Here is a 144179-nt window from a genome sequence, read left to right as displayed (position 1 = left end):
TTTCCCGAGGCAAGGCGTGGTCATGTGTGACGAAGAAAGAATATGTGAGGAAGAGAGAAAGAGAGATGGGATTTTGTCTGGGGGAGAGACCTGCCATCTTAACAGAGATTTTTAGCGGGAGCAGACAGGCCCACCACATTACGGAAATTGAGTCGTAATTCCCGTAATTGAAGGCTTTTCAGGTAAATAAAAAGATGGAAATGGTGCTAGAATTTTACGAAGCTGTAGATACCTCTAGGTTTATTAACATATGATTAGATCAATAAATATGTACCAAGCAGAACCACCGTGGGAAGCTCTGTAGTGGCCACATTCCAGACTCAAGTTGTTTCTCGGGGCTTTCCCTGGCGTGCTGTCTCATATAAAAGCTGAGTGATATGGGGGGAGATCATCCAGTTGACTATCATATTGCTGCCGGCCCGCGTCGCACGTCTGCTTAGATTGCGCCAGAAACCCTTTGGTCAGAACAAAGACAGTGTGTAATTATTACAGTGCGATAACTTTGATCCAGTGGATAGGAGAATTACGGAGTTACAGGTGGTGGATTTGTAAGTGGCGCTATATTCAGATACCTATCAATGAGATCGCGTGTGCTTAATGCTATCAGTAACAATAGAAAGCCGTACTTGCAGACTCGAATAAATAGCGGTAGGGGCGAAGCTCCCGAGGTGCCGAGGAAGTGTGGACAATAGGCTAAGGAGGTCTATGTTTATCCTCTGATAGACTGTTGAATCCAAGTTAAGCGGGCATAAAAACAAAGTAACCGAGTGGATAGTCTCTAGAGCAGAAAATAGTTTGTGGCACAGTACACAAGTTAGCGAGTATGCAGTGATACGAGAAGGGAGGACGAGGAGTGTGTGTTACAAAGTGTTAGCGATGTGTGCTAGCTCAACCTAAGTGAATGTCCAGAATGTGGCGTAGTGTTTAAAGTGAATATTTCATTGTAGTAAGAAGTCGAGATATTCCGAGGGGAGTGAGCGGCAAGAACTTCAGAACGTGGCTTCGTAGACGCCACCTTGAACGAGGCATCCCTCAAGAAGAAGACAGCACCATGAACCAGCGGGGCAGGAAGACCGGACTCCAAGAATCGAACCTGGCTGAGACCTCTATCGTGATGGGCTAAATCATGCTAGCCTACCCGGAGGGAGACAGGAGGAGATCGATCAAAATGAGATAAGTGGACCAAGAATTACTAGACATATGGTAGGGTTAAGGTGTCACGCAGAGATAGTAGAATTAAACGTGTAAATATTAATATAGGATTTGATTGTGGCCCATCAGGCTGCATAGTAAGATTGTTTTGTTATATCTAAGGGTAAGAGTAGTTAGATTTGTTTTTTCATCTTTATGTAAAGCAGACAATGAGGTAATATTTGTTATCGCGGCAAGAGGTAGTGTGCCTAGTGATACGTATTTGTTTGAGTACGATAGACCGGATATTTTCATTTGGGTCGGTCGTTAAATACATTTTACATGTAGGATTAGGATCACTATGTGTAATTCCCATTATATTACAAGGGCAGGGCAGACATATCTGCGTGATGTTAGTGGTGCATGCTAATCGTATTTCGATTATAGGCATGGCTCTATTTATGCTACTTAGATGAACGTGATCTGTAACGCTGGTGGAGACATTAGTATTATTGGACTCTGTGCGACTCTGCCAGACAGGCCTTGAACCACAGACCTTAGGTGACTGTGACCTCGTCGTAAATTTGACGATATTTGATTTATCGGGGTGTAGTACGATCGTAGACTTTGTTGTTATAATTGGGGCCCGTGCTTGTTTGTCAGTGAAATCGGATACATAGTGTAAGATGTATTTCCTCACTTATTTTGTGGCTATTTTACTTTGTCAAGCGTAGATAAATAAAAGCCTCTTTGTGAAGTTAGCTCTGGGAGCTCGAGAACCATTGATACTGGATCACAGCCGGTCGGTGTGTTTACAATTTTTTTTGCTTAGGGCGAGTCCCTCATGGCTAGACGAAGCAGGTCAATGCTCGGCCCACACTCTGGGGGTAGCACAGCCATCTTAGTGTAGCCCGCGGGGAGGTCATCTTTCCTTTGAAACAGAGGTGTTTTCTGGGGACACTGTTACCTCATTCATTCGAACGTTTATCTCCTTTCCTTTATTTTGTTGTTGTTTCTGCATTTCTTATGGTTGCATATTTACCCTTAAGTTATCCTGCACGATATAATTATTGTAAGTGTCCATCTGTTGACACAAAGGTATGCTTGGTGGACGTGGGTTCACGTCCCTGTAAATATGTAATTGAGGGCGCTAGAGTAGGTTATCTGAGTTTATTTTTATTTACTTATTGTGCTGCTAATTTTTGTGTAAATAAATATCCCGGTGTGGACGGAAACTTTCATAATAGCGGTAATCTCTGCGGGTATCCTTAATTCTACCATTATATCATTTTATGTCGCAGACAGGGATGCAGTTTCCATGTGGGAGAACACATCCGGTTTTCTTTTTTTTGGTTCACAGATCGACAAACCTCAGCATAACGTCATCATCCAGATTGTATTTTCTTTGTTTTCCTTTTAGTTTGTAGATGTGAGCCTTTGGCGCACTTATTTTGGCACTACAGGTGCAATCCTTGTATTTAACTTGTGTTGTGAATACAAACTTATGCTCAAAATTCTGATCACAGCGAAAGTGTTCCTCATTTCGTACTTTAATGTAGTATATGAGTTCCCCATGATCCTCTCGTCATAAGAACCCAAATTATCGACCATTTCTGCCGACTGCAGCTGAGCTGGTGCCCGTATGCAAGAGCAGAAGAGCAGGTAGGTATCATCCTGCAGTATTAATGTGCCCTGTAGGGTATATAAGAGTGGCGCCCAACGTGGGGCGAGAGTTTCCATGGGGAGGAGAATAATATCCACCATAATGTAGTAATTTGCCTTTAATTGGGTATGACGAGAGTATAGATGCAGACGCTATGAATATCCAAGATAGGATACAAAAACGTGTCTGAATGACGGTGGATTATTAGTTAGGAGTTTTTCTTTGATAAATGAGGAACTGAAACAGAGAAGCCAGTAGTTTGGCATTGAATCTGTTCAAATTTTAGTGCGTTATTTTTAACAGTGAATATTGTACATGTCTTGGTGTCGATATTCTGTCTTATATTTCGTAATCATGTGAGGATGATTTTTTTCAGGACTGTGATCTGGTAATTAACCATTGCTATGCAACACACTGTTATTTAGATTTTAAACTATAGTGTGTTATGTCATTCTGTTCAAAATTTCTGACGTTTGTGGTTCATATATGATCAGACAGAGCATAAGTGGATAGGTAGAAATTTAACGAAATCTAGGGTGATGACGGTGTGCGGGTAAGACCTCTAAGTCTCTCTTGACGGGTTGGCGTATTCACAGGATAATAAAATGTCGTTGACATTAGAGGAGATAAGCGAGCTATTGAAGGCAGGATTAGAGACACAGATGTCCGAAATCAGGGCGCAGATAGCTGCTGTAAAATCACAGGTTAATGATGTAAATGAAAAACAGATGAGTAAAATTGAGGAGCAGAAATTCGAGTTAGAGACTCAGGTAGCTGCGATAAAATCACAGGTTATTGACGTAAGTGAAAAACAGATAAATAAAACTGAGGAGCAGTTAATAGGACTAGAAGCCCGTACGAAAGTACAATTAACGGCTTTAGAAGAGCACACGAATGCTAAATTAGACCGGTTAATGGCGGACAATCAGCAGGCGCAGACACGGCTCGGAAAATTGAATGAGAAATTAGAGAATGTACACATTTGCTGTCGGAAAAATACAGAGGAGTTGAAGAGGCAAGTGTCAAACTTGAAAGAGGAAACAGGAGAACAAATTACCACGTTGAAAGAAGTAGTAGGGACGCTAGAGGAAAGGACGCTTAATAATGAAGTTCTGGTAGAGAAGAGGTTGAAAGCATACGCTGTGGACATAGATGAAATAAAGAGGGAGATAGATGAAACTAGTTCTGGTCTGGTATTGTTGGAAAGGAAGATGGATTCTAAGATAGGAGCAATAAATGAGAAGGCAGCTGACAGGATGGAACGAATTGAAGAAAAGACGAAGGCAAAAATGATTAGTCTTGAAACTCAAGTAGAACAAACCGAGACGCAAATAACTACCAGGATGTCAGAACTTCAAGCAGGTCAGAAAATTGAGAACGCGCGTCCAAGCAGTGAGGCCAGTGTGAGGAATGTTGAGAACACAGTTGAGATGGAAAGGCAAAGCGTAGCGACCCTAGCTTCTCAGATAACCAACGAGGGAGAGAACAGCGCCAGTATGTCTGAGGCGACTAATGCTGCAACGATGACAGATGAAGGTAACAGCCTCCACGGAGCAGAATTGGAAGGGAAGTTGAAGGCCGACGGAGGTGATTTAAGGCGTGAAGGAAGTCCAGCTGAACAGCGTACCCAACAAATGACGGCAGACTTTAAAGCGAATCCAAAACAACCCACCCTAAACAAAAATGCTACCCGACGGAAGAAAAGGAAGAAGGGTCTGCAACTTACGATGAAAGGGTGCTATTCCGAATCGTACCGATGGTCAAGTAGGAAGATGAGACGGCAAAGAAGAGAAAGGCGGCTGTATAGAAGAAGAAGGATGAGATGGATACTGGTACCGCGCGCGAGACATAGGACCAAATTACGGAGCAAGAAAGACCGGTATTATTATGGGAATTCCGGTAGAAAGCGGAAGAAGAAAGAGGGAACTGTGAACTCTAAGGTCAAGAAAAGGAAGCCACGGATGTTAAATTATAGCCCCTGTCATGAATTGCCACAAGTTGAATCGGAGACGGATTAGACCAAGAGTACTGGGATCGAGGCTAAGGTGTATCATATGTAAATGCAATTTTACCGTAGATATAATTGCCTGTATATACTCTATAATTGAATGCAAGAAAATTAGAAATTACTCCAACACGAGACTGCTACCAGAGAGGGAGAAGAGGACGATGAAGTAGAAGAAGAAGAAGACGTAGTAGGCGCAGAAGAATTCGCAGAGGCACAAGACGGAGAAAATTCAAACCTTGGAAATGACCCGAATGAAACGTCTCTAAGTATGGTAGAAGCAGAAGAAATGGACACCTCGACCACAATCCGAATGAAGTATCCCTAAATGTAGGAAAGCAAGAAGAAGTTTCGCCGCAGAGCAGCGCAATAATAGGAAGGGCTGCTGTGGAGTGCAATGAATGTTTGGGGAATCATAGAAAATTCTTGGCTTTGTTGGATGCCTACTACGGAATGAGGAAGGAGCGTGAGGAACTACTGCAGCAAGTTCCGGAAGAACCACAGGTTGGCTCGGAGTGAAAGAAAGGCCACGCGAGCGTTAAATATCAGCGCAAAGAAAAATACAAAAAACAAAAATAAGATTTTTTCATATTTTTCTTTGGTGTGTAGGGAGGCAAATGTACCATTATATCTGACTGCGAGTATGGATATTTAACGCGGTAAACATTTTGCAGTAGGACGCCGCTTGTGAGGGCGTGATGCTATACAGAGCGCGGGAATCGAGAAGGTGATTTCCCGAGGCAAGGCGTGGTCATGTGTGACGAAGAAAGAATATGTGAGGAAGAGAGAAAGAGAGATGGGATTTTGTCTGGGGGAGAGACCTGCCATCTTAACAGAGATTTTTAGCGGGAGCAGACAGGCCCACCACATTACGGAAATTGAGTCGTAATTCCCGTAATTGAAGGCTTTTCAGGTAAATAAAAAGATGGAAATGGTGCTAGAATTTTACGAAGCTGTAGATACCTCTAGGTTTATTAACATATGATTAGATCAATAAATATGTACCAAGCAGAACCACCGTGGGAAGCTCTGTAGTGGCCACATTCCAGACTCAAGTTGTTTCTCGGGGCTTTCCCTGGCGTGCTGTCTCATATAAAAGCTGAGTGATATGGGGGGAGATCATCCAGTTGACTATCATATTGCTGCCGGCCCGCGTCGCACGTCTGCTTAGATTGCGCCAGAAACCCTTTGGTCAGAACAAAGACAGTGTGTAATTATTACAGTGCGATAACTTTGATCCAGTGGATAGGAGAATTACGGAGTTACAGGTGGTGGATTTGTAAGTGGCGCTATATTCAGATACCTATCAATGAGATCGCGTGTGCTTAATGCTATCAGTAACAATAGAAAGCCGTACTTGCAGACTCGAATAAATAGCGGTAGGGGCGAAGCTCCCGAGGTGCCGAGGAAGTGTGGACAATAGGCTAAGGAGGTCTATGTTTATCCTCTGATAGACTGTTGAATCCAAGTTAAGCGGGCATAAAAACAAAGTAACCGAGTGGATAGTCTCTAGAGCAGAAAATAGTTTGTGGCACAGTACACAAGTTAGCGAGTATGCAGTGATACGAGAAGGGAGGACGAGGAGTGTGTGTTACAAAGTGTTAGCGATGTGTGCTAGCTCAACCTAAGTGAATGTCCAGAATGTGGCGTAGTGTTTAAAGTGAATATTTCATTGTAGTAAGAAGTCGAGATATTCCGAGGGGAGTGAGCGGCAAGAACTTCAGAACGTGGCTTCGTAGACGCCACCTTGAACGAGGCATCCCTCAAGAAGAAGACAGCACCATGAACCAGCGGGGCAGGAAGACCGGACTCCAAGAATCGAACCTGGCTGAGACCTCTATCGTGATGGGCTAAATCATGCTAGCCTACCCGGAGGGAGACAGGAGGAGATCGATCAAAATGAGATAAGTGGACCAAGAATTACTAGACATATGGTAGGGTTAAGGTGTCACGCAGAGATAGTAGAATTAAACGTGTAAATATTAATATAGGATTTGATTGTGGCCCATCAGGCTGCATAGTAAGATTGTTTTGTTATATCTAAGGGTAAGAGTAGTTAGATTTGTTTTTTCATCTTTATGTAAAGCAGACAATGAGGTAATATTTGTTATCGCGGCAAGAGGTAGTGTGCCTAGTGATACGTATTTGTTTGAGTACGATAGACCGGATATTTTCATTTGGGTCGGTCGTTAAATACATTTTACATGTAGGATTAGGATCACTATGTGTAATTCCCATTATATTACAAGGGAAGGGCAGACATATCTGCGTGATGTTAGGGGTGCATGCTAATCGTATTTCGATTATAGGCATGGCTCTATTTATGCTACTTAGATGAACGTGATCTGTAACGCTGGTGGAGACATTAGTATTATTGGACTCTGTGCGACTCTGCCAGACAGGGCTTGAACCACAGACCTTAGGTGACTGTGACCTCGTCGTAAATTTGACGATATTTGATTTATCGGGGTGTAGTTGTAGTTGTTATAATTGTTATAATTGTTATAATTGTTGTTATAATTGGGGCCCGTGCTTGTTTGTCAGTGAAATCGGATACATAGTGTAAGATGTATTTCCTCACTTATTTTGTGGCTATTTTGCTTTGTCAAGCGTAGATAAATAAAAGCCTCTTTGTGAAGTTAGCTCTGGGAGCTCGAGAACCATTGATACTGGATCACAGCCGGTCGGTGTGTTTACAATTTTTTTTTTGCTTAGGGCGAGTCCCTCATGGCTAGACGAAGCAGGTCAATGCTCGGCCCACACTCTGGGGGTAGCACAGCCATCTTAGTGTAGCCCGCGGGAAGGTCATCTTTCCTTTGAAACAGAGGTGTTTTCTGGGGACACTGTTACCTCATTCATTCGAACGTTTATCTCCTTTCCTTTATTTTGTTGTTGTTTCTGCATTTCTTATGGTTGCATATTTACCCTTAAGTTATCCTGCACGATATAATTATTGTAAGTGTCCATCTGTTGACACAAAGGTATGCTTGGTGGACGTGGGTTCACGTCCCTGTAAATATGTAATTGAGGGCGCTAGAGTAGGTTATCTGAGTTTATTTTTATTTACTTATTGTGCTGCTAATTTTTGTGTATATAAATATCCCGGTATGGAAGGAAACTTTCATAATAGCGGTAATCTCTGCGGGTATCCTTAATTCTACCATTATATCATTTTATGTCGCAGACAGGGATGCAGTTTCCATGTGGGAGAACACATCCGGTTTTCTTTTTTTTTTTTGTTCACAGATCGACAAACCTCAGCATAACGTCATCATCCAGATTGTATTTTCTTTGTTTTCCTTTTAGTTTGTAGATGTGAGCCTTTGGCGCACTTATTTTGGCACTACAGGTGCAATCCTTGTAATTAACTTGTGTTGTTAATACAAACTTATGCTCAAAATTCTGATCACAGCGAAAGTGTTCCTCATTTCGTACTTTAATGTAGTATATGAGTTCCCCATGATCCTCTCGTCATAAGAACCCAAATTATCGACCATTTCTGCCGACTGCAGCTGAGCTGGTGCCCGTATGCAAGAGCAGAAGAGCAGGTAGGTATCATCCTGCAGTATTAATGTGCCCTGTAGCTTATATAAGTACCATTATGGGATACGGTACGTATTAAAGAAAGACTTATGACAGGCGCATGGATTAATGACTTCCAAGGGCTCTCAATGCTAATGCCATGGTGATCAGAAGAGGACAGCACTTGACCAAGAGAGGAAGCTGATAGAATTAGGTGGACGCAATGAGGGCAGGAATTCCCCAGAAATTCAACTTTCCCATAATGGAGTTTTTGGCATAAGTCTTGTGGCTGGGGATCTTTCGAAAATTTGAGTAACGCAACGCGATGAAATATGTGACGGAAGTGTAACCATAGCAACCGTGCAGACTGTGATGTAAGGTATGGACGGATGGCCGGACAATGTTACCTAGCAACCGTGCAGGCTGTGATGTACGGTATGGACGGATGATCAGACAATGTTATCTAGCAACCGTGCAGGCTGTGATGTAAGGTATGGACGGATGATCAGACAATGTTACCTAGCAACCGTGCAGGCTGTGATGTAAGGTATGGACGGATGATCAGACAATGTTACCTAGCAACCGTGCAGGCTGTGATGTAAGGTATGGATGGATGATCAGACAATGTTACCTAGCAACCGTGCAGGCTATGATGTAAGGTATGAACGGATGGTCACACAATGTTACCTAGCAACCGTACAGGTTGTGATGTGAAGTATAGATGGATGGCCAGACAATGTTACCTAGCAACCGTGCAAGTTGTGATGTAAGGTATGGATGGATGTTCAGATAATGTTACCTAGCAACCGTGCAGACTGTGATGTAAGGTATGAATGGATGACCAGACAATTTTACCTAGCAACCGTGCAGGTTGTGATGTGAAGTATAGATGGATGGCCAGACAATGTTACCTAGCAACCGTGCAAGTTGTGATGTAAGGTATGGATGGATGATCAGACAATGTTATCTAGCAACCGTGCAGGCTGTGATGTGAGGTATGGATGGATGGTCAGACAATGTTACCTAGTAACCGTGCAGGCTGTGATGTTAGGTATGGATGGATGGTCAGACAATGTTACCTAGCAACCGTGCAGGATGTGATGTGAGGTATGGATGGATTGTCAGACAATGTTACCTAGCAACCGTGCAGGTTGTGATGTTAGGTATGGATGGATGGTCAGACGAAGTTACCTAGTAACCGTGCAGGCTGTGATGTGAGGTATGGATGGATTGTCAGACAATGTTACCTAGTAACCGTGCAGGCTGTGAAGTAATATATAGATGGATGGTCAGACAATGTTACCTAGCAACCGTGCAGGCTGTGATGTGAGGTATGGATGGATGGTCAGACAAAGTTACCTAGTAACCGTGCAGGCTGTGAAGTAATATATAGATGGATGGTCAGACAATGTTACCTAGCAACCGTGCAGTTTGTGATAAAATGGCAGATGGTCATCTGAAATTAACACCCGTTGACCAAGAGACATATTTATGATCAGTTGAATTTCGCAAAGGGAAAGGAGGTTACTTTCCTTCTCCTTTCAATGGTTTTTCTGTAAACACTGCCATAGTTGGTGATCATATCTCTAGTTCATAGAAATGGGAAGTGAATTTATGGACGTGCATAAATTGTAAATTTTTTGAGAATCAGTCGATTAGTGGACCGTGAGGGAAACGGATTACTTTATTTAAAAATATACTTTTTAACAGAGACTTACGTTCTACGTCAACGGGTACATGGAAATAATTTTAAGACGCTTTTAGTGTGTGGGTAGAACGCGTAAATCGCCGAGAGTAGTTAACTTACAAAAACGATTGAACCCCTTTATCAGTCCTTACCCTCCTCCCCTCACTTAAGTGGATTTTTCGAAAACAACAAATTACTAAACGCTGGTAACTTCACGATTGAAAAAGCCTAAGGCGCTTACATATTTTTAACACTTGCATTTGATTAAATTAAATTATGGTTTCCTTCTGAGAGCTTAAGTTTTGATATAAAGGCCAAAGGCAGGCATTTATACAAGTGGAGTCACATGCTTCCCCTAGTGCACCACCACTGCATTGCTTGCAGTGGTGTCTAGCCGCCAGCGCCTTGGAATGGTGTAACAACCCAACTGATGAGCCCACTGCTACACAGGGGCGAAACGCTGGTAATTTCACGATTGACAAAACCTAAAGAACTTAATCGTGTTTAACAAAATACGTGTTTCATTATTTTTAAAGGAGATTCCAAATACCAATTTTTACATCTGTAACATGTTAAGATTTTGTCATATACTCATTTTAAAAATTCACCCCTTTTCAAATCCACCCCCCTCCTTCTTCAGTGGATTTTCAGGAAACAAGAAGATACGTTTATCTTTATTTTTAAAGGAGTTTCCATGTACCAATTTTTACGTCTATAAGATTTTCAATTCTTGAGATACAAGTATCCTACTAAACAGAATTCAAACCATTTCCACTTATTTTTAGACACTTTAAGTTTATTTTCCGGTTACAAAAAATCCGTATTTCTTTATTTTTAAAGGAGATTCCAAACACCAATTTTCACGTCTTTAAACTTTTAACGTTTTGAGATATACATATATTCATTTTGCAGCTTCACCACCCCTCTTCGTCCTCTTAGCGACGGAATATCCAAAAACCCTTCCTTAGTGAGTACATACAATGTAATACAAATGTATCTCCAAAATTTCGTTACCTTCTGTCCGGTAGTTTTAGCTCAGCGATGATGAATAAGTCAATCAGTCACTCAGACAGGACATGTTACTTTATACATAGATGCCCTCATTTTTTTGTTTGTTGTATTTGGCCTTTTTTATTTACCATTTATTTATGTCTAGGGAAAAGACATTTAGGCACGAATACGTTGGAATGGAAACGTGTTTGAACCAGGCGCAAATGTCTGCTACCCGCACAACACGTATGCAATGAGATTTGTATAAACATTAGCGATCGCAACTACAGTATTAGAACCCCTAAAATTTATGCAACTCACACTACATTACTGTAGAGCGGCTAGTCAGGGGTTTCCAAATGGTGGCCCCGAAGCTATACTTTGCGGCCCGCGAGGGCTTTAAAAACCTTTTTATATAAATGTGAAGAAAATTAATGTATTAATTTTTATACCCTTTACAGACCCAAGTCAAAACTAATTCACTCTTTAATATTATTTCCAGTTTTTAAGTATTCGTTTGGCTGAAGAGATTATTTTTTATTTCAGAAACAATCCAAACTTTGGTGGAAAATGTGCCCTCACAAATGCCAGTGCTAGGTCTTAATCATTATAAAAATGACTGTGGGATCCACACCAATTCTTGAAATTCATGCCAACCTCACTGTGGACATTTTATGCAACATAGCATGCAATGAATACCAAGAAATAATTTAATTTTCATTGGTGTAAGACATTGGTGTGACACACAGTGCTGCACACTCGCACAAGTGCTCCTGGAAGTACATTGCTGGGATTTTAGACTCTTACAACTGCATATCATTGTTTCATCACACTACAGTATTAGAACCCCTAAAATTTATGCAACTCACATTACATTACTGTAGACCGGCTAGTCAGGGGTTTCCAAATGGTGGCCCCGAAGCTATACGTTGCGGCCCGCTTTTATTTTGACGATATTATTAATTTCAGTTTGTCTTTCGATATATTTATTTTTTTACTTTCTCTCATTTGCCAAATATTAATTGAAATGAACTGACATTGTTGGGTGCTCCTCTTCGAAATTCAATTGTCCTGGTATAATAGTATTTAGTTTTAATTTCACTCTTTTATGCAATTGTAAAATAGCGTTTTAAGCAATTAAAATTATTAAACCATCATTTCAATTAAACTATGCATATTATTCCACACGGGTACCTCTCTTCTATTTTTCGGAATTTTACGAAAATTAGCCTATTATTAAAATACGGCCCGTAATTATGCCTAAAGTTTCCAATGTGGCACTCAAGCCCTTACTAATCGGAAACCCCATGTTTTTTCCTTGTTTTTTGTATTTTCCTAAGGCGCAAGAGTCTGCTACCCACACAACAGTTCTGTTGTGAGATGTGCATAAATATTAGCGACCGGAACTATTACAACCCCTAAAATTTATGCAACTCACCGGTCATAACTAAATAGCGGTTAGATAATACTTCCGCCTTGTTCAGATAGGTCTTCATTCTACCCTATCCGAGCCTGAAAATCACTTTCCTATTTCTGTCATTCTCAGCCGTGTAGTCCGAGCTTCTGCCCCCTGCTTACTCTGGATCCTTCTGATCCAAATGTTGTGTTGTTGCTTCCCTGTTTCTGGTTTCTTTGTCTCAGTTTTCCTATCCTAGACGTGGCCTCGCGAACTGAATATTCATCAATAGGAAATTGCCACAGAGAATGTAAGGGAAGCGGATGAGGCCAGGAGATGTTGAACGGAGAGGATGAGGTAGAACCACATGGTGACCGCATCATCCTCTCTGCGAGCAAGACGAGTGTTGAGAGTAAACAGATTACAAGGTGCCTCACATCCAAACAAGAGTTCCTAACCTGCGAGTCGCGTACAAACATACAGTGATGCTAAAATTATAAGAAAAATTCAATAGTAACCACTGTGCGTCTATGTATAGTACCCACAACATAAGGTAATACAGTGCAACCTAGATATCTCGAATCACCTCGCGACCTAAATTTTATTTCGAGTTATCGAAATTTAGAGATATCGAGAATATCCTTTCGGAGAATGTATAGCACATAATTGAATCATATATCTACGAGCTTACAGTGAATACATTATTTTTAACAGTATCTAAAATATACAAACAAACTCTATTTTACGGTATCACTTTAATTATAACCCTTATTATAGTAACCATTTTACACGACAGGATACAGTTTATACACTAGTGAAACAAGAAGCGTACCTTGGTTAACACTTTTGGAAGAAAAAACTCTCTCTCTTCTGTTTATTACTGTTAACCTTTCCCCTTTTCAAGTTGTAACTAGCTCCCTCTGTGGATCAGCGGTGGAGTGTCGGCGTCCGGATCCCAAGATAGCGGGTTCAAACCCGGCAGAGGTAGTCGGATTTTTGAAGGGCGGAAAAAAATCCATTCGACACTCCATGTCGTACGATGTCGGCATGTAAAAGATATCTGGTGACACATCTGGTGTATACCCAACAAAATTATTTAAATCTCAGCCATAGACGCCCAAGAGAGTTTCGGTTTACTCGGTCTGCCGTCTAGTGGGGGCCTAGAGTAAAACGGAACGTCGAAATTGACGAGCAGACAGCCAGATGGTGTCAAATTGAAATGTCTGCACACGGTAGGTGAGGCCATACGATCATTATTTATTTACGTTGTAACTTCTCGTTAATACTACGCAGCCGAGATTCGCAAATGGAGCTTGTCATGTGCGACTTCGGGGGTTGCTTTCGTACGTGACTGGTAATTAATTCAGACCCGAGAAACAGCGAGGCTTCGCCGATTTCCCTACCCTTAGAAGTTTTAGTTTTTCGGTTGCTGTAACTCCAGCTCCTAGCATCACTGTAAACTTTACTGTACTTTTTAACTGTTCCACACAAACCACACAGTTAATATTGCACAAAATTCGAGTTACAGAGTATTTTTTTGCTTCAAGGGAAAAACATTTTTCCTTCGAGAAACCTAGAAATTCCTGTATCCAAATTTCCAGTAATAGAGAAATTATTATTTTTTATTATACAATCTTCCTGCAACAGATGCAGGTTGCCCAAAGACAAAGAGAGACTAAAAATTCGGGTAATGGAGGTTCGAGATATCGACTGTAACACTAAAGAGGAAATATCGCCGATACATTCTCTCTTTTTTATGGCACATCACTGCTGCCAACTTGACTTGTAATATATTGAAATCACGAGACGTAAAGTTAAAAACAAACACCTCAATATAAGTATCAATAATGTGGGTTCCCTTCCCCAAGTTATTGATTAATCAATATATGCATCGGCTCTCAGTGAAGAATTAAGGAAATACGCACACTCTCTCAATTTAATATTGTACACTAACTATAGATAGATACGCCTCCATGGCTCAGGCAGCAGCATGCCGGCCTCTCACCTCTGGGTTCCGCGCTTCAGATCCTGGTCACTCCATGGGAGATTTGTGCTGGACAAAACAGAGGCGTGACAGACAATCCGGTGTTTCCTGTCATATATCATCCGGCAAAACTCTCCAATATCATTTCATCTGTCATTCATTTCTCATTACTTCAGATGAATGCGACCGGCTTCATCAGCCGGCACAATTCCTACCCTCGCCGCTAGATGGCGCTTCATTCATTCCATTCCTGACCTGATCAATGGCTGGAAACAGGCTGTGGATTTTAATTTTCAGATAGATAGATAGATATATTTATTTAACATCAACTGTTTATTTGCACAATTACAGGTGATTCAATGAAACATGATATACAACAAATACACCTTAAATAACATTATTTTCCTAAAATAATATCCAAGTTCATACTAAACCTAGAAACTTTTATATAAATGCATATTTACAAAAGCTTAAATAAATAAATAAAAAAAGAATCTCCTTCAATAATTGACATGATTAAACTATATCTAGAGACCTCTGTATACACATATTTTCCAGAGAGTACCGGTACGTTACATTCGTGAGGTCTTTAGGGCACGTCTAATTTTAGACGGGCGAGTGAAAAAGGTCACCACCACCACCTCATTGAGTGACGTGCGCCCAGCAGCCATGGGTTTGGCCGAGCCACACTTCTCGCCTTTGCCTAGTATTGTGATGGAATCAACTCCAATAATGTTGAGCAATGCACTCTACTCGTAAAGAAAGTGGACACTGGCGCATCTGAGTGGCGAGTGCGACGTCCTCATATTCAAAGTTTCACAAAAAGGCTCGTAATCGGACGAAGAAAGAGAAATACCCAAACCTTAGCTGATCCACTTCATGAACCTTATTTGGACTCTATTCAAGTTTTGTATTAAATACTGCTGAGAGGTAACCAGATCTCGCAACAGTGTTCTAATGATGGCCTAATTAGAATGCAAAACAAAGTTATTAGAACTCTAGGGGAAACAAATCTGGCGCAGTTTATTTTCTTTCGGAAAGCCAAGTAATTGCTATAAATCTTTAGCCTATTTGCTTTAGGGACGTAGTGTTTACAGTACACTATGTCTCCTGGTATAGGCTAGAGAAATGTTGTTACTTTCATTGATCTGTTTCTGTCTTAACCTTGGCTGTGACAATATGAAAGTGACTGAGGTATGAGCGATGATACTAATGACATTCCTTATGCAGCCAGTCCCTGCTATGAATGGTGTGAAAATATTGCTCATAGCTTCGGTTGATGCATGTATTTCAGTGGGCTTGGCAGACTGATATGTAATAGCAACTTCTGACTCGGTGAGGAAAGCAACGGGAAACTACCTCACTCCTCGTATCCCTAGTACGCCTCTTCAACGATATCTAGACCATCTCTCACAGCTAATCGCAGAGCAGTTAAGGATCCAAGCAGCCTTCGGGCTGAGGAATGAGCAAACATTATTATTATTATTATTATTATTATTATTATTATTATTATTATTATTATTATTATTATTATTATTATTATTATTACATTAGTGTTACATTTTATCTTCTAGATACACTAATTAGGTCGTATTCATTACATATTGAAGAGATGATAAGTACAGAACAAAAGTGTCCAACCGGACATCAATGGGATCCGAACCCACAACCTCCCGATTTCACGTCGGTTGCCCTATCCAATGCATTCGTGAAAAATAAATATTCAACACGCACTCTTTTATCTTTCGATTTGTCGCAACTTTTTATCTTCCCTGTAGGTGGATCCAAAGGCATCCATTTTTCTATTCAGCGCTGCATGTCGTAAAAGGCTACTAAGAAGGCAACAACGTAACAATCTGTACTCGCTCTCTCGTCTTCTAAGTCCAAAAATATGTCCATGATTCTATGCTCTGCCGTATAGAGGAGAAAATGTACGCGTGCGAATTTTTCTACAAAATATTAACAATGTAAATAAATAAATAAATAAATAAATAAATAAATAAATAAATAAATAAATAAATAAATAAAAAATAAATAAATATATTTCTAGAATATAGATCTCAGAATTAGAGTAGGTGAAGTATTATTTGATCTTGTAATTATTAAGTAAGAGGGTTCCACAAGGTTGTATTATTGGACCTCTCTTTTTCCTTGTATATAACATATATATGAGTAAAGATATAGAATCACAGATAAGGTTATTTGCGGATGATGTTATACTGTATAGAGTAGTAAATGTGTTCCATGAGTTGTGAGCGACTATGGCGAACCTAGACAATGGTGTGAGATGGACGGCGGAAAATGGTATAATGGTAAACGGGACGAAATGTCCGGTTGTAAGTTGCACCAATATTATTGTGTTGATGAGGCAATTAACATTGTGTGGCTATTTCTAGCCGGGTGCAGCCCTTGTAAGGCAGACCCTCCGATGGGGGTGGGCGGCATCTGCCATGAGTAGGTAGCTGCGTTTTATTTGTTGGAGGATACTGTCATATGTGGTGTGTGAGTTGTAAGGATGTTGGACACATCACAAACACCCAACTCCCGAGCCATTGGAATTAACCAATGAAGCTTAAAATCCCCGACCTGGCCGGGAATCGAACTTGGGACCCTCTGAACCGAAAGCCAGTACGCTGATCATTCAGCCGACGAGTCGGACTTTTGATGAGGTGATACCTGACTGAGATCACTGGTGTTAATATAAGGAATGGTCTTCATTGGGGTAATCATTGTAACGAGGTTGTTACACAACTCCTCCCTTGGCTATAAGGGTATTTAGGGGTTGTAGTAAGGATGTAAAGAAGAGGGCGTATAGGTCTCTGTTAAGACCCCAATTAGAGTATGTTCCCAGTGTATGGGACCCACACCAGGATTACTTGATACGAGAACCTGGAAGGAATGAAAGATTTCTTTTCGGTGATTGCCGACAAAGGAGTAGTATTACAAAAATGTTACAAACATAGGGCTGGGAAGACTTGAGATTAAAAAGACGAGATGCTCGACTTACTGGAATGTTTCGACCTGTTATGGCGTGGAATTACATTAGTAGAGGAATAAGCCTGAGTGGGGTTTTAAAAGTAGGAAATGTCACAATATGAACGTGTTTGAAATGCAGGAGAACATTAATTTCATTACAAATATTGAGGAAAATTTTTAATTAAAAATTGACTGTCTGGAACTAACTTGTTTCATCCCTGTAAGCAAAATCACGACAGTAAACATTCCTTCACATCCCAAGATCTAAAAACGTTCATCATTCTAATTCACCATTAGTTCAGACGCGCAGGTCGCCTACGGGAGTCTACTCAAAAGACCTGCACCTGGCGAACCGAACTTGTCTTGAGCACTCCGGGCACTTAAAGCCAAACGCCGTTTCATTTCATTTACCGTTAGTTAAAATATTATCAAGTTTATAATACAATGTCTGCTAAAGTTGTTCGCTGGTACTAGCTTATTCATTAAGCAAATAAAGGCAAATTTTACTAAGTATGTTATGCTGGTACTCTTAAGGATTTTTCTAATTTGTTTTGTAACTATCTATGGCTAATCTGGTACCTATATTATTACGTTTTTCGTTTGTTTAATCTTCAATTGTATTATTATTATTATTATTATTATTATTATTATTATTATCGTTGTACCAAGAGTTACACCTCAACCTCGTACATTTAAATGAAGCTCCTTGAAGAACGCTATCTATCATAGAAAAATTGAAACATCTAGTAAGTTACAAGAAGTTGGAACGTTGATCAAAAGATGTCACTACAAAAGGATGGAGTAATATGTTATTTTAAAGTTTCCTAAACAGACTGGATTTCTTTTTTTTTTTTTTTTTTTTTTTTTTTTTTTTTGGGTGTATCACACGAAGTTGGCACTTTTCTCCTTAGATGCCTCTAACAAAGAACTGATGTCATGCCCTCTGGTGCAAAGTGGAATAACTAGAGATTTAAAGAAGTTTTTGTGTTTATAGGGTTTCTGAACTGAATTGACTTTTCTTATTTTTGGTACTTCCAGGTTCATAACACTTCTTATTCATCCCGCCAACATGGGATTCTAACCAATTATAAATTTTCTGTATTTATTTTTCAGCCAATGATAGGCTTCTTGTAACATTTTGTTTATCCAATGAAAATGAGTGTGTCCGGATTTAGTCCAGAGCCTTCTCGAAGCTTACTCTCGGGTATGAAAGCTGACGCCTTTCGAGTGAACTTGTCTTATTGATCACCGAATTACTGAGTGTGTGTGTTAAGAGAACAGACGGGGGTCCTCATTCTTCGGCAGGAAGACATCAGCACAGGTAAGGGCCACCACTTTTCTATCTCTGTAGTTATCTATGCAAGCTGAAATTGAGGGGAAGGTTCTAATCTTTAACTATGTAACCGCCAATTCCTAAAATGTAAACTTTCTTCTTTGTCATGTAAAATTTCATGTAAGTCCTAAAGACATAAACTGTACATCGGGGATGGAGAGTGCGTTACCCTCTCGAATTCTCCTTCAATTAATCGTGAGGTGACTACGATTTTGTAACAGTTTTTCTCCTGCAAATCTTAAATTAACTCGTCCTTCTAATCACCTCAGTAGTGTGGGATTAGTCTCTGCAAGCCCAAGTAGAGTTTTTACCTTGGTGTTCTAGGAGCGCACGTGTACGCCTTCAGGCCCAGTAGAATAGCTACTAGATACCCCGGTGTAAACTAAAATTCGTATGGTATTGTAAATTGCAGATTGTACCTAGAGAGGCGCTCTTTTCTGTCTTGTAATAGTTAATGGTTGCCTTGACTAGGCCGTAAAAGTTCGAGAGCGCTGTCTCCTTGGTAGAATTTGTAGAGCATGTAAGCTCTTTTGTGGTTAGGTAATAGATATTTGTGTACTATTGAGTGGTGCCTTCGGAAGGTCGTAAATTGTAACCGTTGGAGCAAACTGATCTTGGAAATTGTGTTTTGAGAGATTTCTCTCCTTGTCTACCTAACTAACCTCAACATTAGAGATCTTGGAACCTTGTAAATTAGGAGCTTGTAGCTCAAAATTGTAAATTACAAATTCTTGGTTTTCCTATTTTTTGTACCAACGACCTCTGTACCTGAAATGTTGTTATTTGTTGAAATTTAAGAAATATAACCTTTACTTTAAAGTTTTAAATTGATCTTTGACTATCGTAGATAAATCCATTCCAGCCCGCACCTTCTTTCATCTCTACGTTCCACAGATCCCGGAACAATTATTATTGTCATGATATCTTTTTGCTATTGGCTTTAAGTCGCACCGACACAGATAGGTCTTATGGCGACGATGGGACAAGGAAGGGCTAGGAGTGGGAAGGAAGCGGCCGTGGTCTTAATTAAGGTACAGCCCCAGCATTTGCCTGGTGTGAAAATGGGAAACCACGGAAAACCATTTTCAGGGCAGCCGATAGTGGGGTTCGAACCTACTATCTCCCGAATACTGGATGCTGGCCGCACTTAAGCGACTGCAGCTATCGAGCTCGGTATTATTATTATTATTATTATTATTATTATTATTATTATTATTATTATTATTATTATTATTATTATTATTATTATTGTCCGTTTCACCCTCGTTGGGGTACGATAGATCTATCAATGGTTAGTGAGTCGTGTTTTCCTGTCCTCCCAGTACTTTTTCATCCTTTCAGATCTTGCCTTCCTCTCTTCTTCAGAAATTCTGTATAGTCGCTTGGGCTTCACCATGTCCTGAAACCACTTTATTTTATCTTTGGTTATTTTCTTTGCAGATCCATCTACAAGCATCTCTTCTGTAATTTGGAATTCTCGTAGATCCTTCTCAGTTTCCTTAAACCAGTTCGGCTTGGTTTTCTTATTACGGAAATAGTCGAAGATTCTTTTCGTTATCCTTTTCGGATCCATTCTGAGGATGTGGCCATAGAAGTCAATTCTCCTTTTCCTTATTGTGTCGGAAATCCTTTCTAATTTCCTATACAGGGTTTCATTGCTGATGTGTGAAAGTTCGTTATTATGGAATTTGGGGCCTAGAATTTTTCGTAGTATTTTCCTTTCCTTTATCTCCAACTTTTCCATTGGACCATGCATAGTTATAGATAGAGTTTCTGCAGCATAAAGGGCTTCAGGCTTGACTACTGTATTATAATGTCTGATCTTGGAATTCCAGGAGAAGGATTTTTTGTTATAGGTGTCTTTCGTAAGCTGGAAGCCTGTTTCTATTTTGGTTCGTCGAGATTCCATTGCTTTCTTCTCAAGACCATTCCAACTGATCCGTTCACCAAGGTATTTGAAATCTGTGACGATCTCTACTTTTGTTCCCCCACTTTCAAATATTTTGGAGGATTCTAAATGTTGGTTATTATTTTGGTCTTTCGGCTTGCTTCAGCAGTTCGAAGGACTGCTCCTTGGCTTCCTCCCACATCTCAGCTAGTAAGGCCATTATTATAATTATTATAATTATTATAATTATTATTATTATTATTATTACTATTATTATTATTTCGGTGTATTTAGAGCTTAAATCTGAAATGACAAGAAGAACGTAATTGGGCTTAGGCCTGTGTACCTTGATACTGACAACTAACTAACTAAATAAATAAATAAATATTTTATCAAGTAATTAATTAATCGATACATTTCTTACTTCTTTTAATATTGTAAGAAAAAGGCTAGGTATACAACTTTCAGAGAATTTGTCCCCTGGGCGGCTTCCCTAAACGCATGTCTGTGGTGACTGTTGATGAATAAAAAGTATTTTCATGAAATATCAAAAGTGCCCTGGACCAGGGGACATTTGGAAGAGCGTAAATAATGCCAGGACTTAGCATTTTTAACCACTTTGTGAAGCTCATGATCAAGAAGATCTGTGAGGGAAATAACGCGGTCGCCGTGAGAGGGTACGTCACCGTTCATTCCGCTGTAAACCTCCTGGAGCGGGATGCCTTCACCCGAGCCGCAACCACTTCCCGACCGCAGCAGTCCGTCTTAGCTGAGGAAAACCTCGGAGATAAATAGAGGAAGCGAACTACAGATCTGAAGCGTGTTAATGAGTTTGGTGAAAGGGATGTGGTGTGTGACCTACAGAGCCTTTTACTGTTTAAAGTTCCCTACTAAATTGATCTTTAATGCGCAGCTGCAATTGTGGTTATGAACGGGAAAGAGGAACTACAAGAGCCAGTAAAAATATCTTCTTCTTCCACAAATTAACTTCTTCTACACTAACTCTTGAATACAAAAATAATAATGAGATACACTATCTTAAGTTCATGATCCTGGTTCCTAATGGTAACAATTTTTTTAAATGACAGTAGGCTGCAGTGTTGCCAGATCTAACACACCAGAAAACCAGAAAAAATCTCCCGAAATTTCTTCTTGCCCGCCTCTGTGGTGTAGTGGTTAGCGTAATTAGATGCCACACCTGTACACCCGGGTTCAATTCCCGGCTCTGCCACGAAATTCGAAATGTAGTACGAGGGCTAGAATGCGGTCCACTCACCCTCGGGAGGTCAACTGCGTAGAGGAGTTTCGATTCCCTCCTCAGCCTTGCTCGAAGTGGTTTTCCGTGGTTTCCCACTTCTCCTCCACGCAAATGCTGGGATGATACCAACCTAACATAAGTCCACGGCCGCTTCCTTTCCTCTTCTTTGTCTGTTCCTTCCAATATTCTCGTCCTCCACAAGGCCTCTGCTCAGCATAGCAGGTGATGCATTGGTCTTCTTCCCCAGTTGTATCCCCCCGACCCAAAGTCTGGCGGTCTAGGACACTGCCCTTAAGGCGGTAGAGGTGAGATCTCTTGCTGAGTCCTAGGGAAGAAACCGAACCTAGAAGTTAAACAGATTAAGAAGGAAAGAAAGAAAGAAATTCTTCTAATCCACATTTAAGGAAAATAAACAATAACGATTAATGGTACATAATATATTTGTAGCGGAGAACTCTTTCTTCGTCTCACCGTGTGACGTTTTATCGATAACATCACTCGTTAGGTACTTCCCCGCATTCATGTTAGGCTGGAAATACGAGGGCAGATCAAAAAATAAGTTGCACTTCCCAGTTATGGCCATTTATTGCACTACCTATACAACAGAAACACGACTATAACGACATACACTGTAACGTCACTTTTCCACATAGTTTCCAAGAGACTCTAAAGATTTCTGCGAACGCACATCCAACTTGTCGATGCCGGATGCATAGAAATTACCTCCAGCGTTCTGCAACCACTCGGAGACAGCGGCCTTCACCTCCTCGTGGGTCTGGCAACGTCGACCACCGAGCTCCGTTTTGAGCTTACCGAACAGATGAAAGTCACATGGCGCTAGGTCGGGACTATAGGGTGGATGTTGCCAGACCTCCCACTTGAAACGCTGCAGCAGTTCTCTCGTTTGGCGGGCCTTGTGAGGTGTTGCGTTACTGTGCAACGTTTGACAATACGACGTCGGGTTGATCGTGTTCCTTTCCGCATGAATTCCACGTGCAGCAAATCCTCCATGCCAAAGAACACTGTCCCCATAGCCTTACCGGCTGAAGGTTGAACCTTGGCCTTTCGTTGTGGTGATGAGGGGTGCATCCATTCCATTGATGTTCTCTTCGTTTCGGGGGTGAAGTGGTGGACCCACGTTTCGTCGCCTGTGACGATTCGCCGTAGAAACGCGTTGCCGTCTGCGGCAAAGAGTTGCAAAAATGCCAGAGAGGATTGGAAACGTTGTCCCTTGTGCTCATCGGTGAGAAGACGTGGGACCCATCTTCGACACAACATACGATATCCAAGGTCCTCGTGAACAAGGGCGAACACACTGCCATACGACATGTTCAGCTGCGTCGCGATTTCTCTCAGTTTAATGCGCTGGTTCTGTCTAATGATCGCATTCACACTGTTGACCTTTGCACGGGTCCTGGACGTTGCGGGCCTGCCTTCGCGATGGTTGTCCATGACATCCGTGCGTCCGGCTTCGAATTGCTGACACCACTTTACGATACCTTACCGGAAAATGGCCCGCTCCCCATACACAGCACTAATTTCACGATGAATGTCCGTGCAATTCTTCTTTTTGGCCCATAGGAATCGGATTGTCGCACGCACCTCATATTTGGAGTGAATGTCCAGTTGACGCGCCATTGCATTTGGCCGCTATTCACACAATATTAGACGAGACACCACAGTGACCTGCCTAACAGACGTGTGGGCAGTGTCTGTCCCTTTCAACGCTGTGCCCACGTTTGCGACACACAGCGCGCTGCTGCGGCGCGTTAGTGCAACTAACCTTTTGATCCACCTACATATTTAATCCCTCCCTTCTTATTGAACTCAAAACTCTCGCTTGACTGCATCATTCGAAGGGAAATCCCGGACCCCCATTTAGATCTGTATCCTTCTACGACTTCAACATTGGCACACTATTTCTACGCTTGATGAATAACTACATCTACAGGAAGATTGGGTTCATATCGCTTATGTCCTGAGACGTCATGCACTGAATTCGCAACAGAACGTTAGCGGAGAAGTGTATTAATATTACCATTCAACATTCCCAAGGAAAATTCATGGGGAACCCAGAAATGATCATAATCTCTTCTAGCGAAAGGAGTACAGATATAAGTGCGTGACTGAGAAACGCATGGTATGAGCTGTTAAGATGAGCTGTGAAGTTGGCAAGCAACACAGTAGTGTGCATTGCGTGACTCTACACATGTAGGGGAGTGGACAAGCGGATCATCGGAAAAGCTAAATTTAAAGCATCATTTTCTGAAATGTTTCGCGTTTTTGCCCTGCGCCGCGTGAAACACACTACAAAAATGAAATTATTAATATTCACAGCATGTACGATACATAAACAATTAACACAATTATCACTAAACATGTCTCCTCAATGGTCTAAGGACTCTAGAGTCGAGCGGGAAAGTCCCGGCCTATTTCGTCAGGAAATCTAAATGTTTCCGGAGTTTCCAACGGGCCTCTATAACATCTCCAAGAAGTCTCGTGTGTTTTCTTTTTGATTTTTAAAATTCGATTTATTAACATAATGTTTTCTTAAATTATTTCAGACCGTTGTTTCCCTGTTGAAATCCTAAATCATTTAAGTGTTAAATTATTTTCCGGACAATTCTTTATTTGCATTTCTTCGTGTTTTATAATTATGCTATAGGACAGGGCCTCTTAGGGTGCATGCACTGTGCACGGTGCAAAAGACGACGAGACCGATGCACAGTGCACGGAGCTCTTGCGCCTCGATTTTCACGCGTGATATTTTGGGCGTTTGAGAGGCCCTGCTATAGGATATCAACTTTTTGTATACTTCATGCGTCAAAAATTAGAAAATATTACTGAACTGTGGTTTCTGAGTTCATGAGAGACGGGTATTACCTTATCTAAACAGAAATCTGTTTAGAGAGAGTGTTTCTAATGTGGAAATTAATCGGAGAGGGTGGCGGGTCGAGTGCACCCCAAAGCAAAATAAAATGTCCCTGTGAACGGAAACGTGATCCTCCAAAGTGAGGCTTACTGCACTAGCCATTCTCAGTCCCTGCAAACCATGCCTGAAATCTCAAATGAATATGGATATTGATATTAGCAATGAAATACACAATTTGTGAATTGTTAGTGTAACATGTAAATTAAATTAAATTCATTTGTAAAGTGTACTACGTATAGCTTTTTAAATAGTTCTACTCGTAAATGTCGACAAAGTCTTAAGTTCACTAGTGCTGGTGGTGATTATTGTTTTAAGATGAAGTAAAACGGCCTAACACTAATCAGAGCGAAAACAGTTATTTATTTTCAGAATGTTAAATCTTATAATGCGGGTTTATTAACAGCCCTATCTAATCGAATTGGGGATGTAGCACTATTAATAGCTATTGCGTAGATAATGGCGTATGGGGGTTGGAATTACGTATATTATTTGGATTTTGGTAAGGATTATTTTATTATAATATCAATTAGTACTATAGTGGTATTGGCTGCTATAACTAAGAGTGTTCAAATTCCCTTTTCTTCATGATTACCGGCGGTTATGGCTGCTCCAACACCCGTATCAGCTTTAGTACATTCATCAACATTGGTTACGGCGGGAGTTTACTTGTTGATTCGCTTTAATAGAGCGTTTGTTGATACTTGATTGTCTAAATTTTTACTACTTATAGCTGGTCTTACTATGTTTATAGCAGTCCTAGGAGCTAACTTTGAGTTTGATTTAAAAAAGATTAATGCTTTACCAACTTTAAGACAATTGGGTTTGATAATGAGAATTTTAGCTATAGGATTTCCTAAATTGGCTTTTTTCCATCGTTTAACACATGCATTATTTAAGGCCGTTTTATTTATATGTGCTGGTTCATTGATTCATAATATAAGGGATTCTCAAGATGATTTCGGTCAAAGAATGAAAAGGGCCACGAAGGGGCTAAAAGTGGAAGACTCCAACGTAAAGAAGATATTTGGCATTAATAGTGGAATACATTTCTGATTAACATCTATCAAAACACAGTAATAAAGTACGGATTTTCTTTGGACTTGGTTTTATTAGCCTATATCCTATGATATTCTGTTCTAAACAGCATTTAATACCTCAGGACGTGCTTGTAATGTTTACTTTTAGTAAATAACTTATGATACATGGGTATGTCATTTCAGTAATTATTTTGCTGTGTGGCGAACGTTGACATGCACTGGTGTTTACCGACATGCTTTATAAAAGCAATGCACTGGGCTCACTCGAAACCGGCAGGAGTTGTACAACTAGTATTCCAGCTTTGTTCACCAATCGGTTCAGGATAACCATGGCTAAATGGTTAGCGTGCTGGCCTATGGTCACAGGGGTTCGATTACTGGCAGGGTCGAGAATTTTAACCATAATTGGTTATTTCCCCTAGCACTGGGGCTGGGTGTATATGCCGTCTTCATCATTATTTCATCGTCATCACGACGCACAGCCTGCCAACGGGCGTCACATCAAAACCTACACCAGGCCTCTGCGCTTGATGATGATAATAAGAAGAAGAATAAAGACACTATATTAACTGGGCATGATTATCGGACGTTGGTCAATGATACGCCGCGACCACCAGCAAGGTTCCATGTGAGCGAGCGACAAGTCAGTATACCACGGTAGCGCACCGCCCAGCGTTGTCAAGCAAGATATCTTGGCCGGCTACACGCTGCACAGACCGACACACAAGTTGCTCACTATTGAACTTACATTTCTTTGTCGATTTTCCCGTGAGCGTTCACTGGAAGGAAATAAAAAACACCACAGATCAATTTTTGTTTCAGAACACTATGTCCTCTCATAATTACCGTAACTTATTTTCAGACACCCTGTATAAATATCACTGTGTGTATGTGGGAATGTATTACACCTCCTCCTAAATTACTGGAGCGATTTCAACCAAACTTGGTACACTTATTACTTAGCATCAGAGGACAATCGCCCTTTGAGGCAGGGGGCGAAGGGGGAGTGGGATTTAAAAATAGTGCTGAATCCATAGTTTTCGGTGTCGCTGAGATGAATAGTGACATTCCGGATATTTTACAAAGCCCAAGTTCAGCCCCCTTTGGCATAGGGGATGCGGGGGGAATGAGATATAAAAATAATCGAAAATAGTACACTATGGCTTCCTGTTCTCAGAAATATTGCACCTTCAGCCCTAAGACGATCAGAAGCTCTCCTAAAGGTTTGGAAGAACATTCAGCAGAACCCCCAACTACCCATCCATCATGATATTACGCACACTGAACATCAACGACTGAAATCAAGGAAACCACCCTGGCGTACAGCAATGGATCTTGAAAGAACCTCTTTTCATGTTAACAGTTCATGGAAAACCCAGTGGGATCAGTCTTCAGTAGTGAACAAACATCTGGTTAAGAATCCTTCTAAACGAATACAAGGATTTGATCTTCCAAGACGACAGTGGAGAATCATCAATCGGATAAGAACTGGACAAGGCAGATGTGGTTATCTGTTGTGCAAACGGGGTTGGACTAGCTCTGCAGATTGTGATTGTGGTGTCTCTTCTCAGTCAATACACCACATTGTTGCTGACTGCCCAATTCGAGCTTTCAAAGGAACGCTAATGGACATTCACCGCACATCGGATAAAGCAGTTGATTGGGTCAAAATGCTAGACCTAGAGTTATAGTATTGTACGGACTTGTGACTACGCACATTTACCCTGAACTATATACATATGTGTACATAGATTCATCATACGATAAATAAATAAAGAAATAAAATCGAAAATAGTGTCGAATTCATATTTTTCGAGGTCGCTTAGATAAATAGTGACAATCCGGACTTTTTATGAGTCAAATTCCAGCCCCCTTTTGGACGGGGCAAGGTGGGAGTATTATATAGAAATGATCGAAAATAGTGTCGAATTCATAGTTAAGGTGTCGCTGAGATGAATAGTAACACTCGGAATTTTTTAGAAGCCCAAGTTCAGTCTCTTTATGCATAGGGGGTGCAAAAGAGGTGAAAAACAAAATTTCTAAAATGACCGAGATAATGGATGTATGTGTGCATGTTCCAGCATAGTTCTCAACCAAAAGTGATACAAGTATGACTTAATATCTGTAAAAAATACCTTGGGTGTAAGAGATCCCTAGCACCCTAGAGTAGGGGTGAAATGTAAAAAATAACCGTAAAGACCAGTATTTGTATCGAATCCATGAGCTGTGACATTCTGGATGCCGTTTAAGACAATGTTCAGTCCCAAGGGGGTGAGAAGGGGTGAAGAAAGGAAATGGCCAAAGTGACCGAGTTTAAGGAGGTATGTGTATACCTCTCAACCAAACTTGGTACACGAATTACTTACTATCTGTAAGAAATTACTATGGGAGTAAGATACCTCTAGCACTCCTAGTAGCGTGGGTGAATTATAAAAAAACACAGAAAGAGGGGTGAAATATCAAAATAATCGACAACGATAAATATTAATGTAGGCTACAGTCCATTTTTTTTCGGGGCACTACGTATGTCGATGAAATCCCTTCTCAGCCCTCATCGGCATGGAGATCAGAATTGGTGGAAAGGTAAATGTCAAAAATGACCAAAATTACGGATGTATGTGTGTTTCTGTCAGCATAGCCCCCATTCAATATTGGTACACGTATGACTTACTATCTGAAAAAATGAAAAATGTTGTTTGGGGATAAAACACCCCTATCACTCCTAACGGAGGTAGTGAAATATAACAATTAACGAAACTGGCTGATATTAATGTCGAATACATAGTAAACGAGGTCTCTGGGTTGAACCGTGACAGTGTGGTTGGTTAAGTCATACTTCAGCCGCAATCAATATGGAGGTTAAGAAGGGGTGAAAATGTGTGCAAAAAACAGAGAGTATGGATCTATGTGAATATGTTCCAATATATAACTTGCCATCAGGAAAAAGAATACTATGGGGATGAAACATTCCACCCCCGCTGGAGGGTTGGGAATGAGAGGGTATGACATGTAAAATATCCGATATTAATATCACATCCATTCTTTATGTGCCGCTGAGATGAATTGTGACGCTCTGGATATCTGGTCAAAAAATATCATTTTAAAATTTATTTTTTCTTTATAGATTAAACTTTTCTCGTTAATATGTTGAAGGAATTTTGTAAATATCTCTAACGGTATTCAAGATATGTCCCATAATCTGTACACATGGTACGCAGCCTTTTCCTCCCATTGGTAAGTTTAAACCTCATTCTCCGAAACTTTAATTTTTACCTTTGTTTTCCTTCATAACTCAAACATTTTTTGAGTTATCTTGATGAAATTTTTTATGCATATGTAGTTTTTGCTTCTTAACAATGTGAACTAGAACCATTGCTGTAACTTTTGCTTTTGGTAATTTTTGGGGAGAAAATACTTCAAGAAAATGCTAAAAATTAAACTACTCATATAAAAAGGGAGAAAAAATATTGTTTCAAAGGATTACCAAAAGATCTTAGTTCACATTGTTAACACAAGCACTGTAAACATTCTAAAACAATAATATTCCAGGAATATGAAAATGTGTAGAAATTATCAAGGAAAAGCATAATAAATGTATAAATTAGTCCAAAATTTTGAAAATTAATTTTTATTAAAATGGGGAAGTTAATTACAAATGTTCAAACGGAATACTAAAGGAGAAGAACAGTACTATGAGTGTGTGAAATTTCATTTCAACAGAACATAGTGTTACTGAGAAATAAAAGGTTAAATATTGTAGATTTTTATACTTGTAAAGGTGTACCTTCCCCCTTAAGTCCACGTTCATCCTCCATTGATACGGGAGACTGAAATGAGTTTAAAAGTAACCAGTCTAAACTGACGGAGATTAGTGTTGAATCCACTGCTTTTGGGGTCACAAGGCTGATTTGTGACAGTCTTAATGACAGTTGAAATCTTTGTACATTATAACTACGTTGGGAAAACACATACAGTTATCACTTTTTTTGAAAGTATCATGTACTTCCCAGTCAATTCGAGCTTCCACAAGGTCAAAGTTTTACTCGAAATTTAAATTATCTAAAACTTCAAATCAAACACATCTAAATAACTCTAAAACTACATAATAGATCGTAAAATATTAATCAAAACCTCTAAAAGTAATTATATAAAAATTCACTTCAGACATAACTAACTGATTATACAAATCTCTTAAACGTAAACATTCCTAAACTATTCCGGCAACGCCCGGTATAACAGCTAGTTGGAAATAAAAGACAAATACTACCTTGTTTCAGTAAATCTGTCCTTAGACAGCTATCAACTCTCACATCTGTCGGAATTCCAAACTTTCTTCCTCCTCTCTCTCCTTTTTCCCTCAACTTTTCCATCCCTCTGTAGTGGACAATTTCTATGTAATATGTGACCAGTCCTAGATGTTTTCCTCTTCCGTCTCATCATCATCATGAAATTCCTCTCCACTCTTACGCTGCTTAGCACCTCCTCATTTCTAACTCTATCAGACCATTTCACTTTCTTCAATCTTCTCCATAACCACATTTCAAAAGTTTCTAAATATTTTTGTTCTTTCTGTCTGACTGTCCACGTTTCAGAACCAGAAGACACCACGCTCCACACAAAACATTTTTCAGACCTCTTCCTAAGTTTAATAGGTATGCTTCTAGCTGTTAGCAAACCTTTCACTCTCCCATAATCCCTCTTTCCCATTGATATTCTGCGCCTCACTTTCTCTGAACAACTTCCGCTGGAAGTTATTAAGGTTCCCAAATACTGGAATGGTTGAACCTGTTCCAACACTATTCCATCTATTGATATATTAATTGTGTCGTCTCCTTTTCGTCTTTCCATCACTTTGCTCTTACCAGTGTTCAGTTTCATTCCAAATTCTTTACTATGTGGTTAATAAATTTTATTGAATAAGATGTAGTACTGTTAGAATGAGGGTAACCACACAGTGTAGAATGTGTGTGTGATATGAGAAAGTATGATCAATAAATTAATTGCCCAATGTGGTGGGATAGTTGATAGGCACAACATTCAAATCGAAGAGATGTTTGAGAAGATCAACCTCCAACTGAGCACGCGAGTCAACACGCCGCCATCTTATAACAGAGTATGCGTGTGACGTCTTGTAAGTTACATACTCTCCGCGATATACTTGTTCTACCCAAACATTAAAAGCGTCTTAAATTTTTCTTTCCATGTACCTAATATCGAGAAATGGAAGTCTACGGTAAAAAAAGTCCGAGTTAGAATAACACCCACGGTAAGAGTCGACTAAAAAGGGTCCCTGGGGCTCTCAACTTGGGAGAGTGGGTTGGCGACCGCGGGGATCTTACCTGAGTCCCGGCATTGTTTCCACTTGTGCCAGGCTCCTAACTTTCATCTACCCTATTCGACCTCTCTTGGACAACACTTTTTATTTTCCAGCGCCGACGCTATTAGAGCATTCGAGATCTTGGGACTCCTTTACTTTTCCCTCTTAGTGGCCTTTTTCTTTCTTTAGCCGATATCTTCATTTTTCGAAGTGTCGGACCCCTTCCATATTTTCGCTCTATTAGTGTTAATAGAGGATTCTTACGCAGTTGTACTTCCTCTTAAAACAATAATCACCACCACCACTAGTGAACTTAAGATTTTCTGGCCATTTAAAACTATTTAAAAAACTATGTGAAGGACATTTTACAAATGAATTTAATTTACTTAACACGTTACACTAACAATTCAGAAATCTGTGTATTTCATTGGCTCAGGCGACAGGGCACCGGCATCTTACTGCTGGGTTCCGTGGTTCAAATCCCGGTCACTCAATGTGAGATTTGTGCTGGACAAAGTGGAGGCGGGACAGGGTTTCTCCGGGTACTCCGGTTTTCCTTGTAATCATTAATTCCAGCAACACTCTCCATTATCATTTCATTTCATATGTCAGTCATTAATTATTGCCCCAGAGAAGTTCGTCAGGCTTCGGCTGCCATCACAATTCCAATCCTCGCCGCTAGAGGAGGGCTTCATTCATTCCATTTCCTGACCCGGTCGAATGACTGGAAACGGGCTTTGGATTTTCAATATTCATTTGAGATATCAGGCGAGGTTTGCAGGGACTGAGAATGGCTACTGCAGTGACCCTCACTTTGGGGGATCACGTTTCCGGAGTATCCAATGGACCTCTATAACATGTCCGAGAAGTCTCGTGTGTTTTCTTTTTGATTTTTAAAGTTCGATTTATTAGCATAATGATTTTTTAATATTTCCGACCATTGTTTCCCTGTTGAACTCCTAGAACATTTAAGTGTTACATTGTTTTCCGCACACTCCTTTATTTGCGCTTTCTTCGTGTTTTATACTTATGCTATAGGACATCAACTTTTGTACACTTCATGTATCAAAAATTAGAAAATATTACTATAAATAATACTCTCTCCATGATTTGTGCTGTCCGAGTTTACGAGAGACGGGTATTATCTTATCTAATCAGAAATCTATATAGAGAGAGTGTTGCTAATGTGGAAATTAATGGGAGAGGGTGGGGCTAGAGTGCACCCGAAAGCAAAATAAGCAAAATAAAATGTCCCTCTGAACGATGATGATGATGATTAAGGTTAAGTTATAAGTAGGTTCCCACCCTCCAATACCTATCAATTTCTATATAATAGTTTTATTAATTACATAATATAAACCAGCTTAATCTCTAAGACATGTTTCGTTCCGATTATGGAACATCTTCAGCTAACAAAATTTTTTTGACAAAATGGCAAGAGAATTAAAACACATTGATAGTTATGATGATACAATAAAATGTTCATTCATGTTGGTTAAAAATTCAACAAGTCAGTGTCCAAATGACGAAGTATTCATCATCATAACTATCAGTGTGTTTTAATTGTCTTGCCATTTTGTCAAAACAATTAGCTGAAGATGTTCCAAAATCGGAACGAAACATGTCCTAGAGATTAAGCTGGTTTATAATATGTAATTAATAAAACTATTATATAGAAATTGATAAGTATTGGAAGGTGGGAACCTACTTATAACTTAACCTTAGTTGTGTTGAGCCAATACCTGATAAAATATGAGATTTATAAGCTGATGATGATGATTTATACATCAAGGATAGGGAAGTAGGAATTTCAATTACATAATATAGAAAATATAAATAAATATATTTATTCCAACCTTTTGTACAATACATTTGAAACGCACATCTAAAATAAATGCTTCATAAATGCAGGAGGTATCACTTTTCTATTTAAACGATGATAAATTTGTACTTTGTCTTCTTAAGAGGGATCTGTTTGCCAGTGCAGCAAGTTTAACCATAAGGCAATGGAATGACTTTTTTGATCTCCATATAACTGTACTCAGGACATCGTCGTATATATATTAGTATAGTACAGTAATATGCAGTAGACCCTGGGATTCCTCTGCAGTACAATGACCATACCACACATACATATAACTACGGCACCTGAACTTCAAACTTGCTTGAGTTAAAGTTGGAGCGAAACGCTGACCAGTAAAGGACCCAAGTATCTTGGTATTATAATTTTTATCCTATTAAAATTGGCCCTCAAAACCGAAAAGTTTTTCGTTCAAAAAGATGGAGTGGCTAGTAAAATATTACTTAGGGAAAATGTACTTCTTTTTGCTTTTAGGCAGCTAAAAAACTGTACTCACAAGGGGAGCTTCAGAACGTTATCTGAAATTTAGTTAACACAACTGAACAAAAATCAGCTGTGAGTTTTGAGTGGATGGTCCCGAAAACGATGCTCGAAACATTGTGGGATATTGCGACTTTCCACCTGCATTGGACATCCCTATCTGCTTCGTGACTATAGATGTTCCAGTGGAGGGCAATCTGCTGTTCTCTCTAAGCTTCCTCGGACATAAAGGAACAAATAACTGACGAATACGTTGATTTACACATATTGCCTCTATTGCGCGCATGATGTCTTGCACTACATCCCAAACCAACTGATAAAACTGATTGTACTTACCCTGCCTTTATCAATATGTTCCCATTTCATTTTAGGAAACTTCCAGTTAATTATGTAGCTAATTTTCATTAGATGACCATTTCATGGAACGTACATAATATCAGTGAAATTTCAGTAAAATTGCTATGTGATTTCAGTGATGATTCCCTTATGAGTTTGATTCGGAAATGCACTGTTAACCGACAGCTGAATGGGAGCTGCAGTGCGGTCGTCATACTTGAATAGCCAGTTACAACACACCTTCTTTTCGTATGAACATATATAAATATTAAATATTTTTCAATTCGGGAAAGCCTACTCGTTCTAAGAAGTGGAAAACCGAAATGCATTTTTAATTATTCATGGCCAGATAATTCGGTAAATGTATGTCAGCATTGTTCATAATTAATAATCTGTTGAGCTCTTATGCAATGACTTACAGATCCCCTCAAAATTACAAATCTAAAATTATTTTACCACTTTACAAAAATGTATACACAAAACAACGAACATGTTTCCTCTGGTGAACTATAGGGATGTGTTTAAAACAACACACACTGTCACCTGCTTCTCAAAGTGATACAAACAGAACGGATCAAATATCCATAACAAAGAAGATCAGAAGAAGTTTACCACACTTCTTGTAAACAATACAATTATTTCCCCTTATCAGTGCTATATATTAAGTGTCAAAATATTAGTGCATTCTGACATCGAGGCATTATCTACGAGAATATAATAATTAAATCTTTTTCCTGTCTCGTAGATTTATTAACTATTATTATTATCACACACCTTATACGACTTATGAATAATGACTTATTAAGGTACATTTTAGAACAAACTTCGCGTTATCAGGTATCACAAAAATAGCAAAGTAGCCCTCGCTTATAAGAAAGAACTACTCCTTTGAAACTTAGCCATACTTAGTTATAAACTACCTCCTAAGTTGCATCATTTTCCCGATGGTACTTTCTAGTGACATATAAGATAATATCGTATGTAAATGGTCTACATTAGGGAGTAATAGGTCAGAATTCAAAGTAATTTGGCTAATAGGGAGTGTGGTCTGGTCTGCTCTTCAACAATGTAGCAAGAGAAGCATAACTTCTAGGGGATCTAATAGGCCGGACCCCTTACGTGTATACAAACCTCATAGACTTGTTGTCCGGGCGAGTATACTTGTTATTCGCTCCAGTAAGATTACATTCTATCTTTCGAGATCCAGCTTTTCATTAATCTCCAAAGTGATTCTGTTGAATCCAGTGCCTTGTAATCATAGAATGTGGCGGTAGAGCAAACCGTATCGCGACAATGGCACTGTACGAGGTAGGAAGACAATCAACAGATATCGTTAAGGGGAGTCGTGACTGAATGTTGCAATATTTTGACTAAAAAATTCCATTTTCAAATTTAACCTTAAAATTTCCTTTTTTCAAATCCCGTTATCACTTTTGCCCTAACGCCATTTTAAAGCTCTAAATGCCGAATTTTAAAGATTGCATCACGGCGTGTATAAAGCAAGCTCACGCCCTTCGTCTCACATTGCAGACAATACTAGCTTCAAAGTTATTTCGGACTATTATTTCAATTATCCCGCCTTGTCGTAGGCTACGCTGTACATAAGAGGGAAATTTGAGGTACTAACTTTATAGTCCAGAGCAGCTTTAATGCAAATATATTTCTTAAAACTTTCAATTGCAATTTTCTACTTTAAATTATTGTCAGGTCATTGCCATGTAAAAAATGCTGCTTGCGACAGAGTTCTTATCAGATTCACCTCAAATTTTCTAATAAAGTTCAATATGTACAACACCAGCAAACTACAGTTTTCCCTATTGTATGAATAATAAAATAACTGAAAAACCTCTATCTACAATAGTTTATGCCTGAACGTAAAACCCAGAGTTATGAGAATGTTTGACAAGTTTGTTAAATTATAATCCTAAAATAATGAAAACTGAGCCAAAAACAGCATTTTTCATACAACATGTAAATATAAGCATTATTTGCAACAAATTAACTCATGAACTTCCAATTTTATGTGGCGCTCTATTTTGAATATGTTCTTGTATTTAATGTAGTTTTGATAAGTGTTAAGTTCTAGAAGATCTATATTTCATTCATGACTCTCCTTAAAAGGAACTTGGCATCTGCAGAATGTTTGTCTATCGAATAATCCTCGGTGAGACCTAGTGTACGTCTTACCACCTCATTTGCGCTGTTCGAGGCCTGCATGGACACCGTAATCCCGAAAGGTGTCAAAACGTACACTAAACTTTACCAAAACACAGTGCAATGTACCGGTGGAAAACCCTTAAAATAATTTTGCTCATTGAACTGGAGTTTTCAAGGAGTCTGCTCCACCAATGAAGCAAATGTTCTTTGTTTCATTCCCATTGCTGTCTAGCCATTGGTAGTCCAGATCTCAGTCCTATGGATTAAAAATTGGCGCCAGTGCTTGAGGAAGTGGTCTGCAAGAAGAGACATCCTCCGAAAACAATCTTGAAGATTGTTGTAACCAATTTTCCTGTGAAAGTCGTGTGAGGTCATGAAGTTTCGGGAATATGACGGACATTTTGAGTAGTATTCCTAAAATTCTTAGTATAAATACAAGTGACTGGTCCGTTCGCATTATGTTCCATACAGCAACAATATTTAGCCTGGAGAAGCCACAACCCGCTCTACAGAATCGTAGCACATGTCTCCTAGCACTGAAATGACGAGGAGTTAAGCCGACAACTTGTCCGTCCACGCTGTTAAGGGGCGATGCATACATTCCAGGCGTTCTAAATTGCGATACGAACGAGCTAAAATTAGGGCAGCTATCCTAAGTGGATTTTCTCTCTCTATTGTCAGACTTGGTTGAACATACCCCGTGTTCCTTAACACTATAAAGATACCAAAGTACCACCTCTGGTTTAGAAGAAGATTCTTCCACACACACGCAGCGTAACACAGAAGAAAGTCTCAGTAGGATCAGGACTCATTCCTCACGTTTTTAGAACACACAGCTCACTGTCCAATCACCACATCACGATGATATTTCGCGGTGTTGTGCCGGTATTTTGCTGTTACTGCTGCCGGATTGTGTTGCCATGGCAGCCAACTTGGCCGCTGCCACTTTCTGGATGACGGCCGGGTTGAACTTGTAGACGAGTTTCCGAGGCAGGTTCGGTGATCTGGGAACTGGTTGGAGAACTTTCGAGCGATAATATGTTCTGCAAACAAAAATCAAACAGAGGAACCTCAATTAGAATATAATAAGGCAATCGCCACCCTACAAAGCATTCACTCTCTGGAGGGTAAGGCAATTGAGGAGTGTGGTGCAAAGGGGCTATAATTCAAAAATTAATAATAATCTAGGTGCGATTTGGAAACAGATGATAATCTAATATGCGATTGAATTCCTCCTAGAACTAATTTACGGGACGAGAAAGTGGCACCTCTAGGATTTAGCTCTACCTAACTGACGCTAGGGTGCGTCCTAAACATGTGCAAATATTAGTAAATAGTTTCTTGTCTCATATACGACGTTTGGGGCATAAGTCATATCAACTATTGCAGGGCCTCTCAGGGTGCATGCGCGAGGTGCATGCACTGTGCACGGTGCAAGAGACGACTTGGCTTGGTTGACCAGAGTGCAGACCCCCCACTCCTCGATTTGGAGCAATAGCGCTTACTCTCTCTTTCCTCACGCCTGTCTCGCTCGCTCCGCCTGTCTCCCTCTGCCCCACTTGCGCCGTAGCGCTCCAAATCCAGGCTGACTTGAGCCGAGCATAGGCGAGTTGATCCGAGCCATGCCGAGCGGCAGCGATGCACAGTGCACGGAGCTCTTGCGCCTCTATCTGCACGCGTGAAATTTTGGGCGTTTGAGAGGCCCTGAACTATTGTTTCCTCACATTTACGCGATGCTGCCATACAACGAGCTATAAAGAGGACTATAGAGAGGCTATCATGGCTGCTACAGCGCTCTGGATGGTGCCAAGGCGAAACAGCGACGCCATAATTTAAGAGCCATCCATATAGTTTCTTCCGCATACGTAGAGCTACTTTTAATAGATTAGACAGAATAAATTAACTGGATAAATTATGCATAAATTGTTGAGAAAACACAAAGGACATATCTTATTCCAAATAAGATTTTTCTTTACTAAAGTACACAGTTTTTCGTGATTAGCAGAATTACGATGCCTGCGCTTGTAACACAATCCATCATGCGTGCAGCAGGCCTACTTTTATTCTCTTGTAGGAAATGACAAAACAGTGAAACACGATAAACAGTATACTGCCTGGCTGAGTGGCTCAGACGGTAGAGCGGTGGGTTTCTGAAGCACAAGTTGACATATTTGGTATTTGAAGGTGCTCAAATACGTCACCTTTGAGTCAGTGGATTTACCGGTCCGTAAAGGAACTCCAGAGGGACAAAACTCTGGCACCTCAGCCACTTCGAAAAACGTCCAAAGTAGTTGGTAGGGCGTAAAATCATTAACACTATTTATTATTAAATTGTATCCTACAGAGCACAGTTCCGCGGCATTTTCAAAATATATATATGGAGAACAACGATGATACAAGTCGCTTACTGTCCAACGCTACACCTACAATGTTTTGAATTTCCTAGTCACCTCATCTTCTTTGCCAACGATACGGAATAATACGAGGACTTTTGGTCCTACTTCACCACTACTACTGAGCGAGTCGGCTACCTGGTTGGCGGCATATAGCTCTTAGCTTGCATTTGGGATATAGTTCGAATCACACTGTCGACAGCCGTGATAGATGGTTTTCCTTGGTTCCCATTTTCACATCAGGCAAATGCGGTGGCTACTGTGCCTTAATTAAGGCCACTGTCACTTCCTTCGCAGTCTTAGCCTTGTAATATTCCATCGCACTGCCAAGAATTTTCGTCCAGAAATATCGAAGTGAATTATCAGGTAAGTATGGGATTTAAGATCGTTAACACAAGAAGGACTCTCCTCATTTTTAAACAATTATTTAAAATTATTTATACTACAACTTCTTGCTCTGATTTTAATTTTTTTATTATATTTATTATTATGGGATACTTTATTACACCATTGTTCACTTCAAATCATGTACTCCACAGTTCTAGAATACTTCTTTTCCCTAAATTATATATTATTACTGCCGGCACCATGGTGTAGGGGTAGCGTGCCTGCCTCTTAGCCGGAGGCCCGGGGTTCGATTCCCGGCCAGATCAGGGATTTTTATCTGGATTTGAGGGCTGGTTCGAGGTCCACTCAATTGAGGAGCTATCTGATGGTGAGATGGCAGCCCCGGTCTAGAAAGCCAAGAAAAACGGCCGAGAGGATTCGTCGTGCTGACCACATGACACCTCATAATCTGCAGACCTTCGGGCCTAGAAGCGGTCGCTTGGTAGGCCAAGGACCTTCAGGGCTGTAGTGCCATGGGGATGTATTATTATATTTTTTATTATTATTATTATCATTATTAGTATCATTATCATTATGTCCGACTCGTTGGCTGAATGGTCAGCGTACTGGCCTTCGGTTCAGAGGGTCCCGGGTTCGATTCCCGGCCCGATCTGCGACTTTAACCTTCATTGGTTAATTCTAATGGCTCGGGGGCTGGGTGCTTGTGGTGTCCCTAACATTCCTGCAACTCGCACACCACACATAACACTATCCTCCACGACAATAACACACAGTCACCCACACATGGCAGATGCCGCCCACCCTCATCGGAGGGTCCGCCTTACAAGGCTAGGAATAGCCACACGAAATTATTATTATTATTATTATTATTATTATTATTATTATTATTATTATTATTATTATTATTATTGTACCGGGCGGTACACCTCTACGACGCAAGTTCAAATCTTGCGCCAATTGAAACTCCTCTACAGGAGAAGCTCTGAACTTTAAAAACTGAACTAACTCTACTGGTTATCAGAAGATGTCACTGTGTGTTTTTGATTTGCTTTTGTTTTTCATTGATCAAGAAGTGTGGACATTCTCTAACAGATGTCTCTACTAAAAACTATGGTAATACACTCTGGTGCAATGGAATGAAATCTCTTGAAGAAATTTTGAATTCATCAGTTGTGTCTTTACTAAATTTTGTTCTGTGGTTTGTGGGTTGGCAATATTAATCCTTTCCTTCCGCCTGTTTTGAATTAAGCCAATCAGTAATTTCTGTAATTAATTTTCCTCCAATCATTGCTTTCTTCTTCGAATGTCCATGTGTAACTCCTTGTCAAGTAATAAAAATTGAGTGGGTGTGTCTACTCATTCCTGAAAGGTCTAGAATTTTCGGCGAGAGTATAAAAACTGCTGATTTTATTGTCTCCGGGCCACTTCAGTAACATCTAGCTTAGTGTGTGGATATGTAGCAGGGGGCAGGAAGCGCCTCTTTCTTCGGGCAACAGATCTCCAACAAGGTAATGGCCTTTTAACATCTTTATTTCGAGCTAGCTTAGCAGTTTAACTCTCGGGGAGGGTTCGAAACCTTTAATATGTAAACGATTAAACATGTAAATCCTTTTCCTGGTAAACTTCAGTTTTCTTGAACTTTAATTCGGGGATAGAGAGTGCTTTACCCTCTCGAGCTCCCCTTCATTTGAAATTGAGGTGACTACGTTTTTCGCGACCGTATCTTTTCTTCCTTAATGTATTAAAGTTTTCTCATACGAGTCACCTCCCTAGCTTGTGATTAGCCCCTGTGTATCGGCCTAGCGCCACATAGGTTTTAACAAACTTTAGTGTAGGAGTGCAAGTACTCGCCTCCATTCAATTTTGTACTTTGGGCCATTTATTTAACCCGTTTTGTTTTCCTTCCTGGGAAGGCCCAGTAGATTGGGTACGAGGTACCCCTGTGCCATTATAAGTGTGCCTTGAGGGCAGTTAGTGTAAACTCAGTTTATGGCCTCTTAAATAGGCTTGAAAAATTGAGAGCGGGTCAGCTCTTTCTTGTGTATGAAAGGTGCCTCTGGGAGGCTTGAGGTTAAATGTTGGGAGCAAGTGCTCCATGCAATTAGGGGTTTTCTGCCCTTTGGTAATTTGTGGTTGTGAGCTGAGAGCTCAGAAATTATACTTGGGGCTCGAAGCCCAGATCTTGTAATAATCCCCGAACACTTGTGATTTCTTTGTACCTTATTTTGGCTTGTTGTTGACTTGTTGAGTTTTGAAAGTCTATATGAAAATTGTTAAGTTCTGAAAATATAACCTTTATGAAAATTTTAATTCTTATTTCGGACTTGTAGTTAGACCCATTCCAGCTCCCACCTTCTTTCACCTCTGACTTCCACGGATAACTCCATAACAATTATTATTATTATTATTATTATTATTATTATTATTATTATTATTATTATTATTATTATTATTGGTTCTACGTCCTACTACCTACGTTTTCGGATACGGCGAGGTAGCGGAATGTTTTCCCGCAGGTGTTGTTTTAATTGCCAGTAAATTTACCGACACGAGGCTGACGTATTTGAGCATCTTCAAATACCACCGGACTGAGCCAGGATCGAACCTGCCAAGCTGGGGCCAGAAGGCCAAGGCCTCAACTGCCTGACCCACTCAGCCCATTGCTATTATTATTATTATTATTATTATTATTATTATTATTATTATTATTATTATTATTATTACCGCCATAATCATTTCTCCATTTTGCTATATATTTTGTTCAATGTTTCCTGTTCTATTTTTTCATTCTCAGTAAGTAGCACTGAATTTGTTTAATAGTAATGTATTATGATTTCTTCTGTAATTACTGGGAATGTGTTAATTTTCCCTCTTTATACAATGTGAAAGAATGCAGATCTATATCACGTATTTTTAATGTCCTTTTAAAAAGTCATTATCCACCTTTGAGTACTTTGCTAATTAAGACATCTGTGAAGCGGTATTTATTCCCACATGATCTGATATATGGCGGACGCAGCGTTCAAGTAGATTCAAATATGGCGGTCCAATAGTCACTGTATGGTCCTCCTTACAGCTCGTTGCTACCATACGATGGCCACATGTTCTGGAAAGCATGACACTCAAAGTACATGGACAAAGCAAGAGATGGCGGTGTATGGGACAGGTACCACGCATAGGGCGATGGGGCTACAGTAATGAGTCAGGCTGCGTGCAGAACGTGACAAGGCAAGTAATGGAACACCCGCCATGCTTACCGGACTTGTCTGCGTGCGATTTTGATCTCATCCTCGAAGTGAAAGAACCATTGCATGGGAGACAGCTTGGGACTCCAGAGGATATTGCCAGCGCTGTGAAACATAGTTGCAAAATTAACACATGATGGCGTGAGTTGTCAAGGTGCTGTGGGCAATCTAGGGCACTACTTTGAGGGTTTACCGTAAATGTTACTCTACTCTCTGAGAATGAACATTATGCAGCACAAGTATTTCCTGGCTGACACTTTCTTCGCTTTGTATCTTACACCTGGTAAAAGTACCTATTCCCATCTGTATATTTCCTTTTGTCTGGTAGATCCAGCATTCGTGCAAAGAAAATAGCTGCATGACCTACACACCAACCTTCGTATTTTCAAGCGAAAAGTGATTTTTGATGTGCTCCGTTCTTGCAAAGTAGTGAAATTGACATTAGTGCTCAGATTTTAATGCCGTAACAGGTTAGATTGCAAACTAAATTTGGTTAATACTAAGTGTCGGCCACCCGCTCTTCCATAATGTAGCATGAGTAACATAAACTATAGGAGTTCTGATGGGCCGTACCCCTAACGTTTATGCAAACCCCATAGTATAATCGTTGTAAAGGTAGACTATACTTGCCGCTCGCTTCAGAAACTTTGCATTCTAACCTATTAATGCGTAAAAATCCGAGCTCTACATCATTCTCACTGAAAACTAGAGGGGAAATGTAGCCATTTGTTATTTTGTTCTTGTATAGAAAGTTTTAATTTTTATATTTGGAAACATGGCTGCTATAAAATAATGCAGTACATTTTTCTTAACATTTTTGATCATGAAATATTTTTCATAGTAAATATTTACTTGAGTCTTGTGAAAGAAAGAAAATTAAAGTATTCCTAATCGGGGATAGCTGTACAAGAGGGGGATTACAAAATTAAAAAGAGCTTTTATAAGTTTATTTTATGTTATAAATAGTGTAATAATGTGAGTGGGATTACAATACCATCACTTCGATGCTGCTACCGGATGGTAGCCCTTGTTCTAGGGAAGCTCTCCCTTATGGATTTTATGTATCGAAAGTAAAGGTACATTAATATACATTAATAAATTGCCCTAAATATTACCATCAACACAAAACAAAAACGGAATTTCTTACACATAATTTAACATGTTGCTAGTTTGGTGGCGCACTTCACCCCTTCTGGTTGGGGAATAAATGTTCAGTCCCTTCGCTTGATGGCATCGTGTATGTTACTTAAGTTTCTATAGCTGGTAGTAACTGCAACAGAGGTGACTCCCGAAATTGATGAAAGTGAACCTTTTTCCGATTCAAGAAGTGAAGATGAGACCAGTAATTACAGAGGAATCTTCACAGGAATGTCCAAGTACGGTTTTTCGAAGTAGACGAAAACCATTTTAAAAATTCTATATCAAAAGATAATTTAGAGTCAACAATATACAGGAGTGAGCGTAATCAGGAAACAAGCTAAGGAATGCAAATTCAAGAAAGCTCCTTGTTCTCACTTCTATAAAAATATTCTATAACTAGAACTACATTCCCGTATCCGATGCACTCACATTTGTGTATATAGCCTCGAAATAAAACATCCAGTGCAAATTACTTGGGGAACATCTTATTTTCTTTTTGATCGCTTCCAACTTCCATTAATGGATATGTATTTATTAATTTATCTATACTAATATTATAAAGAGAAAAGATCTGTATGTTTGTAATTGATAAATACAAAAACTACTGAACCGATTTTAAAAATTATTTCACCTATAGAAAGCTACATTACCAGTGAGTAACATGGGCTGTATTTTATTTTCAAAAATTAGAGATCCCTACGAAAATTGAAATAATGTGACCCAAGGTATAAAAATATGCCTATAAAAGTCATTATAGGCCAATATAGATGAAATATCGAATTTGCCGCACAAGGATGGCACAAAGCTCATTTTAAGCCTCACGACGGGAAGAACAAAACTCGGTAAATCCCTGTGGTCCCCAAAAATCAAGTTTTATGGGCGTAAAACCAACCGTTATGGAAATATTGCCATCACACTAACCCCGCTCTAGGAATCGGATGAAGAAATGACACCCGTAACCATGGCAACGCCAGCTCAAGGATTATACATTAGAATATAGGCCTGGTTTTCAAAGGTTTTTTTTTGCTAGGGGCTTTACGTCGCGCCGACACAGATAGGTCTTATGGCGACGATGGGATAGGAAAGGCCTAGGAGTTGGAAGGAAGCGGCCGTGGCCTTAATTAATGTACAGCCCCAGCATTTGCCTGGTGTGAAAATGGGAAACCACGGAAAACCATTTTCAGGGCTGCTGATAGTGGGATTCGAACCTACTATCTCCCGGATGCAAGCTCACAGCCGCGCGCCTCTACGCGCACGGCCAACTCGCCCGGTGGTTTTCAAAGTAGCCACGTACATAAATGTAGGCTAGACGAAGGAGAGATTCTGCTACACATAAGACTGTCTGGATAAAAATCACTGTGGAGGTAAGCCACCCTGAGGGATGGAAGTGGGGAGGGGTGGCATATAAAAATAATCGAAAATATTGTCGAATCTATAAGTTTCGAGGTCGCTGAGATGAACAGTGACACTCCGCATGTTGTTTAAGTCCAAGTTCAGTCCCCGTTGGCATGGGAGAGTGGGAAGGGGTGAAAAAAATTCCAAAATGGCCCAGATTATGGATTTATGTGTGTGCACCCCTCTGAGAGGGTGAAGTTTCAGTCATCGTCATAATAACGAAATCTACAAAATTGCGCTTCTCGCATAATGAACAGGTAATAAAATACCTAAGTAAACAATCAAGAAAGTGCCAGGGCAGCGTAGGGTAATATAGCTTATTTCTTTCTTTATTTATTTATTTATTTATTTACGAAGGATTGTAACAACTATCGATAGCTGCAGTCGCTTAAGTGCGGTCAGTATCCAGTATTCGGGAGATGGTGGGTTCGAACCCCACTGTCGGCAGCCCTGAAGATGGTTTTCCGTGGTTTCCCATTTTCATACCAGGCAAATGCTGGGCCTGTACCTTAATTAAGGCCACGGCAGCTTCCTTCCCACTCCTAGCCCTTTCCTGTCTCATCGTCGCCATAAGACCTATCTGTGTCGGTGTGACGTAAAGCAACTTGCAAAAAACAACTATCGAGGTGTTTCACTGGTCAGTATACCAGGTAAGGTAGTCACTGACATCTTGGAAAGGAGAGTGCTAACAGTGGTTGAGAGTAAGCTGGATGCAAACCAGAGTGGTTTCAGACCACAGAGGGGCTGTCAGGATCAGAATTTCAGTGTGTACTAGGTAACTGAAAAGTGCTACGAGAGGAGAAGTCAGTCATGCTTATGTTTCCTATATGTAAAGAAGATATTGACACAATACCGAGGGAAAAGATGTTCGCCACACTGGGGTACTATGGGATTAAGGGTAGTTTATTAAAAAGCAATCGAAATAATTTATGTTGACAATTGGGCTGCGGTGAGAATTCTTGGCTCAAAGATACTTACAGGAGTTAGACAAGGCTGTCATCCTTTACGGTTGTTCATAGTTTACATTGATCATCTATTGAAGGGTATTAGGTGGCAGGGAGGGATTCAGGCAGGTGGAAATGTAGTAAGCAGTCTGGCCTATGCTGACGACTTGGTCTTAATGGCAGAGTGTACTGAAAACTGCAGTTTAATATTTTGGAACGTGAAAACAGGGGCAATGAATATGATATGAAAATAAGCTTCTCCAAGACTAAAGATATGTCATTAGGTAAGAAACCTAAGATAATTGAATGTCAGGTCGGGAATTGAAAGCTGGAACATGTAGATAATTTCAAGTATTTAGGATGTGTGTTCTGCCAGGATGGTAAGTGAGATTGAATCATTGTGCAGTAAAGCTAATGCAGTGAGCTCGCAGTTGTGATCAACACTATTCTCTAAGAAAGAAGACAGCTCCCGCACGAAACTGTCATTACTTTCTTTGCTTTACGGTAGTGAAAGCTGGGTAGACTGAAGGTATCTTATTCATACGTTAGAAGTAACAGACATGAAAGTAATGAGAATAAACGCCGGTAGAAAGAGGTGGAAAAAATGGCAGGGGGTATTCGAAATAAGGAGAGATAGTCTAAGTTGGAAATGGACTCGATTGTACGCATTAGCCGGGTTCGATGGTAGGGTCATGTGAGGCAAATGGAGGAGAGTAATGGATTCTGTTATGGAGGATAAAATAAGTATAGGGAGGTGAAGAAGTAAACGGGACCACAGGATTGTGGTGACGTATAGTAAATTCACAGAGACTTGCAGACTGAACGCTGAAGGAAACGACAGTCTATTACGAAGATGTTATTTATTTATCGATCATTTGCTTCAAAAATTGCACCCTCTTAAATATTTATTTTTCTTCTTCTTTATCTATTTACCCACCAGGGTCGGTTTTTCCCTCGGACTCAGCGAGGGATCCCACCTCTACCGCCTCAAGGGCAGTGTCCAGGAGCTTCAGACTCTGGGTCGGGGTATACAAGTGTGGAGGATGACCAGTACCTCGCCCAGGCGGCCTCACCTGCTATGCTGAACAGGGGCCTTTAGGAGGGGGATGGGAAGATTGGAAGGGATAGACAAGGAAGAGGGAAGGAAGCGGCCGTGGCCTTAAGTTAGGTACCATCCAGGCATTTGCCTGGAGGAGCAGTGGGAAACCACGGAAAACCACTTCCAGAATGGCTGAGGTGGGAGTCGAACCCACCTTTACTCAGTTGACCTTACGAGGCTGAGTGGACCCCGTTCCAGCCCTCGTACCACTTTTCAAATTTCGTGGCAGAGCCAGGAAACAAAATCGGTTCTCCATGGGTGGCAGGTAATCATACTAACCACCACAACACAGAGCCGGACCCTTCCATACTAGTGGTATGTTTTTGCCGGCTTTCTGGTTAGTGCGTTGAACGTTACGTAATATTGTTTTTCCAGGGCACACCTTTCAAACAATCATCTCTAAGTGGCATATTTTCGGCGAATGGGCTGTGCTCAAATAATAGTGAATGAGTCCGATCGTGGAATTTCTTCACTTCTGGGATATGGCAGGCAGATGTCTGATAAGTAGCGTGACGATCTGCCTCTATAGCTTCGTCACGTATTGGATTGAGTCACTTCCTGCCACGCACAGAGAAATAATATAATGGCCTCTGTCTGCCCGTTCTACTGTAGATTAGATACGGAGCCAATCATCGCGCTTGCATTCGGAAAATTCCCCTCTCAGAATGAAAGTCTTGTCTCTCAGATTACGTATGATAACAAATGACAACAACCAGCTAGGCACGTTGGTTCGACTCGCTGTAGCTGCGATTGGGTATTAGAAATTGGGGAGGGGACATTTACAGACAGCAATAAGTACCCAGGTTTACGGGATATAGCGGGCAGGAGGGGGGGGGACATTAACAGACAGCAATAAGTACCCGGGTTTACGGGATATAGCGGCCTAGGGGGAGAGGGAGGGGTGTATACATCAAAACTAAAAATAAAATCCAAATGTTTTTATGCCCTCTGAGGGAATTAGAGGTTAAGGTTGGAAGTTTACCAACTTAAAAGCGGTAATAATAGTTTTTGAGATTTTCATTCGATTCTATCCTATCGTAATCTGTTTACCCTCCAGGGTCGGTTTTTCCCTCGGACTCAGCGAGGGATTCCACCTCTACCGCCTCAAGAGCAGTGTCCTGGAGCTTCCGACTCTGGGTCAGGGATACAACTGGGTAGGATGACCAGTACCTCGCCCAGGCGGCCTCACCTGCTATGCTGAACAGGGGCCTTGTGGGGGTTGGGAAGATTGGAAGGGATAGACAAGGAAGTGGGAAGGAAGCGGCCGTGGCCTTAAGTTAGGTACCATCCCGGCATTTGCCTGGAGGAGAAGTGGGAAACCACGGAAAACCACTTCGAGGATGGCTGAGGTGGGAATCGAACCCACCTTTACTCAGTTGACCTCCCGAGGCTGAGTGGATACCGTTCCAGCCCTCGTACTACTTTTCAAATTTCGTGGCAGAGCCGGGAATCGAACCCGAAACTCCGGGGGTAGCAGCTAATCATACTAACCACTACACCACAGAGGCGGTTGATTCGATTCTATACAATAAAACTTTCACCAAAGGAACAATAATTACACTTGTATTACAATTAAACAGAAGGGTGGAGTAATCATTTAGTATTTGACTACACACTAAGAAACTACCAACGGCCGTAGCCGTGTTGACACGCCGGATCCCATGAGATCTCCGAAGTTAAGCAACATTGTGCGTGGTCAAGATGTGGATGGGTTGTCACGTAAGGGAATGGAGGAGGCCACCCTACCGTACGATAATCGCTGCGGAGGTTTGGACCTGCTTTCGGGCAGAATACACCCTTACCTACTGCCAGACTGACGAATCCGCACAGCAAGTGGGTGAATTATACCTCAGTGTCCATGACCATGGTAAAAAAATACACCCCTGCCAGCCTTTCTCACAGCACATACAAAGTCTCCACTACTTACTGCGGCGCAGTATAAATAGGTTAGCTGTGACTAACGACATTTTGTGCATATTTCCGATAAAAAATTAGTTAATAATGAAAGGAAAACAGGGCTTGTACAAATTGCTTTTTTTAATAATTCCTAGTTTCAGCTGACTGAAATACTGTAAAAATGCAATGTTTTCTCCACAAAGTGGGGGGAGGCTGCCCCCTCGCCCACCCTAATCGCTGATACTGGGTTCGAGTTCTGCTCTTACTCATCCACTTCAATTCCAGGCGAGTAACATTCGAAGAGTGACATGATGCCTCCATGGTTCTCAAATACTGCCAGTCCATTAAACTAGTGCAGAAAGAGGCTGCTATATCTGTGACCAGGTTTCCATTCTCGGTAGCAGAAATCTTGTCCTAGCTGTTAAAACTCTACATCACCAGTAGAGATTACGTAAAACCGAATTAAAGAATGGATTTATTCATCCCCCCACGGTTTCGTTAAATAGACAACTGTCGGCAAGATGTAATATTTGATTTTAAATAATAGAGAAAGGGGTAGATGGACAGATAAATAGATAGAGAGATGTTATTATTTTTGTAAATATTTTGAAGTAGAAATTAGTACGTCACCGTCTATTGTGATTAGGGAAATATCCCTGTTATCGACAGTAGTAAATAAATAAATAAATAAATTGATGTCAGTGGGTAACAAATTCAACAGAATTGAATGTCAGATCGGTGATACAAAGCTAGAATAGGTCGATAATTTCAAGTATTCAGTTTGTGTGTTCTCCCAGGATGGAAATATATTAAGTGAGATTGGATCAAGGTGCAGTAAAGCTAATGGTTGCGATCAACAGTATTCTGTAAGAAGGAAGTCAGCTCCCAGACGAAATTGTCTTTACACCGGTCTGTTTTCAGACCAATTTTGTTTTACTGGAGCGAAAGCTGGGTGGACTCAGGATATCTTATAAGTTAGAAGTAACAGACATGAAAGTAGCGAGAATTATTGCTGGTACAAACAGGTGGGAACAATGGCAGCAGGGTATCGGAATGAGGAGATAAAGGCTAATTTAGGAATTAACTCAATGTATGAAGCTGTACGCAAAAACCGGCTTCGGTGGTGGGGTCATGTGAGGCGAATGGAGGAGGATAGGTTACCTAGGAGAATAATGGACTCTGTTATGGAGGGTAAGAGAAGTAGAGGGAGACCAAGACGACGATGCTTAGACTCAGTTTCTAACCATTTAAAGATAACAGGTATAGAACTAAATGAGGCCACAGCACTAGTTACAGATCGAGGATCGTGGTGACGTTTAGTAAATTCACAGAGGCTTGAAAGTCATAACAGTCTACAATGATAATGTATGTATATATAAACAAATAAATTTAACCGATGAAAATACAAGTCGGTGATCAACAAATTTAAGGATTTCTACGACAGCGGCTGGACAGAAAATACGTTTTTGGGCTGCAAAAAAGGCTTCCAGAAATACCTTGTAGTTACTTGACGTGGTCTCTAATTGCCATAAACGAAAATAATATTAACAATATAAATAAATAAACAAATAAATAAATAAATACATAAATAAATACATCCACCTCTATGGTGTAGTGGTTAGTGTGATTAGCTGCCACCCCCGCAGGCCCGGGTTCAATTCCCGGCTCTGCCACGAAATTTGAAAAGTGCTACTAGGGCTCGAACGGGTCCACCTAGCCTTGGGAGGTTAACTGAGTAGAGAGGGTTTGATTCCCACCTCATGTTCGGAGTGGTTTTCCGTGGTTTCCCACTTCTCCTCCAGGCAAATCCGGGATGGTACCTAACGTAAGGCCATGGCGGCTTCCTTTCCCCTTCCTTGTCTGTTTCATCCAAGCCCCCATCCTCCATAAGGTTCCTGTTCAGCATAGCAGGTGAGGCCGCCTGGGCGAGGTATTGGTCCTCCTTCCGAGTTTCACGCTCCAGGAGTCGGTAGACGTGGAATCAATCCCTCTCTGAATCCGACGGAAGAACCAACGCTGGGGGGTAAATGGATTAAGAAGAATAAGAAGAAGAAGTAGAAACAATAATGACACTAATCATGAAAGTCCGGATTTTCATGCGGTAATAGGTTAGATTACAAACTAATTTGGTTAGGAGGAAATGTCGGCCACCCGCTCTTCCATAATGTAGAAAGGGTAACATGAATTATAGGGACTCTGATGGGCCGTACCCCTAATGTTTATGCAATCCTCACAGCATAGTCGTTTTGAAGGTAGACTATACTTTCTTCTCGCTTCAGTAAGTTTGCATTCTAACCTATTAATGCACAAAATTCCGGGTTCTACTAATCATACACTAGTTCATCAGCACTAACGCAAATTTTTCTTGTTCAGAACTTCCTCACAGTGCACAGTAATCTACATTTAACACTTATTACACGTTTTATAGAAAGAAATAGTAATAATGTGCATTACTGTCGTTTACTTCTTCCAGTAATCCAGAATTGCTTGCTGCATACAACTATCCCTGGTAGCACGCGGGCACGGCAAATAATGTCGAACAGTTATTTTTCACAAGCGAAGAAGACTGAATATTCTTTACTGCTTGACAGGGCATATAGGTAGACCCTCACGTTACTTAAACCATCTTCCTCATAGTCTTCGTTCTCGTCATCCGTTTTCTACTTTCTTTTCTTTGAGAAAACTCTACCTACAAAATTCACCCATTGATTTCAGTGAGTCTGTCAAAGATCGCAGCGTTATGATAGACGAACATCTTTCTTGGAAGCAGCAGGTTACCAGCATCTCCAGGAAAGTATTTGCGACTCTTAACTCACTTAGAAGATTCCACAACATATTTTCTCGAGTATTAAAAGAACGCCTCATTTGCACTCTGGTATTATCTCATTTCGACTACTGTGACGCCGTGTACAACGACCTGACTGCTGCTCTTAACGACAAACTACAACGCGCGCAAAACGCTTGTCTTCGCTATATATGTGACCTACGTTACTTTGACCATGTTACACCTGCCTACGATGAACTCGGTTGTCTAAAACTTAAACAGCGCCGTATTGTTCATGCTTTATGCCTTCTTCGTCGAATACTCTCCTCATGCTCACCTCCCTACCTGTACAGTCAATTTCACTACCTCTCATCCGATCTCTCTGTCACCGCTACCTACTAAGTAATGCTATCCAAATATTGTAGATTTAGCCTTCCTCAAACTATATACTTTATATAATCCCACTGTTATTACCAAGGATATTAGAAATTAGCTAATCATCTCATAATTGTGTAAATAATAATCATCATCACCATCATCATCATCATCATCATCATCATCATTCTCCTATTTTTTTCTGTTTTTTTTTATCATAATATTGTGTTGTTTAGTAGTTGCAAGATGTTTCAATTGTAAGTGTATTTATTTCAATTTTGCGCATGTAGATACTGTATTTTCTGGTTACATGGAAGAGAGGGCCTAATAGCCTTAATCTTGCCAGACAAAATAAATCCATTGTTTTGTATTGTATTGTAGAACTCTTCGGTGTTTTCTAAAGCCGCCTCTGTCTTAACTTCTAGATCAACGACCCTAAACATACCGCTATAAGAGTGAAGGAATGGCCTCTTACAATTTTCCCAAGCAATTGCATTCAGTTCCCCATTCCCCGACATTAATCCCATTGAACACATTTCCGAACAACTCCATAGGTGCATGAAGAAATATTGCATTAAGAGGAAGGATGATTTGAAACTTGCCGAACACTTTCACCACAAACCTAGTGGAAACGATGCCTCGCCGTTTGTAAGGTGTGACAGCTGCTGACGGTGGAAACACAAAAAAAAATATTCAACTTAATATGAGAGTGAAAAATTGTGAGGGTACAATTCACTTTTGTTCCTAACATTTCTTCCGCTTGAGAAATGAGAAATGCCTGTACTTGTACACTTAATTAAAAGTTTCAAATGTGTCTGCAAGTCTAAAATTTTGTTTAATAAGTGGAGATAAGTAAAATGTTCTGTTTTTTTTAATATTTACATGAAATGTTGAGTTGTATGTAGACTGTAAAGATCAACAAGAAGGTTCAATCCTTTTCTTTTCCTGAAGTGAAATATTACATGCGTAACCGTACTGGGTGACATGTTCTAGGTAGAGCTCTATTCTGTTTACACAACGCAAGATGGTATTAAGCTTTATCTGTTTACTCCCGAGAAAGTTCCTCTGAGATAGGAACGACACTCACAGCGGCACGGTCTACCTGTTACCATATCATCTTCCCATTAAACAGTTCTTGTTGGTTCCTTTTGAGATTCAAAACTCTCACGAGGAAACATCCCAGTAATTGGAGACGAGGAAAACACAGTGTTGATATGACTGAAGGTGCCACGCAACCTGTACCGCGTCGGTGGATGTAGAGTGGGTCTCAGCTGGTCCGAGGTCAGGCAGCTCTGCACTCCCAGCGGAGGGGTGGCTACGGCTCTGCCGTGGCTCTACGCCTCTGTATTCGCAAGACGGAGAGTGGCTGGTCCCCACCGTGGGCTGTCCTGAGAATGGTTTTCCGTCGTTTTCCATTCCCCTACACTAAGGCGAATGCCAGAACAGCTCCTAGTATAGGCCACGGCCGCCAAACCCTCAACTTCTCCAAACATTTCCCTCGCCCGAGACACGGCGTTACGGTCTAGGAGGCCCGCGGTCGCCTTCAGGGACGGAATGAAAACCTATTAGTAGCAGTAATAATAATGTTGTTGGCTTTACGTACCACTAACTAGTGTTTCGGCTTTTGGAGATGCCGAGGTGGCGGAATTTTGTCCCGCAGAAGTTCTTTTAACCGGAGTGAGCCAGGATCGAACCTGCCAAGTTGGTGTCAGAACGCCAGCGCCTCAACCGTCTGAGCCACTCAGTCCGGCGAAGTAGTAGTAGTAGTAGACTAGAGTTTTGCCAACTCATTTCTTATCAATCAATCTATTATTCGACCGTCCGGCTCCATGGCTAAGTGGTTAGCGTGCTGGGCTTTGGAGACAGGGAATCCGGGTTCGATTCCCGGCAAGGTCGGGAATTTCAACCGGCATTGGTTAATTTCGTTGGAACGGAGGCTGGGTGTACGTGTCATCTTCATCAAAATTCCATCACCATCACGACACGTCGGTCATCTATGGCTGTAAAATCAAAAGACCTGCACCTGGGGAGCCGAACATGTCATTCATCCAATCAACCAATCACCAGTGCTCTCAATTTAGCACTGTCGCCCGGGTGGCAGATCCTCTATCCATTGTTTACCTAGTTTTGTCTTCAACGATATCAAAGAAGTTCGAAATTTATTGTAAATTATTCCAATCCCAATAAAACAGTATTTTCATCCATTTGTCCTCTTGAATTCCAACTTTACCTTCATATTTTGATCTTTCCTACTTTTAAAAATACCACTCCTCTACTAATGTCATTCCACGCCATCTGTCCACTGACAGCTCGAAACGTACCACTTAGTCAAGCAGCTCATCTCCTTACTCCCATGTCTTCACAGCTCAAATCTTGCAACATTTTCGTAACGCTACTCCTTTGTCTGGAATCAACTAGAACAAATCGAGCTGCTTTTCCTGTATCCATTCTGTAATTTGGGTCTTACCAGTGACCTATGCGCCCTCTCCTTTACATCCTTACTACAACTCCTAATTACCCTCATAACTATATGGAGAGATCTGTAAACTTTATTTACAATCCTCTTTATGTGAGTATGAGGGTATTTCCTTATATTAACACCTAGATAGTTACTATCATCGCATCAACACAGTAAATAAAACTGTTAGGACGTTTCCACTTAGTGAAATTTACATCCTTACTTTTCATTCCCTATATCATCATGCCATTGTTCGCTGTCCATCTCACAACATTCCGCAAAAACCCTTATCTGTGATTTCAGTTCTCTCCAGTTCAATTTCTACAATTTCCTTTAGGTATATAAGAAAAAACAGAGGTCCAATATCACCTCCTTGCGGCAACCCGCTCTTAATGATTACAGGATCAGGTGACACCTCACCTTCTCTGAGTTCTATTTTCTACATATTTAGCCAAAAACATTAAACTTGTATCCAAGCGAAGTGTGAGTTTTCAGAATTTGTTTTACGTCACACAGGCACAAGATGGCAGCATGTATCGCGTAATTCGTGGATGTGGAAAAGCACAGGGCTGTTGCCACGGAGTGGTTAACTGACCAACCGCATGGTGGTGTTCTTGTCAGTAACAGGTGTAGCATAGTATTGCTTGATGAACCAAAGAGACTTTTAGCTAACTATTTGCTTACAAAATAGTTTTGTACTTTCAGCTTGTGTAGTTGAAGATATTAATTGTTAATTACAATTTCTAAGACTATGTTAGCATCCCTTCAGTGAGATGGGAGTTTTCATTCCTTGAAGTGGAAAGAAGAGCTTGTTTTATATCAATATTACCGGTAGGTAAGTTATTTTTAAAATTCGCGTGTTAGCTTCATATTTGTATTCTTGCCATTTTATTCCAAGGGCGTAGCCGGAGGAGGTGGGAGCTGTCTACTGGGGTTCAGAAACCTCGCATGAAATTTTAACAAAAACTTAATAAACAGAGATTGACAATAAACATTCAGAAACATAATTATAGAACCAACAGATCTGCTGAATCTATTTTCTAAGAAACCTCGAAAGTTGGTTTGGTTTTAGATTTCAATCTGAACAAACGATTCGCTGTAAAACTCTTGACCTTGATAGTGTTGTTCTTGTTCTGTATTTTTATGTAAGATTTCGTAGCGTACTGCAATCTGAATATCAATAAAATTTACTTGCACAGCATCCTTATAATGACAAGCCTTGCACCACACACGCAGAAGCACCTTTATTTTGTTCTATTATCATTTTGTAACTATAACCGCCCCCGCTTCCTCTCCCCTCCGGGCGATCTTGGCTACGCTACTGGGTTATTCAATAATATTCTGAGTGAATATTTCATTGGGATCCCCCTCATAGATTCAAACACTTACTCGCTCGACATAAGGGTTGTGTAAGCTGCTCTCAAAGGATGGAACTATGAACTCTGAACTCACGCTATACATCACAGAAAAAATTAAACCTAAGAGAAAAAAAGGAGAAAAGTCTCTCCTTGATAGATTAGAATGTTATCCAGTTGGAGATTAAGCCTGAAGGCGCCTGATAAAGTGGTTATCGGAGAGTTTGTCTGGGTTGATAAAGGTAGAACACAAGGAGGAAGCTTAGAAAATTATAGCGATAAGGAGAGGCTTTTAGAAGCACTTGATGGTAAAGGATAAAGGTTGAGAATCTTCCACGTCATTGCGTTAGAGAAGTGTGATACATTGCTCCAAATGTCCCTCCACGGGGCACTAACAGTGCCGTCCCTCATGGGTTACTTTTTGTAGCATAGCTACAGTAATGCGGAGTTGATTGGCAGCAGAAAACATAAGCTCAGTTTATTTAACCTTCAGTTAACATTTAACTGCATGTTAAAATTATATAACAGTTAACTTAAGGTTAGGACTTATACCTTTGAACATAGCAGTGGAAATGAACAGTAAAAGGAAACTTAGTTTGACAAACACGTTTTTTCTTAATAATATGCCTACATATTTAGAAATCATGTAAACCTATGCCACTATACAGTATATAATTAAGTATTCAAAGTGGCGGTGTATCATGACCACAATTTTGCCATTTCCCTGACAATTTCCAAACACAGTAATGTTTTTGTATGATTCATTTTTATTATGATTAGTAATGTTATAGCTAGAGCATGTACTAGAATCAGTGAAGCCCATAATGTATAAATATTTCTTTCATGAAGTTATTTTCAAGCAGTCAGTTTTTAATTAATTTCCATTTGAATTTTTTTACTTAACCAATAAAACTAGCTCAATAATTCTAGCACAACTTCTTCTTCTTCTTCTCTATGATATTTATATGCATGCAAACTTTTATACTAATACCTTAAAAACTTTCATAGTTACCAAGGAAACGGTTCTGAAAAGCAAAAGTTAAATTAATAACAATTGTCGATTATACTACTGGCACCAAGCACAGGAGGAAGGACATGTTTATTTGGTTGAGACAAGTGTAATTTTCTTTTAATTTTGACAAATTTGGTACCAGCTGAAGCTGATGAACTTGACGGTTAAAAATGGCTCGCATGGTCGAACGAGATTTGCAGGAGAAATTCCTATTTATATGAAAGGTCTTAGAACAGTAGCAGTGTAAATAAGTATTTAAGGAAAGGAGATGTTTTCAAACAGAACACACAGCATTTAAAATTTTAGTGTATAGTGACTAACTTAATAGGTATTATTCATTTTATTGAAAATTATTCTATTTTTTAAGTTTTTACTAAATGACATAGTGTGTAAGTGAACAGTTTGGACACAGAATAGATATTTTAACGTTTTTAAGAGTTATGTATAATTTGCTTTTTGATGACTTTGTTGTACAAATGTGTCAAGTCCAAGGATTTTTGTTTGATGTTTTGTAGCGCTGAGGAAGAGACCAGTTGAGCTCTCGAAACATGTACGATAGATAATTATAATAAACTGTGAAGTACTGACAAGGTGGAGAGTGTTTCATAAAAATCGTTTGTTAACATTTATTAAGTAAAATTTAACACAGAGTTGAAGAAATCGGGCTTTTGTTAGCTTAAGTGACCAGCTTCAAGCAGTGAAACTCTGTTTGATAACTCAGAAGTATTTAATATGGCACGCCCATTAGGTACAGAACTTCTGTATCTTGAATATTTGGAACATTTAGGCCTTTTCAAGAAAGAAACTTTAATATGATGCGGTGGTTTAATGCTTGTATCAATGCTGAAAGAGGGCAGTATGATGATTGATGTACTGTATACAGTAGTTGTAGGAAAACAGTTCTAATATGGAAATAAAGCATTTTATTACCCACGCTCATATAACATATTTTCTTCTTCTACATGTGAGGAATGGATCCTCGAAGTTTGACCATAACTTTTTGTTACATCCTGTACCTTTAGGAACCATAATTGTGGACCTAAGGCGCAGTGTTCCTTTATGGCTCAGTAACACAGTAATCTGCATATCTTTCAAACAAGTTACTTCCACATAATTAGATTTGATATAAAGATGTTCTAGAACTAGGGGAGAAGAGGGAGGAGAGTCTCCGAAAATTTGTGTAACGTACTAATTTAAACAAATTGAGGTAAATGATCCACCTAATCAAGACCAGTATACAATAGAAATATTTCTTAGAAGTGAAGCTTCCACGGTGTGAAGAATTATTTAATTTAATTTCCGGGTTGAACCGTCTGCACATCACGTACAGTTGGCCGAAGTAGTCTCTGTCAAGGCGACTGAAATACCCCTACTCGATCCGAGGTAATCAGTCTCCCAGGCAGTCATTACACTACTAGAGTGGCCCTGATCTTGGCCTTTTATATCCTAGCCTTTCTGGCTGACGTAAGCCCTGGCTGTCTCGTGAGTATTCTGGAAAGTGTGTGTCACAGCCAGGTAGTGGGGGCTTGCCCGCGCTGTTATGTAACGGGGTTGCGGCCCGTGTGTTTATGTTGTGGTCTGTATGTGGCCTATCATTCATAGTTTAGTGGAAGGTCTTGAGATAAATCTGTGGCTTGGTTCTAAAAGGGCCAATGTCAATAAAACCTGTTTTTGAGCTATGATCATTTGAAGTTTTGCTTGTAGTTTTCCAATTATTTTTTTCAACAACTAACTTTAAATAACTTTATACTTTCTTTGTGGAAGTCGCCTTATTAAACGCTAATTGTTTCTATCGTATTCTTTAAAAATTGCCAGGTCTCTAGAAAAAGACAAAGTCACCTCCGTACAGGCCATGAAGGCCCTTGGAGGAGTGGAAGGTAAAGGCTTCCACCACCATTGTTAACCCCGGCACGTGATGGGGTAGAGTGGTTAGCTCTACGCCCGGCCGCCTTTGCCCCCAGGAATTAACCTGGTACTCATTTTTGGTATAGGCTGAGTGAACCTCAGGGCCATATGCACCTCCGGAAGTGGAAATCTCGTTTCTTAAATTTTACGATTTCCTGAGGGGGATTCGAACCCACGTCCTTCCGGGCGAACCGAGCACGCCTTTACCGCCTCAGCCAGGCAACCCCTGTTATTGGCAAGGACTTATTTAATTAAACGTTAACTGTTCGTTTAGTACTTAACCGAGGCATTGGCCCTTTTAACATGTTGCAAGCCAGGATAAAACGCTTTTGTATCAGTTAATATCTCAATTTCGATAATAAAAGACATTGGCCGTTTTAGAACCAAGCCACAGAAATATGAAATAAATGTATAAAACCAAACCAAACCAAACCAAACCCCATGGCACAACAGCCCCGAAGGGCCATGGCCTACCAAGCGACCGCTGCTCACCCCGAAGGCGTGCAGATTACGAAGTGCCGTGTGGTCTGCACGACGGATCTTCTCCGGCGTTATTCTTGGCTTTCTAGACCGGGGCCTCTATCTCACCGTCAGATAGCTGCTCCATTGTAATCACGTAGGCTGAGTGGACCTTGAACCAGTCTCAGATGCAGGTAAAAAACCCTGACCTGGCCGGGAATGGAACCCGGGGCCTCCGAGTAAGAGGCAGTCACGCTACCCCTACACCGCGGGGCCGGCAAATAAATGTATAAGCACATTAAAAATGCCAACAGTTCTGGTTGTAAAAGTGGCATTAATGTCTGAAGTTGAATGCCACGCATTGTAAAAAAAAAAATAATAATAATAATAATAATAAAAAACAGTGGGGGGGACGTAATCACACTCACCGAAGGAAAAATGAAAAAGGAGCGAAAATTCCATGGAAACAACCTCTAAATGCAGCAGGAAGATTTTTGAAGTTAATAACTGACGATGAGGTGGCATTGTTGGCTTAAACTTAGCAGCGTTTCGTACGGTAAGCACAAACCAAACCAAACCAAACCAAACCAAACCCCATGGCACTACAGCCCTTGCACGGCCTTGGCCTGCCAAGCGACCGCTGCTCAGCCCGAAGGCCTGCAGATTACGAGGTGTCGTGTGGTCAGCACGACAAATCCTCTCGGCCGTTATTCTTGGCTTTCTAGACCGAGGCCGCTATCTCACCGTCAGATAGCTCCTCAATTCTAATCACGTAGGCTGAGTGGACCTCGAACCAGTCTCAGATGCAGGTAAAAATCCCTGACCTGGCCGGGAATCGAACCCGGGCCCTCCGGGTAAGAAGCAAGCACGCTACCCCTACACCACGGGGCCGGCACGGTAAGAACAACGCCATCTAAATCAGATAAAAATAGTTTTAACTTCGTTCCAGTCACTTAACTTGCTATTATATTCATTGGGGAATTCATATTAACGATATTGTTAAGGAAGATTGCAGATGTCTTCAGATGATTATGGGGATATTTAGGAGTTGTAGTAAGAACAGAGAGAGCGTATACGTTTCTGGTAAGAGTATGGCCCCAGTGTACAGGATCCAAACCAGGAATACTTAATACTAGAACTGGAAAAGATCCAAAGAAAAGCAGCATGACTTGTTCTGGGTGTTTTCGGACAAAAGAGCAGTGTTACTAAAATATTGCAAACTTTTGGATGGGAAGACTTGGGAGAAAGGAGACGAGCTGCTCGACTAAGTGGCATGTTTCGAGCTGTCGCTGGCGAGTTAGCGTGGAATGATTTGGTAAACGAATAAGTTTGAGTGGAGCTTTTAAAAAACTAGGAAAGATTATAATATGAAGGTAAAGTTGTCATTCAAAAGGACAAATTGGGTCAAATATTCGTTTATAGGAAGAGAAGTTAGGGATTGAAATAAATTATGGAGGGAAATGTTCGACAAATTTCCAGTTCCGTTGAAAACGTTTGACAGGGAATCTGCCACCTCGACGACAGGCCTAAAGACAGATTGATTGATTGATTGATTGATTGATTGATTGATTGATTGATTGATTGATTGATTGATTGATTGATTGATTGATTGATTGATTGATTGATTGATTGATTGATTGATTGATTGATTGATTGATTGATTTTCAGCAATGTGCGGTAAGTCAGGGGTAGTTTTAACGTTGGAAGAGGAAGGGAAAGTGATTATCAAAAGTGAGAAAAGAATATCTGCAAGGAAACAGGCCGGAATTTTGAAATGCGGTAAAATGGTCCTAAAAGCCTTTCTGGAAGTAGTTCAAGGTAGAACAAGAATGAAATGCGAAGATGACATTGAAGAATCACAGTTTGGATTTAGAAACGGTTTTGGAAATTGCGGGTTATAAGTGTCCTTCTATAAAAATGCCAAAACAATACAAAGATGTCTATGCCTGCTTCATAGACTATCAAAGGCATTTGACAGAGCTACATATGAGGAACTCATGAAACTGTTACTTGGTAAGATGGGAAAGACACGTCGAGTCGCATAGAATCATCAAGAGACCACACTGGAAGCAAAGAGCTGAAGGAGCGACAAATCACCTAGATATTCGTTAAGGTGTCAGGCAAGGATGTGTATTGTTCCCTTTACTGTTCAATCTCCCTCCATCTTATCGTTCCCTTAATTCTGAGGATGGTCATCTCTGAGGAGGTTATTGGTCAGTTGTCTCTTTCTCTGCGGTCCTCAAGTGGACGTGCTATACTACATAGGTTGAACGCAGGAGATAATGTTCGACCATCGAATGGGAACTCATCCACGATCTCCCTTGCCATGAACATTTCCAGGAATGATCAGTTTTTCTATTCTGTCATTCCGACGTTCATAGTGTATCCAAAGAATCGTAAACATTTGTCTACATATTGATGATAACCTGATTCTTAGGTTGGGCTGCTTTATAATGGAATCATTGGTGGGAAATTCCGTTCAAGGTAAGCGTAAAAATTGAGGCCCTTTAGGCAAGCAGCTCAATGCTGAAAACATCCTAGGGATATGAGCTACGAATTTTAAGTAAATAAAATATAATAAAGCATGAGAATAAGTTATATTGTTTATTTATTCACAAAAATTAAAACCTTTTCTTAATCATCGTTAACCGATCGATTAGATTAGCAGTTTGCCTTTTTCTACGTCCACGAGCGCTAATGTGAGTCAATACAGAGTTTCACTTAAGTCCCTTTAACCACAATACGTGTGGACATTTTTTAAAAAAATTAAAAAACGCTTGAGGGTATTGAACCGAAGAGCACATTACAGAAAGAATTATGTAAATAAGTAAATTTGGCAGGGATTTGAATCAAAAAGAAAACGAGTGAAGAAACAAGCGATTTAAGGCTGTTTTCCGGAAGTGCATTTAGGCCGGAAGTAATTTTAGGCCGGAAGTGATTCTTGAAATTTGTATTTTTAGTTTGATAGAGGTAACCTTTAGCCTTTAGCCCTTTAGCTCTTTAGCCCTTTAGCCCTTTAGCCTTTAGCCCTTTAGCCCCTTAGCCCTTTAGCCTTTAGCCTTTTAGCCCTTTAACCTTTAGCCCTTTAATCCTTTAGCCCTTTAGCCCTTTAGCCCTTTAGCCCTTTAGCGCTTTAGCCCTTTCGCCTTTAGCCCTTTAGCCCCTTAGCCCTTTAGCCTTTAGCCCTTTAGCACTTTAATCCTTTAGCCCTTTAGCCCTTTAACCCTTTAGCCCTTTAGCCCCTTAGCCCTTAAGCCCTTTAGCCCTTTAGCCCCTTAGCCCTTAATCCCTTTAGCCCTTTAGCACTTTAGCCCTTTAGCCTTTAGCCCTTTAATCCTTTAGCCCTTTAGCCTTTAGCCCTTTAGCGCTTTAGCCCTTTCGCCTTTAGCCCTTTAGCTTTTAGCCCTTTAGCCCTTTAGCCCTTTAGCCTTTAGCCCTTTAGCCCTTTAGCCCTTTAGCCCTTTAACCCTTTAGCCTTTTAGCCCTTTAGCCCTTCAACTTTTGGCACAATTGAGGAAATCGCTTAGTTTTACGTTTTGTCGACTAAGAAATGCTTTCAATATTAAACCATCTTCACGTCTGCCGACAGTGGAGTTCCAAACCACTATCTAGGCTGATAATTGCGTGACCCAAACCGCACAGCCACCTGATCGGTATCAAGATTCTTCGCCAGCACCATATTTGAGAAGTTTATTTTCAAAATGAACAAAATCCAAAAAGTAATATTTTACAGGAGAGAGGAAAAAAGCTCAGAGTATAAAATTTCACATGAAAATCATTTTTGAGTACTTTTATTATGTTCAGATGGAATAAATGCATTGTTATACAAATTATTTCTGTTGAAGCTTTTGCGGTTTAGGAAATATTCAAAGAAAATTATGGATTTGGTACTTTTTCGCACCGAAACTCTAAATATCTTCACCTGAAAGACATAAATTTCACTGCAGTCATCAGAATTTTTGATAAAACTGACTGTATTTAGTTATAAAATAGTCAAATTTAAGGTATTTACTGTGAAGGCATAGATTATTTTTAATAATATTAAATAAAATTGAACAAAACAATGAAAATAATGTAAAGTACCAGCACTGAACTTAAGGAGTTCTCTTTCTTCTCCTTAGCAGCATTCTCAATTTTCCTTCGACGGACATTCAGGAGGCTTAAAAATGTATCCCTACACACACTGACAACACCACCATCACTTCTAGCTTTATATTTCATCGTCATTTTCTTCGAAACACGCGTACATAGTGTCTTTTGATTAGGCCTTTGCCTTTCTGGTGATAAAACATCAATATACGAAGCAATACATTCTTTTTGAGAAACAGCATCTTTATTCTCCCAGAAGGCACCATGAAACGCTATCATTTCTTGTTCTGTTGAATCACGGGCTCTAAAAAACTCCCCGACATTGTGGAAACAAGCTATTTTTCGTTTAACACTCGCTTTAATCTCGTATTTCTGCACTTTAGCACGCGTCTGCTTCCATTTATCTGGAGCTAATACCCTCTTCCTTGCTTTACTTACTTCTTCAGGAGTATCACAGTACTCATCTGAGATATCTGATTCCATACTTTTGAAAAACAAATAGTACACAGGAACAAAACCAACTTCGTAAGAAAACTGTCACTTCACGTCATGTAAACATAGCGCGCCCATTTTGCTGCTGTTCACGTGACCCAGAAATGGCCTCTCATTGGCTGCATGGATACGGTACACATTGGCACATTCAGGCCACAGAATTTGGTACTTATTGGCATCAAACGAGATTTTTAATGCCCTGTTCATATGGATTTAGGTCGTGTTGGCTATTTCTTTTTCCTTTATACGATGGAGCTACCTACCAACGTACGTTTTCCATCATAATCTCAATTTCGATTTTTTTTTGGAGTTGGTACCTTTCGGAAATAAGCTTCACATTTCAGAAGAGTCGATTTTTTCCAGGTCTTCTAGCACGAAGAGTCCAATTCTCGGCTCCACGGAGGAAAACTGAAAACCGAGACTGGATACTACTCTAATTTTCATTGGTCACGAGATGGAGCGATCCTTCCATAAACGGAACGTATTTGTCATTACATTTTTTACCAGAGCTGTTCTCTTAAGACGACACTCGGGAATAAAAATATATTTTTATCTAATTCATGGATTTTCACGAAACTTTGTGGGAATGTTACCTACATAATACAATATACAATTATTTTACGTTGCACGTTATAAACTCCATATTAGAGCCCGTATTGTCAATGTATCAACTTGTAAAAAATTTGAATTTTATAATTCCACCCTTACAATACTGTAATTGTCTTTATTAAAATTATACTCGTGAAACATGTTTCGTCCTCTTATGGGACATCTTCAGTCACAAACACAATATACAATTAATAGTTTTTTCAAAATATTTATTTGAACTGTTTAATTCCATTTTCTTCATTAAATGTAATTAACACGTTAATATAAATTCGTAATTAGGTAGTACTTATTTTAAAAGCACTACGTATCGATTTTTCTGTACTTAATTTATATAAGGAGATGAATGAAAACCTACAACCTGTGTTCCAGTCTTTGACCGGGTCAGGGATGTAATGAATGAACCATTTATAAGGCTATTATTACAACGGGGTAGCCACTCCTAAGGTGATATTAATGACTGATAGATGCTATGAAATAATAGTGGAGAGTTTTGCTGGAATGAAAGATGACGGCGAAAACCGGAGTACCCGGAGAAAAACCTGTCCCGCCTCCGCTTTGTCCAGCAAAAATCTCACATGGACTGACCGGGATTTGAACCACAGTATCCAGCTGTGAGAGGCCGACACGCTGCCGTCTGACCCATGGAGGCTACCCTTATATATGGAGATATATCGTACTAAAGTTTGTGTAATTTTTACGTTCTAAAATTTTTGATTTAAAAATCCCTACTACTTGAAAAAATTCTGCAATTAAAAAATTTCATATACAGGTTTCTTAATATAGCTGTGATATATATATACCATATAAATTTTGTTAAATTTGGCAAAATATTATGGGATAAAAATGGGATTTAAATGTGAAATTACAATTGGCAAACAAGGCATTATTACAGTGATAAATTGTTTGAATTCAGCGGAATAACTTCATGACAAGAAAAAAGAAACCCAATCCTTTCGATTTCAGTCATTAAAAAATTTCAACAAAATGAGCAGCGTATCTATTTTTATCTCCGGAGTGTCCCTTTAATCTCAGGAGCACAGCTACCTAAACTGGAAATTACCGACCCAAGGTATAGCGTTTCAGAGACGTTCTCCAATTCCTTGAGGATGTCTGTGCTGGCTAATTTCTCGGATCTATCAACAATCATTATTTATTTACATCGATGCAGTCAACTGTGGACTACGGTTATACAGACTACCTCCGACTATTTCTAGGCTTACACCTTTTGTTCTGCTTAGTAACAACTGCAACCTCACGCTGCTGTTCAGCCGTTCTTCCGCCGATATGTTCCGCGGTTTTGCAGGTTCTATCTGTAGATCATTCCTCAAGCCGTAACTTTCTTCCTAAAGACGGCCCTCTCCACCATGTGCTCTGGTCTTATAACATTTAATGTAAGCATCTGACATAATTGTTCCCTTTACAAAACTTGAAAGCAATGAGAAAATACGTCGCAAGGCATTGGGGACTGATCTTGCAGCGCAGGCGCTGTGTCCCTCTCCCCTCGCCATACCACCCTTGGCTTGCTGCTGTATGTCCGGTAGGTGCGGGGACCGGGGGGAGAGGTGTGCTAGGCTTCGCTCCGTCAGATCGCCACTGCTAACTATCAACCGTGTCTTCCTTTTTGTATATACTTCCTCACCTCATATTTCTGACAGAGACAGGAGACGAAATCCCAGCAGACACCTGAAGGTTTCTATGAAATAGAAGTAATGAAGAACAATGAATGGAAGGGCCCAAACTACAAACTACGCCATGTATACACACGCTTCAGTGTCAACGGATTCTACGGGAAAATATACCTAACCGCCAGATTCACGCCCCAGACGAAGAACGTATCTGCCGTCTCTGAGGCATGACCTGTCCTGGGTACCACCTGATGAACTGTACTAAACAAGCACAAAGCATCAGTACACTTGCCAAACACTGGTAAAAACGAAATGATGTACGAAAATAAAAACAAAAAATTGACAAATTATAAACTTTAACATATATGTACACATCATGTTTAATTTCAATAAACGGGCGAGTTGGCCGTGCGGTTAGGAGCGCGCAGCTGTGAGCTCGAATCCGGGAGATAGTGGGTTCGAACCCCACTGTCGGCAGCCCTGAAGATGGCTTTCCGTGGTTTCCCATTTTCACACCAGGCAAATGCTGGAGCTGTACCTTAATTAAGGCTACGGACGCTTCCTTCCCATTCCTAAGCCTTTCCTCTCCCATGGTCGCCATAAGACCTATCTGTGTCGGTGCGACGTAAAGCAACTAGCCAAAAAAACTCAATAAATATTTCTGAATTATATAGATAACGGAGTGCTGGTATTTCACTCCCGTTTACTTCTACATCTTTGTAGAAAGACATTGAAGGGCTATTGTTATAGGAGTAATATACTTTATTGAACTTACCAGGCTTTCGCCCAAATACATGTTCACCAGACCCATAAAAAACCAAGTATACTATTCTTCTTACCACCTCCTACTAAATGTACTTAGTAATTTACATCTAACATATAGAACTGATAAAACAGAGAAAAGTTTCGCTCCTTTTTCGGAGACCTCGGCAGAACGGCAACATTGAATAAAGAAAGAAAAATAAATAAATAATGCCTTTCGGGGGATTAAAAATCAAAAAACAGTAGAATAAGTAAAAACACATCGGCATTCTAGGGGGGTATTTGACCTGCCCCCATCCTTAGTGTCAGCAACACTCGACTATTCACTTCCTCCTGCAGTCAGACACCTTAGCAAGCAGGCTCTGTCCTTGAACCCTGTTCAATATGGTTGGACCTGCCTGCTTGCTCTTAGACATCCTCTCTTGTTCTGTTTCGCTGTACATACATAACTTCTTTAGTCTTCTGAATTATACACTTACTACTTCCAACTCGAATTATAGGAGTAACTAGCTGATGTACCCGTGCTTCGCTACGGAATTTTACATTGTATTCAGAATTGAAGGTTAGGTGAAGTACACGTTGTGAACAAGATTGTAGCTCTTAACGTTACCCTAGAAACGCGACAGAGAAATCACTAAACGTCTTTTCTCATTGACGACTGCGTTAGGGAATTGCATTGTAATGGCGGACACTCACTCTCCACCTGCCTTTTTACATCCTCAGAAAGGCTGTCTTAGTACTTTTCCCAACTGAAATGAACAAAGGTCATTACAATGACGTCAGTAGGCATGGCGCGAGTAAAAGCAATGATTTCGCATGAAATACTCGATCAAATGAAAAACCACACATTTTCTCACTTTTAATGATCAGTACTACGCTGCCGATTTAACAGTCCAAAGTTCCAGAGCTGGAATGACCAGGCCTCAGAAAGCCGTGATCCGTGAACACCCTTGGTCTTTTCTTGTTGGGTGGGGGTCGGGGGTCGAATAGTGGAAAGTCCCAGGGCAAAAGCTATGTCCTTTTACTAATCTCTTTCCTAGGAGTACTCGATGAGTCGGAAAATCTCAATTCACTACACTGGCGGCGGAAAAATCAATCTGTCTTCACTGCTAATTTTGAATAACATGATTGTAGAATTGAATAAAAGTGAAGAGGAAGAAGCTCTTTTTAAGGAACGGCTCTTTTCAGACATCAGCTAGTTGTGGTGCTATAATTTGGAATGTGCCTAAATAGTAATTCTAGACCAGGTCATACTACTACTACTGCTATTACTTGCTATTACTACTAAGTGAGACTCTGCCTTGAGATCGCACACTGCTCATTCATCGAATAGCTGGGATACTATGATGAACCAGTGTGTTACGTACCAGCAGTACGGTATCAGAAAATGTAGGAACCAGAGGAATGGCTTGCTAAAGAAGAAAGTTTTCTAACTCCCCAGCTATTTCCTGCCAATATTCAGTCAGGCTGTTATACTCGGTACGCAGCAGTAATACCATCTATCGCAGTTGAGCGGCAGCATAACAGACAACGAACATCACCACAAACAATGGTCAATGTAATGTTATTGTTGATCAATGTTATGCGCTTTCAGTATTGTAGGCCTTCACATTTAGTTTTCTTCCGACTCTGAAATAGCACTCTTATCACAGTCGGTAAGATAAAATTGAATAAAACATAAATGCTCGGAAATTGTATTCTCTATAACTTAAGTTAGGTAGTACTTTTCGATAGGACCAATAACATAGGTATTTCAAATTTAATTTTATGCGCCTTCCCCTAAACTACAATTTCATGCTGGGCGAATAAAATTGCTTATAACTGAGACTGTAATTTCTTATTCCCCGACTCTATGTACCGACTTTCCTTACATTCTGTTAACCCATTTTCTCGTGGCTCGGCGTTGATATGGACTTGGCAACAAAAATACAAATTCATGAATATTTGTGTTATCAAAGCCGGTATGGTAACAATGTATGACATAAATGATCGTAACTTTAATTCTATATAACTTTAGTTATGTAGTATTTATCGATAGGACTACTAATAATATAAATATTTGAGAATTAAATTTTAGGCCTTCCCCTAACCTACCATTTCACTCAGCGTGAGTAAAATGAATTATAGCCTAGATTATAGTGGCTCATCCCCGGACTTCACATACCAATTTTCATTAAATTACCTGCAGCCGTTTTCTCGTGATGCGTGTACATACATACAGACAGACAGACAGAAATTACGGAAAAGTAAAAACTGCATTTCCTTGTTACTATGGACATGACCGATACAGGAATGCCATTCTTTTTAAATTCTGACCAATGTACAGACAAAACTCTTATTTTATATATATATACATATAGTTATCTTTTTATAAGTAGATGAAGTGCAGTTTTTCATGTTTAGTGTTCTCATTTGTTGGTTGGAATCGCACCCGTGGTCATGGATCGGACACCACTACTGATCTCCCGAGGAAGCTAATAAAGCGGTGAACGATGCGTATGACTGCTGGTAATGGTGTAAAATTCAAAAGGGTAATTTATTCATAATAATAATGGTGCATCTCACCTGCGGTGACGTAATGAGGATGAAAGGAATGACCAAGACTTCATAAACACCAATCCCGCAAGCCAGAGGAATTTAGTGTACGAGGGGGGTAATTTGCGAGAATTGAACCGAAGCCATCAGACCAAAGGCAACCATTCTATCCATTTAGCCACTAAGCCGGACTTTAATTTGCTAAACTTTAGGCTACCATCTCCACTAATCAGGTGTTAATTGTTGATAGTAGCAGAGGCCAGGGCAGTAGCTTGTGAAGCAGCCTCGACAACACAGCAGGCTTCTCCGCTGGCTATTTGCTGCAACTCAAAACGCTTGAGGCTTGACGTTCGCTAAACCAACTATCGAAAAGAGGTAACCTAAGTCTAGCGGTAGCCCACGTCTTGATCCCAGCATATGCCACTGTATTTTGAGCTTGTTCTTGTTAGCTTGTGGTCCCATTTGAGCACTGGCATTTTTAACACGACAAATGAGCTCTACCGTTTCCTTCTAATCGGTAGCAATGAGCGCAGTATTATTTGCATGACGTAGGTCTGATATTCTCTTACCGCCATCCCATTCCTCAAGTGCACCTCTCATTATGTACTCGCCATATACAGTGAAGAACACGGCTAACAGTAATCAACATATACTGCGATGCTGTTTTCAAGAAAACACGAGCAGATGCAGAGGTGGGAATACGCGACAATGGAGAAGTTAAAAGCTCACTGCGATATTCAGATGATACGGTAATCCTTAGTGACAGATTTGAGAGCTTACAGATATTTCCAGATAAGTTGAATGACACTGGTGAAGAAGTAGACTTAAATATGGACGCTGACAGAATAAAACTAATGATTTTCATCAAGATAAAGAACAATACTGCCACTTTGCAACTTAAGATAACCCATGAGTGAAATACAAAAGTTCTAAACTATCAAAGCCATATTTCTCAAATTCATAGCAAAGATGTAATATAATACCAGAAAACTCGACACAGAAAACCTGAGAACATACACAGATTTCACAAGGGAATTGAGCGAATGGCAGCATCAGGGATGGGAGCAATTAAAAGAGGCTGCGATTGATACTTCAAAAACCACTGTTCCTCTAGAGAAAATTATGGTGCTCATCTGAATGTGATGAGCCAATTGAAGAACGCCGGAAGGCATGGGTGAATTGGTGTTCTCGGAAAACACCCCTAAACCAGAAGAAGTTCAAGAAAACAAGGAAGAGAACTGCCAGGAATCTCAGGAGAAAGTATGAGAAAGAACGCTTGATCCAGATCGAACGGCACTTTCAGGAAAATAACACCCTGGGCTTTTATAAATCATTCAGGTATACCTTGAGTAGATATGATCCATCAAGAAACCAAGAAGGAAAAGTAGCCCACACTGACTCAGATCCTAACAAACTACTTTGTAAAACTCCTTAATAGTGAACCACCACCCCATATATTTGACTACAATCACAAAAAAACCAAATCTGGACCACAACCTAACACTGTGGCAGGAGCATCAACAAGACCTGGGAGAGCAATAAAGCACCTGCAGAAGATGGGATTATTGCATACCTTTGGAATTATGCCGATAATAGAGCGATTATTGAACTGACAAGAATCCTGAGAGAGAGGAGAAACTGCCAGATGGATGGACATCAGCATCAATACACTCACCCTTCACAAGAAAGGAGACAATACAAATGTTAAAAATTACGGGAGAATATTGCTATTATCAGAGACAAAATAAGATATTTTCAAATGCACTGCTACACACAGCAGAAAAACAATTGAACCATACATTGGTGAGTATCAAGGAAGTTTACAAACAAAGAAACAAGAAATTCATACTCACATTTGTGGACATCAAAATGGCCTATGGGGAAACATCGCCCTATAACCTAGAAGAAATGGGTGTAGATAGGAAGACAAGAGAACTCACAACATCCAAGGTCATGTTCACAAGGATTCTATCGGAATCTTTTGGGATTCAAACAGGGGTCAGACACGCAGATGGACTTTCTCCCCTTCTATCCAACTGTGTTCTTGACAGAGTGATTCGAGAGTAGCATCGCAAAATGCAAGGAATTGGCTGTATACGAATGAGTTGCAAGAACAAAGGAATTGGAGTTGACTGTTTAGCCCTTGCGGACGATTTGTGGTTCTGTCAGAGTCAATAGAGGAGGCACGGAACCTAATTGTCCAACTGCAGGAAGAAGGGAGTAAGGCAGGCCTACGAATCTCCTTCGAGAAAACACAATACAGGACCAACATCGAAACAGCACCCAGTTGAGAAGGAATTCAGTAAGTGGAGAAATTAAAATATCTGGGAGAGTGGATAGAAAATAACCTATCAGAAAGTGGGACACTGTTACCGAGAATCAACAAGATGAACTTGGCATATAAACTAGCTATGAACACTTCCAAGAAGGAGAAGAACTCGATCAATTCAAAACTCAGACTCTACCATACACTCATCCGCCCGGAGGCTTTATTTGCAGCCGGAAGTTTGAACCTGATAAAAACAGGATTAGTCAAGAAATTGGAACTAGGGGAGAGAAAGATACTGCGACCTCAGAGAAGAGAGGATGGATCATTCATAAAGAAAGGAAACCAAGAATTATATCTGAAGATGGAAAAGACCTCAAATACCACCCGGAAGAGGAGAGCCATGTTCTTCGCACATTTCTACACAATGAACCCAGAAAGACCAACCAATCAGATATTTTTTTAACATCAGGAAAACTAGTTTCCACTGGTACCAAGAGGTGAAAAAGGACCTGGAAGGAATGGGAATACAAGGAACAGAAATCATCAACAGGGATGCTTACAAGTCGAGGCTCAAGGCCACGAAGAGGCTTCAAGAAAAAGTTAGATTCCGTACCCAAGCGCCATGGACAGAAGGGTGAAAGGATGAAGGAGTACTAGGCGAGGAATAAAGTCCAGAAACATATGAATCTGAATTCGAATTAATGTGGTCCATAGTCTGCGAATACGAAAGAAGAAGAAGAATATCAGAAGACTGTTCATAAAATGGCATTACTCCAGCTTTCGTTGTTCAGACGATATGAGGAAATTAATTCATTTTTATGGGACGCCATATAAAAACCTCCTTGTAATGAAAATTTGAAAACTTTCACCTTGTCCACACATCTCCAGCACCATCACAAATTTCCTGGCCTGAAAGACAGGGTCACCGTGTAATTGGCCCGCCTCCCAGTTCATAGGAGGAATGAAAAGATTACAGTAGTAGTAGTAGTAGTAGTCGTCTTACATCTACGTGACAAACTTCCTCTGCCATTCTCCAGAAATTGGATTCCACCATAGCAGGGGTTGAACATGTAATATCTGTATAAAATAAGAGTTTTGTCTGTACATTGCTCAGAATTTAAAAAGAGTGGTATGTCTGTATCGGTCGTGTCCATAGTAACAAGGAAATGCCATTTTTACTTTACCGTCATTTCTGTTTGTACAGTATGTATGTATGTACGTACGCGCATTTCGAGCAAATCGCAGAAGAGAATTAAGGTCACCCGAGGGGGGTGGTGAAATCGAAGAAAAAAATGCAGTTTTATATACCTGTGACTTTCTTCTTTCGAATAATTTTTGTGTCAGACCTCTGCGACGTTTGAAAGGGTGTTAATTTTTATATTATCTGGAGTGCTGCAGTGTCGGCCATGATGTGTCCTCGAACATAACATTACTTGCCATTTGTCAGCGGTGACAAAGACTCTGTTGATGGTGTTCATGTCTCAGAACGTGGTCACTTTCTGCGAGAGGATATCTCTGCTTTAGGAAAGTACAACTTTCAGTTGTTGGCCAACCTGGACGGCAAAACGATTGAGAACATAACATGGTGTGTTTATTGATTGTTTTGGCGGCTTCTTTTACAACAGTATTCAGCTGCTTTGTTTCCGTTCGGTTTTATACATTGAAAAAGATGCCTAGACATAGTAATAGGATTTTCAAGGTGCGCAAGGATGTGTTGTTATTCCGAACGTTACAAGTGAGTGTGCAATCGTGTGTTCCCCAATTGACTACAAAAAAAGATGCAGAATGAACAACCACAGCACGGTTTGTGTCCAAAAGGAGAGAACATGAGGTGCAAATACCGAAAAAATGAAGGAAACGGGGACCACGACCACAAGCACAGTCTCGCGTATGCAGTCGTGGAATCCATAAGGCCAGTCTTCAGAGACTTATCCTATGAAAAACTCCTCCGCAAATGCCTTCACGGTAAAACCCAAAACCCTAACGAATGCTTAAATAATTTTATCTGGATTCGGATACCCAAGAGAGTATTTGTGAGTATAAAAACACTCGACTTTGATGTTTATGATGCCGGGGCAAGATACAATGAAAGCAATATCTCGAAGTGCGAAGTTCTACAAAGACTGTGTATACCTCCAGGACACAAATGTCAATTATAGATAAGGCAAGAAAAAGGAAAGCAGATGCACCAGAAAGGGAGCTAGTGAAGCTTGGAAGATAGAAGGAAAGAAGTGTAAATAGAAGATTACAAGATGAGATGGAAGAGAACCCAGATGATCCTCTGTACGGAGGCTCGTTTTCTTAAAAGTAGTTCTTTTTTGTGTATCTAAGGAACATTTATTCGGATGCCATTGAACGTACATTAAGCAAACTTGTAGGTTGTATGTAACTCATCATTCTACGTATTTTAAAACGAGAATTTTAAAATCAAAGTTACAGTTTCTGAGTTATGGAACAAAATGTCTCATTTTAAAATCTAAAATTTTGTTGTTCGCTTAAGGGGGGAGATACACCTTTACTGGTCAAAAAATATCATTTTTCAATTTATTGTTTTGTTTATAGAATAAACTTTTCTCGTTAATATGTTGAAGGAATTTTGTAAATATCTCTAACGGTATTCAAGATATGTCCCATAATCTGTACACATGTTACGCAGCCTTTTCCTCCCATTGGTAAGTTTAAACCTCATTCTCCGAAACTTTAATTTTTACCTTTGTTTTCCTTCATAACTCAAACATTTTTTGAGTTATCTTGATGAAATGTTTTATGGATATATATAGTTTTTGGTAACTTTTGGGGAGAAAATACTTCAAGAAAATGCTGAAAATTAAACTACTCCTATGAAAAGGGAGGAAAAAATATTGTTTCAAAGGATTACCAAAAGATCTTAGTTCAGATTGTTAACACAAGCATTGTAAACATTCTAAAACAATAATACTCCAGGAATATGAAAATTTGTAGAAATTATCAAGGTAAAGCATAATAAATGTATAAATTAGTCCAAAATTTTGAAAATTAATTTTTATTTACATGGGGCAGTTACTTACAAATGTTCAAACGGAATACTAAAGGAGAAGAACAGTACTATGAGTGTGTGAAATTTCATTTCAACAGAACATAGTGTTACTGAGAAATAAAAGGTTAAATATTGTAGATTTTTATACTTGTAAAGGTGTGCCTTCCCCTTTAAAAGGCAAAATATATTAAAAAAGATGTCGTTTATGCATGTGCGAGGGTCGAATAAATATATGTACAAGAAAGTTACTTTCCTTGGTTCATAACTTTATGAGAAAATGTTCTTTTAAAAAGCTCATTTTAACATGGCAGACATAAGCCCAACCGGGTGCCCTTGAATGAAGATCGGTATGTAAAGTCGGGGAATGATGCACTACAATCTACTGTAGGCTATAATAGCGCATTATGCAACAAGCCTATACTGGCAATAATTAAGACACGAGTATGTTCATAAAACGAGCAAAGCGAGTTGCATACGACTGTTTATGCTCGACGATAATTATAACTCTATTTTGTAAATATTCATAAATGTCTGTCGAGATGTCGCTTGGCAGTTTAGTTTACTGAACAGAGCGCATGCGCTGGGTTATTGATTTTCCGTGAGTGGATCAGAGACCTTGACAATGTCACATATTTTCAAAGCTTTAATGGAAGGTTATCATAACGTAGCTTTATTTCAAATACGAATTGTTTATTGTGCAGTTGGTGGAGTGAATTTGCGGGAATGTGCCGTGTGGTTGTGGAATATTGGAAGTAGAAGGTGCATTGATGTCAATATGTGTGTCCGACATGTTTGATTTTGGAAACAAGTGCGAAGCTAGTGCGTTGAGCGCAGGTGCGATGCTATCCTTACCTAATTGCTCAAACAGTTCTATCATAATTAAAATCTGAACTCTGATTGGTGGAGAACCCGTATCATAATGAAAATCTGAACTGTGATTGGTGGAGAACCCGTATCATAATGAAAATCTGAACTCTGATTGGTGGAGAACCCGTATCATAATGAAAATCTGAACTGTGATTGGTGGAGAACCTGTATCATAATGAAAATCTGAACTCTGATTGGTGGAGAACCTGTATCATAATGAAAATCTGAACTCTGATTGGTGGAGAACCCGTATCATAATGAAAATCTGAACTGTGATTGGTGGAGAACCTGTATCATAATGAAAATCTGAACTGTGATTTGTGGAGAACCTGTATCATAATGAAAATCTGAACTGTGATTGGTGGAGAACCTGTATCATAATGAAAATCTGAACTCTGATTGGTGGAGAACCTGTATCATAATGAAAATCTGAACTCTGATTGGTGGAGAACCCGTATCATAATGAAAATCTGATTTTTGTGATTGGTGGAGAACCTGTATCATAATGAAAATCTGAACTCTGATTGGTGGAGAACCTGTATCATAATGAAAATCTGAACTGTGATTGGTGGAGAACCTGTATCATAATGAAAATCTGAACTCTGATTGGTGGAGAACCCGTATCATAATGAAAATCTGAACTGTGATTGGTGGAGAACCTGTATCTTAATGAAAATCTGAACTCTGATTGGTGGAGAACCCGTATCATAATGAAAACCTGAACTCTGATTGGTGGAGAACCCGTATCATAATGAAAACCTGAACTCTGATTGGTGGAGAACCTGTATCATAATGAAAATCTGAACTGTGATTGGTGGAGAACCTGTATCATAATGAAAATCTGAACTCTGATTGGTGGAGAACCTGTATCATAATGAAAATCTGAACTCTGATTGGTGGAGAACCCGTATCATAATGAAAACCTGAACTCTGATTGGTGGAGAACCTGTATCATAATGAAAATCTGAACTCTGATTGGTGGAGAACCTGTATCATAATGAAAATCTGAACTCTGATTGGTGGAGAACCCGTATCATAATGAAAACCTGAACTCTGATTGGTGGAGAACCTGTATCATAATGAAAATCTGAACTCTGATTGGTGGAGAACCCGTATCATAATGAAAATCTGAACTGTGATTGGTGGAGAACCTGTATCTTAATGAAAATCTGAACTGTGATTGGTGGAGAACCTGTATCTTAATGAAAATCTGAACTCTGATTGGTGGAGAACCCGTATCATAATGAAAATCTGAACTGTGATTGGTGGAGAACCTGTATCATAATGAAAATCTGAACTGTGATTGGTGGAGAACCTGTATCATAATGAAAATCTGAAGTGTGATTGGTGGAGAACCTGTATCATAATGAAACTTGAACTATAATGAGCCTCATTAAGATTCAGTTTACGGGGTGAGTTGACCGTGCGGTTAGAGGCGTGCGGCTGTGAGCTTCCATCCGGGAGATAATGGGTTCGAACCCCACTGTCGGCAGCCCTGAATATGGTTTTCCGTGGTTTCCCATTTTCACACCAAACAAATGCTGGGACTGTATCTTAATTAAGGCCACGGCCGCTTCCTTCCCACTCCAAGGCCTTTCCTACCCCTTCGTCGCCATAAGATCTATCTGTGTCGGTGCGACGTAAAGTCACTAGCACAAAAAAGAGAGATTCAGTTTTCTGGCGTGTAATATTCATATTTCGGTATCGTCCAACATAAATGATTTTATTCACGCTGAGTGAAATGGTAGTTTAGGGGAGGGCCTAAAATTTAATTCTCAAATATTTATGTTATTACTGGTCCCATCGATAAATACTAGAACGTAACTAAAGATTATAGAATTAAATTTACGATCATTAATGTCTTTTAAATTTTTCCCGTACCGTCTATCATAACGGAGATTATTCATGAATTTCGATTATTTTTGCTAAGTCCATATCAACATCGAACCACGAGAAAACGGGCGAACAGAATTTAATGAATATCGGCATTTAAAGTCAGGGAATAAGGTACCATATATAACTTAATTTTATTTCCACTGGATGAAATAGTAGGTATGGGGAAGGTGCCTAAATTTTGCTTTTTTTAAATACCCATGTAATTGGTCCTATCGAAAAGTAGGCTTACTACATAACAAAAGTTATATAGAATACGATTTCCGATCATTTATATTTTATACGGTTTTACCGTACCGACTATGATAATAGAATTGATGAATTTAGACTTTTGTTGCTTTGTCCATAACAACGCCAAAATATTGCTAAATCATATTTATGGCGATTGTTTTTTGTTATGATTGTGTTATGGTGTAAACTCGCGTGGTCATTAGTCAATATCGACAAGGAAAATGATAAAAAATGAGAACAAATCTTAAAGGAACGATCACTTGAAGCATAGGACAACAGGGAGTGATGAATGAAGGAAGAACTTTCTTTACATTAGAAGTCCTAATATCACAGAAACGGAAGCAAACTAAATTTCAAGTCCTACTATACTGAAAGTTCATAAAAATGATCAACAATAATATTATGTTGACCATTGTTGTGATGTGATTTGACTCTTCTGCTGACAATCATCGGCAATAAATGGCATTACTGCTGCGTCGCGAGTAAAAGAGCCTGCCTGAATATTGGCGGGAAGTAGCTGAGCAGTTAGATACGCTACATGTTTGTCCCATCAACAACGGAATCAACATCAATTACTCAATGATTCAATGATGAACTTACCTCATTGCCCGCGCCATCTTCTCATACGTCATGCGCGGATTGCCGTGTCTCCTACCCCATAACCTGGCCAGCCAGTCCGTGTTGAGAATTCGGAATATGCCTTCCTCCCGCTTCACCCAGTGGATACAGGGGGCATTGCGTGGGTCCTCCAACAGATTGAGTAAGAATCTCCACAGCATCACTCTCTCCACACGACCTGAAGCAGAAGATTAATACAAGATTAGAATTGTCGAATAGAAAGCAGATTACATATTCAAATAATTGAATCTTGTATGTGTATGTCATATCAATACTCAAGGATATGGCCTAAAAATTACTGTACTGTGTTTGCGGGTGAATTCAAATGGGCTTTGCTAGGCGGTGATGTTGAGGAATCTCATCTTGGCTTTGTAATGTTCTCTTACCTTTCGCCACCAATATACCATGCCACACGTTTCTAACCTTACTTTCTTTCCCAGATCTCTACACTTCTACTTACTCTAAACGCGTCTTCAACTTCTGATATATTCTTCAACTTTCCAGTCTCTTTCCCCTCTCACCCCTACGTCTGTCTACGTGACACTTTTCTCCCTATAAATTATCGGCCATCACTTCACTCTCAGTCATTATCCATCGGATCAGTTCGAGACGGGAACCTATTTCGATATCGTCTGCATGACGACTTTTCACTTCATTCCAGCTGAAGTGACATCAATGACTCAGGTATGGGGAGAGACCATTCGAGTGTCTGGATAAGCTGGTTCTTCCCAGTTCTGTTTTTCTTATAAAGTTTTCATCCAGATTCTGCCCTTTTATGAAGTTGTAGATGATCCTGGGGACCTAATCAATGATGGACTACTACATTTCTTTGCTCTATTGTATTGTCCTTATAATCTCCCATTTTTTATTTTTCCTAAATCTTCGATTCCTGCCGTCGACCAATAAACCATAGAATAGAACTCTGGACTTTGCCTGTCGTGCCGGTTCGCTGAACTTAGTAAGCTCCCTTGTTTTTGTTTTTTTGGTTTTTTTGTGGAACAGTTGGAACACCTGTATTTCTTGTGCTCAAGTTGGCTGGACTCTTATGTGTCATGGCTACTCATGCAAACAGCGTGTCATCCTCCATTTGCATAGGTTCAGATCTTACAATACTTCTCTAATTGTGCATTGTCTATATACTGTGAGTATTTAAATTGTCAGCTCTTTCTAATATTTGAAGAAATAAAGGTTACTCGTCTACTTGTCGATCTTCTGTATTTTCAGGTACCTTCCGTTGTCATTCTGGGAAAAGAAATGAAAATCCACAGCATGTTCATGTTCCTGTTGCCAGTTCAGAACCAACGCTCTAGACACACACTGTGTCAAATAGGTCTTAAACGGCACACATACTGAACAACGTTGGGAGCAGGTGGTCAAAACTTGCTGCTGCGCAGGTGCAGCGTTGTGTGTTGCCAGTGATGCCGGATCGACCGTTCTGACTTCATTCACCGAACTTTATTGTCACAGGTTGTATGTCGTTCATAATACGTCAACTTAGACCATGGCGAGAAATCTGCATCAAACACAACATGGGTTTTAAGATGGTATCACCGTAGCGCTGTGGCGTGATCTTTTCAACTCGGAGGTCCATGTTTAAATCAGTGCAATAGCGAAGTTTTTCCTTCTATTGGTCAGCGGCGTATACTGAGGGCTACCAAGGCTATCGGCAAAGGCGAAACCTCAAAGGAGGACTAAAGCACATTATAATGTAATCATCTGACACATTGCTCCATTTACAAAACTTGAAAGCAGTGAGAGAAAACGTCGCACGTATTTCTGAACGCAACGCATAGGAGAATGATCTTGCAGCCCAGGGTCTGCGTCCCCCTCCCCATGACTCACCGGCTTACTGTTGAATGTCCGATAGGTGCGGGAACCGGGGGGATAGGTGTGCTAGGCTTCGCTCCGTCAGATTACAACTGCTAACGAACAACCGTGCGTTAGTCATCCATCACATATACTTCCTCACCTCATACTTCTGACTTTATAGATAACAGAATGCTGGTATTTCACTCCCGTTTACTTCTACATCCGTGTAGGAAGGCACTGCAGGGCTGTTGTTATATGAGTAATATAGTCTTCTTTTTATAGGTAGATCTGCTAAAAAGAAATGTAATCTCTCAGATTTAGTGTTCTTTTTTGTTTGTTGGAATCGAACACGTGATCATGGGTCAGACACCATCACTGATCTTCCGAGGAAGCTAATAAACGAGTTAACAATGAGTATGATAGCTGGTATTGCTGTAAACTTCAAACTTGTACTTTAATAATAATAAGAAGAATAATAATAGTGCATAGCATCTGTATAGGCGTGGTGGTGAACTGATGAGGATGAAATGAATGGCGAAAACGTGATAAACACACAGTCCCCAAGCCAGGGGAATTGAGAGAACGATGGGGTTGATTCTGAGAATTGAACTGGGGCCATGGGACCAAAAGCAAGCGTTCTATCCGTTTCGCCACGAAGCTGGACTTTAATTTGCTAACCCTTAGGCTACCATCTCGACTGATCAGGGGTTGAGTATTGACAGTAGCAGAGGCCAGGGCAGCAGCTTGTGAAGCTGCCCTGGCAACACAGCAGACTACTCTGTTGGGTATTGGCTACAGTTAAAAACGCTTAAGGGTTGACATTCACTAAACCAACCATCGAAAAGGGATAACAAAGTCTAGTGGTAGCCCACGTCTTGATCCCAGCATACACCACTGCTGCTGGTGCTCTCAAACGAGTCTTATGCCACGTACAGTTTTAGCAACACCGCCTCGCAAAGCGATCTGATTGGCTAACTTCAGCAGCTGATATCGAATTATTTTCTTCAAATTATGTATCATTATGACCAACCATATAAACAGTTCACGTATTTTTCGAACACCCTGTACAGCCTTTTAAAATAGGATCGATATGGCAGTCTAGGCGTGGACCTAGCACTCAGGTTAATTCGAAAATTGTATAACTCGAATAAAAGTTTATTCCCCTTGAAATTCGTACTCTAATCAATGCAAAACAAAAATCATATATAATTCGAATTTTCGAAGCTTAAATTTCGATAATTCGAAGTCAGGATTTTATATCAAGTTACTTTTTGAAGCCTTCAAATAATTCCCAAGAATTCTTTATTTTTATTGTAGCTTCCTAGTTCTATTTTTAAAACTAAACGAACCCAAACAAAAAAAATCCACAGCCCTTCAAGCAAGCGACTCAGTGTAGAAAATATTCTAGCGATATGAGCTACGAATTATATGTAAAACAAATATAATCAAGTACGAGAATATGCTTATTTTTTCCTAAAAACAATCCTTTTCTTAATCATGGTTATCCGGTCAACTAGATCACGGCCGACTGGATCCCTCGCTGAGCTCCTTGAGCTAGTTAGAGCGACGCATCAAGTCGGCCGTGACTAGATTAGCAGTTTGCCTTTTTCTACCATTACGAGCGCTAATGTGAGTCAGTGCATTGTTTCACTTGAGCACCACTACGAGTGCTAATGTGAGTCAATGCAGAGTTTCACTTAAGCCCTTAAAGCTATATTCAGGGTGGATATTTTTCAAAAATAAAAAAGAATACTGGAGATTTTGAATCAAGGAACATATTACAGAAATAATTATGTAAAAAGAGTTAATTTGACTAGAATTTGAATGAAAAAGAGAACGAGTAAAGAAACAAAGAATTTTAGGCTGTTTTCCGGAACTGCATTTAGGCCGGAGGTAATTTTGGAAATTTGTTTTATTTAATTTGATAGAGCTATCTAAGACTTGCAGTTTGAAAGCTTTTCGGTCCCTTTAGCCCTTCAACTTTCGGTACAATTGCGGAAATTGCTTAATTTGACGTTTTTCATAGCGTGGGGACCCATACCTTGTCTTCTAAGATTTTTTTTTCAACATTGAAAATGGATTACTCCGTCGAGTATTCAGAGTGTGCACTTACCAATATCTGTCTTGTTGGCTATCTTTGCAGGTCTCCCCCGTTTCTTCTTGGTCGGCTCAGGGTCAGCAACACTGCTCGATGTTCGGACACTGGACGAAGATGTGCCTGGTTCCGGTGGTAGAGGAGTCTTGGGGAGGATGAATCTTGCTCGAGAAACCTTGTGCTGATCGCTCGCTCTCTCCAGGGTCGACAACACATCCATGGCCTGGCGGACCTTCTGCGGAAAATCGGGTTTTTGGACGAACTGAAGCGCCGGCAAGATTTCTGTCAATGTTCAGAGAAAGATAGATTTGTAACTCAAGAAAACAAAATGTTGACAATTTTACATTATTATGTCACTGAAATAAATTGGTGTATCAATCAATCAATCAATCAATCAATCAATCAATCAATCAATCAATCAATCAATCAATCAATCAATCAATCAATCAATCAATCAATCAATCAATCAATCAATCATCACTGATCTGTACTTAGGCGGCAGATGCCCTGCTTCTTGTTTACTTATACTTTTCTCAAATAATTGCAAAGAATTTGCAAATGTACTGAACATCTCCCTTGGCAAATTATTCCAATCTCTAAATCCTCTTCCTATAAACGAATATTGTCCACAATTTGTCCTTTTAATTCCATCTGTTATCTTTATATTGTGATCCCTCCAACTTTTGAAAACACCACTCAAAATTATTCCTCTGCTGATGCCATTCCCTGCCATCACTCCACTGACAGCTCGGAGCATACCACTTAGTCGAGCAGCTTATCTCCTTACTCCGAAGTCTTCCCAGCCCAAACTTTACAACATTTGTCAGAAATCACCCAGAACGAATCGAGCTGTTTTTCTTTGGATTACTTACTACAAACCCGGAATACTCGTATAACCATGTGAAGAGGTCTGTAACCTTCCTTAACTACATCGCTAATATGATTACAGAAAAATGCGTTTAAAAAAAAGTAAACGAACGATCGCTCGAAGAATAAGACAGGAGGGAGTCATGCAAGAAGGAAGCTCATAAAACTGATCAACAATAACATTACAATGACCATTGTTGTGATGTGATTTGTCTCTTCAGCTGCCATTCATCTCCCATACATGGATTAGTGTTAAGTCACCGAATATTGGCGAGAAGTAGCTGGGGAGTTAGATAACTCTTCACACGCTGTGTGATTGTTCCGTCAAAGATATGTACCCGGAAGGACGTAGGTTAGAATCCCCGCCAGAAAGTTGTAAAATTTAAGAAACGAAATTTCCACCTCCGGAGGTTCATTTGGTCCTGATGTTCACTCATCCTGCACCAAAAATGAGTACCAGGTTAATTCCTGGGGGCAAAGGCGGCCGGGCGGCCGGAACAATCACACAGCGTGTGAAGAGTTATCTACCCCTTCAAGTGGCGAGGGTTACGGATTGTGGAAGCCTTTATCTTCCACACCTCCAAGGGTCTTCATAGCCTGTACGGAGATGACTTTTATAGAGTTCCTGCTCTAATCTTAACCGGAAAGTATGTTGGTCCTTTTGCAACCCAAGATTTTGCGATCATTATTTATTTATTTATTTATTTATTTATTTATTTATTTATTTATTTATTTATTTATTTATTTATTTAATTTCTTTCAGCCCATAAAGGGTCACATAAAGCAAATTATGATTTGTTGTTATTTTTCTTGTTCTTGCAGAATTCATTCATCATGTCGCTATGATTAGGTCGACGTTCGTCAGTCCATTTCCACCTGTGTAGATCTCATGTCTGAAAGTTTTGCGGTCTTCGATATCTGTACGTGTGCTGTTGGCGTTACTGACATCAATTTGGACTTGTTTGATCCAAACCATTGTTTCTGCGTTTACCAATATTTTCTTTGTTAGTCGGTTGTCATCTAGCCTCATAATGTGTCCATAAAATGTCAATCATCGTTTACGGAAATCTGTTTCAATGTTTGAGTATTTTTCCGTGATCTTGTGCGATTCTAGACGATATCCTTCATCTGTAAGTTCTGGACCATGGATTTTTCGGATGATTTTATTTTCAGCTTTCTTGATATTTTAGAGATCCCCTTTATAATTGAGGTTTAAGGTCTCACTGGCATAGAGTGTTTCAGGTTTGACGACCGTCGTGTTTGTGTTAATGCTTATGCATTATTATTATTATTATTATTATTATTATTATTAACATGACCTTATAAATTTATCGAATATGCAATGTATCTGCGTAGAGACAAGACGCAGCCTTTAGTGATTGATGAATGAAACTCTAACGGATCATTATCTTAAATCATGAATGATATATCATAACATTCAATCAGGCAATTATTGATAAACATCGTAAATGCATAGGAAAGTTTCCTCATATTATACATAAACAGGTAATCGTTTCTTGAAGGCATATCCTCGTGGCTATATCTATTAAGGAAAACCTGGCTCCATTGATAAGAATCACAGTCTGGTCTTCAACTGAAGAGCAGTTACTGCAATTTCCTTGTTTGTACTGTACCTGTGATTTTCTGTGTCCATTTCCTTGTAGTACGACTCAACTTTAATAGCTTCTACAGGGTGTTACTCAACAGTCTATACAGTGCAGATCAGAGTAATTACGCTGTTGCCAAGGTTATGCAACAACTGGCGAAGAAATGTCTAATTATTTCGGAGCGCGAGGCAGTTTGTTCTCCGTCAAACTCCTGATATTACCTCCAACAATGCTGCAAAACAAATTATATTACAGGCTTCTTTAAAGACTGCTGATTTCAGCAGCATAACTATTTTCCACATTACTTAAATCAATTCATTCCAGGCTTGTGTCAAAGCCATACACCTGTCAAATCATTTGTCACGTACACATGTTATGTGACCCTTTTAGACTGATCACGGCCGCCTTGATGCGTCACTCTAGTTAGCTCCAGCGCAGCGAGCGATCTAGTCGGCCGTGGGCTGATTGTGATGGTTCGGTCAGTTTGCGCTTCGAAGGCTAGCGCTGTGCCACGTCCGGGGAGCCATCTGGTGACGAATGAACGTACCATTTCTACTTCTTATATATATAAAAGCAAGTCGGGCTGGAGCGATGTATATATATATATATTTAAAAATGAAAAAAGACGTGAATTAATGAGGCACTTCCAGAAATCTCAGAAATTTGAAACTTGGTACGGGAGAAGCTGATGACCCCAGGATCTCTAGAAAAATCGGAAATTCTGAAAATTCCCTGAAGGGGGCACGCTGGGGGGCTCAAATTTTGGGCTCAGCATTATAACGCAGTCGTATAATATATCCAAAACGGCAACCTATAGGTTTCGTGGGCTTAAAAAATTTCGGGGATTTCCTCATTTTTATCCCCCATCCCCCCAAATCAAGTTGGCGGCACAACCTGCCAGACGAGGTAGACAATTGAAATTTGGTGAAATTATAGCTTTTGGTCCCTAACCGAAGGAAAAATTCCAAGATGTTCAAATTTTTCACTTTTTACCCCCAAAGATATCGAAATATGGAGGCAATTTTAATGACTGTGCAGACATTCCTTTTGAGCTATTTTTTGGCTAAACGGTAAGTCGTATCACAAAACGGATGGCACAATGTCCCTTCAATTCGGAGTGATCTACAACTTTGGTCCTGTGACATTTTGTCGTATCTCTCTCCCTTATACGTTAAATTTGGCCGTATTTCTGGATTGTTCGTAAATTTGGTGATTTTTACAAGTATATTTCAAATTTTGACACACTTATAAGAACGATAGGATCATCACGTTGGATGCGCACATTGGCACGATTAAGGGGCATATGTGGACCAAATTTCACGATTTTAGCTTATACATAAGCAGGCAAAAAGTAATGTAAAATGTTAAAAATGTACCCAAATTTCACCCTATTCAAAATTTGAACTCAATTTACCCCTTAATATGGGAGATACGAGGAAATTGTTTAGAAATAAACATGTAGAGCAATAAATGAGGCGTCTGATGGCGCAAACTGTTTCTTAATATCATGCACCGTTTAGGAGATATGAATCTTGAAGTGGAAGTCTGCACTTTTCAACGTGCTCATGCTTATCCGTCATCTATATATATAACAGCAAGTCGGGCTGGAGCGATGTATATATAAATATTTAAAAATTTAAAAAACTTGAATTAATGAGGCACTACGAGAAATCTCAGAAATTTGAAACTTGAACGGGAGTAGCTGATGACCCCTAATATGGCCTTATCGTACAATCCGTTTTTCGATTTGATGTACCGTTTAGCAGCAGTTATTCTGTAAATGATGGTTTACATACTTATACTTCCGTATGACGACTATATTCTTTCATTGACGTCGATTTGTAGCAATCTAGAAAGGGTTTGTGTGCCATTGGTATTAAATACATTGCAAATCGATAGTGACTGTCAGAAGGAGGGCTTCTGGTATTGTTACATCGACTTTGACAGGCAGTAAGAATGGGGTCGTCCTCCATCTCTTGTGCACTATTTTAATGCATAATTCTCTTCTCGATTCGACTAGCTGGACTCTAGGGAACGTGCAATTTTTTTTTTCAAAACTATTTTACCCGATCCTGTTTGTCAGTAGGCAAGGGTGTCTTCCATAATAAACAAATTGACCCATCTAAAATGTGACTGACGATAGGCATAGTGGCCTACTATTATAATGGAATCTCACCAACTCGGAGTGACTGGCAGGAAGCTGACTGGCATTAGAAAATGCGTCTGACATTATAAAGATAAGAACGCAACTCACTCTTGACTGGCAGTAAGGTTGGTCCTTACAAATATAATAAAAGTTCCTCAACTGTAATCTATCTGAAAGTAGGAATTGGGGTCTGCTATTGTAATGAAACCTCCCCAAATCGATTTTGGCCGCGCACTAGGCAATGGGGTCTGCTGTTAAATGAAAATTACCTTCTTCGTTGTGAATTGCTGTAAACAAGTGGACTTGCCGTTATCACGCAATTCCGCAAATCACACTTTTATTGGAAACAACGTCTGTGGATTTCACAATACCGATTCTCGGATAAAGCCAAGACAAACCCATGTGCACTAATTTACTTCGATATCCACATACAATGTAGAGTACCCCAGCAAGCACGGGTACATTTGCTAGTTTATTATAAAGTCTAAATTTCCAAAAGTCATTGTTTAAGAAGCCTTTCTCGTGGACAGTCGTGATTTTCTTCTGATGACGCAGAGCACTGTTCTCTGCGAAAAGTAAAGAATTTCACCTTATTTTCTTGACACGGCATAAGCCCAAAAGTCTATACAGTATCATGTCTATAAGTATGGGCCGTGAAAGCAACAATGGCAACAATTAAAAAAATTATTAAGAATAAGAACCTGACCAAGTAAATCTATATCCGTAAAATCATGTATTGAAACTTTCAATGGTAGGATTAAGGTGATAGGAAACTAGGCGTAGAACAACATGGGAATATTACTGGTGCGTGCTGTGAAATAGACAATTTATGTCTGAGAAAGTCAGATATAAAAAATGAAGTTAGTTCAAGGGAAACTAGGAAATTGAAAGGAAACCAGAAGAGGGGCATAGGAAATGAAGACAACCCAGATGATACCGAATATGGACCTGGAGCATTTATCTTGAGAAGTATTTTTCTCCTTTCCTTCGTTCTTTCTTAATCCGTTTACCCTCCAGGGTAGGTCTTTCCCTCGGACACAGCGAGGGTCCCTCCTCAAGGGCAGTGTCCTGGAACGTGAGACTTTGGGTTGGGAAATACAACTGGGGAGGAGGACCAGCACGTCGCCCACGCGGCCTCACCTGCTATGTTGAACATGGGCCTTGTGGGGGATGGGAAGATCGGAAGGGAGAAGACAAGGAAGAGGGAAGGAAGCGGCCGTGGCATTTGCCTGGAGGAGAAGTGGGAAACCATGGAAAACCACTTCGAGGATGACTGAGGTAGGAATCGAATTCCCCTCTACTCAGTTGACCACCGAAGGTTGAGTGGACCCCGTTCCAGCCCTAGTACCACACTTCAAATGTTATGGCAGAGTCCGTAATCGAACCCGAGCCTCCAGGGGTGGCAGCTAATCCCACTAACCTGTACACCACAGCGGTGGACATTTCGTTTTTTCCTAGATAAATGCTTGTCTTTTTTCAGGAAGTATTTCTTTTTCTCACCAATTCAAATAGTAGGAATAAAAGATTGGAGGTTTCCTTGTGAATTTTCCTTAAACAGTATAGTGAATATTTTATGTTTTCGCAGGGGAAAAAGTGGAAGAATTTAACTTTTGGAAGAAAATGAAATCGTTATTAACAAATATACGGTTTTCGAAAACATTTACTACACATCGAAGGTTTTCGAAGGAGAAAGTGCAGATCAAAAAGCCTGCAAAAGTTTGTTTCAATAGGTCAAATACTTACTGAGAAAAAGGAACATGAACGTCTCAAATGTAACATGGTGGAGATAGAGCTACTACTACTAAAATCGTTTCCATTCTTCCCCTGGCGGGGGAGGCGGGCCTCTTAAACGGTGACGCCGTCTCTCAGGCCGGGAGATTTGTTACGGTGAAGGAGATGCACGGAGAAGGTGAGGGGGTTGGAGGCCGTGGCCTGTACTAGGAACTAACCCGGTATTCACCTCAGTGCAGGAGTATGGAAAACCACGGAAAACCATTCTCAGGACAGCCGACGGTTGGGACCAGCCCTTTCCATCTCCCGAATCCAGAGGCGTAGAGCCACGTACCCCTCCTCTGCTCTGTTGGCCGGTCAGAGTGCAAAGCTGTGGGACCACGGACCAGCAGTGGCCACTTGTGGGCCCCGAGACCCGCTCTGCATCCACCGACCGAGGTACAGCGTACAAACCAAACCAAACCAATCCAAACACCATGGCGCAACAGCCCCGAAGGGCCATGGCCTACCAAGCGATAGCTGCTCAGCCCGGAGGCTTGTAGATTACGAGGTGTCGTGTGGTCTGCACGACGGATCCTCTCGGCCATTATTCTCGACTTTCTAGACCGGGGCCGCCATCTCACCGTCAGATAGCTCCTCAATTGTAATCACGTAGGCTGTGTGGACCTCGAACCATCTCTCAGATGCAGGTAAAAATACCTGACCTCGCCGGGAGTGGAACCCGGGGCTTCCGGGTAAGAGGCAGGCACGCTACCCCTACACCCTGGGGCCGGCGGTACAGCGTACAGCCTCCCCTTAATTCCAGCGTGAACGTACCACGCATGAAGGAGAGAAACTCTTCACAAGGTGCTGACTTCAGATCGATGTTCAAATCGCCGACCCCTGTGGCCAAAGGCCAGCACGCTAACCATTTAGCCATGGAACCGCGGCGCAGAATTAGTTGCACATCACGAGGATCGTTCCGCGAGTGGTCGGTGACCGAGTCCTGAATTCAAGAACACAAGAACCTCGTTTATCCGGATTAGGTGGGACCGGAACTGATCCGTATTATTACACTGACTGACAGTGACAATGCAACACCAAGAAGGAGTGGTTCGAAAGGGATGATGGTTGGGGAAAAAACAGGGACGGCACGGACGAATAATTGATGTTTATTTCAAACCGATATGCAGGTTACCCAATGCGCACGGCATCGACTCAGTAGGATGTAGGACCACCGCGAGCGGCGATGCACGCAGAAACACATCGAGGTACAGAGTCAATAAGAGTGCGGATGGTGTCCTGAGGGATGGTTCTCCATTCTCTGTCAACCATTTGCCACAGTTGGTCGTCCGTACGAGGCTGGGGTAGAGTTTGCAAACGGCGTCCAATGAGATCCCACACGTGTTCGATTGGTGAGAGATCCGGAGAGTACGCTGGCCACGGAAGCATCTGTACACCTCGTAGAGCCCGTTGGGAGATGCGAGCAGTGTGTGGGCGGGCATTATCCTGCTGAAACAGAGCATTGGGCAGCCCCTGAAGGTACGGGAGTGCCACCGGCCGCAGCACATGCTGCACGTAGCGGTGGGCATTTAACGTGCCTTGATTACGCACTAGAGGTGACGTGGAATCATACGCAATAGCGCCCCAAACCATGATGCCGCGTTGTCTAGCGGTAGGGCGCTCCACAGTTACTGCCGGATTTGACCTTTCTCCACGCCGACGCCACACTCGTCTGCGGTGACTATCACTGACAGAACAGAAGCGTGACTCATCGGAGAACACGACGTTCCGCCATTCCCTCATCCAAGTCGCTCTAGCCCGGCACCATGCCAGGCGTGCACGTCTATGCTGTGGAGTCAATGGTAGTCTTCTGAGCGGACGCCGGGAGTGCAGGTCTCCTTCAACCAATCGACGGGAAATTGTTCTGGTCGATATTGGAACAGCCAGGGTGTCTTGCACCTGCTGAAGAATGGCGGTTGACGTGGCGTGCGGGGCTGCCACCGCTTGGCGGCGGATGCGCCGATCCTCGCGTGCTGGCGTCACTCGGGCTGCGCCTGGACCCCTCGCACGTGCCACATGTCCCTGCGCCAACCATCTTCGCCACAGGCGCTGCACCGTGGACACATCCCTATGGGTATCGGCTGCGATTTGACGAAGCGACCAACCTGCCCTTCTCAGCCCGATCACCATACCCCTCGTAAAGTCGTCTGTCTGCTGGAAATGCCTCCGTTGACGGCGGCTGGCATTCTTAGCTATACACGTGTCCTGTGGCACAGGACAACACGTTCTACAATGACTGTCGGCTGAGAAATCACGGTACGAAGTGGGCCATTCGCCAACGCCGTGTTCCATGTATCGTTCGCTACGTGCGCAGCACAGCGGCGCATTTCACATCATGAGCATACCTCAGTGACGTCAGTCTTCCCTGCAATTGGCATAAAGTTCTGACCACTCCTTCTTGGTGTTGCATTTGCTCTGTCAGTCAGTGTATTATCCGGATAGCCCGGAAAACTAAGAAAACAAATACAGTACATGTCATATAATATATTAACGTAAGTTGTACAGTAATACTCTTTTTCAATTGTACAAAATAATATAAGAACACTTTTTTTACATTTACGACTATGTTTTATGCACTAAAATAATGTGTGAGCTTTTTCTGTATTACATTTGTATAGCGTTTGCGCTCAGTACGATCACGAAGACGTTTTACTAACAATAGTTCTGCCTGTGTGGTTTGAGTCTGGGATTCTAAATAGACCATGAGTTTGTCCAGCTGCATTGTTGCCTCTCCATTTCGAATTCACCATCACTTTCGTCATCACCTGCCGAGGAACAAGGGGAAATAATTTATTCATCAGTCATTATTCCGTAGCCTGAATTTCAGTCATTTTTCAACCAGTCATTTACATCTTTCACATCTACGTCCGAGCATCCAGGAATGCGTGCAAATATGTCGAGGAACTCAGAAGAGTCCACGGTTTCCGATTCTCAATTCCAGGCGAATGCCGGGACGGTACCTTTGATAGACCGCGGCCAACGTACTTCTAATTCCTGTCCTTAACTATCCTTGGTGGAAAAGACATTCAAGAAGAATCGACCCCGTCAAAGGAAATACTGTACATGTAAAAATATTTTTTTATTTTTATTTTCGATCCGGATAAACGGGAGACCCGGATTAATGAGAGCTGGATAAACGAGATTCTTGTGTACTCCGGAACTAGGATAACTGCTTGTTTTGACCGAGAAACAAGCAGTATTTTCTCAAACTATATTGTATAGTGATACCAATATTTAATTGCTCATTGCGGGGATCAAACCGTACCTGTCATTAACAGAGCGCTATAAACAACTACCTCGGGACCATGGCAGTTCCTTGTTATCACCACTAAAGAGTATCAAGTTTTCGTTATTATCTTCTATTCGTACCACGAATAGAATGGTACAGTATATTATGTTAACTTGAAAAATGAAAATGAAAACCTACAACCTGTTTTCCAGTCATTTACCGGGTCAGGGATGTAATGAATGAAACATATATAGGCTGTTATTACAATGGGATCGCCACTCCCGAGGTGATTTATTAATGAGTGATAAATGCTATGGAATGATAATGGAGAGTGTTGCTGGAATGAAAGATGACAGGGAAAACCGGAGTACCCGGAGAAAAACCTGTCCCACCTCCGCTTTGTCCAGCACAAATCTCACATGGAGTCACCGAGATATGAACCACGGTATCCAGCGGTGAGAGGCCGACGCGCTGCCGTATGAGCCACGGAGGCTCTTATATTAACTTACTAGCTGATGTACCCGTGCTTCGCTTACGGGATTCTCAGAAAGACTGACTAGGTGGTTTTCCTAACTGAATTCAACATAGGTCATTACAAAAACGTCAGTAGGAATTTAGTGATTGAAAGCAATGTTATCATATAAAATACTCGATCAAATGAAAAACCGCACACTTTCTCACTTTCAACGAACAGTACTACGGTGCCGATCTAACAGTCCAAAGTTCCAGAGCTGGAACAACCAGGTCGCAGACTGCCATGAACACTCTTCTGTCATTATTCCGTTAAAAATGCACACTACTCATTCCAATCAGTGCCTCAGAGTAGGGATTGAATAGCTCGAATGCTATTATGCTATTTTTTTTTAAAAAAAATTGCTATTTGCTTTACGTCGCACCGACACAAATATGTCTTATGGCGACGACGGGTTACGAAAGGCCTAGGAAGTGGAAGGAAGCGGCCGTGGCCTTAATTAAGGTACAGTCCCGGCATTTGCCTGGTGTGAAAATGGGAAACCACGGAAAACCATTTTCAGGGCTGCCGACAGTGGGGCTCGAACCCACTATCTCCCGATTACTGGATACTGGTGAATGCTATGATGAACCAGTGTGTTACGTTCCTGCAGTATCAGAAAATGTATGAACCAGAGGAATGGCATGCTAAAGAAGAAAGTTTCCCAACTCTCCAGCTATTTCCCGCCAGTGTTCAGTCAGGCTGTTATACTCGGTACGCAGTAGTAATCCCATCTATCGGAGTTGAGCGGCACGAAGAACATCACAACAAACAGTGGTCAATGTAAAGTAATTGTTGATCAGTGTTAAGCGCTTTGGATATTGTAGGCCTTCTGAAATACCACTCTTATCATAGTCGGTACAGTAAAACTGAATGAAACATAAATGATCGGAAATTGTATTGTCTATAACTTTTGTTATGTAGTACCGTACTTTTTTATAGCACCAATAACATAGGTACCGGTATTTAAAATTAAATTTTAGGCGCCTTCCCCTAAACTACCATTTCATCTCGGGGAAAATAATATTATTTACTGCCTAGACTGTAGTTTCTTATCCCCGACTCTATATAGAGGTTTTCATTAAATTCTGTTAACCCATTTTTTCGTGGCTCGGCGTTGATATGGACTTAGCAACAAAAATACAAATTCATTAATATCTGTGTTATCAGAGTCCGTACGGTAAAAATGTATAAGACATAAATGACTGGAAATTGAATTCTATATAACTTTAGTTATATAGTATTTATCGATAGGACCGCTAATAATATAAATATTCTATAATTAAATTTAAGGCCTTCCCCTAAACTACCATTTCACTCAGCGTGAATAAAATTATTTATAGCCTAGATTGTAGCGGCTCATCCTCCGACTTTACATACCGATTTTCATTAAATTCTCTTCAGCCGTTTTCTCGTGATGCGTGTACATACAGACAGACAGACAGACAGACAGACAGACAGACAGACAGACAGACAGACAGACAGACAGACAGACAGAAATTACGGAAAAGTAAAAAGTACATTTTCTTGTTATTATGGACATGACCGATACAGAAATACCATTCTTTTCAAATTCTGAGCAATGTACAGACAAAACTCTTATTTTATATATATAGATATTAACATAAATATGCAGCTAGGTAATACAATTTTGTCTACCCTTCGGTTAAGTAATCATACTATTTTCTATCTTCTGCGTGTGGTAACGTCATATACATCCCGATAAGTCATACATAAAAAGTACATTTCTATGTATAGTTTGATGATACTGCGTTGTATATTCTGATATGTAAAACCATGTAACCTGGAATTGGTAATGTTATATTTTTAAATTTAAATGTAGGCTATCTTTACAGTCATCACATACATTATTCAAGACAATGACTACACTATTTTATGCCACATGTATTATAATATCAATGTTATTATAGGCCTGGCTACCAACACAGCATTCCTAACTTCTTAAATAATTGTGATTGTGCTATACCACGTATAAATACAACATAATTTTGAAGCCTTACAACAGGTAGTCAGACTCTGAATATAACAAATACTGACAAGCCAATAAAAACCATCTTAAAACATTGAACTAGTTCATTCTTTATTGAAACAATAATAATAATATCACTCTCCTTCATTTATATGCTGATTGATTACTTGGCAAAACATGGCGGCTAGACTAGACTTCGCCACACTGTACATATACAGTCACTTCAACTGACATGTTGTTTAGAGAAAAAAGTCTAGGTACAAACAGACCCCATCATGACATATTCCTTAGATATTATGTGGGAACACCAATAGGATAACCTAGCTACACTAAAATATTGAAGGTATGCATCATTATAAAGTTCTCTTGTCTGGCAAAAAAATCCTCCTTCGAGACTAAACTACGAGCTCACAAGACAACTGTTTTCTATAGCAGAACTGCGATTAAAAATACCATGGCCTTCTACGATAGAATACCAAATTTTACATCAAGAACTGCAGGGTGAAAAAGGGAATATATGGATAGCTTTTCACTAAACAGACGGCATGATGACATCAGAATGGATGAATTCTGATTAGGAACTTTGGTATACCACAACGCGTTTCTCATTAAATGTTCATACAACCATTCAAAAAGGCAGGCAAAACAATATGACTAGATATAACGAAGCGGCACTGGTTCTCCAGTATCCATGGTAACAAAGGTTTCCAACGACGGTGTATTAAAATATTTCTTTACAGATTCAAAAATTATAACGCAGTTACATGCGTGGCTGGGGTTCCTGACAGCGTGAATTTTACAGCAAGTAGTCTTATTATCACTTCTTGCTATTATTATTATTATTATTATTATTATTATTATTATTATTATTATTATTATTATTTAATCCGTTTACCGTTCAGGGTGTCCGGCTCCATGGCTAAATGGTTAGCGTGCTGGCCTTTGGTCTCAGGGGTCCCGGGTTCGTTTCCCTATGGGTCCGGGAATTGAAACTATAATTGGTTAATTCCGAGGGTATCCGGGAGATAGTAGGTTCGAATCCCACTATCGGCAGCCCTGAAAATGGTTTTCCGTGGTTTCCCATTTTCACTCCAGGCAAATGCTGTGGCTGTACCTTAATTAAGGCCACAGCCGCTTCCTTCCAACTCCCAAGCCTTTCCTATCCCATCGTCGCCATAAGACCTATCTGTGTCGGTGCGACGTAAAGCCCCTAGCAAAAAAAAATTCCGATGGCACGGGGGCTGGGTGTATGTGTCGTCTTCATCATCATTTCATCCTCACCACGACGCGCAGCCCGCATCTGCATCGGATCTGCATCTGGCGAGCCGAACTTGTCCTCGGACACTACCGGCACTAAAAGCGATACGCCTTTTCACTTCCCATTTTACCGTCCCGGGGTTGCGATTTTTTCTCGGACTCAGCGAGGGATCCCACCTCTACCCCCTCAAGGGCAGTATCCTGGAGCGTGGGACATTTCGTCCTGCACCCAATTGGGTAGGAGGACCAGTATCTTTCCCAGGCGGCCTCACCTGCTATGCTGAACAGGGGCCGTGTGCGGGATAGGAAGATTGAAAGGGATAGCCAAGGAACAGGGAAGGAAGCGGTCGTGGCCTTAAATTAGATACCATCCCGGTATTTGCTTGGAGGAGAAGTGGAAATCTAAGGAAAGCAACTTCAAGGATGGCTGACGCGACAATCGAACCCCCTCTACTCAGCTGACCTCCCGAGTATGAGTGGACCTCGTTCTATTCCTAGTACCACTTTTCAAATTTCGTGGCATAGCCAGGAATCGAACCCGGGCCTTCGGGGACGGCAGCTAATCACATTAACGACTAAGTACACTACAGAAGTGGGCACTCCTATGGCTACGTTATTATTATTATTATTATTATTATTATTATTATTATTATTATTATTATTATTATTATTATTATTATTATTGTCCGGCTCCATGGCTGCATGGTTAGCCTGCTGGCCTTTGATCAGAGGAGTACCGCATTTCATTCTCGGCAAGGTCGGGAATTTTAACGATAATAGGTTAATTCCCCTGACACGGAGACTGGGTGTATGTACCGTCTTGATCATTATTTCATCCTCATCACGATGCGCAGGTCACCTGCGGGTGTCAAATCTAAAGAATATTTAAGTATGAAACTGTAGAAATATATGAACAGAACTATTGGTACCGGTACAGTAAACTGTAACATAAGAAGAAGCTTTATATTTCAACTGTGAGGAAAGTGGTTACAGTTATATTAAAGTTTCCTATTTTCAAACCACGCAAATGCTGGGGCTGTACCTTAATTAAGGTCATGACCGCTTCGTTCCCATTCCTAGGCCTTTCCTATCTCATCGTCGCCATAAGACTTTTCTGTGTCGGTGCGACGTAAAGCAAATAGCTATGTTTTCGTGAATGTCGTGTAGCAGTGTAAATTCTACCTTCAGTATTTAAGTCTCGTGTAAATATCTTCATTTGTGTGATTAATATTTAACTGTCTTGTTGAAACGAAATGTTACGGTCTTAGTTTAAGAAGACAAAGTAAATGAATTCTGTAAGTAGCATTTTTAGTAGTGGCGGAAATTTAAGGTTTGGAATATAGGCTAGAATTGAAACTGTGACATTTTACTCTGGAGGGGCTGTGCTGCCATCTCTTCCCCTTCCCCAATCGGTCCAGTTTCCAACGACCAGGACCACAATGATCTTATCTGAATATACAGTTCTATTACAAGAAGAAGAAGAAGAAGAAGAAGAAGAAGAAGAAGAAGAAGAAGAAGAAGAAGAAGAATACCGGGCGAGTTGGCCGTGCGTGTAGAGGCGCGCGGCTGTGAGCTTGCATCCGGGAGATAGTAGGTTCGAATCCCACTATCGGCAGCCCTGAAGATGGTTTTCCGTGGTTTCCCATTTTCACACCAGGCAAATGCTGGGGCTGTACCTTAATTAAGGCCACGGCCGCTTCCTTCCAACTCCTAGGCCTTTCCTATCCCATCGTCGCCATAAGACCTGTCTGTGTCGGTGCGACGTAAAGCCCCTAGCAAATAATAATAATAATAATAATAATAATAATAATAATAATAATAATAATAATAATAATAATAATAATAATAATAATTTTCAAATTACAGAAAATCTTACACGATCACTTGGAACAGGTACAATAAAAATCAATATCTCGCAAAACTAAACTTAGACACTACAATACAGTAATCAAACCTAAAACGTTATATGCTTCAGAAACCTTAATCATTGGTAGCGGGTCTCTAACCAAAGACATACAGAAACAGTAAAGGAAAATTTTAAGAAATATTTTGACCCAGTTTAAATAAAGGGAATATGGATGAGAAAATCATCCCAGGAAATATATTGTCATTCTGAAAAAGTATCTCACATTTTTCGGAAAAGATTATTGAAATTTTATGGACACATTATTATCAGAATGAACAGTAACAGACTAAAAGAATTCTCAACCTGGCTCTTTCATCAAAACCAAGAACTGCTGGCTTGTTGAAATTGAAACAGATCTCCATGAAATCATTATCTTGGAGGACATTGTACAGGACAGATGTAAATTCAGAACCAAAATCGACAATCTCCAGTTTGAAGACAAACCTAACACCAGAGCTACTATACCTTGGACAGAAGAACGAACGACCAAGCTCAGCGATAGGATGAAGAGATCTTGGGAGAAGAAGAAGAAGAAGAAGAAGAAGACAACAGCTAAGCTCCTAAGTAGGGCATAACGCTGTAAAAATATACCGATGACACTGGCTGAATAGAAATTTCACCAACCTACCATGGTAACTCCCTTCCCACTCCTAGCCCTTTCCTGTCCTTCGTCGCCATAAGAGCTACTTGTGTCGGGGCGACATAAAGCAAATTAATTGTTCTTGTAATAATAATATACTTCATTCGCCTATCTCAGCCTGTTCGGTTATTTCGACCTTCTTTCGCTCAGTGAAGTTTCTGAGAATTCTGGTTGTTACACTTGATGGGTTCCCCTCGTAAGAGCTAACACTTGATTTGGGTTTTGGCAGGTGTCAAGGTGAACCAGACGAAACAGATGAAGACTGTATAGAGCCTACACCATTATAGACCATTCCTTCAAACTGCTACACGTGCCGAGTACTCAGAGAGATAAGTGACAACAGTTATCTTGGGAAGAAAAAAATGTTTTTACTCCAATGAGAATGAGAACGTCAGATTCTGTTGTTTATTTAACTACATTCCCACCCATAATCTATCTCCAACCTCCTGATCATCCGTTAGATACCTGTGATAAATATGTTTACCTTACAACTCTAAATGTTTGGGAAATTTGATAGTGTGTTTTGTTGACAAGGAAGCCATTCTCCTTCAGGGTCGGGTTAAAAAATGAATGCGTATATGTTCTTTCACAGGTACACTATACACAGCCTAATCAATCAATCAACGAATCAATCAATCAATCAATGATCTGCATTTAGAGCGTTTGCCCAGGTGACAGATTCCCTATCAAATGTATACCTCATATTTACATTCATTTATAATTGTTTACCTAGCTTTTTCTAAAATATTTTCAACGAACTTGGAAATGTATGGAACATTTCTCTTCATAATGTATTCCAATCCCTTATTTCTCGTCCCATAAATGAATATTTGCCCCAATCTGTCCTTTAGAATTCTTGAATTAAAAGCTCCACTCAACCTTATACTTCTACTTGTGTCATTTCACGCCAACTCACCACTGACAGCTCGAAACATACCACATAGTCGAGCAACTCGTCTCCTTACTCTCAAGTCTTCCCAGCACAAATGGTGCTGCTTTCTTTTGAAATGTTTTTCCAGTTCTCGAATCAAGTAGTCCCATACTCAACCTGCATTCTTACCAGAGACTCATACGCCCTCTCCTTTACATCCTTGCTACAAACCCCAAATACTCTCATAACCACGTAAAGAAATCTGTAACCTTTCTTAACTACCTCGTTAATATGATTACCCCAATGAAGATCATTCATTATATTAATACCTAGGTACTTACGTTGTTCCCTATGAGGTACTATCACCCCAATGAACACAATAATTGAAATTGAGAGAATTTTTCCTCTTGCTGAAACTTACAGCTTGACTTTTCATCCCATTTACATTCATCCCATTGTCAACTGTCTATCTCAGTGCATTGTTAACGTCCCTCTCACAGTTCTGCAACTCATTTACTACTCTATACATCATCCGCAAATAACCTTATTTGTGATTACAGCTTTTTACTCATATCATTTATATATGTAAGAAAGAATAAAGGCCCTATAATAGTGCCCTGCGGGACTCCTTCCCCTATACTTTAATCATTACAGGATCAGATGGAGCTTCACGTATTCTAATTCTCTGAGTTCTATTTTCCAGAAATGCAGCCATACATTTGGTCACTCTTTTGTCTAGTCCAATTGCTCTCATTTTTGTCAGTAATCTCCCATGATCTACCTTATCAAAAGCCTTGGATAGGTCAATAGCGATCAATAATGTACGTCAACCGTTCAGGACATATTCCTCACACATAGAAGAAGAAAACATGTTGTATGAACACGGGTCGGCAAAGACTTTATCTCCATGATAGAACTCATTTTATACAACTATACATAGTACATTGGTCATGAGAAACGCACAGGAAGAGAAAGTATTCATACGAATACATCCATCAACTCGCCGGCACATGGAATCCCGGATCCGGTGATGTATCCCTGTAGCACATGTATCAATGATAACAGAGGACATTTTCAACATTTCCTCTAAGAAAGAGTTTCATGTGGTATGCTGGTACATTCTGATCCTGTTCCTTCTTCTAGGCAGTTCATCTCGAAATGTTGTGAGTTTGTTATAATAATCCTTGGAGTTGACTGTTTACCCTTTGTGGATGACATTGTCGTTCTGTCAGAGTCAATTGAGAAAGCACAGAACTAATTTGTCCACCTGCAGGAAGAAGCAAGCAAGGAAGGCCTACGGATAAGATCTCGATCAACGCAAAACTCAGACATTACGACATAGCCATCCGCCCGGAGGCTTTATATGCAGTTGAAAGTTTGAACCTGATAAAAACAGGATTGGTCCATACTGGAACCTCAAGGAACAGAGGATGAATCATACAGAAGGAAATTAAACCAAGAATTATATCTCAAGTTGGAAAAGATCTGATACCATCCGGAAGAGGAAAGCCATGTTCTTCGCACATATCTACAGAATGAACCTGGGACTGACCAATCAGATGATAACATTTTTTTGAGAACAGGAAAGCTACAGTTCTCTGGTACCAAGAGGTGACGAAGGACTTGGAAGATATCGGAATACAAGGAGCGAAAATCAGCAACAGGGATTCTTACAAGTGGATGATGAAGAAGGTTTCAAGAAAAAGTTAGATCCCGTACCGAAGCGCCGTGCACAGAAGAAGAAAGGATGAAGGAGAACTGGGCGAGGTTTAAAGACCAGAAACAGATAAAGTTGAATTCGAATTAACGTGGTCCATAGTCGGCCAAAACTAAACCCTTTGGTGAGTCTGTTGTTGCTTATTCTACACAAGCCTCCCTTGCGTACGACATTAGACAACCTTTCTGTTAGACTGTAGATGTCTGAAATTATTATTACTATTATTATTATTATTATTATTATTATTATTATTATTATTATTATTATTATTATTATTATTATTGATTCGTTGTGCCCAACTGTGGAGCGCGTTTGAACTTATTTTGCACAATGTTTCTTCTTTTCTTCCCAATACCTCTTCATTTTTTCACTGTGTTCCTTTCTGCGTGTTTCTGTCCAGCCTGTATTTTTTCTTGTTGGTTTCTCTGCAAATTTATGTTTGTTTACTAAGCTTCTAAATTTCATTCTATCTTGAATGGTTTCGTCCTCAATACCCATTTCTTGTAGATTTTCATGAATTTCTGCTAAACAATTGTTGCGGATTTTCAGGGTTAGAGCTAGATTTAGAATTTTCTTTGTCAGCCTGTTGTTATCCATTCTGTGTAGGTGTCCGCAGAATTTTAGTCGTCTCTTTCTGATGGTATCTGTGATTTTTTCTGTGAATTGAAAAATTTCGTGTGGTTTCTTTTTCATCCAAATTCCATTTTCGAACTTTGGTCCTAGGATTTTTCTGAGAATTTTCCTCTCTTGTTTCTCAATGCTTTTCATTTGTGACCTGCCACCAATGAACAGTGTTTCAGATGCATAAAGTGCCTCTGGTTTGATGACTGTATTGTAGTGTCGTAATTTTGCATTTTTTGATATACATCTTTTGTTATATCTGTTCCATGTGATTTTGTAAGCCCTTTGCAGTTTTGCAGTTCTTTCTTTGTTAGCTTCCTGATTTAACCCTGCTGGCTGAATAATTTCACCTAGATACTTGAATTTGTCTACTTGAGAATTTTTCCACATTTGATGATTAATGGTTGATTGTCGAATCTTGATTTAGTTCCTTCCATAAACTGCGTCTTTTCAAATGAAATTTGAAGTCCGGTTTTTGCGGCTATTTCATTCAATTTTTCTATGGATTGGATTGCTTCTTGTCGGTTGTTCGAAAGGATCGCAAGGTCATCTGCGAAAGCTAAGCAGTCAAGGTGAATTTTGTCTTTAAGAAGTCTGCCAATGTTTTTCAAAACTAATTTGAATAATAGTAGGGATAGTCCATCTCCCTGTCGGACACCAGTTCTGATTTCGAACGATTCAGAAATTATTTTTATTATTATTATTATTATTATTATTATTATTATTTCTTCATTATGCCCATTCAAAAAGCGCTATGTTCGTTGACCTGATGGTTTTCGCCTTCTTATCCTCCCTAAATCTCTCCATGAATGCACTGTGTTGTATCTTGTGTTCTGTGGACCACTTCAACCGGTTTTCTTTTTAGGTTTGCCCACGAATTTGTGGTTGGCTACTATTGTACTAGAGGCCCCACGATCTTCTATGATGTCTGTGATATTCATTTCTTGGAGGTCCGCCTTGGTTTCTTCTAGTCAGTTTATTTTGACCTTCATTGAGTTGATTACTTTAAATAATCTTTTGATGAGTCTGTCACTGTCATTCTATAGATATGGCCATAGAATCCCAGGCGTCTCTTGCGTACGGCATCAGTGAACCTGTCAGTAAATGAGTAGAGGTCCACTGTTCTCTTCTTCATCCATATTCCATTCTCTCTCGTGAGACCATACATTTTCTTTCCTTGTTTTTTCAATTTCTATAATTTTACAGTGACCTCCAAGGGACGGTTTCTCAGGCGTATAAAGCTTCCGACAATGTCTCAATTTTGCATTACTCTCTTGTTGTAGCAAATCCACGTTAGTCTGTACGCCTTATGGAGTTCAGTGGCTTTTTCTATGTTGGCCCTACTGTCTAGTTCCGATGGTAGTATGATTTCTCCAAAGAATTTGAAGGAGGACACCTGTAAAATTGTGCCGTTTCTGATATCGGAGGTTTTTTTTGCTATGTTGATGTAGTTTCCCGTGTACTGATATCTGGAGGCCTGCCTTCGATGTTATATTGTGTAATCTCTGTACGGTTTCATCCTTTGTCTTAGTAATGATTGCTAGATCATCAGCAAAAGCTAAACAATTCTTTGCTTCCCAAGTTTCAGATGCTCACACCTTTGACATCCCTTTTCCATTCTCTAATAACTTTGTTTAGAACTAAGTTAAACAGAACAGGGGAGATGCCGTCACCTTGACGAACACCCATACACATTTTAAAAGGCTCGGAAATTATTATTATTTATTCATTCATTCATTCATTCATTCATTCATTCATTCATTCATTCATTCATTCATTCATCGATGCGGCTATCTGTGGTCCACGTTGACCTGCCCTTCTCTTTGCACTGTCGCCAAAGGTACTTAAGGGGGACCGACACCTTTGACCGACCAAAACTGCGATTTTCAATTGTTTTAATTTAAAACTGAACTTTTCTCTTTATAACAGTGCAAACGTTTTGTTAATATCTCCTTTACTTTCGGAGTTATGACCAAAAACTTGAAGCCCTATCACCCAAGCGAGCCCTTTATCGGTATGGTTGTTGCTCATTTACATGCATGAACATTTCAGAGAGAAGAAGACGATATACTAGAATTATTGAGTTAGTTTCATTGGTTAAGTATAAAAAAATCAAATTAAATTAATGAAAGAACTGACTACTTGAAAATAACTTCATAAATAATTTATACTTAATGAACTTCACTGATTCTTTATATGTTGTAGCTATATTACTAATCGTAATACAGAAAAACATATAAAAATTATTCATGTGCTTGAAAATGATCAGGGTAACGGCAAAACAGTGGCCATGATACACCGCCATTTTGAATTCTTAATTATATATAAAATAAGAGTTTTGTCTGTACATTGCTCAGAATTTGAAAATAATTGTATTTCTGTAGCGGTCATGTCCCTAGCAACAAGGAAATGCACTTTTTACTTTTCCGTAATATCTGTCTGTCTGTCTGTCTGTCTGTCTGTCTGTCTGTCTGTCTGTCTGTCTGTCTGTCTGTCTGTCTGTCTGTCTGTCTGTCTGTCTGTCTGTCTGTCTGTCTGTCTGTCTGTCTGTCTGTCTGTCTGTCTGTCTGTCTGTCTGTCTGTCTGTCTGTACACGCATCCAGAGAAAACGGCTGAAGAGAATTTAATGAAAATCGGTATGTGAAGTCGGGGGATGAGCCTCTACAATCTAGGCTATAAATTATTTTACTCACGCTGAGTGAAATGGTAGTTTAGGGGAAGGCCTAAAATTTAATCATTAAATATTTATTTTATTAGTGGTCCTATCGATAAATACTACATAACTAAAGTTATATAGAATTAAATTTCCGATCATTTATGTTATACATTGTTGCCGCACCGGCTTTGATAACACAGATATTCATGAATTTGTATTTTTGTTGCCAAGTCCATATCGACGCCGAGCCACGAGAAAATGGGTTAACAGAATTTAATGAAAGTTGGTATATAGAGTCGGGGAATAAGAAACTACAGTCTAAACTATAAACAGTTTTATGCGCCCTGTATGAAATTGTAGTTTAGGGGAAGGCGCCTAAAATGTAATTTTTAAATACCTATGTTATTGGTCCTACTACATAACAAAAGTTATAGAGAATACAATTTCCGACCATTTATGTTTTATTCAATTTTATCGTATCGACTATGATAAGAGTGGTATTTCAGAGTCGGAAGAAAACTATATGTGAAGGCCTACAATATTGAAAGGGCGTAGCATTGATCAACAATAACATTACATTGACCATTGTTTGTTGTGGTGGGCTTTGTGTCTTCTGTTGCCATCTACGATAGTTAGGATGAAAATTGCCTTACGTCGTACCAACACAGATAGGTCTTATGGCGACGATGGGATAGGAAGGGCTAGGAGTGTGAAGGAAGCGGCCTTGACCTTAATTAAGATACAGCCCCAGCATTTGCCTGGTGTGAAAATGGGAAGCCACGGAATACCTTCTTCAGGGTTGCCGACAGTGAGGTTCGAATCCACCGGATGCAAGCTCACAGCTGCGCGCCCCTAACCACACGGCCAACTCTCCCGGTCGTACCGAGTGTAACAGCCTGCCTGAATATTAGCGGGAAGTAGCTGGGGAGTTGGATAACTTTCTTCTTTAGCATGCTATTCCTCTGGTTCATGAATGTTCTGATACTACTGGTACATAACACACTGGTTCATCATAGCATTCGAGCTGTTCAATCCGTACTCTGAGGCACTGATTGGAATGAGCAGTTTGCATATTTAAGAGAATTATGGCAGAGGAGTGATGACGGATGTCTGTGGCCTGTTCATTCCAGCTCTGGAACTTTGGACTGTTAGATCGGCACCGTAGTACTGTTCGTTAAAAGTGAGAAAATGTGCGGTTTTTCATTTGATCGAGTATTTTATAACTTTGTCCGGCTCCATGGCTAAATGGATAGCGTGCTGGTCTTTGGTCCAGAGGTCCCGGGTTCGATTCCCGGCCGGGTCGGAGATTTTAACCTTAAATGGTTAATTCCCTTGGCTCGGGGACTGGGTGTTCGTGCTGTCCCCAACATCCCTGCAACTCACACACCACACATAACACTACCCTCCAGCACAATAACACGCAGTTACCTAAACATGGCAGATGCCGCCCACCCTCTTCGGAGGGTCTACCTTACAAGGGCTGCACCCGACTAGAAATAGCCGCACGAAATTATTATTATTATTATTATTATTATTATTATTATTATTATTATTATTATTATTATTATTATTATTATTATTATTATTATAACATCGCTACTTTCCTAGTGACGTTTTTTGTAATGGCCTTTGTTTACTTCAGTTAGGAAATCCACAAGGTCAGTCTGTCTGTCTGTCTGTCTGTCTGTCTGTCTGTCTGTCTGTCTGTCTGTCTGTCTGTCTGTCTGTCTGTCTGTCTGTCTGTCTGTCTGTCTGTCTGTCTGTCTGTCTGTCTGTACATGCATCCCGAGAAAACGGCTGAAGAGAATTTAATGAATATCGGTATGTGAAGTCGGGGGATGAGCCACTACAATCTAGGCTGTGTTTGTTATACTAAGTTTTCTTTTCAGTTTTCACTTCGATTGCTGCGGAGATAATGTTAATACACCCCATTTTTCTGTGTTAAAAGGTGTAGGACCCCCTTAAGCCTGTCTTTCTCTTTCGACTCTTGCCAAAGACCCTTAAGGGGACTTGTGCATGAACACCATAGTAAATGCTCCAATATTTGCTTATATTCATGGCACTCCTGCTACTGAAATGTAAAATGCACAAGGTTATAATTATTATGATAATTTAACTAAACCGTTAGAAGTATTTTAAACCCATAAATTTTGTCCTTTCCAAAAATTACTTATGTTATAAATTTTTTAATGTGTTTTTGTAACCTTCAATAAATTTTGTCACTTCATAGGCCGGTACACGCATCTCAGCAACTATTGAAGACAGGGAGCTGAAATTTTCTACATAGCTCTCATATAGATATTAGATTAGCATAAACCATTTCAGGGTTCTAGAAGAAATAACTTCCATATTTAGTTAGGACCAACAACTAGAAATTTTTCGACATTTTTTGTTTGTAAATACCAAACTTCACACTGTAGAATACTCATACACTAGAAATGCAATACTGGTCTATGTTGAAGATCGGGTTATGGCGAACATCCATGAAGAATTTCATTCCAGTAAAGTTACGGGTTTCGACGATACGTGTATCAACCCATGATGTGACAACATTTACTGCATGTTACAAAAATCCATTAAATATTTATAATAAAATAATTTTTGGGAAAGCACAACTTTATGGGTTTAAAATACTTCTAAATGTATAGTGAAATTATAATAATAATTACAACGATGTGCATTATAAAGTTGAATAGCAGGAGTATCATAAATATAAGCAATATTGGAGCACTTTCTAGGATGTACACGTACAAGTCCCTTAAGTCCTTGGCTTCTCCTTTCTCTTTCATCCACCGTGATGTTCCGTGGCTTGACCAGTGGCTGTTCTGGTGCATCTCTCACTCCCCTAAACACTTTTCCAAAATGTTGTTCTGTCCTGTATCTCTTCCTCTTTGACAACCACTTCTGCTAGGTCTTTGTGCACCTGTATAACCCACCCAGGCTGTGTTTCCCAACTTCTATTGTAGAAGGAGCATTCTGTTGGCCAACCTCTCCTGGTTCATCCTTTTAATGTGTCCATAAAAGTTCATTCCCCTTCCCCTAATCGTAGTCGTAATTTTCTGATGCCTTTTATATAGTTACCGAGCCGATCTCTTCTAGAAATAATAATAATAATAATAATAATAATAATAATAATAATAATAATAATAATAATAATAATAATAATAATAATAATAATTTCAGAAAACCTGAGAAATGCAGCTATACAAGTCAAGAAGAAATAGCCAACAGGACAAGCTTAAGAATTTCTGTAGAAAAACAAATTTATGACAAATATAAAAAAATGCTTCAGAATTTCTCATAACAGAGAAACTGGTCGAATAAAGAAGGTAAAGAAATTCAAATACTTGGGAGAAATAATAAAATTCAAGAATTTTTTTGAAAAGGATACACAAGATGGAAAGAGCATACGGTAAAACTAGGAATATCTCATACAAAATGTGTTTATCTAAAAACCTCAAAGTACAACACTACAACACAGTAGTAAAACCAGAATGCGAGTGAATCAATCAATACTGATCTGCATTTAGGGCAGTCGCCCAGGTGGCAGATTCCCTATCTGTTGCTTTCCTAGCCTTTTCCGAAATGATTTCAAAGAAATTGGAAATTTATTGAACATCTCCCTTGGTAAGTTATTCCAATCCCTAACTCCCCTTCCTATAAATGAATATTTGCCCCTGTTTGTCCTCTTGAATTCCAACTTTATCTTCATATTGTGATCTTTCCTACTTTTATAGACGCCATTCAAACCTATTCGTCTACTAATGTCATTCCACGCCATCTCTCCGCTGACAGCTCGGAACATACCACTTAGTCGAGCAGCTCTTCTTCTTTCTCTCAATTCTTCCCAACCCAAACATTGCAACATTTTTGTAACGCTACTCTTTTGTCGGAAATCACCCAGAACAAATCGAGCTGCTTTTCTTTGGATTTTTTCCAGTTCTTGAATCAGGTAATCCTGGTGAGGGTCCCATACACTGGAACCATACTCTAGTTGGGGTCTTACCAGAGACTTATATGCACTCTCCTTTACATCCTTACTACAACCCCTAAACACCCTCATAACCATGTGCAGAGATCGGTACCCTTTATTTACAATCCCATTTATGTAATTACCCCAGTGAAGATCTTTCCTTATATTAACACCTAGATACTTACAATGATCCCCAAAAGGAACTTTCACCCCATCAACGCAGTAATTAAAACTGAGAGGACTTTTCCTATTTGTAAAACTCACAACCTGACTTTTAGCCCCGTTTATCAACATACCATTGCCTGCTGTCCATCTCACAATATTTTCGAGGTCACGTTGCAGTTGCTCACAATCTTGTAACTTATTTATCAGTCTATAGAGAATAACATCATCCGCAAAAAGCCTTACCTCCGATTCCACTCCTTTACTCATATCATTTATATATATAAGAAAACATAAAGGTCCGATAACACTGCCCTGAGGAACTCCCCTCTCAACTATTACAGGGTCAGACAAAGCTTCACCTACTCTAACTCTCTGAGATCTATTTTCTAGAAATATAGCAACCCATTCAGTCACTCTTTTGTCTAGTCCAATTGCACTCATTTTTGCCAGTAGTCTCCCATGATCCACTCTATCAAATGCTCTAGACATGTCAATCGCGATACAGTCCATTTGACCTCCAGAATCCAAGATATCTGCTATATCTTGCTGGAATCCTACAAGTTGAGCTTCAGTGGAATAACCTTTCCTAAAACCGAATTGCCTTCTATCGAACCAGTTATTAATTTCACTAACATGTCTAATATAATCAGAAAGAATGCCTTCCCAAAGCTTACATACAATGCATGTCAAACTTACTGGCCTGTAATTTTCAGCTTTATGTCTATCACCCTTTCCTTTATACACAGGGGCTACTATAGCAACTCTCCATTCATCTGGTATAGCTCCTTCGGCCAAACAATAATCAAATAAGTACTTCAGATATGGTACTATATCCCAACCCATTGTCTTTAGTATATCCCCAGAAATCTGATCAATTCCAGCCGCTTTTCTAGTTTTCAACTTTTGTATCTTATTGTAAATGTCATTGTTATCATACGTAAATTTTATTACTTCTTTGGCCTTAGTCTCTTCCTCTATCTCGACATTATCCTTGTAACCAACAATCTTTACATACTGCTGACTGAATACTTCTGCCTTTTGAAGATCCTCACATACACACTCCCCTTGTTCATTAATTATTCCTGGAATGTCCTTCTTGGAACCTGTTTCTGCCTTAAAATACCTGTACATACCCTTCCATTTTTCACTAAAATTTGTATGACTGCCAATTATGCTTGCCATCATGTTATCCTTAGCTGCCTTCTAGTACTGAATACAAGCTGAATAAATTAGAAGAACTGGAAAGAAAAATTATACGGAAAATACTCGGTCCGCTAAGAACTACAGAACTCTGTAAATAAAGGAGTAATTATGAAATATACCGGAACATAGAAAACATAAGAGATACAATGTGGAAGAGGCGATTGATATTTTTTGTACAATTATACAGAATGGATGAGAACAGGTTAATCAAACAGATCTTAAAATATCTTTGGAACAAGAAGTGAACAACAACATGGATTCATGAAGTCAAGAAAGATTTGGAAAGAAACAACATAAGGGAAGAAGAAACAACAGAGAGAGATATTTTTAGAAAGAAAGTGTTAAAAATGGAAGGATTTCAAGCTCGGGAGGGAAAGAAAACAGGCTCAGAATAGTCCGAGAAAAGGAAAAGGAGACATTGTGAGCAGATCAATGAATATTGGAGGAAGAATGAACAAGAAAAGTTGAAGCATTGAAATTGTCACGTGATACCCAGAAGACCCTAACGGAGAAATAATAATAATTATTATTTTTAAAAAATGATACATACAACAAGAAATCCCTTTTATGGGGTCCCCAAATTAAACATTCAGAGACACTAAACATGAATTCCAGAAGCCACAGATGGAGAAACTCGAGCTAAAAGAATGGAAAATTTTAAGAAAGATCATAGTACCAACATTTCGGAACAATAAAATAACATACATCAAGAATGAAACGCTCTACAAGAAAATTGAAAAACTCTCAGATAGTATGCGAAAAGGAGGATACGTTTTTACCATCATCTTCTCAGAATGAACTCTAATAGATTAACCAAACAAATCTTTGACTTCTTTCGTAAACGCAAAAAAAAAACCATCAACTGGTTTAATGAAACTGGAAAATACATAGTAGAATTAAAAATTACAGAAAATTCACTATTCGATCGAACAGCTATAGTAATAACTTGGTACGAAAATATAAGCTTCCAAGACAAATCTACATTAAAAGCCAAACATATTATCTCGGGAGACGAGAGGAAAAGAAGATCAAGAAGACTGAAGAAATACCGGGCACTAAGAAAAGAACAACACACAAAGAAGTGATTGATTCAACTACCCCTAAAGAGGGTGAAAAGAAATAATATTAATAATAATAATAGTAACAATAATAATAATAACAAAAACAACTTGAACTACTACATGAACAAGCAGAGAAAATTGGATTACAAATCTCTTTTGAAAAAACAAAATTTATGACCGACATCAAAATCGCATCAAATGAACTTAAAACTGACAATAACAATATCTAGAGTAAACAAATTTAAGTATTTAGGTGAATGGATTATAGCAAACTGTAACGTAAATAAATCTATTGAATCGACACTCCAGAAAATAGAGTTTGCTTTTCAGTTAACAAAAAATATATGCAACAAAAAGGCCCCACCTCGAACTGCAAAATCCGACATTAAGCAACTGTAATCAAACCTGAAGCACTCTATGCTTCAGAGACAATCAATCTGCCACACAAAACAGTAAAACACCAAATAGAAGTGAAAGAACGTAAAATAAAGAGAAAATCCTTGATACAAGAACCAAAGACGGTGTAAATTATCCATAGCCTAACGCAGAGATATATTAAAACATCCCAAAATCACAGACACAATGCGAATGGGAATGCAAAGAATTCAATTCATGGGACACTTAGAAAGAATGGACCCGAACAACTAATGCACAAAATACATACATTCCTAAAGAACAAGTCTACTAGACCGAATTGGTACAAGCTTACAGAAAAAGAACTGAAGACATTAGGATCACCAATCCTACTTGACCGGAATGAAATCAGGAAAATCACTCACACACGGGGGTTTCGAGGAAGAAGAGAAGAATACACAACATGCATGGTCAGAGCAACGAAAACAGATACAATCGTTGCGCATGAAGAAATACTGGGCCAACAGGAAGGCTAGAAAGTGTTGAATTCGCGTGGTCCTAAGCGACCCATTCGCAAATAATAATAATAATAATAATAATAATAATAATAATAATAATAATAATAATAATAATAATAATAATAATAATAATAATAATAATAATAATCACAAAGAAAAAGAAGAAAAGATGGGAAGAGTGCAAGAAAAATGTAATTGGGATCTATTACACTAAACTTGGGAAATATTTTACTTAGCCTAATTATGATTACAAATTACATTTTCAACAAGTAATCCGTAAAACTACAATTAATTTACAGCATGTTACTCTTAAGGAAACTACTGACTTTTTCTCATGGATGTGGAATAATATCTAAGTTTGACAGGAAAATTCATTATTCAGTTTTTGTGTGTGTATTTTTCTTAGTATAGAGACGCTCCCAAGTTGAGAAACCCGCGGCCTATTTTAGTCGCCTCTTACGACAGGCAGGGGATACCGTGGTTATTATTCTACCGCCTCCACCCACAGAAGGAAAGGAAGCAATGCCAGGAATCAGCAAACGGCCCTGCGATCGCCAACCCACGCTCCTAAGTTGAGAACATCTAGGGCCACGTTTACTCGCCTATTATGGCAGGCAGGGGATACCGTGGCTTTCATCACTAGGGGAGACTAACCTTGGAACTTGTCTGGCCCCGCGGTGTAGGGGGCAATGCGTCTGCCTGTCACCCGGCGGCCCCGGGTTTGATTCCCGGCCGGGCCAGGGAATTTTAATTGTAAATTATTAATATCCCTGGCCTGGGGACTGGGTGTTCGTGTCGTCCTTAACGTTCCTTTCTTCACATTCAACAATCTACACTTCCGCAATCCACTTAGATGCAGATTCCTCTCAAATGGTGAAAGTACTGGTAAAAGATCTATAGAGGTCGACGTGACGAAAATATATATTTTTTAAAAAAACCTTGGAACTTTCTAAATGGTCCTTTCCCACCTTGTTTATCGTAGTTAATAATGAATTTTAGCCTTTCAATTAATTTTTCATTTACTTTGAAAATAAATTAATTGATTTTTAAGACTCTCATCGCTAAGCCTATACGTCTTTTGAGGGAAAGAACATAGGTAGTTGCATTTACTAAAAATCATTGAGTCAGATTACTACATTTTTTAAACATTCAGTATTCTGAATTATTGAACCGAATGGCTTCGAATGGCACAAGAAGTTATTAAGTCAGCCTACATAGAAACGCACTGCTACGTGTAGCGGGATTGGGGTAAGGAAATCATTAAGTCAGTGACTTGCTACATTTCAATGCCGTATTCCTTACTTAATGTTGGTCGTAGGAGTCGTAAATTTTATAGATGTTTACATTCGCAGCACGTGCACGAGAAAAGGTTTCAGCTGCAAGTATCGCGATCAGTGACATTCCGCACTTTAACCAGCCCTCTCTAGAAACAGCGCTTGAGGGGAGAATCAAAGACCTATCCTGATAATGTTAAATCTAACAGATTTTCATCCCGGTTTCTTTGGAGCTGTCCAAGGTAATAAAACTAAATTTTGCTAGGATGTAGATTCATATCTCATTCATTTATTGACCTACTTTCTTGGTTCTAGCTTTATTAATATCAAGATATGGATTTTTTTAAATCAAGTTCATATATTTTTAATTTATTTAAAAATATTTACGATCAAACTATGTGTGGAATATCTACCGTTGTACATCCATATAAAAACAATAATGCTGTTAATGAGAGACAAGAATTTCAAAGCTCTATATTAAGTAGCTTCTGGGAAACATTCGTAAAACAGTAGTTTTTCGGAAACCACACTGGAAAGTGTAATGCCACTTACAAAACATGGGTGCTATCATGCTTCTTACCAGTTAAAAACCAGAAATGAAGTATATCGTCCCCGTTCTGCCAAAACGGCGAATGTAACAATGCTCTTCCTATCCATTATTTCCCTTAATACTGGTCACGCCTTTCAGCTATATATTGATATGCGGTCCATCAGAACAATTTTCGTTGAGTTCATTTTCCTATGGGCGAGTGTAAAGGAAAATGAACCTTAAATACATCACACTCTAGGAGTGAGTAAATGTCATGCAAACATACATTCCTTCAGTATGGTACAGTAAGGTTCATTTTCCTTTATACTCGCGCATAGGAAAATGAACTCAACGGAAATTGTTCCGATGGACCGCATATCAATATATAGCTGGAAGGCGTGACCAGTCTTAAGGGAAATAATGGATAGGAAGAGCATTGTTACATTCGCCGTTTTGGCAGAACAGGGACGATATCATAGCAGCCAATGTAGGCAACTTATGAAACAGGGTGTTTATTATAAATCAACATAAATCACCGCATTCTAGATCAAATAATTCCTGAGATATCTTGTCTTAAATGAAAAAGTGCTCACGAAATCTGGAGAAATGACTTGTGCAGTAATATGTTATTTTTAGATTTATAAATAGTTACAGTCATCCAAAATCAATGAAATATACTTCAAAATAAAGAGCAAACACCAAATAATAATTTTCCATATAAAACTAAAAATGACATTTTTTTATCAATACCACCTTTTGTACTCTCCTTAAACCCTTCAAGATCATGATTATATCAATTGTGACTTTTGGTCTAAATTTGATATGGGATCACCTCACCTGGAGAGACATGAAAGAAATCAAAAAGATGAAGGTAAAATATTTAAAGATACTTCTTTGCATCTCCAAATATGCACCTTTGAGGCTGGCTTATAAGTTAACGAGAGTCTTTCTTTACAAAAGATTTGAGATCCATGATCATGTGACCATCTAATTCTGAAAGTGAAGCAATATTGCGAGAAACTAAAGAGAAGAAGAAGCTCCTTTGGTTGAAGTTCTATTCCAGCCATCTTCAATCGAGAGCGACATACCTTCGGAGCCAGTTTGCTCCCCGCTCTCTAGGAACGAGAGCAGATTAGCGAGCAAGTAGGGGAAGTGCATGACGTAGTATGTACTGAAGGCCAGTGGCGCTATTACAGTACGGCCGCGGGATGCAACCCGCCTGACTGCTGCTCTCTTGTCACGTGACGAGCGGAGCAAGTAACACCGGCTCCCTAGAGTAACTACGTGATGACGTCTGTTCTATTCTACGGCGGCTGACTGCTGTTGAGGGCACGCACTCAAGATTTGAACTGAGACAGAGTGTAACATGTTTTGCAGTGCATGGATTTACCACAGAATTTGTACAAGTTTCATGAACCGTCTCACGCATTACAGTGTACAAAGAGAGCGTTATTAATTACGCAATTATGTAGTGAGTGATTCACTTGCCTTGTTAATTTAACGTTGTTTCTTTTTCACATGGCCGTTGGCTGTTATAAATATACATAAAACTTTATGCTAAGTTAATGAGAACATTGTTGCCATAGCGTTTGATTTTATGCCACTAAACACGGCAAATGAAAGCGGAGCGGTGGTGGTGGTGGTGATTATTGTTTTAAGAGGAAGTACAACTAGGCAACCATCCTCTATATAACACTAATCAGAGGGAAAAATGGAAGGGATCCGAGGCTTCGAAAAATCAAGATATCGGACAAAGAAAGACAAGGGCCACGAAGGGCGTGAAAATGAAATACTCCCTAGCTCTCGCAAACCTAATAGCGTCGGGGTCGGAAAAGAACAAGAGTTGACCAAGGGAGGTCAGATAGGATAGATGAAAGTAAGGAGCTTGGCACAAGTAAGTGGAAGAAATGCCAGGACTCAGCTGAGGGCCTCGTGATCACCAACCCACGCTCCAAAGTTCAGAGCCTTGTAACGTTTCATGTCATTAGATGTGGTGGTATTTATACCGAATATAGGCCTAGGTGTTTTTATGTTAGATAAAAAAATCATGTGAAATATTCATTATGGATTGTTTTACACCGTATAAAACGTATGAAGTCACTTTTTCAAAATTTATTTTAAACACCGTCCATTAATTTAAAATTGAGCATGCACTAGCAAATATATAACTCGAGTACCTGCTTCAAAATATTATCATCATCATCTTGGTATTCTGCCTTATGGCAGATCTTGTCATGGGATGAACCTCTTCCACTCTTGCCTGTCCTGCGCCAAGTTTTTCATGTCCGAATATTTATTTCCTTGGATATTGTCCAACATTTGATACTTTTTACTTCCTCTTCCTCGTTTGCCTTTCACCATTCCTTCTTTCAGTAAACAGTCCCTCCTCAAACAATGTCCGATCCAGTTCATTTTTCTCCTTCTAATGATTTGTAACATACTTCGTTCTTCTCCAACTCTTCGTAATACCTCCTCATTTCTTACCCGGTTTTCCCATTTCACTCGTTCTGTTCTCCTCCATACCCACACCTCTAGTGCCTCCAATCTTCTCTCATCTTTCTTTCTCAATGTCCAAGTCTCTGCGCCATACAGCGCTATGCTATAAATGTAACACTTTTCCTCAAATCTTTGTTTAGTGGTCCACAAAATAATTTTGATTTTTCTTATAGCCTTCTTTTGCTATGGCAATTCTTTTCTTAAATATCTAATATCGTGAGTTTGTTAAGTTCTATTCGAGTAATTATAACTTTTCTCTCTGCTGAAATGTAGTGAAATGCTTTCCAGCTCCGGCGGATTAATTCCTTTGTTTAATTTCAAGGACATCCTAGGGATATATTTGCAAGTACTGGAGAGGTAAATAAAGAGTATCTCGTCCAGAATTGCTGAAGTTACTAGTTCTGATGTAATAGAAAGGAACAATAAATCTTCATTATCATTCATTTTTCACCCTGACATATGAAATGAAATGAAATGATATTGGAGAGTGTTGCTGGAATGAAATATGACGGAGAAAAGCCTGTCCCGCCTCCGCTTTTTCCAGCGCAAATCTCACATGGAGTGACAGGGATTTGAACCACGGAACACTGCGGTGAGAGGCCAACGCGTTGCCGCTTGAGCCACGGAAACTTTTTGAATGAATTATTCTTTCCTTCTTTCTTTTTTCTTTCCTTATTAATGTTTACCCTCCAGGGCTGGGTTTTCCCTGGGACTCAGCGAGGGATCCCACCTCTACCACCTCAAGGGCAGTGTCCTGGAGCGTGAGACATTCGGTCGGGGGTACAACTGAGGAGGAGGACCACTATCACTCCCAGGTACCCTCACTTGCTATGCTGAACAAGGGCCTGGTGGGGGATGGAAAGATTGGAGGAGACAGTCAAAAAAGAAGGAAGAAAGCGGTCGTGGTCTTAAGGTACGAACCATCCCGGCATATGCCTGCGGATGAAGTGGGAAACCACGGGAAACTACTTCGAGAATGGCCGAGCCGAGAATCGTACACGCGTGCCTCCCGGCATGGCAGCTAATAATAATAACCACTACACCACAGAGGCGGGCGTAAATATAACACTATTATTATTTGTAGTAGTAGTAGTAGTAGTAGTGGGATGGCGCGATTAGCTCAGTGACTTAGAAGCTGGTTTCCCACCCGGAAGCCTGAGAATTGGATCCCGGTCGATCCTGGGTTGCGATTTTCATCTCAAAATTCACGTGGTGTCAGGAAGTGGAATTCCCCCTGTGGGTGGGGGTGGTAGAATAACACCCACGGTATCCCCTGCCTGTCGTAAGAGGGGATTGAGAGGGGCCTCAGAGGCTCTTAACTTGGGAGAATGGGTTGGCGACCACGGGGCCCTCAGCTGAGTCCTGACATTACTTCCACTTGCTTGTGGCAGGCTTCTCATTTTCATCTATCTTATCCGACCCCTCTTGGCCAACTCCTGTTCTTTTCCGACGCAGACGGTAATATGTTCCGAGGGCTGGGGAGTCTCTCATTTTCAAACCCTTCGTGGCCCTTGTCTTTCTTTGCCTGGTACCTTCATTTTTCAGTCGGATCCCTTCCATTTTTCTGTGATTAGTGTTATATAGAGGATGGTTGCCTAGTTGTACTTCCTCTGCCAGGCTGAGTGGCTCAGACGGTTGAGGCGCTGGCCTTCTGACCCCAACTTGGCAGGTTCGATCCTGGCTCAGTCCGGTGGTATTTGAAGGTGCTCAAATACGTCAGCCTCGTGTCGGTAGATTTACTGGCAGGTAAAAGAACTCCTGCGGGACTAAATTCAGGCACGACCTCGGCGTCTCCGAAAACCGTAAAAGAGTAATTCTTCTTCTTCTTAAGCCGTCGTCTCCAAACGGAGGTAGACGATCCATACGGCCAGCTCCGATCTTGACGTTGCAGCCATGCCATGTGGATTTATTGGAATATCTCTCAGAATCTTTAATGCAGTGGTTTCCCGTTGCCTTCTGCATCCTAATGCCGTTGACCAAACTGGTTCCTCCACCTTTGGGAACAATTTCTTGTGCCCAGGACAATAGAGTGCCCTTACCCATACCCGCTCATCCACTCTCAAAGAGACTGTTGGCACTTGGTATAGGGGATCTCCTTATACCGGGAGATAATCGGTTCCTTCATTCGTTAGCCGCCTGCATATAAAATGTTATTACATTATTATGTACTTTCTCTTATAACAATAATCACCACCAGTACAACCGCCATCACCACCTCGGGAAGGGCATCCGGTTTTAAACCGCCGGCCAAACCTAAAAGGCACTGGGCGAGTTGGCCGTGTGGTTAGGGGCGCGCTGCTGTAAGCTTGCATCCGAGAGAGAGTGGGTTCGAACCCCCACTGTCGGCAGCCCTGAAGATCTTTTCCCGTGGTTTCCCATTTTCGCACCAGGCAAATGCTGGGACCTTGCCTTAATTAAGGCCATGGTCCCTTCCTTCCGACTCCTAGCCATAGGAGCATGGGTAGCTTCAGCGAGTCCAGAAATAATGATCTGGGAAAGTTGAAGAAAAGTTTAGTAGTAGTTGTTGAGAATGTTGTTGCTATTGTAGCTGAGAGTTCGATATTCTCTTTACGAAGACCACCCATGTAAAAGACCAAATTTTGATTATTTATCATCTGATCGGTAAAAAGAGGTTTAATTCTATGTTACCCGAGTGAAATGCCTCTCCTGAGACTTGCCTAGAGAAAAGAACAAGCATTACCCTAAAATGAGCCGACGACAGAGCGAAAAAATATCACACAGGACAGCCTGATATAAATCTTCATTATAGACTGTTATGCCTTTCAGCGTTTAGTCTGCAAGCTTCTGTGAATTTACTGAACACCTCCACGACAATCTGTTTGTAACTAATCCTGTGGCCTCATATACCTCTCATAAGAAACTGAGTCCTCTTTTTTGCTATTTGCTTTACTTCGCACCAACACCGATAGGTCTTATGAAGACGGTGGGATAGGAAAGAGCTAGGACTGGGAAGGCAGCGGCCGTCGCCTTAAATAAGACACAGCCCCACCATTTGTCTGGTGTGAAAATGGGAAACCATGGAAAATCATCTTCAGGACAGTGGGGTTCGACTCCGCTATCTCTCGGATGCAAGCTCACAGCTGCGCGCCCCTAACCTCACGACCAACTCACCCGGTAAAAAAAGAAACTGAGTCTAACCTTCGTCGTCTTAATCTCCTTCTACTTCATGAGCAAGTCCATTATTCCCCTAGGTAAACTATTCTCCGCCACCGAAGCCGGTTTATGCGTACAGCTTCATCAATTGAGTTCGTTCCTAACTTCGCCTTTATCGCCTCATTCCCGAATATCCAACTCCCATTGTTCCCACCAGTTTGTACCCCGAATCATTCTCACTATTTTAATGTCTGTTACTCCTAACTTATGAATAAGATGTCCTCAGACCCTAGCTTTCACTCCCAAAAAGTTGCTGTGAAAACAGACCGGTGTAGAGATTGTTTCGCCCGGAATATTACGATCCATAATGTATTATTGGTAGTAGTGTAGTAGGACTGTGGTATTCCCTTTAAGAAGACCAGCCATCTAAGAGTCCAACATTCCTACAGAATACCGCATTATTAGCTTTGTTGCACCATGATTCAATTTCGCTTACTACACTACCATCCTGGGAGAACACACGTCCAAAATGTTTGATATTATCTACCTGCTCCACCTCTATATTAACAATCTGACAGTCATTTTTCTTGGGTTTCTTACCTACTGACATGACTTTAGTCTTGGAATCGCTAGTTTTCACATCATACTCAATACACCTATTTTCTACTTCCAAGATATTAGACTCCAAGGTTTCAGAACAATTTGCCATTCAGACCAAGTCGTCAGCAAAGGCCAGACTCCTTACTACAAGTCCACTTAATTGAATCCCTCCCTACCACTTTATATCTGTCCGCAGATGATCCATGTAAACTATGAACAACAAAGGTGAAAGATTACAGCCTTGTCTAACCCCTGTACGTACCTTGAACCAAGAACTCATTCATCTTAAAAAGCTTAGTCCAATCATCATTATTGAATGCCTTTTCTATATCTGTGCATATTGTTTGTATATAAGAAATAGATACAGGTTTCAATGAAGTATCCTCTATAGTTAAATTAATCTGTTTTACTGACAGGTTTTATACATTTTCTTTGAGGAGGCCCGATTTTTATTTTTTCACTCCTCTGCACATGATGATTTTGTTCTAGGCCCAGTTCTGTCATGCAAACCTGTCCAAGCCTGAATTTTTTATTCAAAAATCGCTCTGTTGTATATCTCTGGTTAATGTATTCCCGTTTCTTATAGTAGGTCCCTTTGTACCTCTTGGATCCAGCGTACTTTAGTTCTCTTGTTCATAAGAAACTGTATCATTTGCAGTGTTAACCTCCTCCGGCCCCGTTCTTAGGGCGTATCCGAAGAAAACTTTCCAATACATTAACATTTCTAAAAGAAATACAACTAGGCATTTTTGCTACAAAGACGAATGATAATGTGTTCCGTCAGATAAAACTATAAAAACGGAAAGTCGATGGCTGCGAACGAAAGGGTTTCTGTCCCACAAAAAAAAAAATGCATTTTTGAGATTTTATCATCAATGAATATTTTACTTCAAAAAATACACAGTATAAGACAAATATCAACGCAGCTCCTAGAAGGATGACAATAGATGGAGAGAAAATTCAGGTGGAGAGATTTAAATACCTAGGAGAATGGATAGAAACTGGGCTGACAGAAAAAGAAGCAATGGGAGCTCAAGTAAACAAAATGAATTTAGCATATAAATTAACTACGAACGTCGACAATAAGAAGAATATTCTGATGAATGCAAAATTGAGATATTATCAGACAATCATTTTCATTCATTCACAAATTCATCTATGCATTAATTCATCAACTCTTTCAATTAGGAATGCTCTCTCCTTAGTTGGTGGGTAATCGTGACTGGGAGAGAAGTGCTTATTCATTCGTCCGTGCATGAATAAAATTCACTCACGCAATAATTCACTAATTCATTCATTCATTCATTTATGCAGCCATTCATTTATTCAATTCATGCATAGTTTCTGTTGAATGTCGAAGAGAACTCTGTACAGACTTATGATAAATAAATAATTAGTATCAGGGGCGTTATGAATACGGGCCCGCTTGCCAAAATAGAAAATCGGGCCCCTGAAATAAAATTATTAATTTAATTATAAATAAGTATAAATGCAATTACAGGCGGTAGAAATATTGCAGTGTATTGTAGAGTTAAATAATCAAAGGGTTTGTTGCGGATTGGAATAACTTACCAAGGGAGATGTTCAATAAATTTTCAATTTCTTTGAAATAATTTAAGAAAACAACAGATAAGGAATCTCCCACCTGGGCGACTGCTCTAAATGCAGATCAGTAGTGACTGGTTAACTAGATCTATATTCGTTTTTGTAACATCATTATTATTAAATAATGATTAATCAGTTTAATTTGTGTGCCTTCGTTGTTTAACGGATAAGCTCCTGAACTGCCAAGCATGCACCACTTAGATGTTCGAGCTTAACTTTAATTGGTTCAATTTCTCAGTGACTACAGAAGTAGGCCTATACTACATAACGATACCGAAATTTCGGTTGTAATTATTTATTCTATTATAACACAGAAAACATTTGTGTGTTGTATGTTGTATGTTGGATCCTCTACGGCTCCACCAAGAGCTGTCATAGATGGCCTAGGTGTCACTGAAGAGGCGTACTAGGGAAATGAGGAGTGAGGTAGTTTCCCGTTGCTTTCCTCACTGAGCCAGAAGTTGCTCTTGCACATCAGTCTGCCAAGCCCACTGAAATGCCTGCACCAACCGACTCTACGAGCGACATTTTCACACCATTCATAGCAGGGACTGACTGCATAAGGAATGGCATTACTAGCGTCACTCATATCTCAGCCACTTTCATATTGTCAAAGCCAAGGATGAGACTGAGACAGGTCAATGGAAGTAACAATTTTATTCTAGCCCTTACCAGAAGACATAGTGCACTGTAAACACTACATCCTGCCAGCAAAGGCATAGAAAACATTTAGGAACCAATATTTCAGGTTCCCTATGGGAATCAATATCTTTATCATCTGATGGCCAGGCAAGCATCAATTTTTGAAAATGACACAAAGTGTCTCATAGTGCATTGGCACTGCCAGTGGCTCCAAGTAGCCTACGCAGTGTCCTCCACGGTAGCACTAGCCATGCGTCTTGATAGGTGTGCTATTTACCAACTGATGAGCTCAACTTAGCACACTGGGGCGAAACGCTGGCAACCAGGAATGAGTTAGCTGGAAAATGTATAATGTCCAATAACGGACCAACTATATTGGCATAACAAAATTAAATCATACACTATTCAAAAAGTTTGAAAATTATAAATCCTAGTGTCTTAACTTCACGCAAAGAGAGCTCGTTCCAAACTGAGTTGAGCGATTACTATTACACCAAATTCTTATTGGCCTTATACAATTTTGTGGAATAAATATATGACAGCAGTTACATATTCTGCAAAGTGTGTGCATAATACGATCTCAGCTGCACTACACAAAGGGAGGGAACATTTTCTAACTAAAATATGATATTTTGTTACAAATTTTCATTGCTCTAATTATTTTCCAATATTTTGTTGCAAGTCGCTTGAGAAGAGCGTGGTTTTTTAATGCTATTTGTTCGGGACGTCTTTTGCCCCTACTTGCACCATGTGATATGAACCTGCGTCTAATTGGAACTGCGGATGTGTAGAATGTTGAATGTGAGGAACGGAACATTATAGACGACACAAACGCCCAGGCCGGGGATATTATTAATATTAATAATATTAATAAAAAACCCTATTTTGACGGATTCTACAAAATCGCCCCGATTATTTCCATGTAGTATTTCCATCTTTCGTCAAGGGACTGCGGGATCCCTTATAGGCCCGAGCCCCCCTGCATTACGGTCCCTGCAAGACCTATGATTACGTCCCTGATTAGTACAGACAAACCCCCTGTGGGTGGGGGATGCAGACGAAGAATAGACCCACAGTATCCCCTGCCTGTCGTAAGAGGCGACTAAAAGTGGCGACCAAGGGATGATTGTATTAGAACCATGAAACTACTTGTGATTAGTACCATCAAGTGGGGAACACCATGGGTCGCCTTTACTTGCGAGTAGTACTACAAGGTTAGCTACACAATAGCTGCAGAGAGTGGTTCACTGTGGGTTTCCTGTACCAGTGATTAGTGCCCACTGTATGAGGAAGACCACGGGAATACCGGCGCCCGTGATTAGTGCACCTATGTGAGGAACACCATAAGTCTGCGTTACCTGCGCGACGTACAATACTTGTGAGTAGTACCATAATTTGAGGAACGCCGTGAATCTACGCTACTTTTGATTAGTACCGCAACAGACAAATACCATAGTTCTACTTTACTAGCGATAAAATGAAATGCCGTATGGCTTTTAGTGCCGGCATATCCCAGGACGGGTTCGGCTCACCAGGTGTAGGTTTTTCTATTTGAAGCCCGTAGGAGACCTGCGCGTCGTGATGAGGATGAAATGATGATGAAGACAACAAATATACCCAGCCCCCGTGCCACTGAATTAACCAATTAAGGTTAAAATCCCCGACCCGGCCGAGAATCGAACCCAGGACCCTCTGAACCGAAGGCAAGAACGCTGACCGTTCAGCCAACGAGTCGGACTTTACTAGCGATAAGTAGCATTATGAGGCGCCATTAACCTGGATTTTGGACCCCTTTAGAAAACAAATATCCTCGATTCAGGATTGTACTTTAGAAGCAGTCCCTTGGTCAGTAATACTGTTGTTTATGATAGTTTCTGTGTCGGATCCACTGATTGTTTTAAATTCATATCCATCCTTTCATTCTTCATCACATTTTAAAAAAAATTCTGGTCAGTGGATGAATTTGAACTTTTAAATTGTCATTATACTGTACATATTTCATACAATTAGGGGCCGATGACCTAGATGTTAGGCCCCTTTAAACAACAAGGATCATCATCATCAGTACAGACAAAACTCTTATTTTATGTACATAGAAGTAAATCACTATTAAATATTACATTTTGTGAGAAGTGACGATTACCAGCAAAAATTACTAAAAAACTTATCGTTACAAGAGATTCACTTACTTCGAAACTCTAACAGAAACCGCCGAAGTAAAGATTTTTGCTAATGTATAATGGAAACTCAGAAGCTACTCACCACCAACGTATATCTTGCGCACCACTGCATCCACTGTGAGGCTGGCCCATCCGAACCGCTTCCAGTGTTCCCTGGTGGGAGCGCAAACCTCCAGAAACCTGTGAGCATGGTCCCTGAAGCACACCATGTCTCGCCCGCAGTCGTGATCTGAAGGTAGGGGAACGGCCGCAGCACTCTTGGCCCCGGCCACAGAACAACACACATCCACAGTCCTCCACAGTATCTTGTGGACTGGCTCCTGGGGGAATCCTACTTGTCGTAACCTATTCTCACCCAGCAAAGCCCACAGCACCACTAAAATCCGACATCTGAGAGCTGTATCACTGAGAGAAAACACTACGTCTTGATCACTCACTTCAGAGTCGCCCGGATGCATCCCAGGTGATGAACTGCCTTTCAGAATCACCACAGGAGATTTTATTGTGCAAGTCCCACCGCTTTCCTTACATATCACCGAGGCATCCGGAGAAAACTCACCGAGGTCTTCCGAATGTTCACTGTTGTTCCTCATACCTAATTCCCTGTACACACCTCGAGATTTGACACTCTTCGGTTTCATTAGATCTTCTTTAAATTTGATGCGCAATTGCGAAGCGTGATTTGAAAATTCTTCTTGACTGACATCTTTCAACTGGAATGGCTGAACTTCAGAATTGTCTGACTGTTCTGGCACTGATTCGTTTCTTGCTGTCATTACTTTTCTCTCCGCTTCAACTGATTCTAGTTCCTCTGCTCTTTGGAATATCGCAAGTTCCTTCCTTTCAGAATTGTTGACAATCCTCCCTTGTTTCGTCTCGACAATGACGTACCGCCGTTTCGGTTCCTCCGATTCACTTATGCGCTCGTCATCTGCCTTCATCTTCCATAACTCCGAGGTTGAATCATCAAGCGCCTCAATTTCCGGGGGCGAAGAAGTGATCACTGCTCCCATACTGTAGTCAGCAGGTGACAGATTCTGACTCCCGCTGAACCTCTTCGAAGATGAACTGGCAGAATCCTTTCCGTTTTCCTCTTCTTCATCTTCATCATCTTCCTCTTCTTCCTCGTCGTAAAATTCAATATCCTCGTTACTTGGTTCATTGTCAAACGTTGTCTCTGCCAATCCCGGATCTGGAGCATAAGAATCCCCAACATCAATACTAGCATCAGAATCGTAATCCATATCCGTTTCCGGTGATGTATCTTCATTCGAGTTGTTGTCTGTAGATGTTGCTGTGGTTGATTCGGTTATAGTTTCGTATATAACATTATATTGCTGCGTTTCGTTGTGGCTTGATGATGTCTCTTCTGAATTCCAAGAGAATATTCGTCCTGAGTGTTTGTCAGAGAACGCCAAATAGTCTTCCATGTTTGTACATGTATGTTTTAGTTCCTTATGACTAGATTCAGTATCATCTTTGGAGATATTGCTTTCCGTTATAATTATTTCCGGTTCGAGTTCTGGCGGTGGAGGAGTTCCATCTGAGGAGGATTTAACGTTTATATCTGGAGTCGTATTATTAATTGGTTCAAGACTCGGTGGTGAACTTCTAGGAAAAAGATTATCTCTCAGATCTGGAGAACTATTAGACGGATATCTACTCGATAAAATATCTGATGGTGAGGCAGTAATGTTTTTTGGCGTTTTATTTTTGATCATTTTAACCTCTGTTATGTCCGGGGAAGAATTCACGTTGTCGTCGAACGAAATTTTCGGTGATCTTGTGGCTTCATAGGAGCTGGGTATGAATGCCGATTCGTAAAATCTGCAGGTATGAACAACGCCTCGTGGTAAGTTCTGATATACTCGTGATGTTGTTAAAGCACGCTTATGACACCACGACACCGAAGTTCCTTTCGCGATATTAACCGTGCTGTATTCTAACTCATTTCCCGTTCTTTGCGGTTCTGGAAGTTTGACATTAAAACACGTATCCTCCTTGCAATGAGTGATCCTGGAAGTGAGCAATTTCTGCTGATTACAATTCAGTGTTCGCTGTTCTTGCATTAATAACGCACCATCACTTTCCGAGAATTCCCCAGCGGATGAAGTCCGCGGTTTTGAAATGTCGGCGATCATAGTTCGAAATGGTCGCGGTGAAGTTGAAGTTTTCGACGATGAGTAAGTTAGCATGCTGTCTTTTTCATTACTCACGCATGACGGTGTGGAGTCCTTTATTTCTGGAACATAATTACTCACAATCTGATGGGTTTTTTCTTCCATGTAATGAACACACTCTTGAGGTGATGAATTATAACAAATGTCAGGCAAACGATGATTATTATTATCAATAATAATAATTTTATGAGAGGTAGAAAATGGTGTTAAATTTGAAACATCTGGTATGTAGCCCCTAGCATTCGAGATACGATGACGAACTTCCAAATGTTGTATCGACCGAACTCCAGTACTTGGTAATCTTGGTTGGGGATGTACTACCAGTGTTCTCTTATGCCGCTTGGAGTAGTCAGGTGATGGTGCGTGTTCTCTACGGACTGAAATGGAAGTTGTCCTATCACCAACATCCTGCTGCTCGCAATCTCCTGTTATCCGTGAGCGAATGAAGGACATTGTCCCCGCTGAATTCCTGATAATTCTGCTCCGCCGACAATCACTTGTCTCACCATCCTGTTGAAGACGTCTGATAAGAATAGAATCACTGCTCGAATATTGTACACCTCCCTCCACAGACTCCATTCTTTCGATGGGCGGTGACTCCGTAAAATTCTGTTTATAAATGTATTCGTTTCTCCCCATCACTCTTACATCTTCTTTATCATCGCACAGCCTTCTATACCTCACTTCATTATCGACAACTGATGAAGGCATTTCTTCCTCGTCTGCGTCTGAAGATCTTTGATAACGCTTAAAAGCTGAATGAGCTTCAATTGTTGTTGATAACATATTTCTATTACTGACGCTGTTACATTTATTGTCGTTTAATACAACTACAGAAGGGTTCATTTTATCTTTAGTTTCTTTCGGAACGCTTTGGTACTTCATTGAATGTATTTTTTGTTTCAGTTTGTAGTCCAAGGCACAGTTTGTTTTGTACACTGATTTTTTGAAGTCCAAATTGTTATTGCTCACAAAATGACAGTCAACACGTGCTACCATTTTAATATCACAAACAACTACACGAAAACTCTGGGTCGCGCCACAACACTTGATAGTCACATATTGTTAACTGAAAATAACGTAAGCTAATTTCTTTTAATCACACGCCTATACTGTTTCCTGTTTTTGCACCGATTTATCATATCACCAAATGCGGAAATTGAAATTACCATTACAGTTAGTTGTAGATAATTTTTCTTCCTCCATATAATTAGTTGACTACTTTCTGGTGGTTCGGGGGATATATCTGATGTGAGTTTTCCTGTAACAATATTAATTAAATTAGCTACGTCATTTACAATTCCTTTTTATGCTTGTTAGTTTTTAGTGACACAAAAATTATACACAGATGAATCTTAACCCTAGAATACTAACACGTCGTAATATTTACGAGACGATTTGCCTACTGCTCCAAAACTGGACGTTCCTGTGGACTGAACGCCTCGCTGCCTTCAGTTGGAAGCAAGCTGCATTTTCGGACGTATTTATCCGTGATCCCGGTAATTTTGAAAGTCGTATTTTATCAGTGTAGTTTTAAAATCTACTACACGTTAGTAATACTGCGAGTTTTTGTTGCTCGAGATTGAAATGAGATTTCCTTCACTTTTCTGTGTAGCGTCACGAATAGAATAGAATAGAGTTTTCTCGAAACCAGTGTTCAATCAACTCCATGTGGTTCCCAAGTACGCCCACCGCGTTTGAGAAGAATGTGTCCAACATCGTGCAATGTACTGTGTTTTGTGTGACGTATGAACAATCATATCAGACATATTTTAACTTCGTACTTCTTGAGAATGCTTGCATTACTTTAAGGTACAAACGTAATTAATTTGTAGCATCATAAAGTTTAATCAAAAAGAATCGTAATTTTTACGAGTGATTAGTATTTACGTAACTCCTAGATAACGTTAGTATTCTAGGGTTTAATGTTTTGTTGTTTTTTTTATGTAAATTACTTTATCTTCAGCAATGAAGTAAAAGATACACTTTCGTACACTTCAGTTCAATTCAATTCATTTTTTGCTTATTGTCTTCACAACTTTACAGTTGTCAGATAACGTCAAGCTATACGCTATATACAACAGAAAAACATATATTCTAATTTACATACAAATGAATTGGAACAGTAAAATTCGTCATTACTTAGGATCAAACTTGAAGCTCTTTATGCTTCAGAAATGCCCAATTTACAAAATACAAATTTAAAGGAACAATTAGAGACTAAAGAAAGGAAAATCTAGAGAAACATCTTGGGACCAAGAATTGAAAATGGAATACATTACCCCAAATCCAACTAGAAAACTAAACTTACTGATACAATAAGACTGCGACGAATTTAATTTTTAAGCCATTTGGAAAGAATGAATAACAAATCAAATAGACAATTTTTTGCAAATTATACGTACGAGATCATAATGGTGTAAAAAAATAATTAGAATCACCAAATCTGCAGGAATGGAATATAATCAGGAAATTGTTACTCACAGTGGGATTTGATGAAGATAAAAAGAAACCAAGAGGACGTCCTTGGTTGGAGGAACAAGAATAACAACAAACGATGATTTCGCGTGGTCCTAAGTGAACCTTTCGTGTAGAAGAAAGAAGATGCAAATGAAAACGACACATTCTGATTAACAGTTCCTTCATCGATACATTCATTAAGAGATCTTTTAATGACTTTTAAAACTTTTTACCATTCAGATTTCGTACATTCCCAGGCGGTTTATTATAGAGTAACATATCCTTCACACATGGACTATGGTTCATCTTTTTAGAGCGGTGGAAATTCATGTGGTAATCATTCCTAATTATTGTGTTAAAATTGTGGACCACTCTGTTACTTATAGTCAATGTTTTGTTGTGTTTCATAAAATAATAGATTTATAGGTATACAGTATATGGAAGAAATTTTCACAATATTATGATTTATGAAAGAATGTTTGCAAGTACTTCGATTCGGAATGCGAAAGATGCTCTTTTCAGAATAAATAACGAATGAAAGGATGAGTAGAATATTATATTCTTCTCTACCAGCCTCTAATGACTGCCAGCTGAGAGAGCATTAATCTATTGTAATGATTACTAGGAAAATACTCGTATTGAAGCAATTGAGATGTGGGTGTGGAGGAAAATGGCAACATCGAGCTGGACTGAAAGGGGGAAGAAAAAAATCAAATTTAGTTGTACCATGTTAAGAGAAGTTAAATAGGAGAGGGAGGTGTTAAAAGAAATGGAAATAAGAAAACTCAAATTTACAGGACATAGAATTAGAAGGAAAAGTACTAGAGAAGAAAAGAATAGGCCAGTCTATGAAAAAACTACTTGGAAGACATCAAGGAAAAAAATGTGGTTCTTAAATTATGTGACGATTGAAAGAACGGCGCTAGTCGGAGATAGATAGATAGATAGATAGATAGATAGATAGATATGGTTTATTTTTACTGCTATGACTGGTTATGTTATCGACAAGGCATTCATTGCCTTTAGGGAATGAATGAATGAATGAATGAATGAATGAATGAATGAATGAACTGATACCGTACTTACAGTTAGCTAAGTAACTGTTCATAATACAAAAGTGCTAGAAATAACCCAACTAACAAAATAATACAAAAATAATTAAAATATAATTTACTACATGTATTTATCTCAAAAATTCATACTGGGCGTATCTTAAATAAAAGAAAAATTAATAAAACCTTAGGCTTTTGAGGTACTTCTCAGACTTTAACTAAGTTCTGGAGGCTAGGATACCTTCTCACTACTAGTTACGTGCATCTTTTCTCTCTCTTTCCACCTTCCTTAGATTTCTTTCTCCAACATTCTTCGGATAATGTGATCTAGCTGTGATGTTCTCCCTAGTTCCTTCCATTCTCTGTTTCATAATAATACTGTAAAATTCATGTTCAATCAACACCACAAAAACTGACCAACAAATAATATTTAATTTCATACCTTCTCGATTTGTGAGGATGTTCAAAAACTGTGGACAGCCGGTGGCGAAGGATACGAAACTTAGAATCCTACCTGCACATGGTATTGCAAATTAGACGATTTTGAAAAAAGTCACCTTCAGGGACGGCCACTTTTTGTATGTTTGAGTATATATTTTCTACTTTACGTGTCCCATCCCATTTATACATTTTCCTGACAATACTAAGGCTCGGAAGTTGAGGAAAAATACTTTTTTTCCTCGATTGTTCAAAGACGAGGCCCAGCATAATATTTATGTTCATTCTGGGTCATTGTAGGCCAGAAATTTTGTTGGTCCTTTTTCTTCCTTCTTTCGGCGTTTTTGCGCGTATTGGTCTTTCATAGCCTTTTTAAGCTTTTTTTGAAACTTAACCCTCTTTTGACTACATTTTTACTGCCCATTCTCAATTCGAAAGGAGCGTCCGTGGCTCAGGCGGCAGCGCGTCGGCCTGTCACCGATGGATACCGTGGTTCAAATCCCGGTCACTCCATGTGAGATTCGTGCTGGATAAAGTGGACGCGGGACAGGCTTTTCTCCGGGTACTCCGGTTTTTTCTGTCATCTTTCATTCCAGCAACACTCTGCAATATCATTTCATTTCATCTGTCAGTCATTTATCATTGCCCCAGAGGAATGCGAAAGCTTAGGCAGCGAGCACAATTCCTATCCTCGCCGCAAGGCAGGGGCTTCATTCATTCCATCCCTGACCCGGTCACTGACTGGAAAACAGGTTGTAGGTTTACTTTTTCTCTATTTAAATCATCATTAGTTCATTACCTCTTAAACATCAATTCTCTAGTAAATAGTCTACATATATTTGAACCATATCTGACAAGAGAGAAGGTGAAATGGAAATGAAATTAAATGAAAAACAAAAATGAGTACCAGGTTAATTCATGGGGGAAAAGGCGGCCGAGCGCAGAGCTGACCACTCTGCCCCACCAAGTGCCGAGGTTAAGGATAGTGGAATTCTTTACTTTCCAGCCCTGCAGGGGCCTTCATGGCCTGTACGGAGTGCTTCAAAAAACAGGGGTATCAAATTATATGCAATATAAGTGACATATTGAAAGGAGAAAACATTGTTGTGTGTGTTTTGGAAGCGGAAGATGTAATTTCCTTCAAGTAAGAACCGTTAATATCCGTTGATGTGGAGAGATGTTTCGCAACGTGGTGTCTGAAAACCGACGGTTCTTCAACCTAAGAACCTGGAGATCACTATTGTGATGTACTGTAAAGCCAACTGAGGTAAAGTTTCCGAATTTCAGTTTCTGTAACCCTAATGTGGTACAGTCAAATATCATTCCAGTTTTACTCATTTCAATTTCTTTCTCCAGAATGCCCAATTGCGGACTCGCTGAATTCATTCTAGGTGAAAAAAACATTTCATTTTAAATTCTGTAAATTTTTTTTTACAAACCTTTTTAAAATTATATTAATCTAAAAATATGTATAATATTCGAGACTAGAATTTTACATTTTAATCATTATATTTCTTCACTAAATATGTCATTAAAACTAAATTTGTGAATTAATTGTTAAATCGTTTTTGCCAGTTTTATAGGTCCTTTTAGGTCCTTCCGAGTCGCAGTCATTATCATATATTTGTTGAATAAAAATACATTGATTTTCGTTACTTTCTTGTCTTACGGCTGTAGTCCAGTTATACCCCGTTCATCAACCAAATTATTCACCACCCCACATCTTCGTTTTAATATTTCATTCCATACTGACATTATTTTACTTGGTGTAAAGGATTCTACTTCCTATTACAATCTATCCTTAATGTTTGTCTCTCTATGTCTCTCATTCTTTGAAAAACCTTCCTTCACAAATCTCCTATCTTGTAACTTGACAAATTTCTTTCCCAGTAGTATCACATTACTGTGCATGAAAATAATGTGTGTGTATATATGCATTTATCCCTCCTAGCTCGCTAACTCCTTAAAAATCAAAGCACAAAAACAACTTTCGTTCAACACATCAGAAAAATAGGGATATAATCTTCTTTGTTTTAGTAGAGACATGATTCAATTCCTTGAATACCGGCAATAAATCACTCGCACTATAAATTAAACGCCATTAAATTTTAATTAATCATTTCAGATTTTTATTATAAATATAGTGAAATGCATTTATTTCTCCTTCCCTATTTGGGAGCTGCCAAAAAAACAAAGTCTATATGAAAAGTGGATTAAAAACTACAAAGGGAGCGTAATATATCGTCGTTGCCGGGACAAAACCTCCTATGTGAAATATTTTAGCTTAGAACTTTGGTCGGTAAGGTTCTGTCATCTAAGGTGCAATATTGTGTGACAGTTGTCAAGGCATTCTCGCTCTTCATAACGTATGTGCTGCGGGTCAGTATATCTCCAAAAACATTAACACATAGGAGGTTTCGTCCCGGCAACGACGATATATTGTTTATAAAGGATTAGTATCTCATATTATACCTATTACATATCAAGCAGTAAAGGAGAATTTTCTTTTAAAATCTCTAATGTGGAGAATTTCAAATATTTCCCCTTCTTTCGCCAAAAATGATTGTTTCCTAAATTTAATATTAAATTATTCATAACCAATATTTAGACCATAATTATTATCCGATGCTCGCACGTACGTTGAGTCAGGTCATTTAACCATTTGAAGTTTTGTGAATGGTAAATTCGTTACAGATTTTAGAAACGTGGATTTAAGATTTTACCCTCAATGAATGTTCTCATAATATTAAAAAGTTTACCACCTTGTACGTAGTGAATAATGACAGCTTGATTCTTTTTTGTATTATTGATTAAATACAAAATTTTATTGTTAAGTAATTTGTTAGCTAAATCTATTATTCCACGATTTATTTCACGTGTTAAAGGAAGTAAATCACAAACATAGTACCAATGTTTAAAAGTGGGGGGAGTATTTTTCTCCTTCTAAATTGTTCAGTTTGCTGTAGAAAATTGGTATTGGTAACAGAAAATTGTTTAAGACAGACTTAATGCCTATAGTTCCTATGCATTATTTTATGTTATTCACAAGTGTCTATTTATATATTAATTAATGGTAACCAATCATATGTAAAATTGATTAACCATTTCACATAATACTTCGATTCATTGTAAACAAACATTCCTTTGCGGAGTAAAATCGGTAGTGTCCTGTACATCAATCCTTTACATTCATACATATTTTAATAAAATTAATCCTTCTTGAATGTAAGCTGTAAAATGCACAATTATAAGAAATAAAATAAGAGTGGTCAGAATCTATAAATCCACTTCGATACTTGCATTATTTTTGTAATTAGATGCGAAACAAAAAAGGCAAGAAAAATATTTTTCAAGTATATTTTTCCCCACTTAACGAGTCATAGTGTTCGGAAAACTATTTGTATGCCTATTTGTTTAATACCAATCCAGGAATAACTTCTCCGTGTGAATTTTTGAAAATCAAACACACATGGGTGTATATTCAATCGGCGCATGCGTTAATGAACTTTCAATAGATTTATTGTAAATTATACTGTTAATTAATATTGTTATTAACTTACGTCTGAATAGAACTATGGTACATTTCTAAATATTTTTTACGTGTTACATTTGAGTAAATGTTATTTGCAATTGTGTTCTAATATTCAGTATTTACGTGCTTCTATGCATATATCACCTTTTTACATAAACTCTTTACTGGTGATTTCCAAGAAACAAATTTCATGTTAAACCCGTATTGTCACTTATATAATCATTATAAATCTTTACTGAAAATTTCCACCTTTATAGTTCAAAAGTTATTTTTATTCATTTCAAAATCACATATCGATGGCTTACTTCTAAAACCTTGTATGTCCCGATGTTCTTGCTATCCATTATTCTCCTTAAGATTGATCAAGCCTCCCAGCCACATGTGGTTATGCAGCCCATCAGACCAATTGCTGTTGTGTTCATTTTCCTATGGTGATGTGTGAAGGAAAACGAACCTTAAATACATTATACCGTAGGAGTGCGTAAATTCGCTTTCAAGCAACATCCCTACAATGCGGTATAGTAAGGTCTAATTTCCTTTACACATGAGCACAGGAAAATGAATATAACGAAAAGAATACTGATGGACTGCATATAAATATGTGGCTGAGAGGCGTGACCAGTCTTAAGAAATATAATGGGTAAGAAAAGCATTGCGACTTACGAGGTTTTAGAAGTAAGCCATCGATATATTGTACTTATTAAAGTAAGATATGTTTCGTCCACACTTGTGACATCATTAGCTAAATGGCGAAAGAAAAATTGATTGGACCGGGAATATTATAAAAAAACGTGATGAATAGAGGGTGATTCGATTGGCGAATCAGTCAATGGTAATTAGGTAACATACAGATGAATTTAAATAATATGTACTTTAAATTTGTGCAATTAGTCTTCAAGCTCTAAACAAATGTTTTAGATGTGGATTCAGTATTCATTGTATATATTTTAAACTCATCTGTATGTTAATTTTGGACAGAGTACTGTATTTTAACCTAATTACCATTGACTGATTCACCAGTCGAATCACTCTTTATTCATAAACAGGGCTAGAATTTTGATGACATGCCGTCCTTTAATATTGGTTCAAAACATACATCGCTAACTTCTACATAAATCCTCATCATAGCTCCTACATTGTAGAACTGCTAATTTATTAGGTCAATTTTTGTCATGTTTTGTCATTTTGTATTTTTAGTTCATTTTCTAAATATATTTCACAAGAACATCAGCACACATGACGACAAGGATCCCGAATTTTACAAAAAACAAAAAGCAGTCGTGGACTTAATGTTACAACTTGAAAAATAATACACACAAAAATCTGTTTGTACTTTACGGAACGCAACACATTCTCAGGGAGTTCATCACAAAAAGCGGCCTGGATTAACAATTAACGTCATTATTTGGTCATTATATGGAATTTATTAGGCTATTTCATACTTTCTGAGTCATTTTTCTTACACATTTGAGGATTTTGAAGCATTTATGTGTGTGGTACTGGATATTATCGCAACTTTAAGCGAGGATGAATACGGAGACTTCACAATGCTTTTTCAATCTGGTGACTAAAATAACTTTGTTCACCGCTTACTTCTTGGAAATGTCTACATTCGAGGAGAGACACCTCCAATTGGAGAAGTCTTCCTCGTGAAGAGTCGAGATTTACTTCTCAAGACATGGAGCAATGTTCTCTGCGAAACGTACAGGATTTAACCTTGTCTACTTGACAGCCCAAGAGCTTCTTTTAATGTCTAGAACATAAAAATAGGCTATACCAACTCGATTAGTAAATTTACTGTATTCATTTAAATTTTATGTCATTTACTAAAGTTTTTGGACCATTTTCCTGGATTTTTGCTATCATTGTATAAATCATTTTTTAAACATTTTTCGGTCATCAAAATCCAGGCTCTGTTCATCAAGTATTCTATATTATGCTTGTTTTAATCAGTATATCTTCCGCCAATTCGCTGATGATGTCCCAAATGTGCACGAAACGTGTCCTGTTTCAATAAATATATGTTATTTTTGAAATTAATAAAATAACATCTGTATTATAAAGGTGGAACTTTCCACTACATATGTATAACGTTTACTTGTAAATGTAATCATTAATGACATTTCTGCTACATATTTTTCTTGAAATTTAGAAGATCTAAATGATAACCCGAAACGGATATTGTGTCACTTATTAACACTGCTAATTAATTTTTGTTAACAAATAAAAAACAAGATGTCAAACAGTATTTTTAGTAGAAATTGTCATCGAAAATCATTTCTAAAGATGCACGGCTCCACGGCTAAGCGGTTAGCGTGCTGGCCTTTGGTCACATGGGTCCCGGGTTCGATTCCCGGCAGGGTCGGGTATTTTAACCATTATTGGTTAATTTCCCTGTCACGGGTGTATGCATTGTCTTCATCGTCATTTCATCCTCATCACGACGCGGAGGTCGCCTACAGGCGTCAAATCAAAAGACCTTACTTGGCGAGCCGAACCCGTTCTGGGATCTCCCGGCACTAAAAGCCATACGCCAATTCATTTTTTTTCTTCATTTCTAAAGATCACTTTGATTTAAATCGAGTCTTGTACTGAAACATGTAAGAAGTTCTACTATTTCGGAGTGATATTTGTTTATAAATCAGAAATAAAAATACTAACAAAACAACAAACCGTAGCTTTAGGGCAAAGAACTCTGATTTAAATTTAAATTTCTTGCGTAACTAAAAGGTATATTTATTAATAAATGCAAATATATTTTTGTTAGTAAAAAACATTCTTAATTAATTTTGTTTTCTTTTTAGGATATGATCCTTTGTGAAATTTTCTCTTGTTTTCAGAAGTATTCTAAAAATTTAATTTAGTTTTAAATTAGTTTCCACTGATTGAAGAAATCTAACAGTTATAGTTTAATAAACAAATCCTTTGGGAAACTGTCGTCAAAAATCATTTCTTAAGAACTCTGATTTAAATTTCTCACGTATTTGAAAGCTCTGTTGAACACTTTAAGAAATTTAACGATTAATTGTCCGACTCGGCTGAACGGTCTGCGTACTGGCCTTCGGTTGAGAGGGTCCCGGGTTCGATTCCCGACCGGGTCGGGGATTTTAACCTTAATTGGTTAATTCCAATGACACGGGGGCTGGGTGTATGTGTTGCCTTCATCATCATTTCATCCTCATCACGACGCGCAGGTCGCCTACGGGAGTCAAATCAAAAGACCTGCACCTGGCGAGCCGAACCCGTCCTGGGATATCCCGGCACTACAAGCCATTCGGCATTTATTTAACGATTAATTTTTTGTTAACTGTAGCAAACAAAACAAAAAATTGTGCGACTGAAAGTTCTGTTGATAAACAATGCACGAAGTGCAAGGATATTTATATCTAGGACAAATAAAAACATAATAATATTAACTCACCTTCCTTTTTGTTGTTAAAATTTCCACTCATGTAATATACGAGAGAATATGCACGCACACACACACAAACACAAGCGTTATGTTGGTTTTCTTGATCAATTCCTTGTAGTTATAAGAACTGATTATGCTTATGACTCATATTATCGCCATGATAAGTAATATTTATTATGGTCTTGATTAGGCGAGTCGTTAAAAGCCTAGCAACAGAAAAGGAACACGATTTGTAGTTCCACGTACGAACGCAGAAACGATACAATTTAGTTGTATGAGTGTTGAGGAGATGAGGTGGGGAGAGAAGGAAGAAGGAAGAGAGAGAGAGAGAGAAACAGAGAGAATGGGAGGAATATCTTGTGTGGTTGTGGAGGGGGACAAACCAAACAGAATAAACCTCACTCTAGATAAACATGAAAATGGGTGGATTTGAAGTCAGATTAAATGCCTCCAACTCTGATAACCACGTGGTTAGGCGAGGCTGTTTCGTGACGAGCCTGAACAGAGAGTGATCTCTTCTGGTGGGAAAATAAATTGAAAGAGGATGAAAACAGAGAAGTTGCATGTAACTAGTAGAAAGAATATCCTAGATTCTATGACGTAGTTAAAATCTGGGCTAAGTTTATCTAATCGTGAATTAAAGATACGTCCAACAAGTATTTATTAAATTATACTTAACTATTTTTGTGATATTTTCTTAGTTGAATTGTGTATTATAAAAGAATTAACTGAATCTATTATTAAATATTCTTCTTTCTTTTTTCCTTCTTTCTTTCATTCTTTCATTCGTTCTTTCTTTCATTTTTTCTTTCTTTTTCTTTCTTTGTTCGTTATGCCCATTCAAAAAGCGCGCTTCAGTATGTTCGTTGGCCTGATGGTTTTCGCCTTCTTATCCTCCCAAAATCTCTTCATTATTATTTCTTTCTTTTCTTTCTTTTTCTTTCTTTCTTTCATCCTTTTTTCTTTCTTAATCAGTTTACCCTCCAGGGATGATTTTCCCCTCTGATTCAGCGAGGGATCCCAACTCTACCGCCTCAAGGGCAGTGTCCTGGAGCATGAGACTTTTGAGTCGCGGGATTCAACTGAGGTTGAGACCTAGTACCTCTCTCAGGTGGCCTTACCTGCTATACTGAACAGGAGCCTTGTAGGAGATGGGAAGATTGGAAGGAATAGGAAATGAAGAGGGAAGGAAGCAGCCGTAGCCTTAAGTTAGATACAGTACCACCCGGGCATTTGCCTGAAGAAAAAGGAAGAAACCACGGAAAACTCTTCGGGGATTGCTGAAGTGGGAATCGAACTCCATCTACTCAGTTGACCTCCCGAGGCTGAGTGGACCCCGTTCCAGTCGTCGCACCATTTTTCAAATTTCGTGGCAGAGCCAGGAATCGAAACTGGGCCTCCTGGGGTGGTAGGTAATCACACTAACCACTACACTACAGAGACGAACATTATTATTATTATTATTATTATTATTATTATTATTATTATTATTATTATTATTATTATTATTATTATTCCTTTCTTTCTTTCTTTCTTTCTTTCTTAATCCGTTCGCCCTCCAGGGTCGGTTTCCCCTCGGACTCAGCGAGGGATCCCACCTCTACCTCTTCAAGGGCAGTGTCCTGGAGCGTGAGACTTTTCAGTCGGCGAGATACAACTGAGGTGGAGGCCCCTTACCTCTGCCAGGTGGTCTCACCTGCTATGCTGAACAGGGACCTTGTGAGAGAGGGATAGACAAGGGAGAGGGAAGAAAGACGCCGTGGCCTTAAGTTAGGTACCATCCCGGCATTTGCATGGAGGAGAAGTAGGAAACCACGGAAAAACACTTCGGGGATTGCTGATGTGGAAATCGAAGTCCGTCTCCTCAATTGACCTCCCGAGGCTAAGTGGACTCCATTCCCCTTCGTACCAATTTTCAAATTTTGTGGCAGAGCCAAGAATTGAACCCGGGCCTCCAAGAGTGGCAGCCTATCATACTAACCACTACACCACAGAGGCGGACATTGTTATTATTATTATTATTATTATTATTATTATTATTATTATTATTATTATTTTATATTACGAGTAGGCCCATTAAGACTACAAGAGGCGTGCATTTGCCTTTCCCTGTTCCCATATTTCTTTCATTATTTTACTGTGGGCTCCCTTTCTGTCTTTAGAGCAGGTTGTTCCAGTCTTATTATTTTGGTCTTTCCTCTCGATCAAATTGCCATTTATGAACTTTGGATCGGAATATTATCCTATTTTGGACGTCTGCTGGTGTAATTCCTGCCTGTTTCAAATCGGTTTTAATTTCGCCAATCCATTTTATTGTGTCTGTTTTAGCCTTACCCCTGTTTTCATAGAATTCGAGTATTTGTTTGGTAAGTCTGACTGGATGCATTCTTTTATTATGACCATAGAATCTTAGCCCGCGTTTTCTAATATCACTGTGAATATTTGTGTAATTTTGATTTCCTGTCTGTCACTAAGTTGGTATTGTCCGTTGGTGAGTTTTGGGCATAGAATTTTTCTTATGATTTTGCGTCCATTTTCTTCAATGTTTTCAATGTCTGATTTCCTGTTCAAAATTAGCGTCTCTGATCCAAAAAGACATTCTGGTTTAATGACTGTATTGTAGTGTCTCAGTTTTGTATGCTTGTAGATACATTTTTGTTTAGATATTTTGGGTTTGCCGATATGCAGTTTCCATCTTTTGGCTTCTAATTTCATTGGCTTTTGTTTCGAGTCCATTTTCCTCTATTGTTTCACCAAGGTAAAATTGTGATCCTCGTTTAACTTTTCCATATTTTGTTTCCATGAATTTTGGTGCATGTTTTTTGTAGGTCATGTATTTTGTCTTTTCAAAATATTATCTGAAGGCCGACTTTTTCGGCAATTTCTTTATCATTGTTATTATTATATTTTTGCGTATGGACCTTGTTATATCATGCAGCGCTTTTATGATTGGCTTTTCTGGTCTTCCATAAATGGCTTCCTCTTTTCTCCGTGGGCTCTCTCCCTTTCTTCAGTACACTTGGTTTCTGGTCTCCTTGGAACTTCATTCTCTGGCTGCACTGCCCATCTGTTTAAATTTTTACGGAACAAATTTGTGACTAGTAATTCTGATATATATATCTGGGCTTTCTCCAGGTCCTTTTTGACTTCTTGGCTCCATGGTATACTTCAATTTTCTTCTGTATGTCATGATTTTGTGCGTAAGCCTTGTTGTTGGGAATCTTTGAACGTGTCCATAAAATTTCAACCTTCATTTTCTAATATCAATTGCCAGGTTAGACAGTTTCTCTGTTGCTTTATGAGATTTCAGTCTGTATCCGTCTTAAGTTTTTTTATGGACAAAGAATTTTCCTCGTGATCTTTCTCTCTTCCTTTAGAGCAGCCATTCCTAAAGTGCAATCCGTGCACCCCCCGAAACCGAAACCGAACAAAAGGTTATTTCAATTCTTGCCCTATGCGGGCAAGCGGGGCATCAGCTGTACAGGCAGCTCTTAGACCTTTGAAACGGAAAGTTAAAATGTGGAGTGTATCTGAAATTACAGGTAGACCTCGTTATATGCAATATTTACGTTCCGCGGAATTCTCGGGCATACGAAATTCGCGCAAATCGAGAGTCATTTTATAAGTAAAATATAGGCTTAGGTTTCCATATACTCACATCGTAAGTCTAAAATAGCAGAGATGCTTAGTATTTTTACAAAAATAACCAATGCCATCTTTCTCAAACATACTTTAATGAAAAATTTATACATTTAAACATTTAGCACTGAAACACTCAATAATGAACTAAACTCCGCATACGAGCTCTTGGCTTTAGCTTGAAAAGCAGCTCCAGAGAGAGGCATGTGCTGTTGGTTGTGATGCTGAATCCACTCCATTCTTTCCATCGCTTCCGATCGGGATTTGGTCACTCTAGTCACACATAAGTTATTAGAAGATTGAGCAGTTTTTCGAATTGATTCTCACAGTGGATTCATTAAGCCCCAAAGCACGCTGAATGTCAACAATACGCTCATCTTTCTCATAGCGATCCCAAAACAACTAACTTTGTTCCAAATCTTTTAAGTGCAACTTCACAGCTCTATTGACCGAACTGACAATTCACGTCTCGAAAAACACGACAGAATATACAGGTAGAAATGCGCAGACCTCGTTTAACCTTGGCACGCGACGTAGTATACGATACCGAGTTCAGCACGCATGTCTGCCAGGGGGGAGTTCATGAAATGAGCCCAAAATGTCAATTTTCAATTTATCTTTTATTTAATAGTAGAACTCATTGACAATATATTCCCAAAGTTTCAAGGATGAAATCGCATCCGAACTGCCTGAAAAATAATAATTAAATGTATGGCGCGACCTTACTGCCACGCCCACTTTTGAAGCATTACTTCAATACTAGCTCGGTGAAGAACGATTCCATGGATTTCGTTCAAGTAAACTTGCACGGGATACATCTAGAAGGCTGTGATACATACTCTTTGGTTTTATGCATCATCTATGACTGTTCCGCATGCCGCATCTTAGAAACAATACCAAACCAGCTGCTTTGTTTACGAAGAAGCAATACATTCTTGTTTTGCCTTCAGCTACTGACGGAGATTTACGCAAGTGTTCGATTCTTTCATCATTCAATAATGCTATGGTCACAAGGAGTGTATAGAAGACTTTATAAACTGATTTTGCAGAAGTTAGTGAACGCAAGGCATGAGAAACAAACCAGGAATGAGGTTAGGTCCGAAGTAAAAACTGTATGGGATACATATTTTCACATGGTGTAAACAGATAAACAACCCATTCGTAAACTGTGCCACATTAGCTGCTGTAAATATCTACAGGCTTAGAGGGATAATAACTCCTACATCCACAAGCAGAGGTTTCCAAAATGTATCCTACACGTTGTCAAGCCCACTTACAGTTTTCTGGCCGATCCTAAACTTCTCTACAAGTGTGTTTTTGGCAAAACCCAATTCCTAATTAATCTCTAAATTGACTCGTAAGGAAACAATGCCCTAAAACCACATTTTCAGAATTGCGACATATGGTGCAGTTCTTGTATTTAATGGTGGGAACTTAGTGAGGATGTAGGTATTAAAAAGGATGGGCTTTAAGATAGAAATTTTTCCTCAAGACATCTTGAGAAAAATATATTTACAGCTCCTCTCTACAGCTGAAAAGTCAATTGAAGGCCTGATAAAGCAAAGAAGACAGAAAACAAGAAACCAAAAGATAAGTCTTGAAGGAAATGAGGACACTCAGTACAGTTCTGGAGCATTTTAATAAACAGAATTGCAAGGAAAAAGTAAGTTCAACTTTAAAGCGCATTTTCTCAGAATCACCATTTCCATTATCAAAGTACACCTTTCTCAGAAACTGGAAAAGCTAGAGCCATAATTTTTGGCATCCCCATTGCTGTGTGTATATAAACATATACACGTGGCCAAATTTTAATATCATTCCTGTACGCTGAGATATGCAAGAAATAATATAGATTTTTTATGGATGTTTTTCTGTTTACAAAATAATTAAAAATAAAAGTAATTAAATATCATTGTATTTGAAAATGCTTCTGTGGAGTTGTTATACATATTGAGGTTACACTGTACAATTTTCCTGACAATTTGTTGAAAAGTGTATGAGAAAATGGTACCTTTGTTGATCACGAGGTCATAAAATTTATAAATTGCAAAACGCTTCTATTTAATTTTGCTTAAGTTATGAAAAATAGTGAAGAGATGCATTTAACCATTCTTAACTTCTGTACTAAATTTCAGTTATGTACCTTACAAATTGTGGATTTGGTGAATGATTACATTTGCACATGTATTTCATGCACGTTCCCCCTTATATAAGGAATTAGAGCTTCCACGTACTGTTAATAGATGGCAGCACTAGATTTCAAACCAAAATCACGTAAATGCGAAATAGCGGATGAAGAATCCGCGTATAAAGGGATTTACGTGTATGTGTCGTACTTACAACAGCAACAAAAAGAGGACCCAAGAGGAGATCCGATCCCACCCCGCCATAGTCTTCCCCCCACAAACATCCCTGTTTATTTAAAAAAACGAATACAGGAAATCTTAATAACCTCACTACAAAAGTTATAATGGTGGGCAAACATAGTCCATGTATATGTCTTTGAGCAGATGTAAAATAACAGATAAAGTGTTCATCTTGATGTTAGAAAAAAATTATTATAGAATAACATCTCACGAAAAATAATTTAACAGAAATAAGTTGTTCACCTTGATGCTTCATAACAACAACACGGGAATATCGCAAAGAAAACACCTGCCTATGCTATATAAATTAAATGTTAAGCTCTTTGTTAGAATATTGTAACACAATAATAATGCAAGTAAAACATGTATTGCGAAGAGTTAAACTAGAATTGTGTCCAAGATTTGTCCAGGTAATCGTCATGTTACTTAATAAAAGAAGAAATAACAAAATACAGAGAAGTATGGTCCGCGGACCGCCGGGGGGGGGTAGGGGAGGGGCACTACGATAACCCAAGATGTCCGAAATATTAATTTGGTTGTGAATATTTAAATAGCGAAATTTTATTGTAAACGCACACAATTTATAGATCATTATTCTACATTTAGGAACACATGCCTTCATTGTTGAGTAATTTACATACAGTATATGTAATTCTTGGCTGATAAATGGTACAAGTTGTCAGTATTGTGTGAAGACCTTGTATCACTACTCCACGCATTTGATCGGAATTTTGTGTCCATGACATCCCCTAATCCCTAGAATTTCTACAAATAAAATACTGAGCTTAATACTTTTCGTGACAACATACCTTTCCTGCTCTCACACAAATAAAAAAGAAGTACGGAAAAGGAACTAATGTTGAGGCTGATCTTCGGTTTGAGTGACTACGCCTGCAAAACGCTTGGTCTTTGGAAAATAGCACATTCCGTCCTATTGATCCAACAACCGCAGCAAGTGATACTTTCTCAACTAAGTTTCCAGATCCAGATTGTTTTCATTATTAGCCAAATGTCATATTGTTTTATAATTTCTATGCATTTATAAGGTATCTTTAATTAAATGATTTTACATTTAAATTTAAGGGAAATTAAAGATTAGACCTAAATTATACGAATACAATCAAACATACAACAGTGGAACTTCGATATCTGCAATCACATCGTGAGCTGAATTAACACCCGAGAAACAGCGAGGCTTCGCCGATTTTCCGATCACTAGAAGTTTTAGTTTTTCGATTCCCGTCATATTAGTTCCTAGCATCACTGTAAACCTTTCTTTTCTTGTTAACTGCTCCTTACAAACCACAAATGCCGTATTGCACAGTTAATGTTGCGCAAAATTCGAGTTACAGAGTATTTTTTGCTTCAAAGGAGGAAATGTTTGCTTCGAGAAATTCGTGGAATCAACTTTCGAATAGTAGAGAAATAAATACACATGAAGAATAGCACAAACGGTCAGGAAATTTAACCCTAGAACACTAACCCTTCGTAAATTTTACGACGGTAGGTAGCAGAACGGTGTAGTTTATTGCCTTCCGCGCATGCGTGCCTGCCGTCATTTTGTGTAGCTGATTTTTTCGAGCAGTTCTTGACTGTGGCATGTGCGACTGTTGATATCTTTTCTCATTCTTGTAATAATTGGGTGGGTGTCGTCATACTGACGAACGGTTAGTGATAGTCTGAAGTTAAAAGTATAATGTGTCTTCATGCCTTTTTTTACATTTATGCTTATTTTATTTATTTTCTTGGTAGTTTTGGTTTCTTTGTGATGTAAATAACCCACATTCATAATTTTACGGGTTTATTTGAATATGTTGTGTTATAAAATTAATTTCTTATAAAACATGTTCATTTAATATTTTTTGCCTGTCAAGTTTTCCATATTTAATAAATAATCAAATAAATTTTTTAATATCTACGTATTTTGATTCATGTTAAGTTTAC

At 39.6% G+C, this 144179-nt stretch overlaps 1 protein-coding gene across 1 annotated transcript; it reads right to left on the bottom strand.

Moving 5' to 3' along the window:
• Positions 1-36476: 36476 nt before the first annotated feature.
• Positions 36477-124914, bottom strand: LOC136885687 (uncharacterized). The gene is made up of 4 exons (XM_067158390.2): positions 123239-124914; positions 81670-81933; positions 77730-77925; positions 36477-36996 (listed from the first exon to the last, which is right to left on the bottom strand). Exons 1-4 carry the CDS (start codon positions 124875-124877, stop codon positions 36810-36812), a joined length of 2286 nt encoding a protein of 761 aa, XP_067014491.2. The 5' UTR covers positions 124878-124914; the 3' UTR covers positions 36477-36809.
• Between the last annotated feature and the right edge of the window lie 19265 nt (positions 124915-144179).

Source organism: Anabrus simplex, chromosome 14 (assembly GCF_040414725.1).
Source record: "Anabrus simplex isolate iqAnaSimp1 chromosome 14, ASM4041472v1, whole genome shotgun sequence".
NCBI classification, from domain to species: Eukaryota; Metazoa; Arthropoda; class Insecta; order Orthoptera; family Tettigoniidae; genus Anabrus; species Anabrus simplex.
This window is presented reverse-complemented; position numbering and strand designations above follow the sequence as displayed.

Excerpts from the sequence above, each read along its gene's own strand:
- LOC136885687 (XM_067158390.2), bottom strand. The coding sequence starts at position 124,877 with ATGATCAAAAATAAAACGCCAAAAAACATTACTGCCTCACCATCAGAT. Across the intron at positions 81,934-123,238 it reads GCGCAAGATATACGTTGGTG|AAATCTTGCCGGCGCTTCAG; the intron begins GTGAGTAGCTTC and ends GAACATTGACAG. Across the intron at positions 36,997-77,729 it reads AAGATGGCGCGGGCAATGAG|AACATATTATCGCTCGAAAG; the intron begins GTAAGTTCATCA and ends TTTTGTTTGCAG.